The following is a 109,297-nucleotide window of genomic DNA, read 5'->3' as shown; positions in this document are numbered from 1 at the left end:
GTGTTTTAGACAGGCGCAGTAACACAGCTTCACAGAGTCAAACAAATGCAGCATAAACAAAAGTCACACACTTTAAGATAATATTCCCCAACATAGGACAGTCTCAACTCCCTATGTAGCTGATGACTTCCAAATCCAGCTTTTTCTTTTTCTCTTCTAGGTACATCCTGATCCTCCTGGCTCCACCTTGCAAGTGCTGGGACTAAAGGCATTCAACACCATACACAGCTCACTTTCATCTTTTCTAGAACATACTTTTACAGAAATGGACTTCAGAGAGTGATTTATTCAGTCTTTTCAATTTAAAGCTCAAATAGCTAAAGATTGGGGCCCAGGGATGTCAATCAGTTGGCAGAGCACTTGCCTAGCACACACACAGGAAGCTCCATATTTGCTCCCCAATACTAAAACCCAAAGAAAGCAGCCTAAAACCACATGGATCCCAGGACAGCTATGAATACTGCTCAACACAAAATCGTGAAATATTTTTGCAAATTTGTAACTCGATTACAAAGTTTTTGAGCATGAACTTTGTAGATAGATGGCCAAGCTGTGTTGCAATGTCAAAAGGGTGGGGATGTAAATTAGTACAGCCATTATGGAAAATTATGTGTGGAATCTCCCCCACAAAAGAAAGAAAGAATGAACCACCATGCAGCCCCATCCCAGAAATCCTGCTAAGGGTATATATATATCAAGGAAACTAAGATAATACTTCAAAAAGACATCTGCACTCCCATGCTCATCCCTGCATCCTTCACAGTAGCTAAGGAACTGACTTAAGTGTCCAGCTATGGATGAACAAGCTAAGAAAATGTGGTATGTGTACACATTTTTAAAAAGACGGGAATTGTTGGGTGCTGAAGAGATGACTCAGCATCTGCTGCTCTTTACAGAGGAGGATCTGAGTTGTTCCCAGCATCCATATGGTGGCGGGGGTGGGGTGGGGTTTGACACCTTCTTTTGGAATTCCTGGGCAAACATGGTATACTTTCATGCATGCAGACAAAACACTCATACACATAAAATAAAAATAAATATTTAAAAAGCAATGCATAGTGGTACACATTTTTAACCCTAGCACCCAGGAGGCAGAAGCAGGGGGATGTCTGTGAGTTCAAGGCCAGCCTGGTCTATAGAGCAAGTTCCAGGACAGCCAGGGCTACACAGAGAAACCCTGTCTCAAAACCAACCAACCAAAAGAAAAAAAACCACAAAAAAATCTTAGATACATTGTAGAATGGCTAAACCAAGGTAGTAAACACACATACATACATACACACACACACACACACACACACACACACACACACACACCCCTTTTACATGCTTACTTGTGTAATATTTATGGCAAGCTTGTCAAGATTGGTACCATGTGCCTTTACCAGCTGATCCACCTTTCTGAGGCAAGGTCTTGCTATGTAGCTCTAGCTGGACTGAAACCTGACATGAAAATCAAGCTAGCCTCAAACGAGATAATCCTGGTTCTGTTTCCCAAATGCCAAAATTACAGGTGTGTGCTAATACATGTAACCAAACATCTATTTGACATATTGATTTAATTTTTTCATTATTGACCTTATCCTCCTAGGGACACTTTGGTAAAATCCATTTCTACCATATGTGAGGTATTGTATCATTGGGGTCTTGATTTGCACTTCCTTGACATAAGATTTGATCACTTTCCTTTGTGTGTGTATATTTGTATGTGGATGTGGATGCACATGTTTTTTTGTGTACTTAATTAAGGACATGATTCAGAAGCCTTTGATATCCCATTGACTACAATTAAGAAGTAGCTAGAAAATGTGGACTATTTGAGCAGCTGTGTAGCCAACTAAAATGTTGCAATTTCACTTACAAATTTGGAAGAGTCAACACTACCCCAACAGCTTAATTTTAAGGATGTGCAACCAGATCTGTTTTGTAGACAAGGTGACCTTGAAATCAAAGATCTGCCTGTCTCTGCCTCCTGAGCATTAAGTGTTACGGCTCTGAAGGAAAAGACATCCCCAATGGAGGTGTTGCAGCTATGCTCTGAGGAAAAAAGTTTCTCTAGTGCAAGTGTTACCGCTCTGATGAGAAAGGTATCCTTGCTGTTGGAAGCCAAGGAATACCACAGTTACCCTGCACAACAAACCCCAACAGAAGAGATATATTGGGAGAGACAGACACTAGAGGGTGGTGGCCACTGCTCCATTGGGAAGCAACAAAGAACTGACCCAGCAGGCAGAGGCAGAGCTGTCCATGGTGGCCTTGAATTGGAGGGATTTTGTGGCTTGACCTTGGGGTAAACTCAGGGATTGGTAGTATTTTGTGGCCTGATCTTGGGCTTTTTTTTTTTTTTTTAAGTAGGGGGGGTATGACTACTTTGCCACCTCAAAAAGCTGGAAACTGTCATTATGGCTGTTAGAAAAGTTAGAAAAGTAGGGTGGGTGCGTGTGCGTGCGTGCGTGCGTGCGTGCGTGCGTGTGTGTGTGTAGGGTAACCATCTGTGTCTCTAGGGGCTTTAGTGCTGGGATTAACAGCATATACCACAACAGCCTGGAATCCCAAATTCCTGAGAAACTACCTCATTGATTTCCAAGTAGCTGTACAAGTTTACACTTCCACAAGCAATGGATGAGTGTTCCCCCTGCCTTTTAGAACCACTTCATTGTGTCCCATAAGTTTGGGTGTGCTGTGCATTCATTGTCATTCAGTTAAGTCTTTAATTTCATTCTTAATTTCTATCTTGACCCATTTTTTTATTCAGTTGTGAGTTATTCAGTTTCCATGAGTTTGTAAACTTTCTGTTGCTGTTGATATGCAGATTAAAATTCATGGTGGTTTGTCATATTCCAGAACATATTCCAGGAATGAATGGAATGTGAGTGCTTTTGGAGAAACTCCAAGAAAACAGGAGTTTTGTGGGCTCAGTTTTTTCAAAAACAAGAAAATTGTTTTCGTGCCCTTCCCATGTGTAGTGGATAGGATTGAGTTTACTTCAGGTTACTCATTATGCTTGCTGTTGTTGCTCAATTAAATGTTTAAATATCCTTTAGATGCCTCTATGGAAAAACATGTATTTTCCATGTACAGCTTATCCCTTTGTAATTGATTAGAACTTTACTCATGTGAATTTTTTTTCTTTTTTGGAGATATTACTCTTTTCTCACTTTTTGTTTTGTAGACAAGCTTTCTCTGAGTAGCCCTGACTATCCTGAAACTTGCACTATAGACCAGACTGGCCTCAAACTCAAGAGATCCACTTGTCTTCGCCTTCCAAGTGATAAGATTAAAGGCATGTGTCATCACTGCCCAGCTCATGTGACCTTTCTTAACCCTCGGAGTATAAATTGTCCAGGACTCTGAATAAAGTTTGTATTGCATGAGACTATTTTCCACCTCATTTATTGGCTCCATTCTCCCAATTCTACTGCCTCTAGAGTGATGATAGTGGTCAGATAGGATGCACGGTGTTATAAAGTGGATTGCAATGGAGTCAGAACTAGATTGATCAGATAGTTTATTAAGAAAGTACTCACGAAATGGTCCATTCAGCCAGGCGGGAGAGGGAAGAGAGGGCTGCAGGTGTGAGCCCCTGATATTTAAAGCCTTGCTACATCACTCTGACTACGCCCAAGTGGGTGTGGTCAGCATTTCCCCCTACAGTGTTATTTGAATTTTCTTGTATCTGTTGAGACTTGCTTTGTGTCCAAGTATGTGGTCAATTTGAAAAAGTTCCATGAGATGCAGGGAAGTTATATTCTTTGTGTTTGGGTGAACCATTCTGTAAATAACTGTTAGGTCCATTTAATTTATAATGTCAGTAAGCTCCAGTATTTATGTTTAGTTTTTGTCTAGATGACCTGTCTATTAGCAAGAGTGGGGTATCAGTGTCTACCACTAGCACTGTGTAAAGGTCAGTATGTGGTTTAAGCTATAGAATTTCTTTTATGAACTTGGGTGTCCTTGTGTTTGGTGCATAAATGTTAAAATTGCAATGTCTTCTTGGTGGATTTTTCCTTTGATGAGTATGTAGTGTTCTTCCTCATCTCTTTGATTAGTTTTAGCTTGAAGTCTATTTTATAAATTTGTCTTAGGTCCATTGGCTTGGAATATCTTTTTTCACCCTTTTATCTTGAAGTGATGTTATCATCCAAGCACACCTGGCCCTGCCCCTTGGGTACCTGGCAAGTGTGCACATGGCAAGCAGTACCCTGGCTCTGTATGCAGGCACAAAGTTCCCTTTAAGAGACAAGCTCTGCTCCCCCAGTTCATCTGTCTTTGTCTGTCTGTCTCTCTTTTCCTTTCCCCCATTAAAACTCCCCACATAAGCTCTGTCTACATGGCATGTTTGTACCTCATCTATAGTGGGGCTTCCTGATAAGGTCCCTCTCATGCATATTATAACAGATGTTAAGGTATATTGCTTGGATGCAGCAGATGGAAATTGATTTCCTATTGTCTTTTTTTTTTTTTACTAAAATTTAAGACCACTGATGTTGAAATATCAAGAAATATGAAGAAGTGTTTATTCAGATTCCTGTCATTTTGCTATGTGTCCTCCCCTCTTTTGATTTGCTGGTCTGGGATTATTCATTCTGAGATTATTATTCTCATTTGTCTCTTGTATACTGTGGGTGAGGCTTACCTCTGAGGTTCCTGCAAGTTTCTAAAATTTTTATTTCCATATGTTAGTTTGGTTTTCTATACTGATGCTATTTCCACTTTCAGGTCTTGAATTGTTTTATTAATTTCCTTCCACTGTTTGTGCTTTCAAAGATTTCTTTAAGGGATTTATTTCCTCTTTAAGGACCTCTATCATATTCATAAAGGCCATTTTAAGGTCTTTTTCTTGGGTTTTAGCTATGTTGCAATACTTTGGGCCTGCTGGATCTAGTTGGAGACATATTGTCCTGGCTGTTACTGTGGTTTTGTACTGTAGTTTAGATATCTGGGTTTGGGAAGATTTTAATCCTAGGTGCTGACATGTGGTCTTTCTTTGTTGAGTGGGTGATCTGTTCTCTGGTTCTTAGGAGAGTGTGGGGATTGTGTGTTGCCTGGTAGGACATTCTTCTGGGATTCTGATAATCGAGGTGACTGGAGATTCCAGTAAAATGTTTTTCTAGAAATTGGGAGCTGACACTTACAGGCATGGGCTGGAGAAGAGCTAAGGGGGTCACAGGAAGGAGGGAAGCAGGGTGTTTCACCAGGATCTGCTTAGTTTCCTGGAAATGAGGGCAGAGAGTGGAGAGAAGCCACAGCAGATGGTCTGCTACTGAGCTGTGGATAAGCCCAGGGGATTGGCTTTGGAGGAACTGAGGGAGAGAGGAAGATCTTGAGAGTAAAAGGAACTCCATTGGCGCTGGAGAGATGGCTCAGTGGTTAAGAGCACTGGTTGCTCTTCCAGAGGACCTGAATTTGATTTCCAGCACACATTTGGTGACTCTCAACCACCTGTAACCACAGTCCCAGGGGATCCATTGTCCTCTTCTGACCTTGGTGGGCACCAAGCATGCATATGGTGCACAGATATACATGAAGGCAAAACACCCATGCATATAACATGTAAAAATATAAGACGGAAAAGCTTATGTTCAGTGCTTGGCTAAGTGTACAACACAAAGTAGCCTTTAGCCTTTTTAACAACCCACAAAGTATGACTTTTATCCCCACTTTTTATATGAAGAAAGTGAGGTCAGAGGGTAAATTCTCCTAGAAAAATGGCAAAGCTGGGATACAAACACTGTTTTGACTCAACTTTTTAAAAAGTGATTAGAAGTGAAATATTCTGCTCTTGAAAATGTGGTTAGTAGTCAAGGTAAAGGAAATACACAAAGACTTGTCAATTAGATACTTACAATAACTTTTATTAATTTACCAAACATCTTAGTCTTCTCATCTTCCATTCCAACAACAACAAAAAAGAATTTTATTCATTTTCAATATATGGAATAATACATTAAATTCAAATTAAGGAGTAGTTATTAGAAATTTAATATTTATAGTACTTAAAAACCCAGAAGGAAAATTTGTTGGCTATTTGTATTAAGAATTTACTATGGGTATAAGGATGGTCTTTAACTTCTAATCCTTCTGCCTCCGGAGTGCTGGAATTACAGATAGGCATGTGTCACCTCACCTGGCTTACAGTGTTGTGTACGGAGTCTGGGGCTTTGTGAATGCTAGATAAGCATTCTGTCCAGCTCTAGGTCTTTTTTTTAAGTATATGTGTGTGCGCACTTGAGTGCATGCTCTCTCATGCCATGGCCCGTCTGTGGCTGTCAGAGGACAACTTAGTGTAGGGTTAGTTCTCTCCCACCTTTCCATGGGTTCTGGGGACCAAACTCAGATCACCCAGTTTGTATGGCGAGTGCCTTTACCTATGGACTCTCTCACCACTCCCAACCCCTTGTTGGTTTTTCAAAGTTTGTGTTTTCACATACAAGTGGAGAAAGATACAAAAACTATTTAATACAATGGTTAGTTAAGGTGTGTTTTCCCAATGAATTTATGATTTAGTTGCCATGAATTTTCCATGGTTGGATAATTTTCAATGATTTCAAAGAACATTACAATAGATTACAAAATATACATGAACCACACATTATAAAAGTATTTTCCTTTTCTCTGGTGAGTTATATGATATTTAGGAAATTTCCCAGACGGGGTTTCTCTGTGGCTTTGGAGGCTGTCCTGGAACTAGCTCTTGTAGACCAGGCTGGTCTCAAACTCACAGAGATCCGCCTGCCTCTGCCTCCTGAGTGCTGGGATTAAAGGCGTGTGCCACCAATGGCTAATTTCCCAGGTCTTAAGGCACAAGTTTTCAAATGTTAGTTCCAGTTTAAGGCTATGTAAGATTTGTGTTTTATTAACACTATTTTCCCCTAGCATTGGAACCCTACCTATTTTCTAGCATTAATGTCTTTTACTCCCCGTTTTCCCCCATATCCCTTCAAGAGCATATTTCTCAGTTAGTATCTAATTAAGGATTAGTTTTTAGATATATATTACTTCCCACAAGGTAAAACTTATTATAAGTAATTGCATATTAGAGTCTGGAAATTGGAAGGAATTTCTACTTCTGGCTAAGACACACATTAAAAGCACCAATGGCCTTACAGGAAATGGAAGAGGGGAGCACAAGCAATCAGAACTGATTTGAGTGGAAACCTAGGAAAATGTGAGGTATAGGGAAGGATGCAATGAGGGTAGACACCCTTCAGAGTGGTCCAGCTGTCAAGATCCTGGGCTTTGAGCCAGTAGGCAGAGTGGTTGGAAGGCCACTCTGGTTTCCCACTCCTATGAAAGACCTTGAAAAGAGGAGTGAGGTGGCTTCAAAATGGCAACCCCAACACTATTAACACCTGCCTACCAATGGAAGTGAAGTAAATCCTGTGTGGAGTTAAATTTTCTCCATCATTGCCTTTCAGAATTCACACAAGTTACCAAGCAAAGAACTCATAAAGACTGATTATGAAGAGGCAAACACTGAGTCAGTAAAAACAACACAAGGATTACAGGTACTGGAGTTCTTCATGGTGTGCTACATAAAGGGAGCAATAAACTACCAGGAATGAACAGGATGCTAAAAGGACAAATGGATGAAATACAATATTAAAAAACAAAATTATAGAAATTAAACTTCAGTGAAAGAACTGTAAATAAGACACAACTGTGTAAGCAGGAAAATACATATTTAGAAAGTGTCCAGATTGGGGCTGGAGAGATGGTTCAGAGGTTAAGAGCACTCACTGCCTGCTCTTCCAGAGGTCCTGAGTTCAATTCCCAGTTACTACATGGTGGCTCTCAACCATCTATAATGAGATCTGGTGCCCTCTTCTGGTGTGCAGGCAGAACACTGTATACACAATAAATAAATCTTTTGTAAAAGTGTCCAGATTAGATCGCACAGAGACAAATAGAAGTTATAATAGAGACACAGATGTAGAGGACAAAGTAAGACTCAAAACAGGTCTAATTTAAGTTCCAAAAGGACAAGAAAATGAATATAGTGATTGTGACACTTAGAGGATTAGAAAGGAGAATCCTAAAAGTTCTTGGGAAGCAAATGCAGTAGAAGCTGAAAAATAAAACAAAGTTGCTGGAGGCAAAATGCTAGTACTATGTTATTTAAAATGAATGCTCTCTAAGGGCTCTCCCCCAGGGGGGTTATATTCCAATTGACACCTAATGAATGCCTTTAACATATTTTGAACATACTGGCTTATAAACAGATTAGTTTGAAGGCATACATTTTGATATTTATCTTTACATATTTTAATCTCAATTGATTAAATCTAGTAACAGAAGCAACAAAACATGACAGTGAACCATTGGTTGTGAATGCCTAAGGAAACAAGTGTATTTATTCCACACCTTGTAGTTTTGAATTAAAGCCACCATTGTAAATTGTACTCTTGTAATATAACATTAATGCTGGTTGTAATTTTTTTCTTTTCCCATATTCAGAAGTCACTACAAAAGAGATTTTCTGGCATATATGAAACACATGTGACTAAGAGGAATAAGTTTCTGGTGCAGACAGACAAGTAGAAAGAAAGCTACAGCTGTGGTCTGTTGATACAGGAAGAGAATAGTGGAGAAACTTTGAATGGAAAATCAGGAATTAATTTTAATCACACTAAGTGTGAGATACCTACTAGCTACTGAAGAGAGATAATGAAGTGGCAGATAGCCGATTATAAAGTTCATATTAAGGACTAAAACCTCAGATAACAATTTCACAGTAAGGACACATGTTATTCTAAGCCATCAGTACAGACAGGACCATCAAAAAGAATTGAGTAAAGAGAAGTCCAAGTCCAAAGCCTCAGGCTGGAGGCCCTCCAACATTAAGGGCTGATATGAAGAGAAGCCAGCAATGAAAACTGAAAAGTAAGGTCAGCAAGATTGCTGGGATGGTCTTCTGAAAGCAAAGTGAAAAAATTATTTCAAGGAGTGGGTTAAGAAAACAATGGGAGGTGGCCCAGGCAGCACTACCCACAACTCCCAAGGGTAGGTGGATGCAGGAAAAGACTCTAGTCTCCAGTTTAAAAGGAGACTGACTATTCATCTTTATTTTTTCTGCTTAAATCCCCCCCCAAATGTCACCAAAAGAACAAGTGTTACATACAGGAAGGATAAAGAATGAAGTGAACACAACAAAAGATAAAGCTTTTATTAAGGTAACTAACTTTAGTAGAGCAGATGAAATTACTAAGACAGGGATTCTAACAACTGTGAACACTTAGGCCCCTGAAAAGGCTCAACATTGGAAATACCAGGCACCATTCTCACATGCCAGATCAGTACAGAAAAACCAGACAAATGAAGGAACCAGGCAACATTAGTTAAGAAAGCTAAGTTTTTGTATAAAAAATGATCAGCAGAGTGAGAAAACAATGTTTACATAATCTCCAGGAGACATTTTTATTGACTTAACTCGAAGTTAAAAGATTATATTGGGAAGATGGGTAAGGTTAAGTGGGTTATTGCATAATTCAGCCAAATTCTCCCTGAGGGTATGTGGTTTGTTAATAGTCTTAAAACTGATAAAAAAAATCAAGAGATAACATGATGAGAGAGAAGTATTCATAAATAAAAACAAACAAACAGAAGAAATGGGTCTGGGGAGAATGTTCAGTTGGGAAAATCTAATGTGAGTTTAATCCCTGTTTCTGAGACTCCAGCACTGGAGGTAGGCGATATTGGATACAGACAGGCTGATCTCTGGAGCTTGCTGGCCAACCAGTGGGTTCCAGGTTCAGTGAGACCATGTCTCAATAAAAAGGTGGACATCACCCGAGGGAGGCGCTCATCAGTGACTGGCCTCCATCTATCTGTGCACCACACCCACAGGAAACAATGAAAAGGTTAAATATGATTGCTTTGGGGATCAGAACTCTGATAATTTGTTGTATTCTTAAGTGCTTAAAAAAAAAACCCACACTTTTTAGAACCATAACACTGGTTAAATATACTAAATGAATGTGCAAAAACAGAGTAAGAATGCCAGAAAAGATGTTTGTTCAAATAGAACAATATTTAAATTAACTGTAACAATCTAAAATAAAAAGCAGAATGACCACTGGTAGCAGAATAAGGGGTTAGGGGCAGTAGTACTTGGTTCTGAGCGAGAAACCAGGGTGTATAAAAGCAGGTCAGCACCTTTGTGTTGTTCTAAAAGTCCTGTATTTAAATGTTAGCCAAGATGAAGAAAAACATAGCAATGGATTAGAAGCAACTATTACATGAATAAAGATGGTCATATAGCTTGCAAACCCAAAGAAGAAAACTGGATGCTACAGAAGGCTGTTATGACAGCTGTTCTTGGTGGTCAAACTAACTACATCTGGAATTAACTAAAAGCCAAATGGCTGGGCGCGCATGTGAAGGATTTTTCTTAAATCATTTGAAGTGGGAAGAACCACTTCTAATCTGAATCTTTGAGGTGGGAAGATAAACCTAGGACAGGAAAGAAGGGAGCCTCTTTCTTTGCCTGCTTGCTCTTGCCAGGCAAGTCCATTCCTTCACTGGCACTCAAGTCTCTTTCTTTGGGATTATGGTGTATAAAGAAGACCAGCTGAAGTTCTAGCCTCATGAACTGAACAACTACTGGATCCTTGAGTCTTCCATTGGTAGACAGTCACTGTTGGACTAGCTGGACCACAGTTTGTAAACCATTGTGTGTGTATACACTCATATATATGGGGACATATATACATACACACCCCTCTATTCTATAAGTTCTGTTCCTCTAGAGAACCCTGACTAATATAGCTGGCAAATAAAAGAAACAGCAAGTGTGGTAAGCACAAACCTTGTAATAAAGTGACAGAATTATTTGAAGTAACTATTGACAAAACCATGGATAACTATCAACAAGTTTTAACTTTTAAATATATTCCTCTTTACAACTGCAAAGAGACAAACAGAACAAAACCTAAAACATAAACAAACTGAAAAACAAAGACAAACTGAGAAACGTAAATCCAAGTGAATAGGATTCAGTCTAAGCTGTTTCCATAGAGAAGTATATTCTAGATCAACACCCCTTCTGCTTTTTTCTCTCCACTTGTTGACTGTGTTCCTTATAGAGCAAGTTAGCTGACTTCTAAGTCTGGAAGGAGAAATTTCAGTCCTTCACTGTATCTGCCTACCTGTACTTAAGGGACTTTCTGGTGTGCTGTCCTGGCCAGTCTGTACATTTGGTGGGTCATTGTCTGAGGCTGGATGGATAAATTAAAGAAAACATTAGCAAGCACTATACCATGCCTTTCAGAATAGATTTAACACTGGGATCAGAGCCAGCAAGTCCACCTGTGTGCACAAAGCCCTCAGTCAGCTGTCAGCCTCTGAAACTTCAGCAGGAGCGAAGATCAGCAGAAAACACCCATTCATCATGACAGTCACAAAGAACACACACACACAAATGACTTACAGGGGAATTGAGTGTTAGGAAAATGGAAACTGAACAAAACAACTCATAATTATTAACCCTAGATAGACAAAAGAAGATATGATAGACTAGCAAAAGGTATAAGAAAAAACTGTTCAGAGGACAGAAATAAAAATTCCCAGATTTGAAGGATATGAATTCCAAACTGAGTAGGTACAATGCATATATACTAAAGTACATTGGAAAACTTACAAATAACAAAGGCAAAGAAGACCTACATGCTTCCAGAAGGAAAACAAATGAAAGATCACGACAGCTTCAGATTTCTCTGTGAGCATGACAGAAGCTAGAGGACAACAGAGAAGTTCCTTCATATTTTTAAAGTAATAAAATCAAGTTAGAATTCAATACTGAAACTATGATTCCAATTGATGAAAATCAAAGACATTTTAGACATTGAAGGTCCTCATTTTATACAGCACACAGCAAGTTTTCCAGAACTTCTAGAAATCATGTTTGTATCACCAAGACAGTAGGGAGAAAACCAAGGAGGCGAATCTGGAGTATGGAAAGAAGGTCAAAGGACCCTTGAGTAAAGGGTGGAGAGAAGCCAGGATAACTGTATGGAAGAGTAAGCAGGTCCAACTGAGCAGGTGAAATGGACACTGAGAGTTGTCTTTGACACACTGTCCTCTATGGTAGCACATAGCCTGCTGAAACGTGGGTGAGCCTCATTTTTACTGTTTTTGGTTTGCTGGAGCATGTACTGATCAAAGTCCTTGCCCCTTCTTCAAGCATTGCTCCACGATCATTTGGGATCCCAGAGATATTTCTCTTTGATCCACTCCTAAAAGATGTTACAGAGAGCTTAAAAGTAGAAAAGTTTATTTAAACAGCCTGTCATGGGCTGGAGAGATGGCTCAGAGGTTAAGAGCACTGGCTGTTCTTCCAGAGGTCCTGAGTCAATTCCCAGTAACCACATGGTGGCTCACAACCATCCGTTATGAGATGCCCTCTTCTGGTGTGCAGATATATATATGAAAGCAGACTGTTGTATACATAATAAATGAATAAAAAACAAACAAACAACAAAACAGCCTGTCATGTCACACAGATAGGTACTCTGTCCCCATCTGGAACAGGGCTTTCCTATGTCAAGGCCTTAAACAGAGAAAGGCTACAGGCAGAACAAGTAATCTTTGTCACTAGGAGGCCCATTGTTCTTAGACTTTTCAAACACCTGCCTCAGCCAGAAATACAAGAAAACAGTATCTCTTAGTCCAGTGAGGTCATGTCAGATGAGCCTGGATGCCATTTCCACTCGGCAGACTGCCTCCTTGCACCTTACTCTCTCACAAAGGAACTTAAAAGAGCAGGCTCTGCTTTTCCTGGGTGCCTGGAGTCTTTTACTTCAAACCAGACTCTGTCTTGCTCTAATAAATCCCTTGTCCGAAGATGAACCCTGTTCATCTCTGAAGCCCAACATTCCCAAGTATATTACAAGCAGATAGTCTAACAGCTAGAGGTTTTTGGTTTTTTCAAAATGCACTCGTTACTCAGGGTCTTGCCCAAAGACTTGCCCAGAAAAGATACTTGTAAATTATTGAAGAAAAAAAAAAAAAGAAAGAAATGAAGTCAGACTATGACCTAGTGCCTCTTCCCTGGTTATTCCCCTGGACAATGCCAACACAGTCTTTTCTATACAGCTAGGTTCCTTCATGCTGCCTCATTTTGTCACCTGCATACTCACTCACATTTGATTATTTTACTTAAAAATTTTATCAAATAAAAATGTAAAAATTGGGTTAGTATCAATAAATCAATGTCTATCTACTTGCTTTGGCTTTTGAAGACATCCTTATTATGTTGCTCAGGCTGGCTTTGAACACAATGATCCTCCTACCTCATCTTCCTGAGTGCTGGGATTTCAAACATACACCATAGCTGCTGGCTAATATCAATAAATTAGTATAATTCATTATAGACCACCTAAGGAAGCAAAAATTTAAGTTAGCAATTAAGGGAGACTTCTGATAAAGACTATAATAAAGCTTATGGCACGCACGACACTAACTGAACAGCTTTAGACTCTTCAGTTGGAAGAAGACAAAAAGGCCTGCCTATCATAATTACTATGAAACACTGACTGACAAACCTACCCATGCTAACAAAAGGGAATGAGAAGTGTAAGAACTGAAAAGGAGGGAAAAATACCATTATCTGCATTTATATATGGACACAGAACCCAAGGACATCAGTAACGTTGGAATTTAGCACTGATCAAAACTGTAACACAACATCAATACACCAAATTCAATACTCTTGTGTGCATCAGAAATAAGACTATAGTTTTCAATGGTAATAATAATTGTAAAACACTAAGGAATTAGCCAAATTGTTCTGAATAAACAGACCAGAGTAACAAAGATTTTTTTTACAATGCAAATATATCAATTCTTTCTAAATTCATCTACAAATTCAATGTAATTTCAATGTGAATCTCATCAGTTTGTTTTAGGGAACTAATAAATTGATGCTAAAACCTATATAGAAGAATAAAAGTCTCTAAGCAGAGTAATACAAGGATAAGTTACTCCCTTACTAGACAAGAAGACATTTTACGGAGCTGTGTTAAGACAATTCTGTCGGGTCTGGAGAGATGGCTCAGAGGTTAAGAGCATTGTTTGCTCTTCCAGAGGTCCTGAGTTCAAAACCCAGAAACTACATGGTGGTTTACAACCATCTATAATGAGATCTGGTGCCCTCTTCTGGTGTGCAGGGATACATGCAGGCAAAAGGCTGTATACATAATAAATCTTTAAAAAAAAAAAAAAAGACAATTCTATCAGCTAGGGAAGCAGTTCAATGGGTGAAGTGCTTGCTATGCAAGTGTGAACCTAAGTCTGAATCCCCAGAACCCATGTACAGCTGGGTATAGTAGCATGTGTGCCTGTAATCCCAGCATTCCTTCAGGGAGGTGGAGGGTGGAGCCCTGGAAGCTTGCAGGCTAGCTAGCCTGGCATATGCAGTGGAAAAAGAAAGACAAGAGACCCTATTTCAAACAAGGTGGAAGCTGAGACCTATACTTGAGGTTGTTCTCTGAGCTCAACATGTGTGCTTTAGTATGCATGGGCCTGAACATACACATCATACACAGATAAAAAGTGGGTAAGGAACTACATACAGTGATAGAATATTTTCACACATATAAGGATTTAGTACATAGTGAAATAAGGAAAATATGTGTTGTTTAGTAGATAGTGTTAGGGAAGCTGATCACAATTCTATTCAGTGCACCAAGAAGACACTCAGAGGTGACTCAAAATGACACAACCAGGAAGCAAGGGTATTTAAGCTTATAGAAAGGTACAGTGTATTAAAAACTGGTTTGGCAGAGGGAGCATCCTTTAGGTAAGCCCCCTGTGCACGGGAAGCATAGAGTTAGAAAAATCTCTGAAGGTAAGTTCTACCTTCCTACAAGGAACAACAACAAATGAGTGCTGCCTTTTGGTTTGAGACGGACCAGGCTGGCCTCCAATTCACTCTGTAGTAGAGGACCACTTTGAACCCCTGATCTTCCTGCCTCTATTTTCCAAGTGCTAGGATCACAGACTTGTACCTCTGTGCCTTGATCCTCTTTTTTTTTCTCTCTCTCTCTCTTATAAATAGAGGGAGAAGGAATGGGTTTGGCTAGCTCTTTTCCCTTATTGAGCAGCAGACTTAAGTTGCATTCAAACCTCATAGGACAGCTAAGAAATTCAATTCCAATTAAATGCAAATAGCAAAACTATAAAATAACAAAAAGGAAGATGTAAAACAAACAACTGGGGAGAATTTTCATCCCATTAAAGATACCAAAGATAAGAATAAATGACAGTAACAAGACTAAGTTATCTCCAAATTCTCAACCTGATAGGCAAATGGTATTGAAAATATATAGTATCTTATACTGAAAAGTGAGTGGAACTCTTAAGTACAGCCCACAAATGGAAAACTAGAATGACTGAAAAAAAAAAGTATGTTTTCCCTGTGATAGTCAATCTTGTTAGCAACTGGACTCAAAATTGCCTGAGTTAGTAAAGCACTCTGGGTGTCCATGACAGCAATTCTAGAGACATTAGATTTAGAGGTCTCTGATCAAATAAGTGGGTTAATCCTTGATGGACTGAAATATGACGGCATTGGTAGAGGTGAAGGTGGGGGTGGGGTTATTTAGAGCAGGTAGGTAATTGGGGCATGTCTTTGGCTGTAGCTTGCCCTGGCCCTGGCCTGTATTTGCTTTGCTTTCTGGATAGGACCTGCTCTGCTGCCATGATGGACTGACACTTTCAAAGACTGAGCCAAAACAAGTAAACCTGTAGGAGGCACAGCTTACAGAAAGCACTAGAAAAAAATGAGAATTGCTTCACAGGCAGGCTTTCCTTCAAGGGAAGGGAATGACTTGTGTCGGAAGTCACAAGTTTATCAGAAAGGCTGGACTGGATGATGTCTAACGACCTGGTCATCTTCTGCTATTCTACAGCACAGCTTCACTGGTTTTCCCTCAAATCCTGAGCTCTGTCTCTCAGTGATTAGAACACATCATCAAGAAAGAGGTCCCATGTACTCTGCATTCTCAATTAACAGAACCCACCTTTATGCTCATGACAGATCCTTCCTCCTTAGGCCCTTATCCTGAACACTATTTCTCTGTGAATAAGAATCCATCTCATGGTAAAGACCACAGGTGCTTTACTAAAGAGATGTACTTTGCAAGGGAGTTTCTATGCAGCATTGTCCAAAGCTTTGTTGTGCTGTCACTTGGAAACCTTTCCCCAAAGTTTTACTATGTTCAAAGCTTGGTCAGTCTCTAGAAGTTTTTGACCCAGCACAGGTTAAAGTTGTGACCCAAGTTTCATTCCTTTTGTTGTTTTTAAGACAGGGTTTCTCTGTGTAGCCCTGGCTGTCCTGGAACTCACTCTGTAGACCAGGCTGGCCTTGAACTCACAGAAATTTGCCTGCCTCTGCTTCTAGAATGCTATGAATAACCACCACCTGGCCTAGGTTTCATTCTTAACTTCAGGAGGATTGTTTCCCTGCCAGCTGTGATGCTTGCAGGGACCCTAACACAAACTCTTGCATTAGGTTGTTTCTGTAAGCTCATCACAGTGTGAGGAAACTAATATACATTCTCAGTAACCAGACAATGTAGATTAAGAAAAAAAAATTTACATACATCAGATTAAAAAAATTAAAAAAAATCAAGTACCGGGGAAATGTAAGAGAAATGAGAATGCTCATGTCTTGCTGGTGGATGGGAAAACTGGAACAATCTTTCCAGAGAACACAGGTTTAGCTTCTAAATTAAATATGTATATGTGAAAGATCTCAAGCACTCTAAGACAAATAAATAAAAGAGTTGACCAAGTAAACTCATAGGAATGCAAATCTGCAGACACAGGAAGAGATGGAATGACAAGTACTTATAACTAGACAAAAAGTTGAACTATGGTATGTAAACACAATATAGGAACATCTGCTAGCCAAAAGCACACAAAGAGATTGGAAAAACCAATTTTATAAAATAAGCAGAATAAAATTTATACCCCAATATAATTTATATAAAACTTTAAAATTTCCAAACTTATACAGCCTTTTAAGGAACTAGATACCTTAAATAGGAAGACAAACACTAAATACAGGTGGGAATTATAAGTAGGGATGAAACTGGTGCCACCAATGATGAAGAATATAATCAATAAATTATGAGCAAAACCCAAAACTTACTTCATGTGAGCAGAAACACCTTTTTGTTTGTTTGTTTTTTTGAGACAGGGTTTCTCTGTAGTTTTGGAGCCTGCCCTGGAACTCAGGCTGGCCTCAAACTCACAGTGATCCGCCTGCCTCTATCTCCATAGTGCTGGGATTAAAGGCTCGTGTCACCACCAGGCTGAGCAGAAACACTTTTAAGAGTTAAGCTAAAGACTCACTTTTGAAATTTGATGTACAATACAAAATATTTTTAGTTGCCAGATGATTTATAAGTAACTAATTGACTTTAAACAAAGTTTATTCTCCCAAGAGAAAAACTAAAATAAAAATAAGACATTGCAAGGCAACACTAAGAAAAGAAAATTTCTTGTGTCTGGTAAATATTCCACTTGTTTTTCATTTTTGGTTTTGAATTTTTACTTTTTGAGACAGGGTCTCTCTTGTAGTCCTGGAACTCACTAAATAGGCCAGGCCGGCCTTCAAAGCAGAGATGTACCTGTCTCTACTGAGATTAAAGATGTGTGCTACCACACTCAGCTTCAACTTGTTGAAAACGTTACATTTTGCATTATCATGCCCAGCACTAATTCTAATTATTTTTTACTATTTATATGTATGTTTCTATGCTTGCATGAGTTTATGTGCACCACATGCATGCAGTACCTGTAGAGGCCAGAAGAGGGCATTGGCTCCCCTGAAACTGGAGTTAGAGTTGGAGGTAGCTGTTTGGGACTGAGCCTAGATCTTCTGCAATAAAGGACTTGACTGCTGAGTCATCTCTCTAGGCCCTAATTTTACTTTTTAACTAAATACATGTGAATCTGAGGCTCTAGGCTGGTATACTCTATGACATTTACAAAGGATTTAAGATATTTAAGTGCATAAGGAAAAACTTAAAAAACAAAACTGTCAGACCATTTTACTTTTTAAGTCCTTAATAAACGAAGTTCCAATAGGAGGCAGATGTGGCAGCTATCTTCAATGCTGGGGGAAATGGAAAAATAATGAAACTTAAAACTTACAGTCTGGAATGTAGGTCTTCAAACTCAATTACATTTTTACTTATTGTGTGTGTATGCTTGAGACACAGTACAACTGTGGAGGTCAGAGGGCAGCTTCTTCTTGTTGGTTCACTCCTACCACATGGGTTCTGGAGATGGAACTCAAGAAGTCAGGCTCCATGGCAAGTGTGCTTTTACCCATCAAGTCATTTCATGGGCCCAGGTCGCCCAAAATCTAAATTCGATATTTTTTTTTACTTAACTCACCTGTAGATAATTTTTCTACAGATGTAAATCTACTATTTTTCTTTAAGTAAAAAAGGAATAGAACAAGACCCATTAGTTTATAGTAACATAACTATATACAACATTACAAAAAACGCTGTAGACTATATTAACTCCTATTTGCAAGTTAACATTTATCTTGAAAAAAGAAATCAAGTTTAAAATATTTTTATTTCTCCAGGAAAAGTATTTTCACAGTCTATTAAAAATAAAAATTTAACTGTAATTTGTTCCTTTTTCCATTAAAGAAAGCACAAAATAAACATTGATTGTATATTATTGAAAGTATATTAGGAAGTGAATAATGGTGATATGCCGACAGCCTGGGTCAAGTACCTCAATCAGCATTAGACCATGAAAACAGATCTACAGTCCTGGTATCATTTTCTTTCCGAGCTGACAAAATACAATTAAAAAAAAAATCAAGTTTTATTTTCTTATTCTACCTTATGATTTATTTAATTGCAAATGTAGTTTCCTGTGAGGTAGCACTACTTAAAGAAGCCCCTAAAATAATAATATTGGAGCTATGACCAGTACATTTTATCTTCTCTAAAAATTACTCTTAAGTCTGCTGTGATTAAAAAAAAAAAAAGCTGCAAAACTGTTCTGCCTTTCTAGTTCTACAATTGTTTTTCTAAAATTTTACTACAGAATGGACACAAGTAGCTATCAGGTTAATACTGTAATCTAGCATAGTCAGCCAATCAATAAAGACCCTGGGAGAAACAGTTTTGTCATTTGTTTGCCTAAGCTCTCTTTCCTACACTGCTTCTATCAGTCACAAATCCTATCTTAAAGCTCATCTTCTTAAAAAAAAAAAAAAAAAAGTGCCAACTCAACATTTCATTTCTATTGTACTACTATTTAATCCAGATGTCTAGAGTAACATTTAGACATTCGAACAGCTAAACATCTCAAGACTGAAGTTTGTATCTGTTAAAAACTTTATTTTGAGAGCTAGGGACACAGTTCAGTGGTGGAGTATTTAATTCACTTTCTCAACTGGAAGGCTACTACCTCAATGTTAGAAAACAGGCCTAAGATGAACAAGTACTTATCTCTATCTTAAGATAAAAGGATATGTTGCTTATATTGTTACTTCAAAAGGCCTTCCTAAGAAGTCTCTAGTTCCTTTGTGCCTAAGATATATTGGGTTAGATATGGCTTAATATGAACTGCTCTAGAGTTACTTATTTGACAAACATATCTGTGTGAAAGATATATGAACAAATCACTTTTATCAAAAACACAGCTTTTAGCAGTATCTGTAAATGTATTCTTGTATATATTTCTGACAGTATTAATTTGTGGTCAATTCACAGCAAGTGTATGAATCTTCTAATTCTGTGGGGCAACTATACTAAACATATTAAAATTCATTAAGCCAAAAAGTTAAATAATATATTTGAAATAACAAGTGAATTATTTATAATAGTAAATACTAAATCTCAGTAGTAAAAACTAAATCTAAAAGAAATCTACCCAATGTGACACATTCTCAATGTTTAAAGTATATTGTGATTATAGAATTTATAAAAGTAATTGTCTTATGTAGAAGCAGAAAATTCATGAAGATTAAAAATCATTACTGCCAGAACTGATTGTAGCATAGTGCAATCTTAAAGGACTTAAATCTTAGTTGGAGGAAAAGAAATAAAATCTATATATTCTGATTTACTTAGGATGAAAACTAGTTATATTGAAAGAGATTAAGGAACTCTCTAGAATGTTCTCCTTCATACTGCTCCCAGAGACCTTTAAACAATAATTTATAAGTATAATAAAAGATAATAGTATCAATTGTTTATAGGTAGAAACCTATCACCTAAAGTAAATCCAACACTGGACATAATACAGATCAAAAAATCTTTATTATTTAGTTTACTTAAAGGATTATAAAAATTCAGCCTTTTTGCCTGTTCTTGTAAGTAGATGTTATCACTCAATTTTTGAAGACTTCAAATCAATTAACTCAGAACTTTAAAAAGCATTAATGATCCCTTCTGAGGCAACTTGTGTATTCTAGTGTTCATCAAATTTACTGTTCCAATAAGCTTAGGGATTTAGATAAGATGAAACTGACAACAATCTCCATAATCTAAAGCTAGGTGAAACAAATGTCCTCATGGTCCAATAAATGGTCAAGTGTAGCCAGATTACTAGACCAGCATACTAGTGTGACTAAATAATTTTAGCAGCAAAATGCCTTGGACGGCCATGAGCAAATGCTTTCATTCAACTGCAAATTAATTTTTCTGTAAGAAATAATTTTTAAAAGTACTCTAAAGTATTATTCACCTGCAAGCAAACATGAAAGACATCAAAGATCTTGTTTCTCTCCATTTTTCCCTGTAGAATCAGGTGCACCTGGAACCTTATTGGTTTCAACAAAAACAGATTCAAAGGCAGCTTCCTGTTCATCCAAAGAGTTGGCAGTAGTGACTCCTTTAATTAACGTTGGGTTGGTAAAAGATTGTTGCTGCTTGGGTATTTTACTCGATTCTATTGTTTTTCTGCCTCTTCTTTTACCCAGAATTTTGACATAATTTGCAGGTATCAGTCCTGTTGTTTGACCATCAAGACTAGCCAGAAGCCAACCACGCACTTTGGGCTGTTGTTCTGAAGAAAGAGAAATATAGCTTTGTAACTATACTTTGGAGTCTAACAGAATATTAATGATAAAGTATGCTAAACAAAATCCAAGACTCACAGTGAGATATGTAAACAAGTAGTGTGTACATGCACACCCCAAAGCAAACTCTAGCACATTTCACCATTCTAGATTCATTTTTCTTTTAAACAAGAGATGGGATCTCACAGTTGCCCATGCTGGCAATCCTCCCAAGTAGCAGGGACTACAGGTGTGTGCCTAGCTTCAGTTCCATTCTTAAAAGTACAGTGATGTAAAGTAATAAATATACTAAGTAGTAAAAAGAAAGTGTTGTAATACTAAATAGTCCTACCCTGAAGAACATTAAATTTTTATCTGTTGGTTCATTCAGTCGGTAGGACAATCAGTTCTCTCAAGAGTTGGAAATTAACATCAAAGTTGACCCTGGCATGATGCTATGCACCTGCAAGTACGCAGGAGGATGAGGCAGAAGGATGACAAGTTTGAGGTAGCCTGGACTCAGACTTTGCCTGAGACAAACAAATCAACAAAAACCTATTGGTGTCTTTAAGAGTTTGAGTCAGAATCTGAGACATTATTACTTCAATACCATATTCTGTGTAGGGATGAGCAGAGCTTGGAACTCAGGGGTTTTGATTTAGAAGAGAATCTATAGGAAGTGTTGCTGGGACACGGCTATGGGGTATGTTCTCTAACTTTACTGGTTTTTGACACAGGGTCTCATGTACATAATATTAGGAGGGGACTAGTTGGGACCAACAAGGAGGATAAGCAGGGGTGGGAGGGGACACACACACACAAAACCAGACAAAAGCAAAACTCTGATAACTATTTGCAAGTTAACTGGTAAGGTTGTGTGTCTTAGTTTCCAATACTATCTTTACAAGCATAAAAATTCAAGATAATTACAATTTATGTTACCTTTGAGAGCTAGATTTAGCATATCCCCAGCACGGAAAGAAATTTCTTCATCAGACACGGCATTAAAATCATACTCTGCTCTAGCAACTACATGGTCGTCCTCACCATTTGCCCAGTTGATGTTGTCTATAAACAAAATTAAGATTCAGTTAATAAAGTTTGCAAAATGCAGACAAATAGTCATTGGCTGTGGCTTGCAAACTACATAAATTCATTTGCCAAGTGGACAGGTCTCCCTTCCAAAGTAAGTCCAACAACAAACATGGAGCTGAGTGAATGTTTACAAACCTTTGCCTTTTCTTAAACTCTTACTTTCAGTCAGGGGTTGACTTTTTTTTTTTTTTCTTTTCCCTGTAGAGGGTCAGTAGTATACATTTTAGATTTTAAAGGCCAGGAGGGAAGTTTCCTGGATACTATGTAACAAGAAAGAAAAGAAAAAGTTTTATTTTTGGGGGGGGGGACAAAATTCAAATAAAAACTTTTTAAAATCAGTACATGTCTACCAACAAGAAAGGAATAATTGGGGGGATAATACTACATTTATTTTGGGTTCAACTGCAAATATTCATCTGTGAATGCTAATTGGTAGTAATATTTGAGGTACAATTCACGGGCATCCACGTTTGATTAAGCATATTCATTTCTTGGGATATTGACAGATTATCCAAATCATGCTGTGAACCACGTTTGCACACTGCTGACTAATCACTTCCACATGACAAATAAGTGGGAGCTCTTCAATTTACACAGTTAAAGACATTCTGAAATATGGATATTTCCTTTGCATTTGGAAGTGCAAAACTAACTTTGGCATCATGGTTTGAACTCTGAAACCTGTATAGGAGGGGAAATCCCACTTATTTTAACATTTTTGTTAGCATATATTAACCACAGATAATAATGGATGTCGTTCTGACATTTTCATAAATGGCTTAAATGCATTTTGATCATATATGCCCACTTATCCTCTTGTCCTCTCCCTTTCCTGCTGACCCCCTTGTTCTTCCAACTAATCCATCTTCTACTTTCATTATGTACATGAGAACCTGCCAAATGTTAAAACAAGACAAAATCTAACAAGTCAGGATTCCCACCTTCTACTTAAAAAAGTTCTTTGAAAAGATTTATTTATACGTATGTGTGCATGTGTATGTATATGCCACATGTCTGTGGTGCCAGCAAGGCCAGAGGAGATCCCCTGTGAGCCACCAATGTAGGTGCTGGGAAATGAATACAGTTCTCTGGAAGAGCAGCAAGTGCTCTTAAGTGCTGCACCATCTCTCCTGTCCCCACTTCAACTTTTGACACAACTTAATATAACTGACGATAGTTATATATAAGAGTAAATGAAAGCTTACCGTTGAACCACCAGCTCAATAATATCTAATAAATATTCTGTTGCTGAGTAAAACAATGAATAGTCATACACTTAAAAAACTTGTTTTTGAAAGATTTGTAAATTTGTTTAACTAGACAGTTTTAGACCCCACTTACATTTTTTATCATCAGTTGCAATATATCTTAGTACAGTCTACTTATGGTGGTAATAAATCAGTGCTTTCAATTCTAAAAATAGTCATATTGTATAGATTATTCACAGTGGCCAACTACATCATTGCCTCAAATTTACCACTGTCTCCTCAAGCAATGGAGAAGTATCGGGATCTACTGGGTTATCATGAGCCAGAGAAAGCTATGCAAATAATTTGTTCTTTTTCTTCTTTTGGGAGGTGGCGAGGTCTGTCACCAGGTCCTTGTGCATGCTAAGCACATGCTCTAACACTAAACCACACACACCACTCTTCATTTGTTTTTTACTGTTGAACATGTCATTCTCAAAGTTAAGAAACTGTTCTCCTTGGCAGGCTAACAAGTCACAAACAGACTTACTGTCTCTGGATAAATTTCTTTGGCTGTTGCAATAATTATCAATAAAGACTTCCTCTACAGGCTAACAAAGGAAACATTGGTTGTAGCTTTTATTTCCTTTTTTTTTTTTTTCTTCTGTAGTTCCACCTTCAGTTTTCTATGTGTTGATTGATTTCTGTGAATACTGTTCAGTCAGGTACTTGTATTCATTTAACACAGCTATTGTTAATAGCTACCTACTACCTAATAAACACAGTACTCTATCAACACTTACTGTACTGTGTCTTTAAAGTATAACATTCAAAAATGACTCTTCCTCTTTTGTTTTTGTGTGCAATGTATAACATTATGAAATGTAGTATGAGATGTTGCTCAGGCAGAGAGTACTAGCCTAGCATGCTTAAGGGTCTAGGTTTAATTCCCACCACCAGCACCACCGCCAAAAGATATTATAGTTGTCTCAGTTCTATTGTTATGAAGACACTCCATGACAATGGCAACTCTTATAAAGGAAAGCCTTACAGTTTCAGAGGGTCTATTATCATCATGACCGGGAGTATGGCCACACACAGGCAGACATGGTAACTGAGAGTTCTACATCTGGATCCACAGGCAACAAAATGAGAGAGCCAATGGGCCTGGCTTGGGCTTTTGAAGACTCAAGGCCCCACCCCTAGTGATACACTTCCTCCAACAAGGCCACACCTACTCCAACAAGTTTGCACCTCCTAATCCTTTCAAACAGTGCCATTTCCTGATGACTATATATTCAAAGGTATGAGCCTATGGGGGCCATTCTCATTCAAACCACTACAACAGTGTAACAATGTATGTGGCATGGTATATGCTGCCAAAGTGTAACTGAGTTTTGGAGCTTTATAGTATACAGACCAGAAGTATGAAGTAATTACAGTACCACATAAAGTTTCTACAAGCTACTCTGCTGTTTCAACACAAAATCAGCCACAGCAATGTATAACTTTGGCTATATTTCAATAAAACTTTATTAATAGATATTGACATCTGAATTTCCTATAATCTTTACATGCCAAAAGTATTCATATTTTTTTAAATGTGTGTCATCTATCTCTTCATGGGGGAGGGGGGAGTGAGTGTGTAGGTTAGGGGTTGACGCTGGGTGCCTCCTCTATCACTGTTGACCTTGTTTTCAGACACTATGTTTCTTACTGAACCTGGAGCTTACAGACTGGATGGGCTGGGATCAAGCCAGGGATCTAGCTGTGTCTACCCACCCCAAAGCTGGTGTCACACACAAGGCTCTTACATGGGCTCTGGGAATTCCAAACTTAACAAGTCCTGATTGTGTAGCAGGCACTTTACTGACTCAGCCATCTCCCCAGCCTCTCTTCTGATTTTAAAAAACATTCTTTCTTCTGATTACTGAAAATTATAAACACTAGTTTTAAGTTGCATGCCAACAGCAGCAGGAACTGTGCAGGACTAGCAGAGGCCTGTTTGTGGATGGAGTCCGCTCTAAGCACAGGGAACTGAATATAAAAACCAAATTTCCTCAGTTTTGTTTCTCAGAAATCCATGCAACCATGCATCCATCCATCCATCCATCATCTATCTCAGACACCCTTCTTTTTATCTGGTTCTTTGTACCACATTTTTCTTCTCTTTCCTATAAAAGGCTTCATTATGTAATTCCTCCACAGATCCCTAACCTATAATCACTCCTTTTCTATCTATTCCTTCCTTCTTTTTTTGAGAATGGGTCTTACTTTTGTAGCTCTGGGTGGTGTGGAACTTGTTATGTATGCCAAGCTGGCCTCAAACTATCAGTCTTCTGCCTTCCTCCCAGTGCTAAGATTATGTGGCATGGACATCACCATGCTGTTTTACCTCTTTTCTTTGGCCTACAGCACCATGAGATGTAACTTCTTTTTGTTTCTTTTTCCTTTTTTTTTTTTTTTTTGAGTCAGGATCTTAATATATATCTCTGGCTAGCCTTTAACTGGCTACATAGATCTGCCTGCCTGCCTGCCTTTATCTCCAGAGTACTGGTATTAAAGGTGTGTGCCACCACAGGCCCAGGACATCTTATTTCTAGACAAGGCAAGGCTAAGAATGCAGTTTAATGGATGACTACTGTAAGTGCATGCAAGGCCTTGAGTTCAGCCTGCATGAGCATGAAAACCAAGAAACAACTACACTGATCCTGTTCTGTTTTTCCCTCTCCTATTCATTGCTTACCTTCCCCATCTCAAAAGTTTGTCTATCCAACTTGTCCAGAAGTATTTTCTGGAGCCTGAGGTGTTCTAATTGCCAAATCTTATCTCTACCCAGTCCTTTATCTTATTATGGAGCAGCATTCGCCAACCTTCCTGAAGGCTCCCTCCTCACTTTTGCTTCTATAAAGCAGTAATAGCACGCAGCAACAGCATGGCTCTTCCCATTCTAGGTGACTTCTATCTTGTCTTTCCTCTTGGTTTCTCTAGTACAGCGATACCCACTCATTATTTCAACTATCACTCTATGTGAATGACTCATAAATCTTATTTCCTAAGATCTTGGCTTGCCTTTTTTTCTCTCCTTCCACCATGTAGGTAGGTCCTAGAGACCAACATCAAGTTGTCAGGCTTGGAAGCAAGCACTTTTACCTTCTAGCCATCTAAAAGCTCTGTTTGTGCCCTCCCCATGCGTGTGTGCATGTGTGTATGTGTGTGTTGTCCATCCACCCTCACTTACCTTTAAAAGAGCTTTCTGCAATCCACCACAGTGACTCGTATCTGTAATCTGAGCACTTGGTAGGTTGAGGCAGGAGGATTGTTGCAAGTTTAAAGTCTAGGTTACAGAATGAGAATCTGACTCAAACACACCCTTCTCAAACTTTCTCAAGTTCCACTTGAATGTCTCAACTTAAGGCCAACCACTGTTTCTTCCTCTTCATTTCCTGCTATTATTACATTGCCACAATCACACTAACCTCCTTGCTGCTTACCAATATCATGTTAGACGTATTGCCACTTAATACTGTTGAAGTTTGACTGTTTGAAACTTTTCTCCAGTAGCTAGAGGGCTACTTTGCTCACCTCTTTTACACTTCTTGAATATTTGCAGCACTATAACCCCTCTCCCCTTGTCTTTCCTCCATGGCTCCCCAACACCCTTCTTGATTATTTCTCTTTCCTATGGCACTTATTTTCTGACTTAATGCATGTTTTGTTTATTGCCTCTCACCAGACTGCCACAAAACGTGCTTCGTATCTGTTTTCTACAATTATCATTGTCCTATATTAGACATTCAGCAAACACCTGTTTAATTAATAAAATATTCATAAATAACTCAAGTTAAAAGTCTATGGTATTGTGATTCCTTCTTTGCTCTTATAAACCACATCTAATCAGCAACTGAACCCACTGTATTCATCCTGCTTCTCATATACACTGACTTAGGTTTTCAATCTCTTTCATCAAATCTAATTGAACTTCTCAAATTACTAAGTATTAAGCCTTTTTTTTTAAAATGTGCCAAACAGGTTACTAGATACTGAACATAATCCAACCTTTATGAATCTTACCATTTATTTATGTGCAATTTTCTTCAATCTGGATCTGTCAAAAACACTTTGGAACAAATTGTTATTTCTCTGTCTCTGTCTCTGTCTCTCTCTCATGCTGGGCATCAGACCTAGACCTAGAGCCTTACATATACATGAAAGCAAGCAAACACTTACACCACCAATCCTTAGTCTGAACTCTTTAGAAAACTATTTATGTTACAAATACTTAAAAAAAGCTACCAATAAAAAAAAAAATCAATTCCTTACTAAGTGAAAGTTGAATTTCCTAACAGCAATTAAGATGCTTCTCTATTAGCCTTCAATCTAATTCTAATTATCCTCTTATTCTGTGTATAAAGACAACTGTTAGCCAGGTCTTACATTTTCAGCCCATGCAGTTTTGTTCAAGCTGCTCCACTTGCTTTATTTGATATGACAGTCATTTCTTCCTTTTTCTTTTTTGGTAGAACTATAGATTTAACCCTAAGCTTCACAAATGCCCGTGAGCAACATCCCTACAATAATATAAAGCTATCAAAAAACTAACTCAGATGCCATTTCTTCCTAGTTATCATGCCAAAAAAAAATGTTGGCTTCACTCTTGTAGAATTCTTTGCCAGCTGGTAGACTATGGGTTTAATAGCATCTAGTTAGACAGAGATGTGCTTCTGCCTTACTATATCTTTTTTTTGTTTTTGTCTTATTAAAACTGTCTTAATGACTCTCCTTCAATAATATTTTAGAAAAATAGGGATTATGCTTTTTGGATCTTCAGTTCAGTATTTTGTAAACAAGTTAATGTGTACTATTAAACTGAATAAATTAATCAGCAAGCTTGCCTTTGTAACATAAGTATTCCTCTTCTAGTTTTGAAGTTGCTAACTAAAAGTATAATTGCATTAAAATAGCAAATGCAAATGAATATAAGAAATGTTATTTTAACAAATCCATTCTTGAAGTTTGAGACTGTTACATGGTTTTGAAGCTGTTTAATTCATCTTTTTATTTTATTTTATTTTATTTTTTGTTTATTTGTTTTTCTTTTGGGACAGGGTTTCTCTGTGTAGCCATGGCTGTCCTGGAACTTGCTCTATAGACCAGGCTGGCCTCAAACTCCCAAATATCTGCTTGTCTCTGTCTGAGTGCTGGGATTAAAGGCATGCACCACCATGCCTGGCTCATTTAATTATTCTTACCTGTTACTTCATCACTGTGTGTAGACAGAAGTTTCCAGATGAGATAAGGACCACCAAGGATAACAGCAAAGAACAGGAATATTGGCCAGGATTTTGCAGAGTTAGCTGCTTGGTCCTCGGCACCAAGGCAGGCCACAGTTCTTTCACTTTCCTCCCATAGGTCCTCGCTCTCAGAGCCTCTTCTTAAGCCCATCATCCACTGCAACCGTCTATACAGGTATCTTATAGTCCTAACTAATGCGAAGGCGGAAAAAACCTTTGTAAAGTGTATTTTTAAGCGGGAAAAGTGATTTGCTACATCCAGTACAGCCCTGAAGCTGTTATAGACAGCTGAAAAGGTGGCGTCCATCATCATGCTGACAGACGCGAATGCATGCACAATGCTCTCAATGGACTGAAATGCACCTCTGCTGCTTTCTTCAGCTTGCTGGACAAATCTGCTGGGTGGAAGGTCATCGACACGGAGGCGGTTAAAGCCCAGACCATTGTATCCATAACTGTAAGGGCTATAGCTCCCATAAAATGAATTTCCATAGGCTCCGTATCCAGAAGAAAATGAACTGTAAGCAGGCCTAAAAGTGTTTACACTGCTGCTCCCCGTCTGCTGGGATGGCCTGGGAAGAATAGGTGGGGGCACTCTGGTAAGTGTTGGTTGTCCAGGTCTTGTCAATAAAGTAGGGCCCAAATCAGCAGATCTAAAACACATAAAAATTTCAGTTACTTAAGTACAAGGTTTTAATTATGGCTACTATTTTTTGTTTGTTTTAGAATTTCTATTTATTTTGAATTATATATAACTTGCTGTGAAAATTCTTTTTTTAAGTGTATTTTTTTAATTAAAAAACTGTTTATTCTGTTAAGCTTAATGACTTTTAAAGTCTGCATGCTGGGTGCTGGAGAGATGGCTCAGCAGCTAAGAGCACTAGCTGCTTTTCCACAGGAGCAGATATGGTTTCTAATACCCACATGGCAGCTCACAACCGTCTACAACTCTAATAACCCGTCTACAACTCTAATAACTGGAGTCACAGGGAGTCAAACACTTCTCACCTCCATGGACACCAGGTTTTAATGCTTTTACATTATGACATGCTTAAATACATCTAGTGTCCACAGAACATTTTTTTGTTTTGTTTTGTTTTCTATTACAACCAGCATAGTAAAGAAGACTAAGCAAGCCTATGACAGAGGGACAAATGGTAAGCTCTGAATACTCTGTTTAGTTTCCTCCACTCAATCGTCTTCTAAAAAAATTAAACAGAAAAGAAGACTTGGCAGAATACTTACATATTTTTAAGTAGATTCAATAACTACTATGATCTTACAATACTTACTTTTTCTCTCTTATCCATAAATTCTTGAAACATCTGAAATTAACTTCTAAACTTGATATATTACCCCTAAACATCTCAGAATACATTTCTCAAGAAAAATACATTTCAGACCAAGTCATGCCACTAACCCCTCACTGAAAACTAAAAGTTTAATATAATCTATTTTTCAATTAATATTAAAAACTAATCCATTTCCCAGAAATGTTTTAACAATTTTGAAGTAAAATTCAGTAATCATCAGTTCACCCATTTAATATAATATTCAATGTTTGTGTTTTTTTAAAAAAATATTCCCAGTTATGCTATCATTATCTTTTATTTTATTTTGTAACACTTTCATTACCTCCAAAGATATCCTAAATTCACAGGGAGGGCAATGAGAATGAGGACAAATTATAACAACACATATGAAAACACAATGAAACCCATTGCTGGTCATGCTAAGTTAGTTTTAAAAGATTAAATATTCACTAGTAGTCACTTCCAGTTTCTTTCCCACCTCTAATCTTTGTTAAACACAAATCCACCTTGTCTGTTCCAGATATTTCATATAGAGTTGATTCTAGTTATTGAGGTAGTTATATCCTTAAAAGATGTATGAACTGCAACAATACCTAATCATCATTTCTGGGAGTAATACAAAGATATAGTTTCCTGTAGGCTTCAAATCACTTTATTTGAGATAGCCTATTCTGGCCTACAACAGTCACTGTGTAGCTGTTGGCCTCTCTAGTACAAGGACTTAAAGCCTTATGCCACCATGTCTGTTGTCCAAGTCATGATTTCATCAACCAATTAGTACATATACTTGCTTTATGTGCATTTCTGCTAAAGATATACTGTTAATGCTCCATAACTCACAGCCATCAGTAAAATAACAAATCTAATCCACACTTTTTCCTTAGTAAAGCCTATGATAGTCATCTTGTGCTTTGGAATATTAGACAGAACTATACTTGGGACCCAATTTAAACAGTGAAATCAATTTGTTACTGTGAAAACCCCAGAACTAAATAGACTATTAAATGGGCATATGCTCACAGTGTGAGAGCTGAAGTAAGTTTGAACGCTGCTTTACTCCACTTCAGCTGGGTAGACAGCTCTTCCTGTCTCATACATGCATACAAATAAGGTTATAAATGAACTTTGGTGGGTAGGCAAATTTGAAAATATGAAATCTACAGATAATGAAGGTCTACAGCAGTCTCAGAGTACGTGTGTTTTGTAACTTGCTGCCCCCGCCCCCCGACGCTTCATCGTGTCTCCAAGGCCCACCCACTGGAGAATATATGAGCTTAGGTGGGCACCTCTTCCTCAATGTGCCTCAAAACAGAAGCGTTTCAGATCTGACATTTTGGAACATGTGCATTCATATAATAAGGTGTCATGGGTCAATTCAAGTCAAGCATGAATTATACTTGTGTTTTGTACACTTTTCTACTCATAATCTGATGGTAATTCCATTCAAAAGTTTTGGTATGCTTGTAGTTTTTGTCTGTTTCTGAGACAAATTCTTGCTGCATAGCCCAAGCTGGCCTTGAACTCATGGTGTTCCTCTCATCTGAGTATATCTATTTAATTTTTAATTCATTTATTTTTTGAGACAAGATCTCACTATTTACTACAGGCTGGCTTAGGACTTGTCTAGGTTGACTTCAAACTCATGATCCCTCTGTTCCAGCCTCCCAAGTGCTTGAATTACAGGTATATGTTACATTTAACCTCAGCTTATCACCTGATATCAAATGTAAAATTTTTTTACTTGTGGCTTTATGTCATTACTCATAAAGTTTCAGATTTTCGAACATTCATTACCCATTATAGTCAAAGTGTATTTATTCATATGCATCAGTTGGGGGACATCTGGGCTGTTTCCATGCTTTGACTATTTTGGGTAAATGATACAAATGAAGACTAGGTGCAAGATTTGTAGACATTTTTCTATCTCTTGAGTCTATACTCATAGTGAATTGCTGGGTTGTATACTAAATATTTTATTTTACCTTTGCAGGAACTGCCAGACTAGTTTCCGAAGCAACCATACTATAACTTTACGATCCCACCAGCAGTGTTTGAAGATTATGGATCCCCCACATTCTTGATAATGGCATTGTTAAGTAGTCCACTTAGTGACTGAGGAGTGACATCTCACTGTGGCTCTTCTGTTTGTTCTAAGACAGGGTCTCATGTAGCCCAGGCTGGCCTCAAACTTATTACAAAACCAAGGATGACTCTGACCTTCTCATCTTCTTGCTTCAACCTCCTAAGTGCTGGGATTACAGGCATGTGCCACCTCATCCAGTTTCACTGTGGTTCTGATTTGTATTTCTCTGAAGTGTAATAATATTAAGCATCTTTTTATGTCCTTTTGGTCACTTTAAAATCTTACCAGTAGAATCAGCTACATACTTGCCTCACTTCACTTTTTTAATTTACTTGTTTTGTGTGTAAATATAGGGAATAGGCCATATGGTGTGCATATGGAGGTCAGAGGACAGCTTGTGGGTGTTATGTTTTCTCTTTCTTCCATGTGGGTCCCAGGATGTGGCTGAAGTCATCAGCCTTGATGGGAGGCATTTTTACCCACTAAGCTACCTCACCAGCTTACTTTCTTCACAATTAAATGAGCTTTTTAGTATTTATGTTTGTTATTGAGTTGGAAGAGTCAAAATGTCTTTAAAAAACATTTATTTTTACTTAATGTGGATGGATGTTTTGTATGTATGTATATGTATTAGGTGCATTCAGTGCCCATAGAGGCCAGAAGAGGGTGTTGAAGCTCTTGACACTAGAGTTACAAAGGGTTATGACATGCCATGTGGTTGCAGGGAACCAAGCCTGGGTTGGGTCTTCTGCAAAAGCAGCAAGTGCTCTTAAGTGCTGAGCTCCAGCTCCCTTAAAATGTCTGAGTTTTTTTTTTTTTTTTGAAATGTCTTTTTAAAACTGTTTTTTGTTTTTGTTTTTTGAGACAGGGTTTCACTGTGGCTTTGGAACTAGCTGGAACTAGCTCTTGTAGACCAGACTGGTCTCAAACTCATATAGATCCGCCTGCCTCTACCTCCCGAGCGCTGGGATTAAAGGCATGCACCACCATACCTGGCCTTAAAACTGGTTTTTGAATAAAATTTTTAATTAGTTTACAGATTACATCTGACTTGTTCTTTCCGGTCTACTCTAAAGTAGGACAATCAGGGCTGGCAAGATAACTCAATGCATAAAAATGTTGCCTTGCAAGCCTGATGATGTCAGTGGGAGAAGAAAACTGACTCCCAAAGTGGTACTCTGGTCTCCACACATGTGGCTTGGATGTGTATTTCCTCATTCACACATGATCTTTGTTTATATCAAATACTTTATGTCTAATTACAAAATGATAATATCTGATGCCACGATAAAGCTTTAACTCAATATTATAAACAAGTTACTAGAAATCTTACTAAAAAACAAACAAGTAACTGAATCCAATATTTTAAAAAGGAAACAGAACTTGAGAAGATTAACTAAAAAAAAAAAATCAGTAGCCTTCCTATATACAGATGATAAACAGGCTGAGAAAGAAATCAGAGAAACATCACCCTTTACAATAGCCACAAACAACATAAAGTATCTTGGGGTAACTCTAACCAAACAAGTGAAAAACCTGTATGACAGGAATTTTAAGTCTTTAAAGAAAGAGATTACAGAAGATATGAGAAAATGGAAAGATCTCCCATGCTCTTGGATAGTTAAACTGGCACTCCTACCAAAAGTAATCTACAGATTCAATGCAATCTCCATCAAAATCCCACCACAATTCTTCATAGACCTTGAAAGGATAATATTCAATTTATATGGAAAAACAAAAGACCCAGGATAGCCAAAACAATCCTGTACAATAAAGGATCATCTGGGGGTATCAAAATCCCTGACTTCAAGTTCTACTATAGAGCTATAGTAATGAAACCAGCTTGGTACTGGCATAAAAACAGACTGGTGGACCAACGAAATCGAATCAAAGACCCTGATATCACACCTATGGACACCTAATTTTTTTGTTTTTACAAAAAAGATAAAAATATAAAATGGAAAAAAGAAAGCATATTCAACAAATGGTACTGGTATAACTGGCTGTCAATATGTAGAAGAAAGCAAATAGATCCATATCTATCGCCATGCACAAAACTCAAGTCCAAAAGGATCAAAGACCTCAATATAAATCCATCCACACTGAACTTCAGAAAAGAGAAAGTGGGAAATACATTTGAATGCATAGGCACAGGAGACCATTTCCTAAATAGAACACCAGCAGCACAGACACTGAGAGCAACAGTTAATAAATGGGACATCCTGAAACTGAGAAGCTTCTGTAAAGCAAAGAACACAGACAACAAGACAAAATGGCTCCCTAGAGAATGGGAAAAGATCTTCACCAACCCCACATCTGACAGAGGGCTGATCTCCAAAATATACAAAGAACTCAAGAAACCAGACATCAAACTATCAAATAATCCAATTAAAATCTAAACAGATTTAGATTTAAATCTGTACAGATCTAAACAGAGAATTCTGAACAGCACAATCTCAAATGGTGGAAAGACACTTAAGGAAATGCTCAACATCCTTAGTCATCAGGGAAATTGCAAATCAAAACCATTCTAAGATTCCATCTTACATCAATCAGAACGACTAAGATCAAAAACACTGATGACAGCTTATGCTGGAGAGGATGTGGAGAAAGGGGAGCACTCCTCCATTGCTGGTGGGAGTGAAAACTTGTAAAACTGCTATGGAAATCAGTATGGCGATTTCTCAGAAAATTGGTAATCAACCTATCTCAAGACCCTGAAATACCACTTTTGGGCATATACCCAAAGGAGGCACATTCACACAACAAGGACATTTGTTCAACTATGTTCATAGCAACATTATTTATAATAGTCAGATCTTGGAAACAGCCTAGATGTCCCTCAACTGAAGAATGGATAAAGAGAATGTGGTACATTTACACAATGGAATACTATTCAGTGGTAAGAAACAATGACATCCTAAAATTCACAGGCAAATGGACAGAACTAGAAAAAAACATTCTGAGTGAGGTAACCCAGACCCAGAAAGACAAATATAGTATGTACTCACTCATGAGTGGATACCAGACATAAAGCAAAAGATACCCAGCTTATATAATCCACAACCCCAGAGAAGCTTGAACCCTCTTCCAGAAACAGATGGAAGCAGATGCAGAAATCCACAACGAACCAATGGGCCAAGCTCCTGGAGTACAATCGAAGTGAGGGAGGAGCCATAATATGAACAAAGGAGTCAAGACCATGATGGGGAAACCCCCACAATCAGCTGACCTGAGCTAGTGAGAGATCACTGACTCTGATCTGACAGGGGGGACCTGCATAAGACAGAACTAGACTCCCTTAATATAGGTGACAATTGTGTGGCTGGGACAATATATGAGGCCACAGGCAGTGAGTTCAAGTTCTAACTCTAATGTGCAAACTGACTTAGTGAACTGGCTTCATTCTATATGGAGAGATAGCTTTCTCAGCCTAGACACAGGGGAGTGGGGTGTGGAGAGGTGCCTTGATCCTGCCTCAACAAGATGTTGGGACAGACTTAGTAGACTTCCTAGGGGAGGGCCTTACCCCTCTCCGAGGAGCAGATGGGAGGTGGGATGGGGAGAGTAGGGGGAGCAGGGAGGAGTAACTGGAATTGGAATATAAAAAATAAATTAATAAAAAATGTTAGAAAGAAAAGTCAAATAAGCTGGGCATGGTGGTACACACCTTTGATATCAGCATTGGGGAGGCAGAGACTGGTACATCTTTGTGAGTTTGAGGCCAGCCAGTCTACATATCAAGTTCCCGGTCTGCCAAGGCCACATATACATAGCAAGAGCTTTATTAAAACAAACAAACAAACAAACAAACAAATGAAATAAAAACATGTAAAGAAATGTATTAGGAATTTTAGATATGTCATCACAGCTTTACAGGATGTCTGGTAAGTATGGCCCAAAAGGAAAATGAGTTGCTGTATGTTGAAGAGAGTGGAAACCTGAGAACTGTAACTAAGGGTAGATTTCGTAATCAGACTTAACTAGAAGCAACTAACTAGAAAGCCAGTTGAGGGGGGTCACAAAAGAAAAATATCTTGCTTAAAGCATTAGAGAACAAGGTACTGAAAATTAAAGTCAGGATCTAAGAAGAAAAAAAAAAAATCCAGAGTTTAACATTTTCAGATTTTCTCTAGGCCAGTGGCTAATCCAGGAAGAGATGGTTGATGCAAACAGTTTAGTGCTGTTTAACACAATGCCTGGAGCAAGAACTAAAGGATACAAACTACTGATCAGAGTCCTAAAGAGGAGGAGTAAAGCACCACAGTTCACATTGGGGCCTTAAGTAAAGGAGAAAAGATTGAGAGCATATAGACCAGCCTTGGTCTAAAAAACACACTTCAAATCAGCTGGATCCTTGATTAGATTAAAGTAGCCCTAGATTGCTAGTGTCCTGACAACTGGCCAAAAGTAAGACTTTAGAGGAAGACAAAATTCCTCCGTCTCAGTTCATCTTAAATACCAATATGTAAGGTTCAGCTCTCATTTAAAAAATAATCGGCCAGTATAATGAAAAAAAATATGTATTTTTAAAAAAGAGCAACAACAGACAAAACGAAGAGTTCCATACCTATAGGGAAATCCAGAAATTGGAGCAGACTTTTAAACTTAAACTATGCTTAGTATATTAAAAACAAAAAGGATTTCTCAGCAAATCACAGAAGACATAAAGTCAGACCCAAAGGAAACTATAAACAAACACAAAACATTTCAATGTATGAACTCTGACTGGTTCAATGGGATACAGGGTCCATCAAGAAATAAAGGCCTAGGGCTGGGGAGATGGCTGAGTAGGTGAAGTCCTTGCTGTGTAAACATGAGGACCTGAGTTTTGATCCTTTGCACTTATTTATATTCCTGTAATCCCAGAGATGAGAGAACAGGAGGTTCCCAGGGTCTTCTGGGCCAGCAGTCTAGCCTAATGGGCTAGCTCCAGGTTCAGTTAAAGACCCTGTCTCAAAAAATAAAGTCAGAGTCATAAAGGAAGACTTCTGAGGTTGACCTCTGGCCTCTCGATACACACACACACAACACACACACACACACACACACACACACACACACACACACACACACACACACACACACACACACACACACACGCGCGCGCGCGCACACACCCAAAACAAAAACACCCTGCCTTAGCCAGCTGGGGTTGTTAAGCCTATAATCCAGTACTTGGGAGGCTGACGCAAGACGATCTTGAGTTTGAAGTCAGCCTAGGCAATTTATTAAGACTGACTCAAAAAGACAAAAAGAAAAAAAAATTAAAGACAGGGAGTCTATAAAGAGACAACAAAGCCAGGCATGGTGGGGCATGCCTTTAATCCCAGCACTAAGGGAGGCAGAGGCAGATGGATCTCTGTGAGTTCAAGGTTAGCCTGGTCTACAAAATGAGTTCCAGGACAGTCAGTTACTCAGAGAAACCCTGTCTTAAAAAACCTAGAGAGAGGGAGGGGGCAAGGTGTGTGTGTGTGTGTGGGAGAGACAGATAGACAAGCCAAAGAAATGTTCTAAGATTTTTTTCTAAAATTCATTAAAGGTACCAAAGTCAGACCTAAGTATTCCTATGACTCCAACCCAGAATAATACAAAGAAAACCATAGGAGGCCTAAAAACAGTTCACAATGCAAAACAATCAGAAAAATAGTGAAAGCAGACAGCAGGGGGTGAAGGGAGGAAGACATTCATAGGCAAGAGTAAGACAAGGATGACTGAAATTATCAAAAACAAAGCAAAACAACAACAAAAACCTACCAGAAAACCCAAAAATCAGGAAAAAATTAGGTCTCTTGATGTTAAGAGATGATGTCTACAGATCTCCTGGTAACCAAAGAGTAGGCTTTTTAGAGTTCAAAGTACTTAAGAGTCTGGTGGTGGTGGTGGCGGCGGCAGCGGCGGTGGTAGTGCACACCTTTAATTCCAGTACTCCAGAAGCAGAGGCAGGTGGATCTCTGTGAGTTTGAAGCCAGCCTGGTCTACAGAGCTAGTTCTAGGACAGGTAGGGCTAGACAGAGAAACCCTGTGTTGAAAAGCCAAAAACCAAACCAAACCAAAAAACCCCTAAAAGATAATGCTTCTTTCTTTAATATAGAGGTTCTCAACCTGTGGGCCATGACTCCTTTCCCAAACAATATTTACATTATGATTCCTAACAGCAGCAAAATAACAGTTATGAAGTAGTAACAAAAATAATTTTATGGTTGGAGGTCACCACAACATAAGGAACTGTATTAAATAAAGGGTCACAGCATTAGAAGAGTTGAGAACCACTGGTTTAATAGATGGGACAGTGTTCAAACTATGTAAAAGTTATAACTGTTGCAAACTTTTCTGAGTTAAAGGAGAATACAGATCAAGATGATTGCCTGTAAATCCCAACACTTAGGAAGCTCAGGCAGGAAGACCTCTGGGATTCCAAGGCCAGCCTCGGCTCCACAAGCAAAACACTTGTCTGGGAAGACAGAAGGAAGGAAATGAATGAATGAATTCTCAAACACTCTGGGTACTGAATACCGTAGCTACTGACATGGATGAAAAAAAATACAGATATAAGTGTATAATTATGTTAAAGAGGACCTAAGTATCATATAAAACCTTAGAGGGAAAACCATCTACCTATAAAGGAAAGAATGGAAGGTGTTCAATAAAAATTTTTTCAAGGCAAAATTTTCTCGATATAAAACAGATATAAAGACAAAAAGTATAACTTTTAAAAATAATTCAATTTCACATAGGAACATAAGACCTTAAAATAATACAAAATTAAGGACAGTACATTAAAAGAAAGCTAGGCAGAGTCATCTAAAAATGAAAGATAAACTGGAATAACTCGTATTTGCATACTAAAGGTAGAATATAAATAGGAACAGAAAAGTCAATCATAAAATTTACTACACACACACACACCCAAAACCTAAGAGAGGGATTTGACTGGATAGCTGTCAAAAGCAAAGAACACACAAGCATTCTAATAAAAGTACCAGTACAGGTGTTGCTCTGGCGTAACACAATAAATACTGTTTGCCACTTTATTTGTATCTATTAGTTACTGAGTCCAAGTGTTTCAGCACTTTAAAAGATCACCGGATTTCCCAACAGAAGAGAAGCGCTCCAATATATTGAGATTTTTGACGTGCCAGGAAAATTTTCAAATGTGCCCTGGTATCACGTCTCTTGGATTAAGATGTCTATCTACCCAAAAGAAAACACACGGGTTGCTGAAACTCTAGTTCTGTCGTAAACCCTTAAAAGTTGCAGACCCATTTGTTACTGGTTTAAATCAAAACAAATAAAAACTTTACAGGCCTTAGTCGCACAAACACGCACAATCTGGCACACAAAGGCCACCCACAGATTTAGAATTCTTGTTTTAAGAGTTGTTCCTTCAACTCTCAACCCGAAACGTTAGCTACTTATGCTGGAAAAACAAAGCCAAGGGTACTCGCTTGGGTTCTAGGTTGCGTAAAAGTGACCTTTGGGGCGTTCAATCGACTTCTGGAGCGGCTCTAAATAGCTTTCCCAGTGACTTTTGCTCCCTATCCTTGTCCGCGCTGGCCCGACGTCGCGCCGGGCCACTGACCCAAGCTCGAAGCGGGTCAGGCTGTCGGCGCCCCCCACCTCCCTCCCGCAAATAAACAGCCGCTGCCTTTCTTTCCAGCACCGGCACCGTGAAGCCGGCGGGGCGCCGCGGAGGAGACCTCGCCGATGCACCGCCAGCAGATGTCAGACCCGTAGACCCGCTCGGCGCTCGCCCGGGCCGGCGGGCGATGCTTCTTTTCCCAATAACGGCTCCAACCGCCTCCTGCCGGGTCCCCGCTCTGGCCCCAAACCCGAGGCCCAAAGGTTTCACACTCACTGGAAAGCGGGGCCGGGGCCCGTCCCCGGGCCCGAGCCGGCCCCGGGAATTCGGCGGGTCTCCCAGGGTTTCGGGGGCGGCGGCGGCTGAGACGCCATCTCTCCGCCTGCTCGGCTACGGCTCAGGGCCGCGACTGCGAGGGCTAGGTGAGGGAGCGCCTGGCTTGCCAGGCACGATGGGCAGAGCGCCGAGCCCTCCACCCCGCCCACGTCTGACAGCAGGCCAAGGATTGCTGTCAGTCTAAGCTGAGATTCGAGGGAAGAAGGGAGCACTTCATTCATGGGGGGAGGAACGTTCCTTTTTTATTTTCCCTAGTTTGGGTTTCAGAGAGTAGGGGCTCATCGACATTTCTGGCAGCAGCTAATATTCCCTAGATGCCGAGTCCCACGGAGGCTTCTTTGCGGGTCGAGCCTTAGGACTAGCAGTGAAGCCCCTTGCAGTCGTGCGTTCCCCGAGCTAGCCAGAGTACAAGACTGCAAGCCCCACAGCCTTGCAGATCTTCCTGTAAACAAGAGGGGGGCGTTCACGCATTCCTTTCGTGAAAGGCCTGGTACTTTGGTTCCAAAGCTCTCGTTTCCTTGGGGAACAGAACTGTTAGGCGCAGCAGGTGCGCTGTCTTTAGTCTTCCCCATCCCACCTACGGCCCAAAGGGGTTAAATCCTGGCTCCAGTAACTTGGGAGAAGGAAGGTAAGGCCGTGAAGTGTGAGGTGAGGGGTTAGGGAACTGGGTGCCAAAAAAGGTGTGGCTGGAATCCTGTTGGTTTGTTAGCCAGGCGGAGAGAGTGGGAAGTTTCTACAACCTTAGCAAAGAGAGTTAAGGGCTCTGAGCATTTCCCATGCCTCTCCTCTTAACCCACGCCTGAGCATGTGGTAGTGCAGTTAAAAAGAACTTGTGTGAAACTCAGACTATTTCAGGGTTGTTTTTCCCCCGGTGCTTTATTCTTTGTTCCCTTTTCTATTATTTTTTTCTTTTGTTATTAAAAAAAAGTCTTTCCTATTTGATGAGACTGGACCAATTACATGACCGGTGAGGAAGGGAGTCAGTCCCTGTAGAGATTTTTGACTCCTGGGAGGGGCTTCTGTTGCAACTTTTCAGTTCATTCTGTAAAAGAAACAGCAAAAGTCATAACAGTGGAAATTTAGTGTGAGGGGTATTTCTCAGGCCTTGTTTTCCAAGATAAGTTCAATTTCGGATCACAACTCATCTCTTATCACAATATCCTACCATCTGATCACATCGAGATGAAATAACCATCTTTAAGGTGTATGTATGTTTAATGTTAATGCTCGAGGAGTCACTGGAGTATTGCTGGGTGAGGATGGTTCTGAGTCCTTTTACAGCTTCTTACTTTGATTATTAACACACTCGCGACGGTTTTGTTTTAGTTGTTTGAGATTTCATCCTATCACTCAGGTCAGGAAGTGTGGCAATTCTCAACAGGTTTGGGAACTTTGCAGAGCCTGGAGATTGTGATTGTTATTTATTGGCTTTGCACGATACCTTTATACTAGTGAACTATGGAGAAATAGCATTCAGTCTTTAAGCCAAAAGGAAGAGCCTAAATTTGAACGTTGTTAAGTTTATCCAGAGGTAAGGTTTCACTGTGAAGTGACCTTTTAAAGAGCTTATTGATTTTTTTTTTTTGAGGAAGGTGAGTTACAGGTTAATTGTGTATTGAACCTAATGCTTGATGTTAATTAGCACTAAAGTTTCTCTGTAGGTGGACTTTTCTGTCCAGCCAGCCTTCTCCCAAATAACCACACAGAGACTTATTATTAACTATAAATGCTCAGCTGATAGCTTAGGCTTGTTTTTTAGTTAGCTCTTATAACTTAAATTAACCCATTTCTATTAATCTGTTATTATTGACATTATTTATTATATCATTTTATTATTATATATTATACTAATCTGTTATTATTATTAATTATAAATGCTCAGCTGATAGCTTAGGCTTGTTTTAGCTAGCTCTTGTAACTTAAACTAACCTATTTCTACTAATCTGTATGCTGCCTCAAGGCTCATTTACCTTATGTACCGTACTTCCTATCTTTCTGTCCTCCAACTCTGCCCTTTTTCTCCCCAGCATTCTCTCTAACTCGAGAATCCTGCCTACCCATCAGCCAATCATTTTTTTATTAACAATGAGAGCAACACATCTCACAATGTACGAAAGGATTATTCCACAGAATTTTTTTTCTGTTAGGGGATTCTCCCTCCCCCCTCTTCTCTCCTTACCTTTCCTCTCCCCTCTCTCTTTCTCTGTTTCTCCCTTTCTCTCCAAACCCTCACTCTGTAGACCAGGCTGGCTTTAACTCCCCATTAAGCCCAGGTTGGTCTTGAACTCAGCCTCTTGTGTACTGAAATTACAAGTGTGAGCCACCACACCTGGCAAGAGGATGCATTTTATGTAATTCTTTTCAGTCTTTACTTGACATTAAAGCAGCAGGTTAAGTGAGCTGGTAGAAGTGATTCAGATACTGAAATAAATACTTGACCACACAGAATTTTGTGATTTTTTTTTTTTAAAGCACTTTCTTGAAGGTTTACACAGGCAACTGTGAGTGGTCCCCAGGCTTGGTGTCTGAAAGGTCTTACTATCATGTCCAGAATGAGCTTGGCTTTCTGTGTTCTTCTCCCCTACAACTCACATAGTCAAGTTTGTAGTTTAGAATATAAATACAACAAGCATTGTTGCAGAGTATTAATAGAATTTTTTAGAATGAAAGCTAGTTTTTCTTCTTAAGGGCATATTTGTAGCAGTAAAATACTGAAACTGCTCGTTTTGTCTTTCTTCCTTCTAGCTATAATTTCTCAGTATGTTTCCACTGACTGAAGAAAACAAGCATGTGGCCCGGTTGTTGTTCAGTTCTGGTACCTGTCCGAGATGTATCTTCAGATTCTGTGGTGTGGATCTTCATGGACCTTACAAACGCCCATCCAAGGTATTTTCTTTTTAAATTAAGGAATGTCTTTTTATAGTTATAATGAATGACACTAGCTTTGGGTATAGTGGTCGAAAGAAGGAAAATTAATAAAACTATTCTTACTAAGGTAATTTTGGAACTGCAGTTACCTTAAACATTTGATGTAGTAATACAGTTGTTTTTTATTACATTGCCATTTAATAGTTAGTGTAGAGCGGGATCTTTGCTGGAATTTTTTGCTATATTCATTATTTGTATAGACATTTTATAAAGGTCATATAAACAAAATAACACAAGATAATGAATGGGTCTTACCTGACATTAATGCTGTGCAACAGGAGGGGGCAGGTCATAGTCCTGGTTGCTTCTTTTAAATAGAAAATGAGTTTGGTTCCTTTTTTTAAATTAAATTTTATATTATTTTTATGAGTATGTGCATATATATGAGTATGGTGTATATGTGCACGCCAGTGTGTGTGTGTGTGCGTGTGTGTATGTCTGCTTGCTCACACAGATGTTTATGTGGAAGTTAGTTCTCTCCTTCCACCAAAGACCTTGGGAAATCAAGCAGGTTAGTAGGCTTGTGTGCCAAGTGCTTTTACGCAACAGGCCGTGTTGCTTGTCTTGGTTATTTCCCTTGCCATGCATTAGCATTTATGTGTATATGTTCATATGTATTCTTCTGGTGCTGGGCATTGAACCCAGTTCTTCACATGTGCCAGTGAATCATGGCACTGATCCATGTCCCCAGCCTACCACTTGTTTCATTCAGTGAAGAGGATATGTTCTGATAATGTGTCCTTTGATGACTTTATGCTTGTTTGAACCTCATGGAGTATACTTAAATGAAGATGCAGTGTACCAGGCAGTGTAATCTAGGGCCCACCATCCACAACCTGCAGCCTGCATCGTCAGGAATATTGTTTGATAGCTGGCTGTGTCAGAAAGCCTTTAAAAGTAAGTGCTTAGCGTAATCATTATTCCTGATACTAGCAACACAAGAACCTTTCAGAATTTTCCACATTTACATTAACACATAGAGAGCTGTGCTGTTGAATAGATTATCTTCACATTAAAGTATAGGATATGCCTGTGACATATGGTTGATACTAACAGTGACATTCTTTTCAAAGGCAAATAATTGTATACATGTGTAAATATATACATTTATACACACATCCTCAATTTATTTTAAAAATTGGTAATAAATGATGCAGCAATTACTATTGTTTTCTATATCATTGTGTTGTTTCTACTATGTTAGAAATAACAATCGTTCCTAGTGTTTGTCTAGTGTGTTACTACATGTCAAGATTTCATTTAATCTTCTGTAAGTACATGCAGTGATTATCTCTATTTTCAGATGAAGCGACTGAAGCATAGAGAAGTTAAGCAGCCTGCCCAAAGTTAAACAGCTATTAAATGAGCAAGCTAGGAATTGAACACTGTGTCTGAATCCAGAGCCTAGGACTGGAGCTAGAAGACGTGAATTGACTCTCAGTTCCACCACTGCACAGCTTCAGTTTACTTGTTTGTACATGGGAATGGTGATAAGATCTTCTTCACAAGGTTTTAAGGACATGATCTGTTTAGTATGTGAAAGTAAAAGCAAATGGAAACCAGACGTGTCACATATGTAGTGAAAGTTGCTATGTGTGTAAATGCTCAGCTTATGTCCAGCTTTGTGTAGTCTTCCTTATATACTTTTTCCACACATGCCACACTATATATATATATGTACTGGATTCAAAATACATTTTGGAGAGAGAGAGAGAGAGAGAGAAAGAGAGAGAGAGAGAGAGAGAGAGAGGCTGATTGCTGGCAACTTTGACTTGTAATATTCTTTGTGAATAAATATAAACAAAATATTTGAAGGCTTTTTTGAAATGTTTTAACTTTTGTTTTGTTCCAGTCACATAGCTGTACATGAGCACACACATGTACATACTATGTTATACTCATCTTACAGATGTTAGGTAGTAGTCAACACTCGTGTGGGTCATAATATACCTGTATGTGTGAATTTTTTGTGAAAATTGGAGTGCTAATACATCAACAAAGTGAACTTAATGTTTGAATGAAAGCATTTTCTTAAGTTAGTACAGTCTAACTGAATTCAAACAGTTTATCCTACAACTGAACAGTCAAACTGGCCTGATTTGGAAAAAGTCCAAGAAAAATTCTTAGCTTTAGATGGGGGAGTAGCAGAAGTGTTGGAGTGTTTTTTAAAGGGAGGCTTGTTTTTACATTCTAATACAAGGAATTAACAGAAATTAGAGAAAAAATATAGAAGAGGGCTTAATGGATATAAATGGATTATAATTGTGGTGCTAAATTTTAGCACTGCCAAATCTATGTATTTTGGTAAACGGTCTCAAAAAGTGTCTTTACTTGCTCAACCTTTAAATGATGCGGTTTCACATTAACTAATTCACTGTGCTGTGAGGTGTTAAATAACTTAGCTTGTACTTTCCTGTGTGCGTGTATCTGTCTGTCTGTCTGTCTCTTTGTTGTTGGAGCTGGAACCCAGGGCTTCATGCACACTAAGCAGGGATTCCACCACTAAGCTGCATCTGCATCCTAGTTTATATTTTTATGTTTTAATAATTAGAATTGAATTAGTTTCTTTTTTTTTAAAAATTAGTAGCGGAATGACCTTCCCAATAGAACTACAAGCCACATTTGTAAATTTGTTGATGGAAACTTTCTGCTTAAGATTAGAGTTTTAGCTTCACTGTTTTGTGAAATTCTTTTCAAAAAACACTCACATATGTAATATATATAATTGGCATTTGATTAGTGTATGGATTAAATGCGTTAGTAATAAATTCAAAGTCACCAGGAACACATTAGTGTTGCATTAAGGACAGAAATCAAAGCTCTTCTCCTTGGTGTCATTTAACCAAGAGGGAGCCCAGATTTGAATTCTCTACTTTGTTCTCATTGTGTCTTTGTCATTCTCTGTCTCTCTCGCGTGTGAGCCAGAATTTGTACCCACCCAAAAGCTGTCTTGTAAATTTATTATCCCTATATCTGTGTCTGTCCTTGTGTATTTGTTCCTAACAAAGGGCTTTGTTCTCTTTTATTTTTTAAAATATATTTTAAATTTTATTTTTAATTGTGTGTGTGTGTGTGTGTGTGTGTGTGTGTGTGTGTGTGTGTGTGTGTGTTTGTGTGTGTGTAAATGTATGCCATGTGTGTGGGTGCCTGTGGAGGCCAGATGCATTGGATTCCCTGGGGCTGGAGTTACACAGTTGTGAGCCACCTGAAGTGGTCCTCTGGAAGAATAGTACATGTTCCTTACCACTGAACCATCTCTCTAACTACTACTTTTATTGAACAGCATAGAAATCATCACATGGAGAAGGAATGAGTAATACTTTACAGAAATACTTAACAATTTTATAAGGAGTTAATTCCAACTGACCCAGATAGCAAACACTAGCAGGTAGTAGCTGAATGTTGCTTTCAGCATTTATGGTGGACATTCATTTTATAAGGCTGTTTTTAGCTTATTTGCCATTTTTTAGCAGATGATTATCATACACATGCAAACACGTGTGCATTACTCTTAGGTCAAGGGTATGAGAGAGCACATTAGCTTATGTTATAGAGGATTACTTGGGAAAGCCAAGGCAAATGAGGTTGGTTGTTGGTTGTTCCCCTAAAAACAGGTTAAACAGATAGTCTGGCCACACAGTAGGACAGCGGTCTGAAGTGACTTCAAGGTACCCTATCAACTTTGACTGAGTTCCAACAAAAGTTTCAGTCTCTTAGAATGTTAGAAATATTTCTATCACAATGCGTCTCCACAGGTTATTTTCTCAGATTTCTTAGAAAGCCACTGCTGTAATAAACTGGTTACTCCTGAAGTGATATAAACCAATGTTGTATGAGTCTGTGCTGTTATAATCCTCTCTATACCTTGTTTTGAGACAGGGCCTCACTATGTAGCCCTGGGTGCTTGAACTCACAAGGTTCTGCTGCCATGGCCTCTAAGTGCTCTAGTGGGACCAGAGGGCTGGGACCCAGGACAGGCATTGCCAGGTGGGGCAGTATATGCCTTTAATCCCAGTGCTCAAAGGTAGGCAGATCTCTTATGTGTTACTGATGACTGAATTTATTATTAATGAATTTAATCCACATACCAATCAAATGCCTACTTTACATGTGTATGTTTTTCCAAAAGATTTTCACAAATCAGTGAAGCTAAAATCCTAATCTTAAGTAGAAAGTTTCCATCAACAATTTACAAATCTGGCTTGTAGTTCTTTTGGGAAGGTCATTCACTGTGAATTTAAAAAAAGAAGACACATATTGCCACCTGGCTGACTTTCACACTTCATCTTATGAACCTCAAAGCCATTTTAAAATGTTACTGCTTTTTCTTAACTTTTCAGGAGTTGTTCAATGATCTACAGAAATTTCTAGAAACTGAAAAAGATGAGTTAATTTTGGAGCTTCCAAACCCACCACTGAAGAAAATTCGTCTTCAAGAAGACGGAATGGATAATTTGAGTGGAAATGGAGAAGAGGGGAGCTCTGCCACAGAAGATGAAATCATTGCCTCTGAGGCTTCAGATTTGCGTGTATGCAATGTTTGCTTAGGAATCCTTCAAGAGTTCTGCGAGAAAGAGTTTGTAGCAAAGGTAAACAATCTGTCTCTCATAGATCAGAGACCGTGTTAACCTGAGAGCTAGGATTCCTATACCCACGAGTCCTAAACAGTACCATCCATTTCAACTTGGCCTATACCAGTTGATTGCTGGTCTCTTCTTAATTAGAAAAGACCAAGTATTCTGAGATTGTCATATCACATATTGTGAAATTAATAAGAGCTGTCTGACATGCAACAAACTGTTCTGAAGCTGACACTTGTGTAGGGTGAGAACTATCAAATGCTGATGTCAGGATGTCTATGAAGAGTGGTCCGCTCAAATGGATCAGTTTTGTTTGTTTGCCTTTGTTTTGGGCGGTGCTAGAGAGTGGCTTGACATGAGCTAGGCAACACAGCACTACTGAGCCTTAGCCCCCAGCTCCTAGGTGAATATTGGGGAGTTGTGCAATGTCATCTCCTGGGAGGAATTTTATGATTAGAGCTACATTTTCAGCAATGCTTGGAAGTTTACATATTTGTAATTCTCTTTTAGGTGTGTCAAAAGGTTGAAGCCTCTGGGTTTGAATTCACCAGCATGGTTTTATCGGTTTCCTTCCCACCACAGCTGTCTGTGAGAGAGGTAAGGCCATTTGCATACTTCAGAGCATGTGTGAAATATATGCTGTGCATTTCTAACTTCTAAACCAAAAACAAGCAAAATTGGGAATAGAGGCTCACACTTGTAATCTCAGCACTTGGTCTGAAAGTTGGATGGTGAGGAGTTTGAGGCCATCCTGGGCAGGCTGTGTGTACAGACCGAGGTTGCAGAAGAGTTGCATGATGGCACATGAGCAAGCATGGCCAGAAATGCCTTACACAGTTGGTTTTGAATGAATTTTTGTTCTCAATTTTTTTTTTCTTGCAACCCCTCCACCTTCAGTTATGTGACCCCAGATGTGGTTGCCATCCACAGTCTAAGAAGCTGGGTTGACAAAAATACCATTGAGCTAAAAGTACATAATTTGAGAACTTTCAAATTTTAAGTTTCTTCTCCTAGATCCTGGTTAGGGTTTCTAATGCTGTGAAGAAACATCATTACCATGGCAACTCTTAAAAGAAAACCATTTAATAGTGGTAGCTCACTTACAGTTCTAGAGGTTTAGTCCATTATCATCATGGAGGGACATGGAAGCTTACAGGCACACATGGTGCTGGAGAAGGAGCTGAGAGTCCTACATCTTGATCTGAAGGCAGCAGAAGCAACCGTGTCACTGAGAGTAGCTTGAGCACAGGAAACCTCAAAGCTTACCCCCTTAGTGACACACTTCCTCCAACAAAGCCACATCTACTCCAAGGCCACACCTCCTTATAGAGCCACTCCCTATGGAAGTCATTTTCTTTCAAACCACAATGTTCTTAAACTTTTTAACATGCATAAGATTTATTTATAGCTAGGCATAGTGGCTTCTGTTCCTAATCCCAGTATTCAGGAGGCGGAGATAGAAGGGTTGTCAGGAATTTGAGCCCAACCTGGTGGATTTTCCAAGAACTATTCCACAGATTTATATGTATTCAGTCAGGTGAGGTCTAGGAATTTGCATTGTAACCATATTCACTGGTGCTATTGTTACAAAGACTACAGCTTGAAAAATTAATACTCTTAATTTTTTTTTACATTTTACATTTTTTAGTGTGTGTGTGTACATTTTTTAGTGTGTGTGTGTGTGTGTGTGTGTGTGTGTGTGTGTATACAGGTGTAGAAGTCAAGACAACTTGCAGTAATTGATTTTGTCTTTCTGTCATGTGGGTCTTAGGTATTGAACTCAACAGGTGCCTTTACCTGCTGAACCATCTTGCCAGCTCAAAATTAAGAATTAAGAAAAAAAAAAGAATTATGTTCTTGAGAGGTGGGGAGAAGGACATGGGATATACATTTTGGATAGGTGAATTTCAAACAATGCAAGAAAAAACTGGCATAAGCATCTGGGCTAAAAGATAAGTTATAAATCTTAGGAAGTTCAGAGAAAGCAAAAATTCAGATTTTAATCCAAACCAAACTATTCTAATCAATAAAAGAAAGTTTAGAGAAAAATCCCCATAAAGAATTGGGAAGCTAAGTATGGTAATTTATGCCTGTAAATGCATCACTTGGGAAGCTGAGGCAGGGTGGCTGCTATGAGCTTGAGGCCAGACTGGACAACATGGGAAAAGTATGCCTCAAGAAATAGTAACTTAGAAAGAGTAAAAATGAGAAATGAGGTGTATGCCTGAGACTAGGGGATCAGGAATTCGTCTTAGGTTATATAGTAAGATCCTGTTGAGAGGTAGAGGAGGGAGAAGAGGCATTTTTTTTTCTTTTATGAAACTAAAGAAAAATATTGTGAGTAGCTTGATTGCTCAAACTGAACAATCAAGTTTTATTTTGCAAAGTTGAGATCAGTTACAAAAAAACCAAAACAAAACAAAAAACCAAAAATGACAGAGTCACATTAATGCAGATTTAAGGAGGAGGCTTCGATCTGTTAGAATAGCAACCAGAAAACTGGCCCATCCAGTGAATGAAGCTTGCAAGAATTGCTAAGGGAGATCTGTGTAGGTCAGGGGATAGGGGACAGGCCTGTTTGGAAGGCTCATACACTGCAGATGGATGGTGGAGAGAAAGCCGAGTTCTAAAACCCCTACTTTGCTTCTGGCCTTTCTGTCAGGGAAATGTGATCTTTCTCAAAAGCAAGAAGTTGAATGATCATTTTAGGGAAAATGAAGGCTGCACAAAGTGAAGCTTTCCTAAGTGTGTTCAAGCATTCTGGCTTAATAAATTGCATTTCAAGATAGATTTAAAGCAGCCTGCAGCCACCCGTGATCCTCTGGGATTCTAGAAGGCGGCTCTTCCCAAGCGGTTGCAGACAAAGTGAATAATTCTGAAAATGAACAGCTGGTGAGCTTATTGCAAACCTCGGTAAGATTCTGGACTAGGAGCTCCAGGGGTGAACTGTGGGCACTAAGCCGGAGCAAGAACAACACAGAACAAGGTAGAACATGGTGGCAGCAGTACCTGCTGGCTGATGGACCACTCTTCTTTCTCATAACTTCCTAAAAGTGGCTGGAAAACAGGCAGGGCCTAGATGTGATTGGCTGGACTATCTGTATCCAAAAGAAGCTGAATGAATGACTTGTGCTAAGGTGGGCAGTGCTCCTAAGCATGGCCCGAAGGTCAGCCACATACCACTCCACTCAGGAAAGACGTTGAGAATAATTGCTGGGCCTTAACTTTCTCTCCTCCCAAATCCTAATCTCCAAAGGTAAGATGAGGAAGCCCTTTGCTGACACCTGCACCTGGGAACACAAGTGTCACTGAGGTTCAGGGAGAGTCTCGATGTGCATCAGGACTCTTTCCCACTCTCTCTGAATGGTTTCTTGTAGTGAAGGTGTGGTGAGAACCCTCACTGTGAGCTACATGGCACAGGGCTGAGAGTGCAGCCCACATGCTGAATGTTATAGTTACCTCACAAAAGCTTATGAACAAGAGCAGTCAAAAAAGAGGAGATAATAAGAATAAATATGGGTTCTTATGATTGAGTTTAAATGCAACTGCCAACTAAAGGAATGACTTACATGTTGACAGAGACATCTCAGGAATGTAGGTGAGAACTGGTTAAAGAGACAATGAGCTAATTGGATGATACAAAGTGGGATACAATGTAGATAATGTTTGGATCTTAGCCCAACTGTGATGAAAAGGGGACAGTTGTGTTTGCTTAATGCTCCTGTTCTTAGATTTCTGCTTGAGAAGAAACAAAGATGGGTTTATGGCTGGTCCATATTCAGAAGGTAGACTCAGGATGGAGGTAATTCTCATCCCAAAAGATTTAGAGAGGATAAGTTTTCTAACACGGATTAAACCGAGGGCCCGTGACCACCTGGCAGGTATGAAGAAGGAAAGAAAAGCCTTTTTTCAGCTATATTAATACTGTTGCATTACCTCTCCTGGTAAATCTACATCTTTTCAGTTCAGATAAAAAGGCAATGATTAATGATTCCAGCCAGTGAGCTTGGTGAGCCAGGAAGTTTACTGGGATTACTTATAGGTGACTCAGGCAGCTGTGTCTGAAAAGGCTACCTCAGCAAGAATGGTGACTCATGAAAGCTGCATCATGGAGTCCCTATACAACCTGCACCCAGCTGAGTGTCTCTTGTCTTCCTGAACTTGTTTGCTGTTTATCTGGTCTCTCCTGGGGAACCTCATGAGTCTTGTAACTTTTGTGAGCTTCCTGAGTGTTGTTAGTTTACTGTTTCTTTTCCTCTTTTTCTTTCTTCCTTTTCTTTTCTTTCTTTTTGGTTTTTCGAGACAGGGTTTCTCTGTAGCTTTGGAACCTGTTGTATAGTGTATGTCACAGGGGTGTGTGTGTGTGTGTGTGTGTGTGTGTGTGTGTGTGTGTGTGTGTGTGTGTGTGTCCTATGTCACAGGTGTGATGTGCCTGTGGAAGTCAGGACAGCTTGCAGGAGTCAGTTCTTTCCTTAAAATGCAAGTCCTAGAGCTCAAGTATTGTTGTTAGGCTTGAACATGAGCCTCAAAAGTGTCTGTCCCTTTTGTGAGAGAATGTTTCAATCTAGAGGAAATGGCTACACAATAGTCTCCTCTTCCTGCTGGCTTTTACACCCTCTGCCCCATCCTCTATGATGTTCCCAGGCCTTGGTGGGGAGGAACAATGTAAATGTGTGATTATTGTTCTGTTTTTCTGGCTGAGCCTTGGGTCACATTGCCACAGCAGTAGACAATTATTCTCAGACATTTGACTATTGAGTTGCTGCAATAACCATCTTCCAAAAGAGAAATTTCCTTTCATTATTGAGGCTGAGTGCAGCAGCAGTCTTTGGGTATAAACACAAATGTTTGGAAATCAGTTGATACCTCACATCTGTTTAATGAAACAGTAACAACTCCCCATTGTAGCCTGTGACCTCAATAACAAGTGTTTGTCTTGGTCCTGCAGCACTGTATAGGGTTCCTTCCTGTGATGTGAGCCTTAATCCCCCGGATTTTTGCTGCTGCTGTTGTCCTGCATTCATGGTTGGCTTCTGCACACCATTAGCACTACACTGAAGTTGCTAATGGAAGAATGCCCCAGAGTAGTGTCAGGCTAAACTTGTCTTGCTAATTCTTTGAGGTTTATCTTTACCAGTTGAGTCCAGCAGAGGGCGGTATTATACCACCAGTTTGGTTCATTTCCCATTGCTCACCCTAGTGACCTGGTTAAATGAATTATGCTGTCTCATAAATGTTATTCTGATCATATGAAACACCCTGCTTCTCAATATGCAGTATGGTACAGTTGGAGTTTTGTTTTTCATATCAAAATATTCTATTTCTTTTCTTCATGCTTTGCACTAAATACCAATTCTGTAGCAGCACTTTTTTACTTAAGAAATTATCTTTTCTTAAAATTTTATAAATGAATTTTTTTTTGAGACAGGGTTTCTCTGTGTAGCTTTGGAGCCTATCCTGGCACTCACTCTGGAGACCAGGCTGGCCTCAAACTCACAGAGATCCGCCTGCCTCTGCCTCCCGAGTGCTGGGACTAAAGGCGTGGGCCAGCCAACACCTGGCTGAATATCTTTTAAAGTTGGCTTTACTTAAATTTGTGGGTTCCTTATTATGTTGGACCCATTGGTCTCATTTAGGATCTGAAGAAAAATTTGAAACCCTTTGTCCTAAGAATGCACAGACTCACCTGGCATAGTGCAATTCACAAGAATCACTGAGAAGGCTGACAGGATTGTGAGGCCAGTACTTTCTAGGGTGATGTAGTGATGCCCTATATTAAATCAAAGAAAGGGAAAAGAGAATGCATACTCAGTTTTGTGTATATTTACAGATCTAGGACTTTTCTGAGTTGGATTCTTCAATAAAACTTTCCCCTTTGCAAATGTCCATACTTATTCTAAAGGACAGTGGTTTTCCTAATTATGTTTAGTTCATAGTTCCAACTTCAAACATAGAGAACCAATCATTTAAGATTGTAATGTGTGTGTGGGCTTGAATTGACTGTCTTCTGACTCAGCAGTTAGATTTTTTCTTTCTCTCCATTTTCCATGCTTTTTCAACTTATAATTTGTATGGCAGACATCCCTTCTAGACATATGACACACCCAAGGTCCATTTTAGTTTGCAGCTCTTTCAGAGCTCAGAAAGGCAGTTTACAGTTGGTTTTAGCATCAGTGACTCTACTTTTGGTTCAGTTAATTGGTTAGAACTTACTTCGATCTCTGCAAGATCTGTGGTCCAGGGATTTAAAGTTCACAGGCTGCAGTGTGTGTGTGTGTGTAGAGCCAGAGGTCAACCTTGGAGTTCTTCAGGAGCACGAGACAAGGTGTCTGACTGACCTGGGCTGGGCTTTGCCAGTTTGGCTAAGCTGGCTGGCTGGCCAGAGCTCCTGGAATCCATCTGTCACCGCTGCATGCCAGCATTACATGGGGATCAAAATCAAGTCCTTAGCTTTGGTAGTGGTGAGCACTTGACTGACGGCCACTTTCGCACAGCTGTGAGTGCACTCAGAAGCCAGAGGAGGTCTGGTGTTCCTGCCCTAGTTAGTGCCTTGAGACAGTCCTCCCATTGTATGTAAGGCTAGGGTGACAGCCTCCTGTCCTCACACCCCACAGAACTGGGATTACATATTCATATGCAGCCACAGGTGGCCTCTTAAGTAGGTACAGGAGATCTGAACTCATTCTGCCCTTGTCCACTGGACCATCTTTCCTGTCCCAGGCTACAACTTGAAAAGTCCTTCATAGCACACAAATACATTCGTGCAGCTATCCAAATCCATCTTCCTATACAATGTAATTCCAAGAGCTTGCCTCTGTAGGTATACCAACACATATAGCTTTGCACTGTTAAGAGTCATAGAGAAGCCAGGAGGGTGACTCATCAAGTTAACACCTGTCCCCATGCCCAAAGACCTGAGTTCAGTCTCTGGGACCTGCATGGAGGAAGGGAGAGAACCAGTGCTCACAGATTGTCCTTTGACCTCAACATGCACACCATGGCATGCACAAATGCCCATGTACACACATGTAGACACACACAAAATAAAATATAGTAATAGTAAAAGAGTTATGGACTTATAGGTCTTTAGGAACTTTGCTAGTCATCTAGAACAGGGCTTCTTAGCTTCTAATGGCATTTATTTTAGAAGATGTTAGTCATGTTCTGTGATTTATCTCAGACTCTCTCTCTAGGTGCACACGCATTCATACCTGTTGAGAATGTCTGGAAGAGAGTCTGTGCATTCCCCACCTTTCTGTATATGGTGATTGCCACCATTTAAAAGTTGTCACCATGTGTGTATATGTGAGCTGTGTTGGGGGAGGGAGCTCATGCCACAGCGAGTATGGGTTCCTGTGGTGATATATTGTTTATGATTTAATGAAGCCACTGAAGACCAGAAAAGCAGCGCAGCCAACTACTAGCTCTTACCTCTACCTCAGACCAAAATGGGTGATACTGTCTCCACAAGTCCTCAGAGTACAATGCAGACCGCAATCCCTGAGTTCCTGTCTCCTCCTGCTTTATATTCCTTTCTTCACCCTCCTGTCTCCACTCCCTTGTGCTGGGATTAAAGGTGTGAGCTCTGTTACTCTTTAGACTGATTCACTCTCATGTAGCTCAGGGGGCCTTGAACTCACAGAGATCCATCTGCCTCTGTCTCCTGGAGACCTGGGATTAAAGGTGTGGCCACCACTGCCTAGTTTCTATGACTAACTAGAATGGCTGCTGGAATTAAAGGTGACTCTCTATTGCTGTGGCTAACTTTTTGCATTTTGATCTCCAGTGGCTTTACTAAATCATAAATAATATATATCCACAGGTTCCAGGGATCCATCTCACTTTGCCAGGCTTACACAGCAAGCACCTTTACCTGCCAAGCCATCTAGCCAAGTTTTTTTCTAAATTAGTATTGCATTTATTAATTTATTGTGTTTGAATGTACATATGTATGTGTACATGTGTGTATGCCAAGGTATATATGTGCTGGTCAGAAGACAACTTTAGGAGTCAGTTCTCTCCTTCTACCTATGGGTCCTAAGGATTGGATTCTGGTCATCAAGCTTAGAGGTAAGTGTCTTTACCTGTTGAGCCATCTCAGTGGCCTTCTTCAAGTTTAATGTGTCTGTAATGTGTGGGTTAGCAAGAAGGTAATTTTTTCCTCATCCTTAAGGGTAGTGGCCATGTGTGTAGCCATCTCATTCCCATTTGAAGAAGAAAAACGAATGCTAATAGAGGTTATGTAACATCCCATGTCATGTTTAGTGGAATTTGAATGTTTTTCCACTCCTTTAAAAAAGTTTTTAAAGTCACATTATCTCTTCATCTTGTAAATTTATGTGTATTTTGCTTTACGTGGTTATCTTGGCTCCATGTGAATGACCTTTTCTTAACTTCTCAAAAAATTTTTTTAATTAAAAATTTTTTTTCATTTTACATACCAACCCCATTTCCCCACCCTCCCTTCTCCTGCCCCCCACCTCCACCCATCCCACCCACCCCTATCCACTCCTCAGAGAGGGCAAGGCCTCCCTTCCTGGGGAGTCAAAAAATTTTGTCTAGCATGACAAGTTGAGGCAGGACCAAACCCCTCCCCCCGGCAACAAGTCTGAGCAAGGTATCCCACCGTAGGAAATGGGTTCCAAAAAGCCAGTTCATGTACTCGGGACAAGTCCTGATTCTACTGCCACCTTGCCCCCCCCCCAACAGATCAAGCTACATAACTGTCACCCACATTCAGAGGGCTTAGTTCGGTCCCATGCAGGATCCCAGTTATCAGTCCATAGTCTGTGAGCTCCCACTAGCTTGGGTCAGCTGTCTCTATGGTTTTCTCCAGTCATGATCTTGACACCCTCCCCCTTGCTCATATAATCCTTCCTACCTCTCTTTAACTGAACTCCAGGAGCTCAGCCCAGTGCTTGGCTGTGGATCACTCCATCTGCTCCCATCAGTTACTGGGTGTGGGTTCTATGATGACAATTAGGGTGGTTACTAATCTGATTATAGGGGAAGGCCAGTTCAAGCTCCCTCTCCACTATTGCTGGGAGTCTTAGCTGGGGTCAGCCTTGTAGGTTCCCAGGAGCTTCCTAGCACCAGGTTTCTTTTCAGCCCCATAATGTCTCCCTCTACCAAGATACTTCTTTCCCTACTCTCTGTCTCCGTCCCTCCCTCAGCTCAGCCATCTCGAATCCTCATGCTCCCATCCCCTATCCCATCTCAAATTGTTTTTGTTATTTAGTGAAGTGGTATTTTCATAATGTGTCATTTATACTTTGTGTTAACTCAAGCAGTGGTCAAGTAGGGCTGGATCATCATGGAAATATATGTTGGACCTCAGAATGCAGCTGAAAGCATATTCAAGCATATATTTTAAATGTGTAAAGATAAATGCGCGTGCACGCACACATACACACACACACACTTACTTTCTTGTCTTTTTTTTTTCTTGGCCTGTCTCCAGCTAGTCTAGGTGGAGGAAGAACAAGAAGGAAGAGGTTGCTATGGTTTTCCACTGTGTGGATGTGCAGGCTGCATTAAGAACATGAACAGCCCTTAAAAATGTGACATTTCCTGTTTGAATTTGCATGGTCCTATCCCTGTGAATTATCACATAGCATCTTTAGAAGTTATAGGAAGAAATGGTAGTATAACAGACTTTAAAGGAAAACAGGATGAAGCAAATCCCTTAAAACTCTTTCTCTAGTGAATATATCATATTACACATGGCCACTCACCAACTGTGGGGATCCTTATGAGATCGTTTGGGGTAAATTAATTTTTAGGACTGTGGCCTAGTACATTAAGTGTCAAAAAAGGGAACTTCTAATTTAGGCTCTTCCTATTTCTGATTTGAGTTTTCACGTCACACAGAGAAGTCATGCCAACCATCTTTTAAAAATATTTTTATTTTGACTGATAAAATGACTTTGCTTTAGATTTAGTAATTCTGACTGTTAGGATTGCTTCTGAAAAGTCATGTATAATAATGATAGTAAATTGTATATGATTTATACTTATATGAATGTATAAAGTGATTATGTCACATATAAAATAGCTACATAAGCACTGTTTTTTAGGAGCAGTAAAACACCTTTCTTAATAAAGTAAGCCACACTTTATTTCAGAAGTGGGTCCTGGGGATGGAACTCAAGCTGTCAGGTGCATGGCATGTGCTTTTTCCTCTGAGCCGTCTCATCTTGCTGGCTCCTACTAGCACATGACTTTGAACAGGCCAGCTGTCCAGTTTCCTACAGGGTTGTCAGGAAGTGTTAATGTACGAACGTGTGCATGGCATGTGTGTGGAAGCGAGAGGACTCCTTTGTGCTCTTGTTATCTCCTTCCATCTCTGCATGGATTTCAGAGTTTGAACTCAGGGACTGGGCTTGCATAGCACATGCCTTTACCCACTGAGCCTTTATACCAGTTTTAAATTTCTAAAAATTGTTTAAAAATTTCATTTTTATGTGTATGTGCTTGAGATATATATATATATATATATATATCACGTGTGTATAGGAGAGCCTGTAGAGGTCAGAAGAAAGAGTCAGATACCCTGGAACTGGAGTTACAGGTGGTTATGAGCTGCCATGTGGGTTCTGGGAATCGAACTCAGGTCCTTTGCAAGAGCAACGAAAGCTCTTAACTGTGAGTCAGTACTCTTCTATTTTTATATTATATTATTCAAAGTTAATGATGGCATGAAATCTCATCACATAGCCATTCTTCAGAAATTTGATTAGAATTTCCCATACACCAAACTTCTCTCATTAGAACTAGCTTTTAGACAGATCTTCACCGAATTATTCTTAGGAATCTGGGTTTTTTTTTCTTCTTCCTTCTTTCACTTGTTTTTAAACTCTGCTTTCTCCTTTCCCTACTTCCTTTTACTTTCTCTTGCAATATTATGTCAAGGTGTCCAAATAAAGATATTGGCAGGTTTTAAACTGATTTTTCTCTTCAGGATCTTTTAAAAAGACTTTTTGAGAATTTCATACAAGTGTACAATATTTATGTCATTTCTGTCCTTCCTCCCCACCCCCAGCTTCTTTTGTGCCTCCCCCTTTCAAGTTCATGATTTCTTCCTATAATGACACACATGTTTGCATTCATGTGTGATTTCCCAGGGTCTGTGGTAGAAGGAGAGAACTAACTTCCACATATACATCTGTGTGAGCGCATGTGTGTGTGTGTGTGTGTGTGCGCGCGCGCGCGCACACACACACACACAGAGAGAGAGAGAGGGAGAGAGAGAGAGAGAGAGAGAGAGAGAGAGAGAGAGAGAGAGAGAGAGAACGAGAACCTATTGAGACCATTAGTGTTGTTCTTATGTACAGTTGTTTAGAGCTGACCACTTGAGACTGGATAACAACTTATCGGGGGTTCGACCCTGGAGAGACTGATTTTCCCTCTCAGTAGTCCTTGTTTGCCTGTAGCTCTTCATATTGTGGTTGAAAATCCATTATCGTGTTAGCTTGTGGACTGGTGTCGTTCTTATGCTGGTCTTACGTAGACAATCCTATTGTTGACTTCATGAGTACAGCATCCCTGTCATATCTAGTAGACACTTTCTAGCAACAGTTCTTACTATTTTACTCAGGTTCTTACTATTTTACACCCCTCCTACAGGTTCCTTGAACCTGTAGGAGTTGTGTAGTCAATACAGGGGGGCTGGGCATCCCATGGTCATTTATTCTTTGCATTTTGACCAGGTGTGGGTCTCTGAAGTAGGCTCTGTCTGTTGCAAAAAGAAGTTTCTTTTCTTTTTTTTTTTTCTTCTTCTTTTTTTTTGATGCAAGGCTTCTCTGTGGGTTTGGAAACTGTCCTGGAACTAGCTCTTGTAGACCAGGCTGGTCTCCAACTCACAGAGTTCCGCCTGCTAGGTTTACAAGACCAGACATGAATTCCCTCCTATTGAATAAACTTAAGTCCTATTAGACACTGTTAATTACCCCCCCCCATAATAATGCCTCTATTGCACCATCTTGCTATGCTTGTCATTGTTGTGGTTCATAGGTTTTACAGCTATGTAGGTAGGACCATTGAGTGCTTTTCTTTCTTGGCACCTTGCATGGTACTGTTAGATACTATGAGAACCAGTCCTTAGGGAAGAAGCTTCCAGGGCAGTTCCAGCTTGATTCCTCCAAGTCCTGTGAACAAACTGTGTGGTATCTTCACAATAGGATCTTACCTTCAAGTTCTAGAAGGCAACCAAGGCAAGACAATAATAGCCTATATTGTTTGGAAGGGGGTCTCTTAGATTTCACTGACCAACAACTTGAAGAGGTTTCCCATGTCCAGCATGGGAGTTTTTGTTAGATAGTCTGTGATTCTTTTTTTTTTTTTTTTTTTTTTTTTTTTTTTGGCTTTTCCAGACAGAGTTTCTCTATGTAGCTTTGGAGCTTATTCTGGAACTAGCTCTGTAGACCAGGCTGCTCTCAAACTCATAGAGATCTGCCTGCCTCTGCCTCTGCCTCTGCCTCTGCCTGCGCCTCCACCATGTGGTTTAGTCTGATTCTTGAAGGGGAGCAATATCATCCCTGTCTATATGCACACATTTATGTATGTACCTATATACATATGTATTTTAAATAAACACATAACATTATGGCTTTTTCAAACATTCTTAGTGTTGTTTATCACACTTTCCTCATCTCCCCCCCCCCCCTTTCCTAGTAGCTGGTGTGTCCTACTGTTAGGCCTTGCTGATAGGTGTGGTTAGGTTTGCCTTGACCATTACCTTTTTTGACCTGCACACCTCTTGACAAACATTAATAGCTTGAAACCAACCCACTGCAGATGCTGTTCCCTTCTCAAACGTTATGATTAAATTCAAATATTCATTATGTCATTTGCTTAAAGTTTTGTCTAAAACCAGAACTAAACATTCAGAAAAGACAGGCTCCCCAAAGTTCCCCTTTGTTATTTAATGACTTCAATAAGCCACTTAGAAGACTGGGTGTGTTGGCACATGTAATCCTGGCACTTGGGGAGCTGATGCTGCGGCTCTACTGCAAGTTCCATGTCAGCTTGGTCTACATAGCAGGTTACAGGCCAGCCAGGACTGCATAACAAACACCTGCTCCGAAAAACAGCAAAAGAAGCAGATTAGAGCCAACCCTGGTAGACTTGACTGAAATCTCAGCTACTTAGGAAGCTGAGGTAGGGAAATTATGAGTTCAAAGACAGCCTGAATAACTTAGTGAAATCCTGACTGTAGCTCAGTGTTGGAGTTATCGGCCTAGTAGGTGTCAGGCCCTAGATTCAATCTCTAGTATCACAAGAGGAGAGGAGGAAGAAGTAAGTATGCATTTTTATTTTAAATTATTATACAAGCATTGAGGGCATGTATGTTATAAAAACAATGAACAGTTTTGTTTAACTTTTCAATTATATAAGAGCCACATTTTCCTAAAAGGTACTTAATTTGCCTTAGGTCACTTGATGTAAAATAGGAAAGGGAGCTTGAACGCAGTTCTACTGTCTTGGAATCTTAGATTTCCCAGAATGATTCAGTGCCTCCTGGTTCTTGTGCTGGGCCTCTGTAGGCAAGTCCCTGGAAAGCAGAGGAGGGAGGCACACTACACCTCAGTGGGCAGAGAAAGCTTCATCGTGCACATAGAAATGCATTGTTAGAGATTTCTAGTATATTCCCGTAGTAAATTTAGAAAATACAGGTATCAGTAGCTTGGCCTATAACCTAGTTTTCACATTATAATAATCAAACCCAATAATTTGGAGAAATAACTTTTTCTTTTTAATAAAGAGATTGTGCTATATAGGAGGTTAGTGTGCTTTTTATATTTTACAGATGATTCATTCTACCATCCTGGTTCTCAAGTTGCTAGTGTAGTTAGGGATGAGGTTTACAAAGAATTGGGGAGCCGTTCTTTTGAACTGAAGAAAGTAGATCGTAGATTATTTTAAAATAGTGGAACACACTGTCTTTAAATACATGTAATAAGTACATACGTTGACATACTCCATTGAAAATGTCATTGAGGGTGTCTTAATGAACTGATAAAAACAAATTTGTACTTAACATGTTAATTATGTGGTTTCTCAAAATGTCTTGAGAGCCTGCTGTTGGAAAGTCCTTTAAAGCCAATTATTTATCTATTTAGAGACAGAGTCTCTTGTCACTCAAGTTGACTTTGAGCATTCTAAGTAGCAGAGGATAGCCCAGATCTCCCCGCTCCCCTTCCCCCCATCTCCCAAGTGCTTGGATTGCACAGGCACACACCACCATTGCTGAGTAGTATGGTGCTCCGGTATAAGGAGAACTCTCAGCAAGCTAGGCAAACAGTCTACCTGCTAAGCCACATTCCCAGCCCACTCCCACCCCCCACCCCCTCACCCCCGCTTTTTAACATTTAAAAACTTCTCTGAGTATAGTTTGTTTCTCAAAAGAAAAGATAACTAAAGAAAGCTAAAGTTCTATGCAAGAGTGTAGAAGATGTGAAAGGACCAGCTTGTTTACATAACAAGTCAGGACAGCCATGACTACAGAGAGACCCTGCTTCCCATCCAAGCAAGCAAACAAATGAAGGCTCTTCTAAGAGCTGGACAAAATTTATGAATCATCACTTTGTATAATGACTGTACACTAATTTTCTTTCTTTCTCTCTTTCTTTCTTTCTTTCTTTCTTTCTTTCTTTCTTTCTTTCTTTCTTTCTTTTTTTTTGTTTTTTGAGACAATGTTTCTCTGTATTGCTTTGGAGGAGGTTGTCCTAAAACTTGCTCTGTAGACCAGGCTGACCTCAAACTCACAGAGATCGCCTGCCTCTGCCTCCTGGGTGCTGGGACTAAAGGCATGAGCCACCAACGCCTTCCACTAAAAAATTTTAAAAAGAAAAACAAGTTAGGCAAATATCCTTTTCTGCTCTAGTCAAATCAGTAACAGGGTTCTTCTAGTAGTCTGCAGGCAATATACTGTGTAGAGTTTAGTTCATGATCTCTTACTTTTAATTTTTGTTTAATAAATGAATTTGATGATAAACTGAGATGTGCTGTTATACAAGATAACTTGGATAATTATGAGTTCATGAAATGATTGTTAATATTCATAAAGTTATGTGAACTTTTTCTTTGTTAGGTGATAAAAGTACATGCTTAGGAAAAGAGAAGTGACTCAGAAGTGTATGAAGCTAACTTTCCTCCCTCCCACCTTCTGGAGTAACGCTTTAGTGTATCTTTCACACTTGCGCTGGGTGCATAAAACACACAGATATTGCTGTGCTTTAGTTTGGGTTTTAGTGTAACATTCATGCTCTAGAAAGTTTCAACATCAAGTAATTGACAGTCTTCAGTACAGAGCTCACATATGTAAATGGAGTTCTTAATTGGTCTAAGTAATAAAAATCCAGAGTCAGATATAGAGGAAAATGCTTGAGAGATTAGAGAGAAGGAGCAAGCCACTGCCACACCTTACCTCATCAGCATCTCAGCAGACAAGAGAGCCAGTTCCTATTTGTCCCTGCTTATATCTTCTCTCTGCTCAGTCATCTCACTTCCTGTCTGTCTGTACAGACTTCCAGACCTCCATGGTTAGCTAGTGGTAAGCTCCATTCTCTGACCCCAGACAGGCTTTATTTGTGCATGAAAGATATCACCACATACATATGGTTAAGTTATAGTGTCTTAAATTAGTTCATTTAACCAATTAGCCAGTAGTTAGAGCACCTTCAGTTTTTATTACAAATGAAATTTTCAAGTGAATGTCATTGCACAAAGAACTTAATGTATCTCTATTTTTGTCTGAAAATTTTTTACATTGAGAGATGCTGGATCAAAGGCAGCAGACATTTTAAAATGTGGTAAGCGTTTACAAATGACCTCTTGAAAGGAGGGAACAGATTACAAGTCTGTGTTGCAGCTCTTCACCAATCCAGAGTGTTGTAGTCTAAAATACTTTCTAACCAACTTGCAAACTTTATCTTGCTTTAATTTACTTTTATTTGATTTTCAACCAAAATCTTTTTTATTTTTGCCAGCTATTTTATTTTATTTTTAAAAATTTTATTTATTCCTAGCACTTGGGAAGCAGAGGCAGGTGGATCTCTGTGAGTTCAAGGGCAGCCTGATCTACAGAGTGAGTTCCAGGATAGTCAGGACTGTTTCACAGAGAAACCCTGTCTTGAAAAAAACAAAAACAAAAAAATTTATTTTTGTATTTTATGTGATTGAATGTTTTGTGTGCATGTGCGCCTATGCACCAAATGTGTGTCTGTCTGAGAAGATAACAAAAGGGCTTTGGGTCCCCTGGGAGTGGAGTTACTATTGGTTGTGAGGTACTATTCAGGTTCTGGGAGTTGTACCTCTCCACGAACAAACAATTGCTCTCAACCGCTGAGCCAATTTTGTTTTTTAAACAAATTTTCATGTAACCAAGGCTAACCCACAACTTGCTATGCTTGCTATGCAGCCAAGATTGGCCTTGAACTCCTGACCCTCCTGCTTTTCCCTGCCAAGGTCTGGGAACTATTTAGTTTTTTTTTTTTTTTCTTCACATTTTAATCTCATTTTTAAAGAATTGAATAGTAAAGGTTGTTTAGAATGTAATTTTTTTCCCCCTTAAAGATAGGGTTTCTCTGTGTAGCCCTTGTCCTGAAACTTGCTCTGTAGACCAGACTGGCCACAAATGCACAGAGATCTCCTGTTTCTGCCTCCTGAGTACTGGGATTAAAGGCATGCGCCACCACCACCCGGCTTAAATTTACAATTCTTATAAAACTTTTTGCCTAGGAAAAATTTCTGTGAATTTTTTCAATTTGTTTATGCCTCTCAATTATGTAATATTTAATCTTTGTTGTTTGGGAGTGTATATGTTTTAAACCTTAGTTGAAATTTTAGTGGGAAAAAAAAGAAATTTTAGAGGGGTCTATCTTTTCCTGTAACATTTTCTATTGGGTTATTAGGAAAGGTGTGTGTGTGTGTGTGTGTGTGTGTGTGTGTGTGTGTGTGTGTGTGCACGTACATACACACATGTGTGCTTGAGCACTCACATGTTTGTGGTTTATCTTGTAACTGACTGTCTTATTAATGTCACTGGTTTTTAATTGATTGTCTTAAGTATTGTAATTACATTAGTTATTACTAAATTGTTTTGTTTGAAATGTACATCTTTGCAGAATGTTGACAGGTAATGGATTTGTTGCTATTAGTGATTTAAATGAATGAGACAGTTTTTAGAATGTGGGTTTTACTTATATGGTAAGTAATGATGGTTATAGCTAGCATAAAGAAGGTATTTAGGATTCTCAGAAAGTTTTATGAATGTGACAGGTCATTTAATCAAACTTTTGGAGAACCACTGATCTAGTTGTATGCTTTATTTGGGTTGCTGTTGTTATGATAAATCACCATGACCAAAAGGACGTTGGGGAGGAAAGGGTTTGTTTGGCTTATGCTTTTGTATCCACAGTCCATCACTGAAGGAAGTCAGGACAGGAACTCGAACAGGGCAGGATTCAGGAGGCAGGAGCTGATGCAGAGGCCATGGAAGGGTGCTGCTTACTGGCTTGCTGCCCATGGCTTGCTCAGCCTGCTTTCTTTTTTTTTCTTTTTTTTCTTTTTTTTTTTTTTTTTTTTTTGGTTTTTCAAGACAGGGTTTTTCTGTGTAGCTTTGGAGCCTATCTTGGCACTCGCTCTGTAGACCAGGCTGGCCTTGAACTCACAGAGATCCGCCTGCCTCTGCCTCCCAAGTGCTGGGATCAAAGGCATGCGCCACCAATGCCCGGCTTCAGCCTGCTTTTTTATAGACTTCAGGACCACCAGCCCAGGGATGGCACCACCCACAGTGGACTGGGCGCTCCCGAATCAATCACTAATTAAGAAAATGTCCTACAGCTGGATCTTTTTTTGTTTTGTTTTGTTTTTCTGTCTTATGAGAGAGGGTTTCTTTGTGTAATAGCCTTGGTTGTCCTGTAACTCAATATATAGACCAGACTGGCCTAGAACTAACTCACAGAGATCCACCTGCCTCTGCCTCCTGAATGATGGGACCAAAGCCTCGAGTTACCGCTCCTGCCTCCTACAACTGTATTTTAGGAGACATTTTTTTCTCAGCTGAGGTTCATTCCTTTCAGATGATTCTTGCTTATGTCAAGACATAAACTTTTTGCAGGTGCATGCATTCATCTTCTGTACGTCTTTCAGTCTTTTAATAGAATATCCTACTGTGTATTGTTTGCACTTGTGTATGCAAATACAGTCATCTTTATTTTTATTCACTTGTTGTGTGTCCGTGCATGCTCATGAGCAGAGCTGCCACTGAAAGTCCTGGCTACTTGGTTTGGTTCCTTCATTGGGGCTGGTTTTGTCCACAAGTCCTGTTTACTTTAGATGAGCTAGTGTCCATTTGAAATTAATATATAACATTTTTCCTTCCCCTCAACTCTTCCCATGTGCCCCCCTACCTTGCTCTCTCTCAAATTATAGCCTCTCTTTCTCTAACTGTTGTTACCTATATATAATTTATATGCGTATGATTTTAGGGTGGACTGCTTGGTATTAGATAACCAATTGGGAGGCTTTTTTCCTGGGGAAGTGAATTTTCTCCTGCTCTGAACATTCCTTGGTGGCCTGTAGTTCTTTGTCTAGGGTTGAGGCCCCATGAGATTTCTCCTTCTGTGCTATTGGCATGTCTGTTGGTGTCATTCTTGCTCATGTCTTTTGATGACAGATCTGTGGGAAAAGCATAGACTCCTCTAGCCATAGGCTGGAAGAGTTGGGGACTTCCCTAGGGAAGTTGCTGTCTGTCATAGGCCAGCCTTGTCCTGTGTTGGTTGTGGGAGAATTCTTGAAACAGTGCTGTGCTTGAGGCAGGAACTCAGAGGCCTCCTAGGACAAAGGTTTGGTCACTAAGTTTTGTAAGGGTGCTAGTGCTCCAGCACCGGGTTGAAAGGAAAAACATATTTGCACATCCCAGCCACACCTGTTGGAAACAGATGTTCCTTGCTTTACTAATGTTACTAGAGAATTCCCTGAGTTTAGTTGCTGAGTTGCTTGTGAATAGTCTTCTTGACAGATGTTCTGCCTGTTCACATTGCCCTCCTACCTCTTCTCCCACCCCACTCTTGGAATTTCCTATTGCAATTATTTCCAATCAAATCTTTTAGAGCTAAGCAAACAGCAGTTTTGGAAGGCACAGTGGCGGCATTGGTGGCACACGCCTTTGATCCCAGCACTCGGGAGGCAGAGGCAGGTGGATCTCTGTGAGTTCGAGGCCAGCCTGGTCTCCAGAGCGAGTGTCAGGATAGGCTCCAAAGCTACACAGAGAAACCCTGCCTCGAAAAACCTAAATAAATAAATAAATAAATAAATAAATAAATAAGGAAGGCACAGTGGAAAGTCTTAAAACTCACAGTGCAGAAATAGCCATTGTGGGAATTAGGTTAATACACCTGTTACCTAATTTGGCTTTTTGAGGGTTGCGAGCTGCCATGTGGGTGCTGGGAATTGAACCAGGGTCCTCTGGAAGAGCAGTGAGTGTGGCCCCATTCCTTACTGAAAAGTTTCATCTCTGCCAACTCAGCAATCCAAATCAGACCAAATCAAACCAAATTAGTAAAGGCCCAGGTTTAATGAGTAGAAAGCTCCCGGATGATTCTCTCGCTCCCCAGAGAGGAGGTGGGGAAGAGAGACCAAAAAAAAAAAAAAAAAAAAAAAAAAAACAACAACAAAAAACCACGAGTCTGTTTTCTGAGGGGGGCAGTTTAAATACTCTGTGGGAGTGGTCTTAAGTATCTCTGGGGGAGGGGGTCATTATTTGGCAGGCTTTCTGAGATGCAGCAGGGTTTAAAGAGAGATGGGGGAGGGGGTTTGAGGCGGAACCTCCACCAGAACACTTCTTAAAGTCACCCCTTCTGCTTCATCCTCAGTAGCTGTACAGTAACACACTATTTCCTGCTTGAGTCACTGATTTATTACCAAGCATCTTCACTTTGCTCAATTCCCATCTTCCTCCTTGATTCTCAACCACAGTGAGCATTCCTGGAGACAGACAGACTCATGCCACTTGGTTCGTTGCATGGGATTCTTTTAAATTTGCCTTAGTGTGAAATCTTACTATGTCCCTGTGTGGGAACAGTGGTCCTGTGAGCTAAGCTCCTGTCTGCCTTTGCATCCCCGACTACACAGCCTTAATGATTAGAGTTCCTAGAGCCTCACTAGCACCTTTGGCTTTGCACCCTAGAATACACCATTTGGAGGACACTTTCCGCACTGATTACCCAGATAGTTCTAGTGACCAGTTCCTCCAAACTAGAGTGTAGGACAGTACAAAGGGTCCTTTACCTGTCCCCTCAAATATAACCCATCAGTGTCATTAGTTACTAGTGCTGCTCTGCTTGTTGTCATTTTACTCCCTCTTCCTCTTTTATTTTATGGGTTTGCTCATGGACAGAGACTTGTCTGTCTTTCTGCATGTCAGTGAGATACCCCAATAGTAAAATGTTGAATCCTTTTACCTTAAGGTTAAGTAAGCTACCTTGCAAGTGATTCATAATATTCAGAGCTATAGTGCCTACCTTATGTACAAGTGTTTGTTTTTCTCTGCCAGAAATTACAGATCCAGATGTCTATAAGAATGAAAAAGCTAGAGAGATGGCTCAAAGGTTAAGAGCACTGGCTGCTCTTCCAGAGAACCTGAGTTCAATTCCCAGCAACCACATGGTGGCTCACAACCATCTGTAATGAGATCTGGTGCCCTCTTCTGGCATGCAGACAGGCAGAACCCTGTATACATAATAAATAAATCTCTTAAAAAAAAAATGGAAAAGTAGGCTGATCATACCCTCTTCATTTTTCTGGGATGTATGGCTTTATTTTTTAGAATATTTTTTATTTATTCTTTGACAATTTCATACATGTATGCAATGTATCTTGATCATATCCAAGCAAGACCTCACCTCCCTCTCCCCCAGATCCCTGGATTTAGGACTTTCTTGTCCTAAATTTCCCCACCTGTGATACATTTTTGGTACATGTAATTTACCACTTTTTTTTTTTTTTAAACAATCGTATTTTACATACCAGTTCCAGTTCCCTCTCCCATCCTCCCATGCCCCCCTCCAACCCCTCTTCCACTCCCCAGGGAGGGTGAAGCTTCCCATGGGGGGTCATCAAAGTCTGACACATTAATTGGGGCAGGGCCTAAGCCCTCCCCCATGTATCTAGGCTGAAAGAGTATCCCTCCATAGGGAATGGGCTACCAAAGTCCGTGCACTGGTTCCACTGCCAGAGGTCCCATAGACTGCCCTGGCCTCCCATATTTAAGGGGCCTGGTTCGGTCTTATGCTGGTTCTCGAGCTGTCAGACTGGGGTCCATGTGCTTCCACTTGCTCAGGTCAGCTGTTTTTGTGGGTTTCCCCTGCATGGTCTGGACCCCTTTGCTCATCACTCCTCCCTCTCTGCAACTGGATTCCAGAGTTCAGTTCAGTGTTAGCTGTGGGTGTCTGCTTCTGCTTCTGTCAGCTACTGGATGAAGGCTCTAGGATGGCATATAAGGTAGTCATCAGTCTCATTATCGAGGAAGGGCATTTAAGATAGCTTCTCCACTGCTGCTTAGATTGTTAGTTGGTGTCATCCTTGTAGATCTCTGGACATTTTCCTAGTGCCTGATTTCTCTTTAAACTATACTGGCTCCCTCTATTATGGTATCTCTTTTCTTGCTCTCTATTCTTCCTCTGACTCAATCTTCCTGATCCCTCATGTTCTCCTCACCCCTCACCTTCCTCGTACCCCCCCCACCCCCGCCCTGTTTGCTCAGGAAGTCTTGTTCCTTTATCCTTTGCTCTATGTGTAATATCCACTTATGAGTGAGTACATACCATGTTTTTCTTTCTGGGTCTGGGTTACCTCACTAGGTATTCTTTATCACTTTCTTATACTACCACTTAAGAAAAGCGATAGTGTAAAAATGGTTATATTATGACTTGATGAGTTATGAAAAACTCAAGGATCAAGTGTACCTTTTATTCATTTTTGTGAGATGCTGTATATGTGTAAATGTGGCATTTCTTAAGTTCTTATATTACAGTTTTAGTCTTTGGGTTCATGTCCTGATTTGACACTCAAAACTTTCTGACTTTTCTGGTTTCATTTGCCTTAGTTATGTATCTTATTGCTGTGACAAAAGGAACTTAATGGGTGTGTGTGGTGTTTTGGCTCAGGGTTCTAGGAGACACATGGCAGGAAGATGTAGAAGCAGGCACAGCAGGGGTCACACTGCATCCACAGTTAAGAAGCAGAGGGAGGATACGAGTGCTCAGCTCCCTCATATTTAGTCTGGATTCCAGCCCGTGGAATGCCCAGCAGCATTTTGGGTGTATTGCCAGAGAACACAACACCTCAGCAAGCAGTTAATTTCCCTATTTAGGATTTGCCTAGCTAGAATTATCAGATAAAGTTAAACTGAGACTAAGATTAAATTGTGTGGCTCCTGAATTTTCAGGAGGCGACATACTGCTTCTGGTATCAAATTTGATTAAACTTGGTAGCTTTAGTGCCATTTGATTCTGTTGGGGCAGAATAATTTAATTGCTTACTCTAGAGAATGGATTTTTTTTTTAACTGACTAAAGAATAAAGCATTTATTAGTTACCTTGGTGATCTGAAAGGGAGAGGTGTGCTTCTTTCTCCTATGCAGAAACAGCTCCAGAGCATCATTAGCATGGTAAAAATTGAGTAATTGAGCAATACTGACTTCTTTCCATCCAGTCTTTTATCTCCTCTGTGTGATTAGTTTTATTCAACCTTCAGCATGCTTAAACAGGGAGCCTGCAGAGGGTTAGGAAGAAAAACTTAGGTACTGAGAACTTTTAATTTAACTTTTTTACTACACATGGTTATCTGGTTTCCCTTGGCAACCTCCAATTTTCTGCTACTTTATAATCATAGCAAGAAAGGATACTTTGTATACTGATGACATCACCTGGAAGTAACTCAAAAGAAGAAACAAAAAGGTCACTAAAAAATACAGAGGAGCCAGGCATGCTTAGTGCGCACCTTTAATCCCAACACTTTGGAGGCAGAGGCAGGCAGATCCTTTGAGTTTAAGGCCAACCTGGTCTACATGGTGAGTTCCAGACCAGCTAAGGCTACACAGTGAGAACCTGTCTCGAAACAACAATTGAAGTGCAGAGTCGTCTGAGATTGTGTTCCGAAAAAAAACCAAAAAGTTTTCCATAGCTCAGATTTGACCAATGAGAGAGACACTGCAGAATTACCTTAACAGTTTGGAGATGTGAAGGAATAGATCAAATCCTGCAAACTTTTAAGAATTATAGTGTTTGTAAACTGTAGATAAGATTTCAAGATAACAATTGCTCTTTGGTGGTCTAGGTAGATAGAATTCCTGCACTCTCAGTGTAATAGGTACTGCTTATTAACTATATTATGTGCCAGGAACCCTACTTGGTTGCATATATGGTTTCACAAATTCTCACAAAATATTCCTGCAGGGAAAATATTAATGATCTGTATAGAGAAATATGATTTTTGATCTCCTGTTACAGAGAGAGTAGGATAGCATTATTACCTAGGACACTTCAGCTTTGAGAAATCATTATTATTTCTATAATCTTGAAGTCCTGTCAATCTCATTAGCATTTGTTTTGGAACAGTATGCTAAGCAATGCTTACTTGGCGTGACCTTTAGTCATCCTGAAGTCTAAACTACAATGCATAGTTCGTTCTCTCACTGTGTCCATTAGATCCATGCCCATCCACTGAGGAAAAGGTTTGAGTAAGTAGAAGAGATGAAGGAGTCTTGTAGTGCAGAAGGTGGTACTAGAGAGGGAGCAGATTCAACAACTGACTGAGCATACCAAGCACTTCCTCTTAGCTAGCAAGTACTTTGTGGCACTTGGCTTAAGTCAGGACATGTAATGTTTCTGAGGTCCTGTGGTTTAGGAGTCTCTAGTGACCTGCTGGGAAGGACAGGGCTCTGCACGTATGTCACAGTGTTATAATTGCTTGAAGAGGATGTGAAGGGTAATGATTGGCCATTTTTGTAATATGTAAGAGCAGAGACTGTGGGTATTTTGTTGAATCTCTTGTTCACAAAATGTCATATGTTGGGGCAGGACAGGACATTCCTTGTTTATAAACTGGAGAAGTATCGTTGAAAACTAAGATCTTTGTGCCACACATTTACAATGCAAAGCGTTTTGCATTATTATCATTTACTCATAACAGGAATATATCTCCATTTTAGGAATTTTGCAATTAAAAAAAGATTTTAAAAAGGTTTTATATAAGTGTTTGCCTATATATATATAGGCAAATATATATATATATATATATATATATATATATATTGCATACCTGGTGTCCATGGAGATCAGAAGAAGGCTCTGGATTGCTTGGAACCAGAGGAAATGTGGTTGTGAGGTGCTGTGTAGGTGCTGGTAACCAGACTCAGGTCCTCTTCAAGAGCAGACCGTGTTCATAACCCCTGAGACATTTCTTCAGCCCTCAATTCTTTGCAAGTTTTAATTATTCTTCCTAGAATGTTTTCCCTAACATAGAATTTTTAAGTGCATGAAAAAGTTAACAACAACCCACATTAGATTCTATAATTACTATTTTACTATATTTGCTTTATTATATATCTACTTTTTCATTTACCTATTCTCTGATCTGTTTAGTTTTCTTTGTATTTCAGAGAGAGTTGCAGGTAGAAATACTACATTTAACTCCTGACCATATAAGCATGAATATGATGAGCCAGATAGTTATTAAAAAATAAAACACAGACCATTTTTTCAGATCTATATTTTAGAAGCTATGTATGTACTTAGTCACTCTAGGCTGTTTGTGTTTGAGGCTGGCTTGAAACTTGTTATATAAACAGGGCTGGCCTTGAACTCCTGATCTTCCTGTCTCTACCTCTCATTTGCTGGGTTTGTTATACCACAAGGTCTTACTACTTTGAATTCCTAGACCCCAGCAAGACAGCTGAAATTTTACTCTGAGGTCACTGCATTTAATACTGACCTAATAAGAGGAGTTTGATAGCAAATTATTGAAGCACTTTGGTAACAATGTTGGAACTTCATTTTACTGAATACTTTTCCTTTTTTCTTCTTTCTGGGTGTGACTAAATTGCCTACAGCATGCAGCATGGTTGCTGGTAAAACAGGAAATAGGGTAAGTAAGGAGTTTTTTCCCATTATTTAAATATAAGCTACCTGATTCTTCAAGTACTTTTACTACTGTTACTTCCTTTTTAGAGTAAATTCAGCAGCTAGAGAAGTTGGTACAATAAATGCTTTCATTATGTACTGTGTCCAGTTTGCTTACTTACACAGTGGCCTTTTAAGAGGGACATTTTAATGTGATTGTAAATACACATTTAGAAGCATTAGGCATTTATTGAAAGTAGTTTAGGAGGTTATCATCAGGGAATACATTTTAGATTTATACTTGAAGCTAAATTATAAAACTAGATGATAAGCCATGAAAAGTAAAGTCTGGTTAAATCAGAGTAACAATGAGTTTACAGATAATACCTGGAAAGCAGAAATTGGCAATCAATCCCATATCTGAAACTCTTAGAAGACAAATAGGGTTTGGAATCTAGATTTTTGGGTTTTATGGATGTAATGTGGTGTTAAATACTATATATAATACACACCTTTCTTAGGGTGGTACTATGTAATTAAATGAACTATTTTTGTAGTGAAGAAAAACATACATGTCAAATTCGGTAAACAGTCTCAGATGGTCAAATCAAGTGCATGTAAAAAAAACTTAAATCTTCAGGGTTTTTCTTTGATTTTTAAAACTAAGCATTTTGTGCCTTTGTGATGATTGGAGGTTCCTGCGTGCTTTGGTGAGAAGAACCCAGGAGATAAAGATTTCTGCATTAGAAGCTCATCTAGGGTTCTGAGACTTACAGAAAAACATAATGTAGGTTTTTTTTTTTTTGTTTTTTTGTTTTTGTTTGTTTGTTTGGTTTTTCGAGACAGGGTTTCTCTGTATTGTTTTGGAGCCTGTTTTGGAACTCACTCTGGAGACCAGGCTGGCCTTGAACTCACAGAGATCCACCTACCTCAGCCTCCCAAATGCTGGCGTTAAAGGCATGCACCACCAATGCTCAGCCATAACATAATTTTTTGTTTGTTCTGTATATTACAGAACATTACAGCTACATCTTCCCTTTTCAAAGGTGAAATAACTATGTATTTATCAAATGTTGCAGGTTTAATGAGGTCTTAGTCCCTAAGTTTCAAAGACTTATGCTTTAGGTATGACAAATTTCAATGTTACATTTTAGAAAATGAATGCCATCATGAGAACATGCCATGTTCTAGATGTTTTTCCTTTCATGCACATTGCTTGTGAGTTGTTGCTTTCATTCCTCATCAAAGGGTTTGTTCCAAGCGGTGTTTCTGTGACCAGAACTTGATCTGGGTGTGAATACTGGACACAAAATGCAGGGTTCTGTTCTCCCTCCCTTCAGGGCCCTCAGCTCATTTAGGTTGAAAAGATCACTAAGAATTTCCGTTAAGGAACTGATTCAGGGAATTCAGCTCAAAATAATTGCTAGGGTGTTCTGAGCCTTCTCTTTAGACTGCTGACTATGCTGTGTCTAGAGTGAGAGTGACTGCAGCAGATTGTCCCCTCTGGGGTACCTGACAGCTGAGAGGAGTGTCTTAGAAGGCCCCATTTGCTTCTGGAGCACCAACCCCTGTAAAGGACAATCAGATACAGTCCAAGGACTCCTATGGAGACTAGAAAAGTTAATAGCCTCATCCAATTACATGATTAAAAAAATTAACATTTTTTTTTCTGGTTTTGGTTTTTTGAGACAGGGATTCTCTGGAACTCTCTGTAGACCAGGCTGACCTCAGACTCAGAGATCTGTCTGCCTATGCCTCCTAAGTGATAGGTTTAAAGTTGTGTGCCACCACCACTCAGCAGAAATCTTAACATCGTAAATATTATTTTTTTGCCCTATGTATGAATAAGGTTTTCAGGCCATCAATTAAGCCTTTACTTTGGTGTTTTAATCTGGAGAAGAGTACCTGCACTTGGACAGTTTTTAGCTAGATTACCAATTTTGAAATTCTTCATATATCCAGTTTTCTTTTCTGTGTGAGTTTTTTGTTTGTTTGTTTGTTTTTGAGACACGGTCTCTATGGCTTGGAACTCATAGAGACTTCTGGTGCCATTTTATTTATGATTTAATTAATAAAGCTTGCCTGAAGATCAGAGTGCAAAGTTAGCCACAGCCATAGAGGCTGGGCAGTGGTGGTACACACCTTTAATCCCAACCAGCTCTCCGGAGACAGAGGCAGATGGATGTCTGTGAGAGTAAATTAGTCTAAAAGAGAAGCAGAGCTCACACCTTTGATCCCAGCACTTAGGATCACATGCATTTAATCCCAGCACTAGGGAGGTGGAAATAGGAGTGATATGGCTGGGCAGAGAGAGGAGACAGGAGCTCATTGCAGTCTAGAGAGTCTGAGGAGCAGTGCAGTCTGGAGATGCAATCAGAGGACACTATCTCCCCTTTCTGTCTGAGCATTGGCAGAGGTGAGAACTCTCTAGTGGCTGGCCGCTTTGCTTCTCTGGTCTTCAGCTTTAACCCCAATATCTGTCTCTGGGTTTTATTATTTATGCTACAGAAATCCTCTTGCCTCTATTGGGATTAAAAGCACTGCAGATTCTTTTTTAAATGTATAATGAACAATGTTTTAACAGGATTAATTTTTGCTGTAGCTCTTTAGATTCTAAAATCTATAAACAATTTTAAAATAGTTTATTTTTTTGTTTCTACTTTTTATTCTTTAAAATATATTTTCTTGGGGCTTCAGAGATGGCTCATCAGTTAAGAACAATTGCTGCTCTTCCAGAGGATCCAAGTTTGATTCCCAGAAACCTTCATAATCATCTATAACTCCAGTTCCTCTGGCCTGCACAGGCACCATAGTGTGCATACATATGTTCAGGAAAAACATACACATAAATAAAAATTGGTTAATGTATTTTCTTTTTTAAAAGATTTATTATTTATGTATGTGTATTATGTACACATGAATGCAGTACTCTTGGAAGCCAGAAGAGGACATCAGATCCCCTGGAATTAGAGTTGCAGGCAGTTGTGAGCACCCTAATGTAGGGACTTGGAACTGAACTTGAACCCTCTGCAAGAGTACTGCACACTCCTAACCACATTCTCAAAGATATACTCTCTTATGCACTTCCAACTTTGATGCTAGTTTATGCAAATATAATTAAACTGTTGGCACAATATCAAAATAGTCCTTTAAAACATCTAAATGTGGACTGGAGAGTTGACTCAGTGGTAAAGGACATTTGTTGTTCTTGCAGGGGACCTGGGTTCAAGTCTAAGCACCCACATGGAGGCTCACAACCATCAGTAGCTCCAGTCCCAGGATATCTGGCACCCCCTTCTAACCTTGGGCACCAGGCATGGACATGGTGCACAGACATACAGTTTTTTGTTTGTTTTGTTTTGTATTTTGGGACAGGGTCTTACTATATAATCCTGACAGTCCTACAATTGGAGATGTAGACCAAACTGGCCTTGAACTCAGGGAGATCCTCCACTTTTGCTTCCTGAGTACTGGTATTAAAATCCTGTGTCCCCACATCTGGTGACATGCAGTTTCCTAGTTTCCAAGAAAAATACCAACACACATAAAGTAAATAATATATCTAATATACATCTAAATGTTTTAGATATTTAGAGAAGTAGAAACAGTTCATTAACTTACTGTTTGAATAAGCTCTTGAATGTAGACAGGTGACATGCTAATCTGTCAAATGTAAGATTTATCTGGGTATTTCATTGTTAAACTGTAACCCCAAAGCAACTTTAACTATAACCAAAGTTATTGTCTCAACTGGATATAGAATGGGTGGGTAAGTTTTTTTACTTTGCATATTTAGAGGAACAGTAGCCGTGTGTGTGTGTGTGTGTGTGTGTGTGTGTGTGTGTGTGTGTGTGTGTGTGTATCTATGTATCTCTCTGTCTGTCTGTCTATCTATAAATCTATAAATATATAGCTGTATATATATATGTATATATTATATATATATATATATATATATTATACACTTTATTTCCGAAAGACTATTTTCTGTTGCATGGGTATGGGGTTACTTATTAATTTATGTGCAACTTAGCAGTGGGTACACCAGGACAGTAGTTTTTATTCTTTTTTTTCCCCCAGATCAATTAATTTGAACTATTAGCTAAAAGACTTTTTGTTTCTTTCCTGCAGTTGGTCTTGCATAATTAAACTGTAAGGGGTAGTATGTGTAGGTAATAACTCTAGATATTAAAAGGAATGACTCAAAGCTGGTCATGGTGGTACACACCCTTTAATCCCAGCACTCTGGAGGCAGAGACAGGTGAATCTCGGTGCATTCGAGGCCAGCCTGGCCTACAGATCGAGTTCTAGGACAGCAGGGCTACACAGAGAAACCTGTCTCAGAAAAACAACAAAAACAAACAAAAGAGATGATTTGAGACTGCATTCTGCACTCTCTGTTGTCTCAAGCAGTCCTGTAGTCAGCCATTAGGTTGTTCGGTATTTTGATTACTTGAATGATACAGGCTTGTTAGTTGGTAGTAACAATTGGGTTTCTTAACAAAGTACAACAGTTTTAGTTGTCCTGTGTATTTATTTCCTCAGTTCCTTTCTATTAAAACTGTAGGCTCCATACAAATGCTAGTTCTCATGATGGGCATTTATGAAAACCAGGGTAGATTTTAGGGGAATGTGAGATTTTTATTTATCTAATATTATACTGGTGAACATTTTCAAATGTGCATACTTCAGGATTTAATGTTTCTTCTTAAACAATAAGGTGGGGAGAGTCCAGCTTTTACTTCATTTCCCATAAGTAAGCCCCATTTTCAGCAAGAGGGAGATAGAGACATTTGTAACATGAATGTAACTATTACAGTAGATAGTTTTATAATTTCCAAGCAATAAACAATTCATCTTTTTTGACCTTTCCAGAATGTTTGAATCTTGGAATCTGGTGATTCCAGCTCAGGAAAATAAATTAATGTGGTTTTATCATTGAATCTTCAAATGTGGGCTCCCATGCCACTAAAAACTTAGTTCTTTGCTCCCTCTAGAGTACAGGGCTTTGAGGTGAGGAGTTCTTGTTTGCTTTGATGTTCTTTCTATTGTCTGACATTGAGTCTGACACATACATGGTAGGTACTAATTGTTGTGAGATAATTGCATACACCCTTTCCTTTAACACGAACAAAGATGTTTTCCATGTCAGTGAATTTATTCTTCTGTTATTCAGAAAACAGAGTCTGCCTCTGGGAAGAAACGATTTAGTTCAGCTGAAAGAAGCCTACAAATGGATAACTCACCCCCTGTTTTCAGAGGGACTGGGAATTCCCATTGATGGAAAGGTATCAGACTTGGGCACTGTTGATCTCTGGGTTCCTGGGTTCCCTTTGTTATTGCAGACAACTTGGTGAACCCAAAGCCTCTCCTCTCTTATAACTTTAAGAAGGATCTCCTAAGGCTTGGGTTGTTGTTGTTGTTTTTTTTTTTTTTTTTCAAGACAGGATTTTTCTGTGTAGCCCTGGCTGTTCTGACCTATGTAGCTGTGGCTGTATAGTCCCTCTGCCTCCCAAGTCCTGGGATTAAAGGCACCATTCCCGGCTCTGCTAAGTCTTTAAATGTTCATTTAGAACTATCCAAATTGATGTTAAAGTCTCTTGTTTGTTTTTACTCTTTGTGATCCAGGATACTTAAGAAGATAACAAATAATGTCAACACATTGACCTTAAAAGGCTAGACGTAAATCTTCACCTGGAAGCGTTCATAGTTTAGCTGAAAGGAGAGATTTACTGATTCAAAGCAATGTACTAAAAACTGGCTCAGTGGGTAAAGGTGCTTGCCACAAAGTCTCATGACCTGAGTTCCAGAGGTCACTCGGGGAAAGGAGAAAGCCAATTACCACAGGTTGTCCTTTGACTTACAACTTAAAAACACACACACACACACACACACACACACACACACACACACACACACACACACACACTCTCTCTCTCTCTCTCTCTCTTTTAAAAAAGCTAAGCAAGTGTCAAATCAACAACAGACTATTTGACTTTAGTTTATCTGTGGTTAGTCTTGCTTTCAAATATATAGACAGTAGGTATTAGATGATAGTGAAATGGTCTCATTCTATAATAGCCGGTGGAATCTCAAAGCCCTCTGTTTCTAGATAGGGACAGCCTTTGAAACTAGGACACCTAGCCACTTTTCCAATTCTAGTTGTGGAAATGGGTTGAAATCAGGGGATAGCTCAGCCGGCTGCCCTGTGTAAAAACAGGGCCAGTTCCCAGCTCGTCTGATGTTAGACTTCTGTTGTGTAGACTCATTGCTCATTTCACTAGAGGAAGTTTCCTGAGTATTCGATACAGATATACCCCTACTCAAGGTCTTTAAAACCATCCTAAATTATGTACTTAGTCTCCTAGTACTTTTGGCTTTTTGAGACAGGGTCTCATAGCTCCGGTTGGCTTTGAACTTACTATGTAGCTGAGAACTCCTGACCCATTTGCCTCCCCATCTCAAGTGCTACGACCAGCAGGGTAAGCTCTTTAAATTGAGTACTGAAAGAATAAAGAGTAAAAATACCTCACAGATGGTCTGAAAAGGAAACGAAGTAATGAAAGTACTTTGGAAATTAGAGAAGTCATTGGTGTAAGCTGTCCTTACCTCAAATTTCAGTTTTGAAGCAGCTAACTTTAAAATTTACATACTGAGTCACGGAACAGAAGGCGAGAAACAAAAGACCCAGTGATGTTTGAGTAGATTCCAGCTGGTTTTCTTTAGTAGAAAACACTTGGTTCATCTTATTTTTATTATGTGTATTAGGACAGGGAGCAAACCATTTATTATAATCAGCTTGGTAAAGGACCTAGTGAGCTCAGGGTAATATGAAGATAGATGGTATGTGGCATTTACAGCTTTTTCTTCAGTAGCAAATCTTGAATATTCTCTGCAGAGATAAGACATATATAACATGAAATTATTCACATTCAGAATGCTTGTTGAAGCAATTTTTTAATAATAGGAATATTTTCTTTAATATCTGGAAGTTCTTACAGCTGGAGGGTATCTGTGAAGTGAGATTAACAGGACAGCTTTCCAAAACATCTAATAAAAATGTTAGTGAGAAACACACTGAATGGCTTATGGCCCCACCCTGAGGGGGTGGGGTTGGAAAACCACCTTTTATTTGATTATTTTATAATTTGGAAGCATTACTTTTGATGAAACAAGAATTAAGAGCACTGTTTTTAAAAGTCAAATTTGAGTGCTTTAAGAATAATCTTGAAGGCTGGGGAGATGGCTCAGTTGGTGTTTGTCACGAAAACATTTGGAGCTGAGTGAGGATTGCCAGTACCATGTAAAAGCCAAGCAGAGGCGGATCTCTGGAGCTTGCTGGCCAGCCAGGCTAATTGGGGAGAGACAGTCACAGTAAGAGGTCCCCATCTCAGAAGATAAAATTCTGAGGGACTGAAAAAGATACCCTCTGGCTTCCATGTACACTTCTACACACATACGGGGTGGGGGGGGTGGCTCATCCAGAATTCTTAAAGATTTGAACAAAATGTTTTTGCCCTGCTAATAACTGCTCAATAATGGCCCGGAAGTTCCTTGGGATTTTTAGTTTATCTTTGTCCAGCTCCCTAAATTCACATTTATCTTCATTCTAATCTATGCATTTTTCCAGCATAAGTTGATTTAAAAACTTAGTTTAAAGGAGGGATATTTGGGGAGGTTTGGATGGAAGAAAGGGAAAAGAGAAGTATAGGGATTGTATTACAATCTCAAAAAGAAAACAGAACGACAAGCCCAGTTTTGAGTCTTGTTGGTGACTGGGTTTAGAAGTTAAAGAAAACAAAAGCTAAAGTACTCCCCTCCCAGAGTTGCCTGCAAACAGGCTTGAGGGCATTAGTGTTTCTAATTTCCCTTAGCTTTTCTGAGCCAGCCTTTGGGAGTTAACTTCTATTTCCATTCATAAGCTGTTAGCTGTTAGTTTCCTTTTGCTCATTTAAAAACTGTTCTTTATAATTTTTAGAGCTTGTTTGAAGTGAGTGTGGTCTTTGCTCATCCAGAAACAGTTGAGGATTGCCACTTCCTGTAAGTTGCCCGATAAAAACAGTGTCAATTATGTAAAATGTTAGTGCTTTCTTTTTCATGAAGATAGTATTGTTTCTCTTTCTTGTGAATATTTCAGAACTTGTCATGTCTTAGATTCAAAATGTAGAAGAATCCTCAGGGAAACCAATGCAGCTCACAAATGTACATGCACACACAGATAATATGTAAATATAAGTATATAAAATGTATTTGGATTGTGTCCACCTATTATAAACTCAATAAACATTCTTCTAGTCTGGCCTTGAACTCACAGAGATCCACTTGATTCTGCCTCTCAAGTGCTGGGATTAAAGGTGTGCACCACCAACCATGCTAAGCTAATCTTTTATCTTAACTTGAATTTTATTTCAGAGGTGAAGTTTGCCCAGATTGTTTCAAACCAGCCAAAAACAAACAGGTAAGGATTTTACTTCTTATAATTGCCAATAAGTGAATATGCACTGGAAATGTGATAAGAACTGGTCTCTGAATATTTCTAGACTTCTTATTTTATTCTTTTGGATCTTTTGAGGTAGCCTCATTCAGGGTCACCTGGAGCTGTGTAAGCCACTTTGTCCTGGAACTTGTAGCCATTCAGGGGCCTCTTTGCAGGACTCCGGTCCTGCCACACATTGCCCAGCCTCAGCTGTTCTCTGAAACCACAAAGCAGGCTCCATGACCTCCTCAGTCGTGCACCTTCTATACCTACAAGAAATACTGTGTGCATGTGCTTCTGCCAAGCTCTGCCCCTCAAGCTGTAATGTGGCTCCTTTGGCCCCAGTCTATCATCTGTGTGCTGGGCCTGGGGACACAAGTGCATTGGCAGTTCCTTCCAGGAGCTGAGAACCTTTTCAGTTTAGGTGTACACTTCCTTCAGATGAATTTGAGTCTTCGCAGGATGAAACCTCCAGTGGTGGGGTTTTGTTCTCAACCTTTCCTATTGGCCCAGTGCTGGCCAGGAGGTTTCTCTTTGTCTCTTTAATAAATACAGCTGCTTTCTCAGAATGTTATGTCTTGAAATTTCCTCTGCCAAACAACTTAATCCATTACCTTTAAATTCAATTGTACTGGAATTCTTGCATGGGAAGAATGAAGCCGGATTCTTGTCCAAAATATACCCTGAATGGCCCCTAGTCCAGTTCCTGGTGGAAGCTTTGTCCCATTCTGACACCTCATGAACCAGGCCAGTACTGCCACATTTCCTCAGCATTCTTGTCTTTTAACCCTCCATGAGAATGGACCATTGAGCTCTGCTTAGAGCATTCAAGAGCTTCTCTAATCCAAAGCTCCAAACTCTTCTACATTCCTCCCACAAAACAGTTCCAAAGAACTCTATGATCAGGTTCATCACACAACAGTGGCTGAAGTGTTTCTCTGATCATTCTTTATCAATAAAAACTTGGAGTCAGATATCAGGTAAGAACCTGAGTGATCAGACAAGCAGTAGAGAAGTCACCAGTGACCTCCCTTTCTCTTCTTCCTCAATCTAAAAGGGCCGAGAATCTTTCTAAGTCCCATCCTACTACTTCCTGTGTCTCTATATATGTCCTCAGTCCTCCAAAACCTCTGTGGCTAATTTTGGTCAGCTAGTAGCTAGCTCCACCCCCTGATTCAAAGCAAACTTTATTGACAATCTTGGAAGTGTCAGAGTACAATCAAAATATCCCACAACAAGTGGCCCTGATACTTCCTCAGTTATTTTTCCGATTGCTCTGATAAAACACCCTAACAAAAGATTTTGGTGCACAGGACTGAACAAAGAGGAGAAAGTAAGCTGGACACAAGTATTCAGTACTCCTTTCTTCCTGATGCCTTGATCTGCCTGGAGAGGAATGCCTGCTACAGACCAATATCATGAGCACTTAAGCTTGCCTTACTTGATTTTAAATATGTAGGATGGTATAATTCCTCTAATCAGTTGTGTTTCAGCTCTTGTCTAGATAAAATTTCTTCCTTTTGTTTCACTCTATGTAGTCAGTGTTCACCAGAATGGCCGTTTTGAAAGCTTTGAACAAGATAAAAGAAGAGGATTTCTTCAAGTAAGTATAGAAACATTGAAGCATTGTGTAACTTTAGAGACAGTGTTAATACTTAGGGCACTCTGGATTGCCTCTCACACAAGCCTGGCTGTCTCCTAGGCTACATGCATCTCAGTCCTCCTCATGGCCTGTCCCTAGTACAGTCCCTGACGTGTGACAGTATTCAGTAAATGTTTATCAAATTAACATTATGAGTCAAGCCTGACTTCCTTACCTTACCGAGGAGGCCAGAGTGTGACTCACTGGTCAGTGCTTACCTGGCAGAGATGAGGCCTGGGTTCAGGCCTGGGGACTAAAGCCTGGGCTTTTGGATTTGAGAAGATTTTGATTTCCAAAAAAAGAGTTGGCTTACCTGGGCTTTCAGCTGAGTAATTAACGGCCCATGGGCTGAGAGCTGTTCCTGCCGCATCCCAAATCTGTTACTTTCTAGTGTGGCCATCTCTAAAAGAGAGGAGAGGAGGCTTGGGAGTGTCCTTGCTTGCACAGAAAGAGCACTGGCCAGAGAGTAGGGTCCTGGCTTCAGAGCCAGTCTATATCACACAGTTGGAACTTAGCTATGTCAGCTTCTTCTTTTGACCTCAGTTCCCTTTTCTAAAATATAAATTGTTAAGATATGTAGAAATCCAATGAATTTATGTTGTAATTATTAGTGCTTTTTTTTTTTTAAAAAAAATAATTATTGTAGTTTTTCTTCTAGATGATCCTTGAATAAATATCAAGCAATGACATGATGAGGGCTTCCTATCGTTTATGAACTAAAAAAAAAAAATGAGTCTCATGATGGAAATATTTTCATTAAACTTTAAAAAGTAATGAGTACTTTATTTAGGGCCTGGAGAGGTGGACCCGGTCTAGTTCCAACATCCACATAGCAGCTCACAGTCATCTATTACCCCAGTCCAGGGGATCTAATGCCCTGTGCTGGCCTCTGTGGACACTAGGCGGGCACATGATGCACAGACATAAATGCAGGCAAAACACTCATACACTTAAAATTAAAGTTAAAAAGAATACTTTATATAAATACCAGTTCTTGAGTTTCTTAATGGTTTCATTGTTAAGGCATAGTAGGAAATCATAGAAACATTCCAAGCCACCTGTTTTGGGTTAAATCAGAATTTAATTATTTACAGGTAGCCTTCCAGTTTGTGGCTTTGGAAATTCCCAAATGATGGATAGAGGATAAATTGTTGTTCCTCACTGTCCTCGGATTGGAGTCCATTAGCTAAGAAAATGACAACCCCCACTTTCCACCTTTTCCTGGCTCTGTGTCATAGTTGAAATGAAAAGGAAGAAAGGGGGAAAGTAGTGGAGGACTCCCCACAGGTAGGACAGATCTCTACAAGTGGGAGCAGTTACCCACTATAGATGAGCCTTATCCAAGCAGTTAAGGCTCATGCAAGACAGCAGCACGTGATCAGACAGAACAAAATGGCTGACGAGCCTGGAGGGGCTTCTGCTTTGTATATGTGGGTTTTCCCCTACATCTGAAGGCTGTTAGAAGTCACCTCTGGGGAAGATAAGATCTCCTGACTGAAGAGCAACATCAAAGCCCCAATTTACTTTGTGCCACTGCTATGTGTTAGAAGTGGTACTCCAAGGGCTGGAGTGTTGCTCAGTGGTTAAAAACACTTGTTGCAAAGTACCTAGGTTCAATTCCCAGCACCGACATGGTGGTTGGCTGCCTCGTTGGGCACCAGGCAGACATCTGGTGCACGGATGTACACGCAGGCAAAATAGTTATGTACATAATAAAAATAAATCTTTGTTTTGTTTATTTGGTTTTCGAGACAGGGTTTCTCTGTGTAGTCCTGGCTGTCCTGGAACTCACTCTCTAGACCAGGCTGGCCTTAAATTCTCAGAGATCCACCTGCCTCTGCCTCCTGAGTGCTGGAATTAAAGGTGTGCGCCTCCAATGCTCAGCATAATAGAAAAGATCTTAAGAGAGGGAGAGGGAGAGAGAGAAAGGTGGTACTCTACAGCTGATATGGTAGCTTATGCCTGTAATCCTAGGCCTCAGGAGGCTGAAGCAGATGGACTGTGGCCAGACTATGCAACACAGTGAGTTCCAGACCAACCTGGGACACCCTATCTCAAAATAAGCAGAGCACAGATAGGGACTGGAAGATGGCTCAGCGATTCACTGGCTGCCCTCTCAGCCAGACTCAATTCCCAGGATCAGTGACCATTTCTGGCCTCCATAGGCCCTGCACACACGTGGTACATAAACACACATGCAGGCGAAATACCCATACACATAAAAATAAATAAATTTTAAAAACAAAACAGTAAAATTAGAAAAGTAGTAAAGGCCTGAAGGTCCTTTGTTTACTTTAAAACTTGAAGGTGGTAAGAGGGACAGTCCTTGGGGCTCGAGTTCTGAGTTCTTGGACATTGCTGACTCCTCTCAGTTTTGTTGTGCTTGTCACAGTATTAGTGTCCATAAAATTTATTTTGTTTTGCAGGCAATTTCCTTGTCCTCCAAACTCACCAAAGACTGTATGCACTGTCCTTGAAATTGAATGTACTCATGGTGCTGTTTTTGTTGCTGGTAACTATCCTCTCTAGAGTGTACATGCCCTGTCAGCCCTGCCTGGGCGTGTATGCAGAGAACCAGGCAGAGGGTGTTCAGTGTCCTGGAAAACAGACTTCAAAGAACTAATGTCACCATACTCTCCTTGACTAAACACTTGGCTTTATCCCGAGGAAAAGACAATGTAGTATCAACTTTCCTGATTGCTATACAGCAGGCAGGTTTTTGTTTTAACAGTTATAGTTGCTTCACTGTGAAAGCTTGAATGAAATTGCTCTGCTGTCTTGACTGCCTCCTCAGGCAGCGGCAGCAGCTCTCTTGTGGTGACTTTACTCATAAGGCAGTGAGTCACAACGTGTTAGAAAGTTTTTTGGTGTTTTTTTTTTTTAACTAATGAATTCTTAAACTTTTCACAAACTTAATTTTCTGTAATACATCCTCACCAATGGCCATTTTATTTAAATTATTATTAATTATCTGTAAAAGCAAGTTATTTTTAATGATCTTTGTTGTGTTCCACAATATCTTGTAACTCTTCCAGTCAGTGGGTCAAATTATTAAATCATGCCACTCATTTGATAAACTGTTTTTGTTTCTAAACTATCTGATCTATTTTATTAAATCTTATTTAACTATCTCCAATGTCTATGTGGTGATGGCTTCTCAAGTTAGTTTGCTTCTTAGTTAAAGGCTAGTCCTCATTTTATATCCTTGCTTGTAGAATATCAAACTTAATAAATAGTTAATTCCCTTTTTATCCTAATATATTGATCACAACATTCAATCCAACTACCTGATATTTCTGTGGCAGGCAGATATAATAAATACTCTAGGAATCTACCACAAACTCCTTGGATAATTGATGGAGAAAGGAAAATGGAATCTTCGGTAGAAGAACTAATTTCAGATCATCTGTTGGCAGCATTCAAAGCAGAGAGTAAGTGTTATGATGTTCATGCTTTACATCCACTGTTATTCATGAGTAGATTCTTCCAGTCAGTCACACCCCAGCTTGGGCTACCTGGCTCCAGGCTTCCCCAGAATAGGCAACATTAATATGCAAGGCTTTGGGGCTCAGGCTAGGTTTTAGTGGAGATACCCAAGGATACCTGTCCTTTCTCAGTGACTGCTGTCTCCTGGGAAACTCAGAACAGCCAAGACTGCTTTAGACAAATGCACTAAGCTCTAACCTTGGCATGCCTCAGCCTTAGATTCTTTGGGGGAACTATGAAGAAGCCGTGACTTTTACACCCACTGCTTGTTCAGGAGTAGAGCTGGCTTCTTTCTGCTCTAACCTACAGAGTGATTTGGGATGAAGTTCATGACCAGAGAAAATAGATCAAGAACAACCATTTTACAGAAGTTTTATGGGGTGTAGTGTGTTTTAATTTCCTATTAATGAGCCATGTTTGTGGGATGAGTCAGGTCTGGGAAGCTTATGTTTTCCTTGTCTCAACAGGCCTGTAAGTCAAAGGCAGCCTAGAGTCTGTGGTTTATGTGGGATATGGAAGAGGAAGAAAAGGTCTCAGATGTCTATTGTAAAGAAAAACTGCAAGCAGTGGGCAGTGTTAGTCTTTGGGGTTCCAACACAACAGAGGTCTTTGATGGACCAGCTAGGCACTACCTTTCTCTATGAGAAACACTGAGGCACATGCCCCAAAGTCAAACAGAGGTCTAGATAAGCACTGGCTGTCCCTTCTGATTTGTTAGGAAGAAAGAGAGTCACTTCCTCATGATGAAGAGAATCATCTTCTTCATGATTTATTGTCTGTCATGGGTGAGCTCTCCCTTTTATATTTATCTTTATTATTTCACTCATGTTTCTGTGTTGGTACTTGCACATGAGTGTAGGTGTCATTGGATCCCATGGATCTGGAGTTACAGAGAGCTGGTTGTACCATGTGAGTGCTGAGAACTGGACTCAGGTCTTCTTCCAAGAGAAGTGCACTCTTAAATGCTGAGCCATCTCTCCGGTACCCCCTCCAAAGGTTTATGCAAATTGTTTTCTTCTGTGTATGTGTGCTTATGGGTGTGCATGTAAAGGCCAGGGGTCAATGTTGGATGTCTTCCTCAGTTGCTTTCCACCTCACTTTGTGAGACAAGGCCACACTGTACTTGGAGCTCACCAATTTGGCCAGACTGTCTAGCCGGTGAGCTCCAGGGATCTGCTTATATTCACCATATCCACCAAGTAGTAGGGTTACAGATGCATGTTGTCATACTTAACTTCCTTTTTTAAAAAGATTTTTATTTTTTAAATTGTGTGTGTGTGTGTGTGTGTGTGTGTGTGTGTGAGTGTGTGTGTAGTGGGTGTGTGCACATGAATACCGTGCTTATGAGGGATAAGAGCATTGTGTTCCCTGGAGCTGGAGTTTTGGGTGTTAGTGAGCCACCTGATGTTCAAGAGCCCCAAGTGCTCTTACTGTGGAGCCATCCCTGCAGCTAGACTCTCCGTGCTTACACAGTGCCCGTCTGTGAACTCTCTGTGCTTACATGGTTCTGGTATGTGAACTAGACTCTCTGCTTACATGGTGTCAGTCTGTTAACTAGACTCCTTGTACTTACACAGTGTGGGTCAGTGAACCAGACTCCTTATGCTTATACAGGAGACACGTGACTCAGCTGTTTCCCTAGCTGCGATGAATTATTTTCTGAATAGAGAAAAAAAGTAACCTAGAATCCTAATTGCCAAATTTTTAGGAAAAAGACTTTGCAGCATTGTTATGAACTTTTAATCTACTTAAAATAAGCTCAGAGTAAAAGCATTTCTTGGGCCAAAAACATCACTCAACATGCACTAGGTTCTGGCTTTGCTTCATAGTACTGTACCAAAAAGGAAAAAAAAAAAAAAAGAAAAAAAAAAAAAAAAAACAAGTCTTGCTCATTTTGGGGGTTGTGTGTGTGTGTGGGGGGGGGGTGGATTGGAGACTGCCTCACTTCCTTTCTATGAGAACTCAGGGATCTTCAGTTTGGACTGTTTAGGTCCCAAAGAAGCCCCTAGCTTCTTCAGGGCTCAAGGACTGCTGGAAGCTCTGAAACTCCCCTTTCAGGTTTTCATGAAGGTATATGTAGTCATTTTCCTCTTGAAGGGGACAATACTGTCCCCAACTGAAAATAAAGTGAACTGTGAGCCAAAGGATGTACAGCTCAGTTGCCTTGGGATCGATTCCCAACACCAGTAAGTTAGGCATGGTGCCACAGGCCTAGAATCCTGGTACTTGGAAGGTAGTGACAGGAGAACTAGAAGTTTAAGGTCATTCTTATTAAATAGTGAGTTTGAAATCAGGCTGAGCTCACTGAGATGCTGTCTCAAAACAACAACAAAACACAGGCCAGATGGTGGTGGTGACAGTGGTGCACGCACGCCCTTCATCCCAACGCTTAGGAGGCAGAGAGGGTTAGGGTTACACGAGGAGACCCTGTCTCAAAACAACAACAAAAACCCCAAAACATGAAACAAAAGCAGATTGTATGTTCAATGTGTTCACTGAGAAAATTGATTAAGAGCAGCAGTCTTCTGGACCTGGGTGCTAACTACTCTTGTGTGCAGGGTGGGTGGTATAAGCTTGTTCAGAGTTTCTGACTGATAACAGCATTTGCCAGCCATATTTCTCAGCTGGGTGACATGTTATTTCTGACCAGTGGTTCATATCTGCAGGCCCTGGGAAGATGACTTTAGCAGTTGCCTCCATGAGTTTGAGAGCTGGATGAGCAGCTATGTTTCATGACAATCATTCTATTTCCTAAGGAGGACATACAAACTTGTCCCTCCTTGCTTTGAGCTGGCACATCCTGTTATGTATGTAGTTAAGGAATGAGTATTAAGTATTGACACACTCAAAAACCAATGAAATTTTTCCCTAATACTGCATTTGCTACTTTATTTACTGACTAAAGTGTTTGTTGGATCAGTTCCCTGTGGACATGATGAGTTACAAGGTAAAGTCCAAGCTATGTGTCTTGGTATTCTGGAGCCTTCAAGCCTTCAGTCATCTGGCACCTCCCTGGGTCTGAGAGCCACTATATAACTGAACTACTCAACAGTCTGAGATAATTATTGCTCTTCATTTTGTTTTGGACATGTCCTTTCCTTCAAGGACATGCTTAAAACCTGTGACATAGGGGACAAGACAAGACACAATTTAGGTTCAGAAAAGTAAATTTTAAGCATGCATTCTCTAGTACTAAAGACTTTTTTTTTCAGCTATTCCTCATCATATACTTTATAAAGTTTTAAGGTCTTTCTACTATAAATGATTTCTACTATAAATGATTTCTAGGGTCCAAGCTGTTTTCTTAGATTTCAAGTTTGAAACATTTCTAAAAGGAGCTGGTAACATGCTCAGTGGCTGAAGGCATTTGTTGCTAAGATTGATGGCCTGAGTTTGATCCCCAGATCCTACATGATGGAAGGAGAGAATGACTCTACAAATTGTCCTCTGACTTCCTCATGTACACCACGGAACATGCTTGTATTCACACACATTACACATACACACATGTAACACTATGATAAGAAATAGAATAAAGGGTAAAACATGGAATTGTGCTCATAAGGCAGGGATGTACTTACATTTGTTTCCTGCCCTGGGTCTACATGTCACGGTATGCTCTCCAATCTCCATGAATGGTAACTCTGAGGATGGGAACTATGTCTACCTTGTCTACCTCTTTCTATCATCAAGTACAGTGTATTTCCACAGTAGACATTCTGAATGAATACTCTGATACTTTGGTGGACCAGAACCCTGCTGACCTCCTTCTTTGAGCAGAGACCTTATGCATTATCATTGTGCAGACTACCCAGGGTTCCCGAGCCCTCCAAACCCTTCTCAGCCCTTGTCTCAGCTCCTCTGCTTGGTGGTCCATTCTGGTGTCAGAATGCCTGAGCCACTAGCCTTGTTACCAGATCTGGATTTCTTAATCTGATGTGATTTTTGGCAATGGATTTGTCCTGCCTGTCTCACTTTCCTTAGAAGGAAAATGAAAATAGTGCCAGTGGCAACCTGTTTTAAAGCATTTGAAGTAATGCCTGCTCAAGTGTTTGCTGTGGTGATGAAGTCTTCCTCTTGATCTGTATCTATGTGCATTATTGTGTAGATCCTTGAAACTGTTTCTCTGTCTACATCTCAGCTTTTGGTCTGTGATGATACATTCTTCTTGGATTGTACAGTGGTTTTAACACGGCTCCATGTTGGGTTTGGTTATATAATTAATTTGCTATTTAAAGGTCAGACCTTTCTTCTCTTACTTTTTTTCCCATAGAGTTTAATTTTAACATGATTGCTCTTGTTGTTATGCTTGCTTACTTTAAAGAAAAAGATAAAGTTTTTGCTGCAAGCCAGTGTTCAGGGAGGTGGGGCCTTCCTTCCAGCCTTGCCTTTCTTTGAGATGGGGGGCATAGATGCTAGTTAAACTCTGACTTTGACGTCACAAATATATACCTCTGCCACTAGATTATTTGACCCTGGGAATACTGCCTAAATCTATGAAGTGTAATGTTTATTTAATGCTTCATGAAGTTATAATAAGGATTAAATGATGTGTGTATAATTTTACCCCAGTACCTGGCATATAATGAGTAGTATTTATTATTATCATTATTGTTTTTAGCCAAGATTGAGATTAGAGATGGAGTGACCATTATCCCTTGAAGTTCCCTCCCATGGATTGCTGGGACTGTACAGTTGGATTTCTGCCAGTGGTTGGAACAAAGTAGACTAGGGCTCTCACCTTTTCTCCTCTTGTTCTGCTTCTCACAGGTTTTAATTTCTCATCCTCTGGAAGAGAAGATGTAGATGTGAGAACTTTAGGAAATGGTAAGATGGCATCAGCACTACCTGATTAGAGAGGCAGAGGCTTATTGTAGCCACTCAGAGCCATGGTTGGAGAATCCAGGCTCCTCCAGAGGGGGAGCCTGTGGATTGTGTGGCTGCCTCTGCAGACTGTGATTTGTGTCTGAACAGCAGTCATTTCTTCAGAAGAGTCCTTATCACAGGCCTTATGCTGTAATGGACTTGCATGTGCATTAGGATATATTTTTTTCCTCAAAATTTATTAGTTACTCCATTTAAGAACTTTTCAGGAGCTGGGCAGTGGTGGTGCACACCTTTAATCCCAGCACTCGGGAGGCAGAGGCAGGCAGATCTTTGTGAGTTCGAGACCAGCCTGGTCTGCAAGAGCTAGTTCCAGGACAGCCTCCAAAGCTACAGAGAAACCCTGTCTCAAATAAATAAATAAATAAATAAATAAATAAATAAATAAATAACAAAACACAAAAAAGAACTTTTCAGGCCAATTGGTGGTGGCCCATGCCTCAGGAGGCAGAGGCAGGCAGATCTCTGAGTTTGAGGCCAGCCTGGTCTACAGAGTGAGTTCCAGAATAGTCAGGACTATGGGGAGACCCTGTCTCAAAAAACAAAGAAAGAATGCCTCAGAAGTTCCAGTTTTCAATATGTCTGTCTTTTTCAAAATTATTCTGCTGCTCTTTCAGCCTTCATTTCTCTCCCTATTTTATCTTGTTGAGTTATAAGAAAGATAATGAGAATTAATTCTGTGCAGTTTGATGTTTGTAGCTCCTTCCCCCTGTGGGATCACAGTTGTTCCATGTCAGTAATAGATTAACTAAGAGAACGGATCTCACCTTGCTGTATCTGGGCATTGCTCTCTGTGACAATTTTAGTTCTGTTAGTGTAACCAACTTAATTAGTGGTTATTTAAGTTTTATTTTGTAGTTAGCACAGGCTTGTTTGTGGACCTCTGGGAAGGCAGTCATTGTCACACACTGCCTGTATGGGGTTTAGCAATCTTCCTGCTGGAGTCCCCCAAAAGCCCCTTTGTTCTTTTCACACACTCTCCCTCCCCCAGATGTAGTCATGCCACTAAACTTTCAGTCCTCTAGAGCCCAGCCTGTTTTCTCACACCTCCTGCATCTGCCCAAATGTTAACTCCATCAACACATTTCTGTTTCATGATGGGCGTGTGTTGCCAGGAAGGCCTTTTGCAGTGGAGCTGCTAAATCCTCATAGAGTGCGTTTCACTTCACAAGAAGTTAAGGAGCTCCAGCAGGTAAACACTTGTGTGGGAGCATCATGTTTGTGCAACCCCATGACTGAGCTAGAATTGATAATTGCTTTTCCTTCTCTGCTGCTACAGAAAATTAATAAGTCATCTGACAAAATCCAAGTACGTGATTTGCAGCTTGTCACCAGGTGAGGCTGGGTGTGCTGGAGAGATTTCAAAGGGAAGTTTTCATAGAACATATATTTGGTAAGGGAATTGCATACAGAGTATATTAAGAAAAAAATCTTAACTACAATTAAGAAATGGGAAAATGATGAAGTAGATATTTCTCCAAGGAGGATGTCTGAGTAGTCCGTGAACATGAAATAGTGCCCAGCATGTTACACTAGGGCCGTGCAGCTCAGAGCCACTGTGAGCCGAGGGTTCACTTCACACCCATCATAAATAATAAAATAAAGTAACAAGTGCTGGCAAGGGCAGAGAGAAACTGCCATGTGCATTGCTAATGGGATTGAAAGTGTGGCCACTTGGAATGGCACTTTGATAGTCTGTCAAAAATTGAAACGTAAGATGACGATGTGACCTAGCAGCTCCACTTCTAGGCACTAATTACATCAATGACAGAAATGAAAACATGGATCAACCAGAGGTCACGTGGATGTTCATAGTAGTGTTTTCACAAAGCAGAGAAGTAGCCAGTGGTAGCACAGACCTGTAATCCTAATTGGAAAGGCAATGCAGGAAGGTTGTAGCTCAGGGCTATCCTTAGCCAAGTACTGAATTTGAGACCAGCCTGGGTTACATAAGACTATTATATTAAAAAAAAAATTAGATAACACTTGTCTATCTATAGAAAAGCACAATGTGAAATTGTTGTCCCTTCTTATCCTTGAAAGATGTGTTTCAAGACTTTCAGCAGATACCCGAGACTGCAGATAATACTGAATTCTATAAATAGTATGCTTTTCCTGTATATAATTGATGAAAAGGTTTGACTAAAAAAGCTGAGCACAAGTCAGGACCAGAAAGAGCACTGGCTGTTCTTGCAGAGGACCTGGGTTCAGTTCCAGCACACATGGGGACTTGCAACCTGTAACTCCCGCTCCAGGCATCTGACTCCCTTTACTGGCCTCTAAGACCACCAGGCACTCATGTGGCATACATACATACATGTAAGCACTCACACATACACATAAAATAAAAATAAGTCTTTAAAGAGAATAAACCAATAAAGTATAAAAGAATAACAGCTAATAATAAAACAGGAGTTATAGCAATATACTAAAATTTAAAAAAGATAACCAGCAACTGCCTATTTTTAAGCCTTAGCACATACTATTTTTGGTCTGAGGTTGACAAGCAGGCAAAGTGAATCCATGGGTAAGGGGAACCCATTACATACCCCTCTGGTGTAGTATGATATGTTTTGTTTCTCTTAAAAATGAGGAGGTATGGAGTGCTGACTCAGTGCACCACAGGTGCACTGGGACCGTGACAGAGTTATGACAAGACAGAAGCCAGTCACCACTCTGTGATCGTACCTGATAGGACGTGTTTAGAGAAACGATAAGGATAGAATGGCAAGTAGTGAAAGAGCATCCTGGGCTTGGGAAAGAATGGGAAGAAAGTGCTGATTGGTATGGAGGGTCCTTCTGGGGCAGTGGAAGTGTCATGAGTTAGATTATACTAGATGCATAGCTCCACAAACAATAAAATTCATAGAATGTACAGTGTGACTGGGGTGGGGGGAACGTATGTAATTTACACCTCAGCAAAGCTGTTGTAAGGGAGCAGAGGACTGGGACAAAGTATATGTGTAGTTTATGCGTTGACACAAGTTTTCCTTTGTTATTGGTGTTTAGAGAGGCAATAGGGTACATGAAGGAAGGTGAAGAAGAGAAGACCAAGACCTACAGTGCCCTGATATGGACGAGTAAAGCCATACAGAAGAAAGACATTGGATTTCTAAACGACCTAAAGGTACTTCACCTGCAGCTTTTTGCTTGTTTTATTTTTCTTGCGCATATTAAAAAGCCCATTGTCTTCTAGTTTATTACCAGCAAGCCATAGTGCCTGATTTCAAATCCTGGTTTCCAATTCACTGACAGAATGCAGGTGCTTATCTCACTCTTTGGAGAAGCAGTGTTTCGATGGGTGGTGGTGGCACACGTCTTTAATCCCAGTACTGGGGAGGCAGAGGAGGTGGATCTCTCAGTTCAAGGCCAGCCTGGGCTATAGAGTGAGTTCCAGGACAGCCAGGGCTACACAGAGAAACCAAACCCTGTCTTGAAAAAACAAAACAGAACAAGCCATGTTGCTGACTCTGAAGCCTGATTCATTGGGCCAAACCTTGGGTCTGCACTTCGTAGTTGTGTGACTCTGGACAAACTCCTTAGCCTCTATGCTTCATCTGTGAAATTAGGTTAGAAAAACTAAATTAATTCAATTGTACAAAGCATTTCAAATGGCACCAACCACATAGAAAATACTCAGTAGTGCTATTATATTTGGTTATCTGTTAAATATAAAGTAACATCTATTTTAATAGAATTGATACTAAAAATTACACATATGAATGACTAACATTATTATGTGAAGCACATGTATTTTGTGAGCACGTCATTGTAAAGGTCCCGCTTGTTCTGTTGACTAGTTCTCACCTCAGTGGGTAAGAGCACTTGCTGTGTGAGCATGAGGACCCGAGTCTACATCTCAGCTCCATGTTAGAACCAGGCATGGTCACGTGTGCCTAACTCCAGAGCTGTGGGCAGAGACCAAAGGCACTAGTGACAGCAGGACACCATGGTCCTTCTATCCTGTGCATGCACGAGAGAGAGAGAGAGAGAGAGAGAGAGAGAGAGAGAGAGAGAGAGAGTGTCAAATGTAAGGATTGAGTGAGCATAAATGAGCACAAAAATGTGAGTTGTCTGTATAACAGAGTTTTACTACCTTAGATCTTTAAGTCATGTGGTAGAGTGGGAGTGGTGGCTTAGAGGATCCAGGCAGGAGGATCACAAGTATGAGGCCAGCCTGGGAAACATAGCAAGGCTCTGTCTCTAAGAACCAAATTACTTACAGTAATACTGCTAACATAGGAGAAATGTTATCCTAAGCGCTAAGGGGAAAGCTGTAAGTTTAACTGGTGGGTAATGCCTGTGATTTCAGCACACAGATGTGCTGTGTGTGCACACATATGTGTGACTATGTAGAAAACAATATGACAGAGTTTTCATAACATAAGATTGATACTTAGTCATGAAAAGTATAGTACTGAAAAGAAGAGAAAGTGAATAAAGGGTCTGAATAGATGGTTGAAGGAGAACAACTCCAGATGGCCAAGCATCATGTGGAGTTCCGTTCCACCTCCAGGACAAAGTAATGACATTACTTTATTTCCGTAAACCGGTGAAGCAGACAGTGGGTGTAGTAGTAAAAAGGAAGACAGTACCAATGTCCCTGCACCTTCTATTGGCAACCTCACTTCAGGAGCATGGCTCCTGTATAAGGAGATTACATGGAAGGAGATTTTCTGACTTTGTTCAAAGCGGCAAAATCAACAATGTCAAAGCTGGAGAGAAAATGACGTTAGCTGGATGCGGTGGCACAGCACATCAAGGGCGTGAGTCCAGGACCAGCCTGGATGATGTTGTAAGAGGGAGCAAGCAAACAAAAAAACTTTGAATGATCTAGTGGTAGAATGAACAAGCATCTTGTAGCTATTAAAAATAAAACCAGGAGCAGGCTATGATTTCCCTTAATCTGGGTTAGGTTAGTGTGTGTCTATACATATCAAAATGTTGGGGGAGACATACAGTGTCCGGGTCTGACTCATGAGACACAAGCAAAGCGACCGGTATGAGTGCTGCAGGGAAAGCACGCATCATTTGTCCTCTAGAGACACCGGCCACCTCCACTGGCTTTGTGCTTTGCTCTTGCCTAGGGCCTTCAGGACAGGAGTTTGGGTTTTGTTTTGTTTGGGACAGGTTGTCATGTAGCCCAGACTAACCTCAAACTCAATATGCAGCCAAGGATGGTGCTGCACTTCTGATCTTCCTATATCCAGGAACCCTGAGTGCTGGGTTCCTGGTGTGTGTCCCCATACCTGTTTTCTGTGCTCTGCTAGGGACTGAGCCCAGGGCTGTCATGCAAGCTATGCAGGCACTGTACCAAATGGGCCAGCCGCCTCTCCAGCCCCAGATAAGTAGGTACAATACCGACATACCTTTAAGAATGAAGACAGATTTATGAACTTTGTAAATCATGTATTTCTCATAGATATATAAATCATCTGAATGTAATGGTGTACACCTTTAATCCCAGCACTTGGGAAGCAGGAGCAGATAGATCTCTGAGTTCAAGGCCAGCCTGGTCTACATAGTGAGATCCTGTCAAAACAAAGACAAAAACCCAAACAAAAACTTGTTTGTTTACCAAAAACCCACCAAAAATATAGATGTATGAATCATTTAGAATGCTGTTTAAAAAAAAAAAAGAAATTTATTGAAAAGAATAGGTTTGGGGGCTGGCATTTGAGGCTCAGTGAAAAATAAATCCATTAAAAATAGATTCAAGGGCTGGGGATATGGCTCAGTGGCAGGGTGCTTGCCTAGTGCAAGGCCCTGGGTTTGATTCCCAGCACTGCAAAAACAAAACAAAAAAACCTTAGTTTGGGGGATTACCATAGATCTAAGTAAAAAGTAACATAGAAAGCTGGTTTTATAGGGACATTGGAAGTGGTAAGAGACCACTCCCAGGCACAGTGCTGGGCCTGGTTGGTTTCTAGTAACACTGTTATACTTTACAAAATTCCCATTGGCTTAGAGATAAAAGGTGAGTTACTTCTCTATTCTGAGAAAAAAAAAAAAAAAAGCGCTGCAGGCTTGCCACTTGCCTCCTCTTTCTAAAGGGCAGCCTACTTCTAAGGAAAAACTGTGTTTGTGTGTGTTTCTGAAAATTCAGCACTGTGGGATAACACAGTAAGAGCTAAGAGTGGGCGTAATGGTTTCCTTTTGTGGTCTAAAAAGCAGACCAAAAAGGACACATGGGCATGGGTGCTGAGGAGTGCTGTGTTAATGGCTCTGTGATTGGTTCATAGTCAGTCCTGGGAGAGGAGTTCTCACTGGGTAGCTGCATTTATTTATTTATTTATTTATTTATTTATTTATTTGTTTGTTTATTTATTTATTTATTTATTTATCTGTCTGTCCATCTGATGTCTATCTTTCTGTCTGTCTATCTGTCTTTCTTTCTTCTTAGACAAGGTCTTACCATGTATCCCTGGCTGTCCTGGAACTCACTCTGTAGACCAGGCTGACCTCAAACTCACGAGACCCACCTGCCTGTTCCTCCAGGGTGCTGTGGCACCATGTTAGGCCATAGCTGCTAATTTAAAGGCTGTTTCTGCTCTCCGAGTCTCTATATACATTATTATAACTCTTCATCATAGTTCATTCTTGAAAATATGTGTCTTTTTGGCTGGAGAAAAGTCAAGTCCCATAGAGACAGCTCATCTCATAAGAATTGTAGAATCATAAAAATCACAGCGGGGAGGGGCTGTTAACTCCTGCTCTTATGGATCAGGCATGCTCTCCAAGTGTGGTCTTCGTCAGAACTTGTTCTTCATCCTTGGTGTCTAGAAGGGAATGTAGGCTGGAGCCTTTCCCTCCTCAGCAGAGTGGCAGCTGCTCACTCATGCAAATTAGGAGCTGTTCCAGCAACAGACTGCAGAGTTCTTAAGAACCAACTTGTCTGCTTTGCCTAAAATCTATTTTTAAAGGTTTGAAATAGCTGACCTTTTATAGTATTAATCCCTAGTTCTTAATTTATATCACCTAATATGTAAGGAAATCTCTAATTTGATGTAAGTATAAGAAAAAGCAACCTGTATCACTGAAAATATTACATGCAAATATTAATATAATATTAATTAATATTAATACACGCAAATATTATTTTTGTAAAGCTGGACTAAAAAGTACTGTTTCTGTGCTCTGGAAGACTTATTTATAATCAGCATGTGAAAACATCTTGCTGACACTGCTGCGCTTTTTCCAGATATAGTCTATTGTACGACAACCCCCAAAACAGGTGCATACTGTTTCGTAAAATGTGCACAGTTCTGACATGCACAAGTAACACTTAGGTCCCACCTTCTACCTGCTACTTCTCTTCCAGCCCAAAATCCTCACTTTTATGTCAATCACTTTGTGGCATTAGAAAACAAAGATAACAATGTTGTCTTCTAGCAAAGTCCTAAGCCAGAATCCTGGCTGATGTGTGAAGTGAGGTCAGGGCAGAAGTGCCCTAGGGATCATTCCCTTCTGAGCTCCTTCCTATAACTAGAGCCTAAGGAGATGCAGCTGGCTCCGAGTGCCCATCCTACTCTGACAATGATGGGTACCAGTGTGGTGAGCTATGGGTGGCTGTGTGACTGCATCATATCCTCTTCTAGGACTTAAAGATTGACCAGAAAACACCTCTCCGGGTCCTTCACCGAAGGCCTTTGGCTGTGAGAACTCGGTCCATTCATTCTATGGAGACACACTACCTGGATGAGCATCATTTTCGTCTGTATTTGAAGACCCAAGCTGGAACGTATCCTTTTGCCCCTACATCGCAGAGACCCAACCAGAATGGGATCCTGGCAGTTAATGCTGCCCTAGACAACAGGTTCAGTTGATTGAGGAGATGTTTGTTTGTTAGAGATGTGGTCTTGTGTACCCCAGGTCACATGTACTCCAGGCTGGCCTTGAACTTCTGATCCTCCTGCCTCTACCTCTCAAGTGCTGGGATTACAGGCCTGTGCCACCTGGGGTATTCTGGAAATGATTTGGGTGTTTTCATTCAATATTTTGGAGTGGAATCAATACTTTTTTGTTTGATGTCTATTTTCCCATTTGTGTTTCAAAACAGTGTTTTAAACCATGAAATCTATCAGTTCAATGGCAACTTTTAAAATTTACAGTTCTGGCCAGGTGGTGGTGGTATACTCCTTTTATCCCAACACTCAGGAGGCTGAGGCAGGAGGATCTCTGTGAGTTGAAGGCCAGCCTGGTCTACAGAGCTAGTTCCAGGACAGGTAGGGCTATTACACAAAGAAACTCTGTCTTGAAAAACAAAAACAAACAAACAAAAATTTACAGTTCTGTTACAGTGTCTTACCCATTGTTTTAGTATATAATATACTCAGAAAGTACTTTTAATTGATTCATTTGCTGTCTTTCCACATTTTGCCAGTCACATAACCCTATTTGGTCCTCTAAGTGTAAATGGAGGTCTTAATTGGTCTAGATAATAAAAACTCGCCCTCGGAGTCAGATATGGAGGAAAATGCTGAGAGATCAGAGAGAAGAAGGAGCAAGCCACCACCACACCTTATCTCCTTAGTGTCTCAGCACACGAGAGAACAGTTTCCTGTTTCTCCCTGCATATATCCTGTTTCCGCCCAGCTACCTCACTTCCTGTCTGTTTATACAGACCCCCCCAGACCTCCAAACCTCTATGGTTAGCTAGTGGCAGACTCCATTCTCTGACACCCAGACAGGCTTTATTTGTACAAGCAAGATATCACCACATCTAAGTATTTCAAGTGTTTGATAGAAGGATACGGGTATTTTAGTATCTTCAAAATTTGAGACAAGAGCTCACCATGTTTCCAGGCAGGCTCATCATTACCCTTGAGCAGTTCTGCCTCTGCCTCCCAGATGACAGGAGTACTGATAATGCTGTGATCAGTGCTTCTTGACATATTGATAGTAACTTGTGTACAGGCCTGTGTGAAAACAAAACCCGAATGCTACATATCACCTACTTCGGCAATAATATGTCAGTGTTAAGACAGAGTTCAAAACTCCAAAACTTTGACTCTGTTTTAAATAGAAAAGATTGGAACTAGACTTTAAATATCTACATGCCCAAGCAGGTACTTTGTTTATAACTTATTCCAACCTGTGACTGTGGGGCCAGAACCAGGTTTCTAATAGAGCGTGTCAGAGAGCTCCAAAGTCTCAAGCTTAGTGCAATATTCACTTTCTTTTAGGACTGCATCTTACTGTGACTCCTAGGCTGTTCCTGATCTCAAGATTCTGCCTCTGCCTTCCAGGTGCTAGGATTACAGGCATGTCTCACCATGCCTGTTTTTTTTTTTTTTTTTTTTTTAATTGCTCCTCCCAAGTGTGTGTGTGTGTGTGTGTGTGTGTGTGTGTGTGCGCGCGCACGCGCACGCGCGCACGCCAATGGAAGAAATGATAAATCTCCTCTAATTGGTATGCAGGTAAGACATAGTTCTGTATACAGCAACACAAACCTCTTCATAGTGGGAGGTGTCGAGGCCTGGTCACCATATTGCTATAACTAGTGGCCTCTCCTCTTAAACATCTTTCCCCTCCTTTGTGCCACCTTGGAATGGCCTGGATTGACCTCACTGAACTGGGATGTAGGCTATTACTACAAATAGCTTTTCGGTTTTGCAGTTTGAATCAGGGATGATTTATGTAGACTCTGGTGGGCAGCTTGTTTCATCTTTATTGTTTGGGCACATTTGACTGTTATAGATGGAATTCAAAGAAATCACAAGTGTTAAAGTTTATTTCGACTTTGGTGTTGGGGACTGAACCCAGGGCTCAAACATGTTATGTACATGTCACATCATTGAGCTTCTCGCCCTGCCTTAGATTATAAAACAAAATAAAACTAATTCTGTCTTTAATTTTTCATGCCAAGAAGAATGAGTTCTTTGTCTTTTGGAAAAACTAACACCTTTTGAATCCTGTTAAGACATTTTTGGAAACAGCTACATATATGTACTTAATATGTTAGCCAAGAAGAACTGGTGAAACTGTAGATACCACATGGTTCTGATAGAAATATCTGTCCTTTATGTGCTCAGTTCATCTTGTGCTGTCTCAGTCTTGTGTGGCTCGGTACCTAGGGCCAGGCTCTTAGCCTCCAGTTTCATCCCTCCAGCATGAAAATAGTCCAGACCTTTGCATTGCTTCTGGGGCACCTTGGTCTGCTTCCTTCTTTATTACTGGCTTTCTCTAATGAAAATCAGAGAAAAAGAATGGCAGTTGAAGAGAAATTATGAAATCAGGGGCGGGGAAGCTACTGGATAATTGTATGTCTTCTGTTAAAGTCAAAACACGTAGTGGGTGAGGAGGGGAAGAAACTTGTAACATTGTTTCTTAGCCAGTGCTTGAAGATGCATTTGTTTCCCTGTACAAATGCCGTTAACCACCTACACTGAATTCTGGTTTTACTAATGCAGTGTTTTTGTTATTGTTTCTTAGTGAACAATGGAAAAGGTGTAATGCCAGGACTACAGGAGAGTGCTGTGGAATGCTAATCTTATTAAGAACATACTCCAGCACTAACTATTGCCTTCCAAATATAAAGTTGCTAAAACCAAACCCAAAAAGAATTTTGCAGGTGTGGAGGCCCAAGATTGCTTCTGCTCAGGGCAGCTTGGTTTCCATGGTAGTTCCAAGGCCATGTTGGGGTACATAGCAAAACATTCAGAAGCATACACGCAGAAAGAAACTAAAAGCAAACAAAATCAAACAACAAAAAAACCACCTTAATTCTTTTTCTCACAACTGCCTGTAGCTGCAGCCTCGGTGTAGGGATCCCACTCCCTTTTCTGACCTCTACCATCACGCATGCATGGTGTACAGTCACAACACATACATGCCTGTGTAAATAATAAGTATAAGTTGATTTTTAAAGAAGACTAAATTAGTAACATAAGTCTCCTTTCCATCTTGATGCCAGGGTGTTACCAGGTGCCCCGTCATTGAGGTCACCGTCTGTGTGGCCCTGTAGAAACTGGCCATTTGGTAGATGCCAATTGCCATTATTGAAAAATGGGACCAGATATCAAAATAGAAATGGAGGGGGGCAAAAAAGGTTAAGAAACAAAAGCCTTGGCTTGGGCATGGTGGGGCACGTCTTTAACCCCTGTACTCAGGAGGCAGAGGCAGGTGGATCTCTGAGTCTGAGGTCAGCCTGGTCTCCAGAGTGAGTCGTAGACTAGGTCTACACAGTGAGATGCTGTCTCAAAAAAGGGGGAGGGGACATTGAACTATATTTGATTTAATGTATATCAAGCCTTGGCATTTTGAGACAAGCTAATAAAAAACCTAAAGCTGGGCTGGGGAGTGCCAAAGGTTCCTCATCTCCACGCTTGGAAGGTGGAAGCAGGAGGGTGCAGGTCAAGTTCATGTAGCCCGTGCTATATGATACCCTGTCTGAAGCAAGGCAAAGCCATAGCCTCTGGTGAGTTTGATGTAAACAGAGGTTCTGAACACTATGCTGGTACTCAGGGTGCTGGCATCCAGGCTGGTGGGATCCATCTAATTTTCTGAGATACACATCTCGAGTCTGAGTTTAAAAATGACATCTGTTTTGTAATATTTTTTATTCTGTTTACTTTTCCCTTCCACTTGCCAAAGTAGTTGGTACTGCATGGTCTTTTCCTTAACAGACCTAGCTACATTAAAGAATTTGTACACGGAGACTTTGGGAGAACCAAGCCAAACATCGGCTCTCTGATGAACGTGACTGCAGACATTCTTGAGCTAGATGTGGAGGTAAAGTGTTTCATGGGGGAGTGCACATCTGCAAATAAGATTCAGCCAAATTAGGCCTTTTGACACTAAACCAAATACCACTACCTGTCTCCATGGGAATCTTTTTAATACAAGGGTTTTTTTGTTTTGTTTTGTTTTAAATTTTTTTTTGTTTGGGGGTTTTAAGATTTATTTTCTTTTGTGTGTATGGATATTTTGTCTGCATGTATGTCTGTGCATCACATGTGTGTCTGGCACTCCTGGAGTTGAGAAGAGGGGGCTGGGAATGGAGCCCAGATCCTCTGGAAGAGCAGTTGGTGCTCTTAACCACTGAGCATTCTCTTCAGCCTGCTATAGGTATTTGACAATAGTAAAACCTCACAGTAGCTTTGTAGTCCAGGGAAGAATTCTCTTTGTAGTTATTTTAAACAAACAACCAAGCAGGATCCATTTGTGATGCCTGAGAATTATATGATTTACTAATTGGTACCAGGTATTGTTGTTTATGGATTTACCTATAGCAGCAGATTAATCCATTAAAGAAAACAAGAAAATAAAGTTTCACTTCCTCATGCATCCTTCTGAATGCTAGGGTTGTGTTTTATAAAGAATTTTAGAGCTGAGCATGAGGACGTACACCTTTAATTCCAGCACTTGAGAAACAGAGGCTAGTGAATCTCTGAGCTCAAGGCCACCCTGGTCTACATAGGCATTTCCAGGACATGGCTCTTGTGGCAGCCAGGATCCACTGTCCAGATTGCAGGAGTCTAATGAGGCTGTCATAAGGAGACAACTTAGTGTCATGGAAGGTGCCAAAGCACCTTTTTTTAAAAAAAATGGTTACCCAGTACCAAATGGTCAGCCCTGGAGACATATATACAAATAACATTACACAGACTGAGCAGTTCTATTCAGAAGTGTGTGTGTGTGTGTGTGTGTTGTGTGTGTTGTGTGCGTGCGTGTGTGTGTGTGTGTGTGTGTGTGTGTGTGTGTGTGTGTGTACATTTATGTGTGTATTTAGCAATGATTAATGACAATAGAGGCCATAAATTTGAAAGAGCAAGGAAGGGTATAGGGGAGGGTTTGAAGGGAGGAAAGGAAGGAGAAAGTGATGTGATTGTATAGATTATATAGAATAGGTTGCTTACTGTGATTTGAATCTGGAAGAACAAAGTGAGAGTAAGTAGTAGCAATAGAGACTAACTAGATTTATCTAGTTGTTTTTGATGTTTTGGGCCAGGGTCTCATGTAGTCTCTGAACTCTTGATCCTCCCTCTGCCTCTGAAGTGCTAAGATTATAGCCATGTTTCATGACAGCTGGCTTGAACTGGAATTTAAAAGAAACAAAAATTCTGAAATGAGAGAAGATACTTGGGGCTTTCTAGTTCTAGTGATTTTCTGTATTCATTTGCTTTACATTTAGTTACAGACTGCTTGAGCCATGTGCCATTTAACACTGGCCTCACTAGTTGATATCACCTAGTGACATCATACCTTAGTTTAAGTAAGTACGCTATGGTGTTTGCCCAAGGATGGAGTCACCTAATGACACATTTCTCAGAATGTGTTCCCACCGTTAAGTGATACATAACTATATTTTGTTAAATATAAGATGATACAATGAAAAACTGATCAGAGGAAAAATAATGTGGCTACCCAAATTTGAATTTGTTTCTACTTTACTCATAACTGACATTATGATTTTTCAATTTCTTCTTTTAGGAGTCAAGAGATATAATAGTAATTGTGTCTCCATTAGTTCAGAAATGGGCCTTCAGTGTTGCTGCTCTATCAAATGTAATTTCTCTTGCATTACAGTAAAACTGTCCCCAGAAATGTTTGCCAGAATTTCTGTTTTAATGACTTGTTTTCTTCCTTTTAGTCTGTGGATGTTGACTGGCCACCTGCTTTGGATGACTAGCTCTCACATTTGAACACTAAGGGTTTTCCTAACACGATGCTCGTACAGGCAGCATATCCTGGAAGATGACTTACTCACCACAACAGTGTCTTCAGAATGACCTGGATCGTGTTGATCTGTCCCAAAGCTCACTGTAACATCTAGTACATCTCAGGGTCTGTGCGTACATAGATCTCAGGGTCTGTCTGTATGCATATTTTGTGTTCTGTCTTTTTTCATTCCATGTCTCGTGACCACAAAACCAAAATAGGAATAATCCAACCATTTTCCATTTTGATTCTGTCACTTAGAGAAGTGTGCAGGGGGAGATGGTGTTAAGAGGAGCTGAGACTTCTTCCACCGAGGTTTCCTAAGGAGACACAATACCTTTAAAAGAATGTGCTCAAGTTTCCAGATCATCTGAATAAACGCTACAACTAGACTCTTGTAGTAGTGTCTTATGGTATTCTAATATGTCATGCACATCTGATATTAGTATTTTTCCCAGTTACCATCAAGTTGTTATTAATGGAAGTACTTTAAGGTGTGATTTTTTCATAAGTCCTAAGGACCTCAAGTTACTATTGTGGCAATCAAAAATTGTCAGTATTTGCCTCCTGTCGAAGACAGTGACAATGCTGGAGGTGTATCTCTAGAGCCAGAGTTCTCAACCTGTGAGTCACAACCCCCATAGGGGTCACATATCAGATATCCTGCATATCAGGTATTTACATTATAATTCATAACAGTAGAAAATTACAGTTGTGAAGTAGCAATGCAATAATTTTATGGTTGGGGGGTCGCCACAACATGAGAAATTGTATTAAAGGGTCATCGTGTTAGGGAGGTTGAGAACCACTGGCCTGGACACTTTCCTACATCCTTTAAGTAAAGTGAAGTAAGTGCCTTCAATAACTTCTGTCCCTGGGCTACAAATTCAGAAGTTTGAGATTGCTAAACAAATACAAACATATTTTCAGTGTTTTAACTACTTTCTAACTTCAAACATCTTAAGAAGGTGTATCTAACATTATATCTAATTTCATAAACAAGGAGTCAGAGTTAAATGACACCTAAGCCATCAGTTACTCCTGTTAACCAGGTCTGGGACTGGAGTTGTGTTTCCAGGGTCTTTTCTATAAACTCTTGTCATGAGCACCTGCTGTTCTGTGGGTGACAGTGGGATGCACAATGCCAGGAGACTGTCTTCTGGAGTTTGGATAGCTAGCGGCTCCCCAAGAAATGGCTAATGCATGTCTTATGTGATCTCATACAGTTGTTATTTGTAATGAATGTCAGGAAGAAGAGAAATCTTAAACACATTGAACCAAAAAAAGATGAATTAATCATTAAAATTCTCAGAAGAGAAGCTCAATAAAATTTAGACTTAAGTGTAGTTTTTATCATCTGGCACTTCTTGACTCCACCCGACTCTTTCTTTTTTGATACATTGATTTGCACAGTATCCAGTTATGTATGTTTCTCTGCACACAATTCACAAATCCTTAAGATGTACTTTAGTTTGAATGAAGGTCATGCTACAGCTGGGGCTATACAGATCTGGGTGGCCTATGCTGCCACCTGGGACAGTGGTGATGTCCAGGCCTGAGCTGCTGCCAAGGACCATGTCTGGGTCAGTGGTCCTGCTGCAGCTGGGGTCTGTGATGATGTCTGAGGCCTGTGTCACCTTAGAGTGCTGTGGGAACCATGTTGAAATCCAAGGGCCAAGCAGAGCTGACTCTGCCCTTCACTGACTCTGGAATAGGTGGCCCTGCCCCTTGTTGTACATTGCACCAGGAGAGCTGGTCCCACCCATCATGAGAGAGCTCCCACTACCACCACACACTCTGGAGAGATGGTGCCACCCCTTGTTACAGGCAGGGGAGAGCTGGCCTCAATGGCATGAGTATAGGAAAGTCTACTCCATTCCTTGCCTGAGGGATTTGGTCCCAGAGGCCCAAACTGACAGCTCAACCACCATCCAGGCCCACATCCGGGGTCTTAGGTTGGCCCACCCTAACATCCACCCCATCTAGGCCTGCTGGAGCTCCTAAAGGGACTGTTCTGTGGAACAATACCTGCAGGATCTCCATGACTGGGGGCACTGGAGGATATCTGAGAGGAGTTTCAGTGAGGGTCCAGTGATGATGGTGTGCCAGAGGCCAGGGGCCAGAGGCTTTGAACCAGACCAGTGGCCCATCACAATGAACATTTGTAGGTTGGGCTGATGGGACAAAAGGGTATATACTTCATGACACACTGCAGCTCCCAGTGCCACCAGGACAAATGAAGAGGTGTTGGAGAGGCAGGAGAGATGGAGGAACAAGGTGTTTGTTTCTTTTTTTAAATTAATTTGGGGAGTGGGGGCATATATGGAATGACTAGGAGGTGAGTGAAATTAGGGTGCACAATGTGAATTTCCAAAGAATAAAGACTTACATTTAAAAGATGTATTTTAAATATTGTATTGGGAAAATGTTTTTGCTTGAGATGAAAGGGAAGCCTACTGCTTTGAAACCATGTTTCATCATAAGTGGATAACAGGAAAGGATTTTCTTTCATTATCTGAAAAGTGTAAAGAGGATAGCAACCGATAAAAAGTTAAAAGCTAAAGACTTCTGGTGAATAATTTTCAGCTTTCTGATGAAATTTTGCTACAAAGGAAGTTTAAATAATGTAGGGAAAGTCCTTTGTTTCTTTTAGCTCAGTTTTGAATCTAATGGATCCAAAACATGGCTTCAGTAATTTCCAGCCAAGAATTATTTCCTGTTGAAGGGTAAACTGGCTGTAGATGCTTATTCCAAATGGCCATAGGACTTGGGGATACAGGGTTAGGAAGACTTGTAGGTTTGTTTCCCTTGGTCACACAGTTTTTCATTACCTTCAAGCATCCATCAGCAGCTAGTTCCTCTGGGAGAGGTCCCCGAGACCCCTCCCTGACGCATGCAGGCAACTACAGATGCCATGAGTTCATGATTACTGCATTCATGCCCTCTTGTCAAGAAGGTGTGTGTCAGTGTGCCTCATCAGCCATATCAACTATTATTTGTGCTCCTGAGTTTTGGTGTCTAGTCCACACCTGAGAATGTGGTAGCTGTGTGAGGTAGGAGACAGGGTCTCATGTTTAGCTTAGACTGGACTTGGATTTACCATCCTCCTTCATCTGCCTCAAAGGCCACAACCCCCAGTCCAGCTGAAGCTTTCCTGATTTGGTTTTTAAATGGTACCTGCTTATCTTGCAACTTAGGGAGAAAAAGGATTCATTTCCCTTACACTTCCATCATTGAGGGAAGTCAGGGCAGGAACTCAAGGCAGGAGGCAGGAACTGGAACAGAAGCCAAGGAGGAATGCCACTTACCGGCTTGCTCAGTCTGCTTTGATATAGCACCCAGGACCATGAGCTCAGGGACAGCACTGCCCACTGTGGGCTAGGTCCTCCCACATCTATCATTAATCAAGATTTCGTCACAGACTTGCCCACAGGCCGATCCTATGGAAACATTTTCTCAGTTGAGTCTCCCTCTTCCCAGATAGCCATGCCAAGTTGACATAAAAACTAGCTAGCATAGTACCTTTATTTTTTATTATGAAAAAAGGGTTACTTTCATATCTTTTAATTTGTTTCATTTCAAAATAATTCCAAACTTAAAAGTACTAAGAAAAGTACAAAGAAACTTTCCCACTGAGTTGCTGAGTCAGCAACACCTCACCATCTCAAATACATCAGTGTGCAATTCCAGGAAGACATCTTGTAAATCACAGGACGCCCACCATACCAGGAAGTTAGCACTGATAGAGTACCATTATTTAACCCAAAGACTTCACTCAGGTTGCCATTTGTCACAGGCTTCATGATCGAGTCATCACACTTGGTAATCAGTAGTTATGTTGACATTCATGAAGCAGTTTTACGATTTCAGATGAGTTATTTAGTAGACCACCTCCTCAGTTCCAGTTTGCCTGGTTCTTCCTTATTAGATTTAGGCATGTGAGAATGCCAGAGAAGAAATGTTTTCTTGTGTCTTACCAAGTGTCTTACCAAGTTTTCCAGTTACTAAGGGCTGGGTGTTGGTAATTGGGTAAGGTGTTGTCTATCCAACTACTTCAGTCTCTGAGTCCCTCCTTTCACTCTGCAGTCAGTGCCTTGTAGATAGAGCAAATCTTCACTCATCAGACAGCATCCACTGACTCAGTTATTACTGACTGGTGAGTACTAATTGCCAAATTCTGTCATTCCTTTTACATGTACTGATTGGCACCCCACTAAAAGACAGGGTCTTTCCTTCTCTATTCATTTGTTGTATTGTTGTAGCCTTGGTTTTATTTTTGGGGGTATTGGGAATTGAGCCAAGACAAAGCAGCATTTTGTCACTGACACATCCCACTCAGATTTCCATTTTATTCAATGAGGTAGTAATCTGTTACTAACGTTACTTTTAATTTCTAAGTATTGGTCTGAGCAGGTTGCCACCCTGAGACTTCTACCTTGTGGGGATAGAAGTCCCTTGAGGGAAGAGCCGGAAGTCCCCAAAGGGAATGCCTTTAATCCTAGCACTCAGGAAACAGAAACAGGCTGGTATCTGTGAGTTTGAGGCCAGCCTGGTCTACACAGTGAGTTCCAGGACAGGCTGAGCTACA

General features: G+C 40.1%; 2 protein-coding genes across 2 annotated transcripts; one reads left to right on the top strand and one right to left on the bottom strand.

Annotated features, from left to right (window-relative positions):
* Positions 1-20,279: 20,279 nt before the first annotated feature.
* On the bottom strand, positions 20,280-39,968 carry Pex13 (peroxisomal biogenesis factor 13; the record flags this gene model as incomplete). The annotated part of the gene is given in 4 exon segments (NM_001246805.1): positions 20,280-21,045; positions 21,980-22,105; positions 28,572-29,266; positions 39,868-39,968. Coding segments are annotated over 4 exon segments (1,218 nt in total). The 3' UTR covers positions 20,280-20,746.
* Positions 39,969-40,280: 312 nt separating this feature from the next.
* Positions 40,281-105,101, top strand: Pus10 (pseudouridine synthase 10). The gene is made up of 18 exons (XM_027388006.2): positions 40,281-40,555; positions 42,673-42,813; positions 47,196-47,444; positions 47,946-48,032; positions 72,550-72,584; positions 77,736-77,847; positions 80,538-80,599; positions 80,972-81,017; positions 82,574-82,638; positions 85,104-85,189; positions 85,983-86,108; positions 90,934-90,990; positions 92,163-92,239; positions 92,327-92,382; positions 94,057-94,174; positions 98,646-98,788; positions 102,681-102,780; positions 104,642-105,101. Exons 2-18 carry the CDS (start codon positions 42,688-42,690, stop codon positions 104,678-104,680), a joined length of 1,584 nt encoding a protein of 527 aa, XP_027243807.1. The 5' UTR covers positions 40,281-40,555; positions 42,673-42,687; the 3' UTR covers positions 104,681-105,101.
* Positions 105,102-109,297: the final 4,196 nt, after the last annotated feature.

This window comes from Cricetulus griseus, assembly GCF_003668045.3.
Source record: "Cricetulus griseus strain 17A/GY chromosome 1 unlocalized genomic scaffold, alternate assembly CriGri-PICRH-1.0 chr1_1, whole genome shotgun sequence".
In the NCBI taxonomy this organism is placed as follows: domain Eukaryota; kingdom Metazoa; phylum Chordata; class Mammalia; order Rodentia; family Cricetidae; genus Cricetulus; species Cricetulus griseus.
This window is presented reverse-complemented; position numbering and strand designations above follow the sequence as displayed.

Excerpts from the sequence above, each read along its gene's own strand:
- Pus10 (XM_027388006.2), top strand. The coding sequence starts at position 42,688 with ATGTTTCCACTGACTGAAGAAAACAAGCATGTGGCCCGGTTGTTGTTC. Across the intron at positions 92,240-92,326 it reads AAGTTAAGGAGCTCCAGCAG|AAAATTAATAAGTCATCTGA; the intron begins GTAAACACTTGT and ends CTGCTGCTACAG. Across the intron at positions 98,789-102,680 it reads TTGAAGACCCAAGCTGGAAC|CTACATTAAAGAATTTGTAC; the intron begins GTATCCTTTTGC and ends TAACAGACCTAG.